At 41.0% G+C, this 134411-nt stretch overlaps 3 protein-coding genes across 6 annotated transcripts; 2 read left to right on the forward strand and 1 right to left on the reverse strand.

The window, feature by feature from the left end:
• Positions 1-53498: 53498 nt before the first annotated feature.
• Positions 53499-81508, forward strand: entpd6 (ectonucleoside triphosphate diphosphohydrolase 6). Of its 3 annotated transcripts, none has more exons than XM_074676579.1 (14): positions 53499-53633; positions 55170-55470; positions 58338-58414; positions 58513-58656; positions 61152-61227; positions 69415-69450; positions 69747-69835; positions 72592-72671; positions 72783-72847; positions 74204-74302; positions 74412-74552; positions 79024-79080; positions 80044-80156; positions 80284-81508. In XM_074676579.1, exons 2-14 carry the CDS (start codon positions 55218-55220, stop codon positions 80365-80367), a joined length of 1314 nt encoding a protein of 437 aa, XP_074532680.1. In that variant the 5' UTR covers positions 53499-53633; positions 55170-55217; the 3' UTR covers positions 80368-81508. The 3 variants fall into 3 exon arrangements, with proteins under 3 accessions (XP_074532680.1, XP_074532678.1, XP_074532679.1); XM_074676577.1 differs by having other exon boundaries at positions 74201-74302; positions 80284-81507; XM_074676578.1 differs by having other exon boundaries at positions 55173-55470; positions 74201-74302; positions 80284-81507.
• Positions 81509-84026: 2518 nt separating this feature from the next.
• LOC141794947 (barrier-to-autointegration factor B-like) lies at positions 84027-90734 on the reverse strand. Of its 2 annotated transcripts, none has more exons than XM_074675617.1 (4): positions 90599-90734; positions 90380-90444; positions 88841-88967; positions 84027-84408 (listed from the first exon to the last, which is right to left on the reverse strand). In XM_074675617.1, exons 3-4 carry the CDS (start codon positions 88964-88966, stop codon positions 84262-84264), a joined length of 273 nt encoding a protein of 90 aa, XP_074531718.1. In that variant the 5' UTR covers position 88967; positions 90380-90444; positions 90599-90734; the 3' UTR covers positions 84027-84261. The 2 variants fall into 2 exon arrangements, with proteins under 2 accessions (XP_074531718.1, XP_074531717.1); XM_074675616.1 differs by having other exon boundaries at positions 88841-88970.
• A 4510-nt stretch (positions 90735-95244) lies between these two features.
• pygb (phosphorylase, glycogen; brain) lies at positions 95245-120644 on the forward strand. Its single transcript, XM_074675614.1, has 20 exons — positions 95245-95612; positions 96917-97018; positions 97345-97423; positions 98498-98601; positions 99386-99517; positions 102857-102968; positions 105536-105618; positions 107197-107340; positions 107711-107803; positions 107898-108044; positions 108143-108306; positions 112552-112666; positions 112772-112873; positions 112957-113104; positions 113282-113340; positions 113439-113580; positions 116049-116256; positions 119172-119306; positions 119549-119615; positions 119840-120644. Exons 1-20 carry the CDS (start codon positions 95370-95372, stop codon positions 120002-120004), a joined length of 2544 nt encoding a protein of 847 aa, XP_074531715.1. The 5' UTR covers positions 95245-95369; the 3' UTR covers positions 120005-120644.
• The last annotated feature ends 13767 nt before the right edge of the window (positions 120645-134411 follow it).

Genomic DNA, 134411 nt, shown 5'->3' on the forward strand with positions numbered 1-134411 from the left:
CACACACACACACACACACACACACACACACACACACACACACACACACACACCGCTGTCCCTGCCAGCCTGCAGTCAATCCCCAGGGATTAAAGGCTAACTTGGCCCTAATTTTACAAACTGACTTTCATCATGAGGAGCTTCATTTTCTCTAACAGCTGATTTTCACCAAGCTGCAGCTCTGCACAACTCAGTGCTCCATTATTATTATTATTATTATTATTATTATTATTATTATTATTATTATTATTATTATTATTTTGTATATAGTTTACATTGACCAGCGGCTACTAAGATTCTTAGTAAAATCACAAGCTATTTTAAATTAGTGAGCAGGGGTGTTAACTAATTTCTTTTCTACTGAGCAGCTTTATGTGTACTTGTACTTTTTTGAGTGTTTTTTTTTTCTTTTAAACCTGCACTTTCACTTATACTTAAGTATTCTTTGAGTGAAGTGTTGTACTTTGCTACAGATATTTCATCAGTTACTGAGTACAAAAAAAAACAGAAAGGATCCAAGCTGACCACCATCAGTGTTCCTGCTGCTGATTGGCTGACATCTCTGGTCCAATGATCAGGTGAACTAACATAGAGGAGGAGAAGAACACACTGCTCAGGCTAAAATCACAACAAATCCTTTCTCAGGTTGGTCCTTCAGGTCAGTAAAGCTGACTCCTCTTTCCAACCACAGTCAGATCAAAATGTGAGAATAAACCTGATTCTGATGAGAACAAGCCGTCCTGCAATCTGGACACACTTCATAGTGAACTCACTGAAATCACAGCAGGCTTTGACTTGATGTGTGTATGATGTGTGAAATAAAAACAAAGAGTAAAGTCAAATAATCAGGAACTCCAATCTAAATCTGTGTTGTTCTCCCATTAATGCTCTCCTGTTGATTAAACTTCAGCTATCAGTACAGGAAGAGACGTTCTGACTGCATTTAGAGCTCACTCCCATCCCCTGGTTTAAAAACAAGTACTCAGGACTTTAATGAGATCTTACAGAAAGGACTTGTTAATTATACTTCAGTAGATTTACAGACTGATACTTTTACTTGTACTAATGTCAAATTTCATCAAAGTAAATGTTGAAGTTAACAGAATGGATCTAAATTCGCAGCTTGTACTTATTTGAAGGAGTGCAAATAAAAACTTAATTACTGGTACCCTGTCAGCCATGTTTAAAGAGTCCAATAACAAAACACCAGACAGATGTTAAACCAAGTCAGCACCAAAGTGTCTTCCAGGCTGGGTTTGTTTTCTATAACAGGAGCATTTCATTCTGAGTGCATTTTATTTTTGTCAAGGAAAAAAAAAGGGTTAAATCTAACACAATGTTTCCTGGTAATTCATAATATTGTGTTTCTTTGAAGAAATCTGGAAATAAAGTCACCTGAACGGATGTTTTCAGGTATGTAAAGAGTGTTACTTTATCAGAGGTTTACAAAGATGTTCAAATAAGAAAACAATAGATGAACAGTAAGAAGAGAGAGATGAGTGTGAGAACATCTGCTGCTGATTATTGAGGAGCAAAACCTTTAGAGAGAGCAGAAACATCTGGACATGATCCTCCGTCTGTCCAGGACACACACACACACACACACACACACACACACACACACACACACACACACACACACACACACACACACACACACACACACACACACACACACACACATTATCCTGTTTAAACAACATTCATTATCTGCAAGCAAAATTGTTTTTGATAAGACCTTTTTTCCTGCAGAAGAAACTTGTAAATGTGAGAACTCGTGCAAAGGATATCCTTGATCAGTCTTCTCCTCCCTAGAATAGATATCATGCTATGTAATTTGTGATCTAGCGAGGTGCCTTATTCACAACAATGAAAAAAATACAAATAAAAATATAGAGCTTTAATCTTGTGCATTCTCAACTGAGATCTGCCGGGGCCGGTGGGTGTCAGTCGATTTGTAAAAGCCACAACACGAATGAAAAAGTGAAAAAATGCAAAAGCAACGACACAGTGGAAGTACAGCCACAAGTTTAAGTCTTTTAAAGAGATTAGTTATCCCAATGGACACAGAAAAGTTGTGACAGTTAGTAAATGATTGTCTTTTAAAACTGAATCCACAATATATAAAGCTTAGGGGTGTCACCTTGTGACATCCTTCATTGTACTTAAATTTCTTTGTTTACCAGTAACACGTCAACTTACATGTAGCTTTATGAATCAGTCATGTCACAACGTTAGCAGTGGTGCTATATATGTTATAGCTGGAGGTAACAAAGAAAACATTCATTTACTAAAGGTGGTTAAGGATAACTGCCCTGTCATCTTCTGTAGTGACTGTACTTCAGTTGTGTGGTGGTGTTTGCAAATCAGCTGACACCAGTGGCGATTGCTCTAAGACTGCAAGGGAAGCTCAGCTTCCCCTAAAATGTCCCAAAAAAAAGTTGTGATATGTTCTGCTGTGTGAACATTTCATTGATAAAATATGAGCTAGAATTCCTTCATCTTTTGTTCAGAATCAGCTCCTATCACAGGTAACTGGCTCCACCTCCTTCTTATTCATCCCCTCAGCGTCTCAGCGATTTAACACAGTCGGACACTGGGCGTCTTCTGACTTCAGCGGGGAAGCATAGAGTGGGTTGTTCCACTGTGGAAACTAGACGGTCATTGGATAAACGCTGGGCTTTGTCCCGCCCATCGGACCCTGAGCGTCTCTGGGGGTCTATGAGGCTGTGGGCCTGGATGCTGGGCTTCTGCATGATGATTGGATGATCTGTCTGAGGCCGATTCCCTTTTTGATTGACATTGAAATGAGCCAGTCAGCGATCTTGAAGTATATTCTCCACCGGAGCATCTTCTGAGTTCTACACTCAGTTGTTCTGGACTTAACCGGAGGCTTTATCGATCCCCAGTGAGTTTATCTTTCTCAAAAACGATGAGCATTGTGTTTAAAGATTCTCTTTCTTTTCTCCAATAAGCAGCTACAGTTACAGCTGAGGAGCTTCTCCGCCTGTCACTCACACTTGCAGCCTGTCATAGTCTCACGTAGCAGCTCCAGTTGCTAACAAGCCGACACAGAGGGTAGAATTTACGTTCAAATAAATAAACAAATTTATGATATAGGCCAGAGATAAATGAGCTTCCCCTCCTTGACTGACCAGCAGCCTCCACTGGCTGACACCTACCGGCCACCATAGAGATCTGTTCCAGTGCACACAATGAAGGTCAGGGTACCTGTGGGACAAGATGTTGATATGTTTTTTTTTCTGTACAAGATTATAATTTAGACACAAGGCTAAAAAAAAAGTATTTCTCAGTCATCAAATGCATGCTCTGTTGATACTTTGTGTGATCTTGTGAGAAAAAGCTTGTTTCATGGATGTCTTGTGTGGTGAAGATAACTAGTGTCAAATGAGATAAAATTCTGTTCATGCAAAAGAGAAAAAGACACAGATTTCATCAGTCACAGCCTAAAAGCCAATTTACTGCCTCTCTTTTCTTTTTTAACCTCTAGTTTTTACAATTTTGTTTAAAGTTTTGATTGGTAATAATAGGAGAAACCCCATGTGTGTCACCTCGCTCTTCTTCTGCAGATTTCTCTGCAGCCATAAAAAAAAAAATCGATGAAGCAGCTTCAGCCGCTACAGAGTTCCTGCAGATTATAAAGGTTTTCACAAAATCAGAACATCAGTTTGACTCCTGTAAGCTGAAAAGAAGGTGCTGAGGTGGGATTAAACTGTGCGTGTGTGAGGGAGAGTGTGTGTGTGTGTGTGTGCTGCCTAAAAACTTATGTTCATTTTGAAAACAATGTGGATTACCATTATATGAAGAAGGAGATTGATTGATTATGTGGGTTTGAATAATCTTGGGATTAAGGTCTTTTATTCTTGTGCTTCCACTGAGCCTTTTATCCTTGTCCAGAGTTTTATCTCCATCCTTCATGTCTTTATCGTTTTATTTCGGCCTTTTGTAATTAATTTGTCTGCAGGCCGTGTGCATGCTGTGTGCAGGATGCAGGACGGAGCGTTGCATGCTGAGTGGTTGAAAGCTCACTGATCAACACTCGGACATGGTTTGAGTCTTCTAAATGTGCAGCAGGCTCTGGCAGGTGATCTGGATCTCAGAGGGTCAGAGAAAGATGCTGATGTTTTAGGAAGCCCACAAAAGAGCCTAAGGCTACATCTGACTGTGTTGTGCATTATTCAAGTGTTCAAGTCCTCTGCACAGAGCAGAAACGTCATGGCCAGCTTCAGCCAACAGCCTTCTTATCTGCTGGCGAACATGATGTCAAAGATGTGGAAGTTTGTTTTGTCAGTCCTAACAACTTTTACTCTTAGCAAAATAATACAGAAAAATGACCCTTTGACTTTCATACAGCCTCTCTGGCTGCAATGTGGATAATTCTTTAAGGAAATTAATGACATCTCTACATTTATATTGACCTATTGATTGATATGTATTTATTTCATCAATAAACAAGCACATGCTGATCAGAGACAGGAAAAGGACAGCCCAGATAAGTTTCTAAAGCTTTTCCAACTTGAACAAATGATGAGTACAGCGTAGTAGTATCATCAATCCTAGTAGTATCATAAATCCTAGTAGTATCATAGTTCCTAGTATCATAAAACACCCCAGGGTGTAGAGTAGTTTAGTATCCAGAAGAATCAGAATCCAAATCGTCTTTATTCACCAAGTATTTTTAGAAGAAAACAAAGAATTTGACTCTTGTTTTGATCTGTATTCTCTATGTAAAAACATGAATAAATAAACACTAAATACCACAAATAAAACAGATAACATTAAGGTTGATTGGTACAATGAACAAGGACATGAACCCATTTATGCTCAATTTTTTTCAGAGTTGTAAGGCATCTAGTTTTATCATCTGAGTCCCTCTGAATAATGTTGTGCATTTATTTTTCCCATTTTGTACTTTGTTTTGAGGGAAATAGGCTTTTTATGAATGGCAACAACTGTTGCCGGTGGCCACACAGCTTGTCACGAGGTCACCTGATAATTGTATAGAAATAATAATAATAATAATAATAATAATAATAATAATAATAATAATAATAATAATAATAATAATACTACTACTACTACTACTACTACTACTACTACTACTACTAATAATAATAATAATAATAATAATAATAAAGTTATCAAAAAATAACAATATAGTCATGTTTTTTTTGGTTTGTTTTTTAAAGGTGGTGTGTGAGTGGAGATTGGTAGGTTTGGGCATTTCTCATGGTAAGTACTTGTGTAAAGAAAATTGCACCTAATAAGAAATTTTGAGCAATGCTGCAGGCAGTGTTTTCCTTTAGTTTTTGACTAGCTATATGCCCAACAGCAAGTTTTGTTGCCACTCACAAAAATAAGCTGATAAAAAAAAAAAACTATACAAAAAAAATATATATATATATCCTTGGTAAAAAAATTTGGTGGAGGATTACTCTAGAGACTTGAATGATTAAACAATTATAAATATGTTTTGGGGGAAAATCACAAGAAATTTATGAAAATTGCCTCTTTCCAGGATGATTTGCATTCGCCTTGTCTTCCACCAGAAAGAGCAGGAAATAGATGATGTCATGTGACAGGAACTTCTTGGAAACTATTTTTTATAAACCAAAGTCTCTGTGTAAGTTGTCGACTAGTATATAAGTGGAAAAAGTTGCATTAGTAGCTCTGAGATTTTTTATTGTGAGTAGAAAATGACACTGAAACATTTCAGAAACGATTGTTGCTGGTGGGGCAAAACAGGCTGTAGTTGAGCATAAGGTATACGAAAGATAGTTTTATTGTAGGTTTAATTGTTCATCAGTGCGATGGCCTGTGGAAAGAAACTGAAACTGAAACTGTGTCTCTTCAGAAGTCGAGGAGACTGTTTAGTGTTCCCCACAGCCCGGTGCTCTAAGACAGTGGTTGTCAAATGGGGGTACATGTACCCCTGGGGGTACGCGAGGGCACTCCATGGGGTACAAAGATGTATATTCAAGAAATAGCAACCTAGCAAAATTCTTTTAACAAAAATTATTCTGTCAGTGTTTGAATCAAATATAAGTTTAAGTTTATAAACTACAAAGTAGTGTATCCAATAGACAAATAGTACAGCACTGTGTTCTACAACTTTTTTCCAACCAGAATTGCTTTGCACTTGTTAGGGGGTGCTTGGCAGAAAAAAACACATCATAGGAGGTACATCACTGAAAAAAGTTTGGGAACCACTGCTCTAAGACATGGATGTAGAGTGTAACGTTAGTAAATCCTGGTTATGTCCAGTCAGTCATCTACCAAGCAGCTAACGTAACCTCACTCTTCATCAAGTTTGAACAGACAAATACATAAGTGAGACTATTTCAAGACCACTTAATAAGTCCTCACAGGACCTTTAAGTTCTTCTTGAATGTTAAGACCTTTTTGTGTTGTCATCAAGTTGTTTTGTGGCCCTCTGTCTGTATATACTGCAATAGTCTTTATTTTTCCTGTAATGTAATAATTATTTAGTGTCATGAATAGGCAGAGTCTGGCAGACTGGAAAAAGAAGGTCCACTAGCAAGGTCTACTTTATAAAGTGGCTGATGAGTCTTTATTTTAGTATGAATTGAAAGAAAAAGTATGGGTTACAACTAATGGTTGATATCTGGCTGAGAGGGATTTCTCCGTAAGTGCTGTTGATTTTAGTTAATTCACTCTAGTATTAAAGTGAAACTATTTTCATGACTTTATAGATTCAGATCAAGAATATAAAATACAATGAACTACCCAGCACTCCAAAAAATATATTTAGCATAAATGAGCTCAGTCAGAATCATATATGGAGATAGAAACATTACTGAACTAATGATCCTCATTCATGATACCGTCTTCTTTTTCTCAAAGGAGCCATCAGGTGATAAATTAAACCCTGATCTGAAAAGTCTGTTACAATCTGCTTTAAAGAACAAAAGTGTCTTTTTAAATGTTAACAAAGCAGCTTCTCCTCTCTGTGAGGGACACATTTAATTAAACTTTCATGACTCCTCCTCTCCTGACTGAACCTGTGGAGTGTTTAAAAACTGCTGATGGATTCATTGATTGTTTTGGGCGTGGAGGGTCGGCCTGAGAGGATCCAGAGAAAAGAGGAGGCGTGTTTTGTCCCCCGAGAGCCCCTGAGTGAGAGGACTCACCGGGGAATCAGAGACGGTTCACATGAAGAGCAACAGCCGGTGTGTTCACCCACACCGTCCAACAGGCTGTTTGACTGTTGGTGTTAAACAGGGAGGCTTTCACTCTGCTACACACACACACACACACACACACACACACACACACACACACACACACACACACACACACACACACACACACACACACACACACACACACACACACACACACACACACACACACACACACAAAGAGAGACAGAGAGGGTCCTCTCACTGGTTAGTGATGTATGGAGACATATTTAATTAATCAATTAGGATTAATTAAGAATTTTCTCATCCATGAAATCAAGTTTCCAAAAGCTGTTGTGGCTGTTTCTAGGATCAAGGATTATGGCCATGTTAGTGTAAAAAAAAAGAAAAAACTTTATTCATTCAATGAATGAAATCAGCTGGTTTAAAAAATGTAGAATGAAAAACCTGTGATCACATATGTGTAAAATAAATATGATTACACCTTTCCGGGGTCAGGTTATTATATATTTCTGTATCATATCTTATTGGTGCTGCAGTTTGCAGGTGTTTCATTCAAACAAGAGTTCCCAGGGGACAAGGACAGCTCGTTTGGAGGAAAACATTTTTGTAGCTCGCAGACTACCTTGCTGTAATTGCTGAGAGGTGTTAATCTGTAAAAACAACGCTCCACTGAAGAGTTATTGATAAGGGGAAACCTTTCTAACTCTTCTGGAGTTCCTAAAGAGGTCCCATTTTCTAAATTATCTTTTCAGACTTTAAAGTTAAATGTATAACTTTTTTTCTTGTAAATATATAACTTATTTTTTTTTAATTCTTGACTTTACTCTTGTAAATTTATGACTTTTTCTCATGAATCTATCACTTCATTCTTGTAAAATTATGAGATAAATCTTGTAAATTAACTTTTCTAGTAGTTCCATTTCAGAGCTGTGATTTGGTTTTATTTCAGAAATAAAATATTAAAAGCTCTGATTTATAGAAAGAAGCACAGAATAAGTTCCCTCACCACCAATGAACCTGTGTTAAGTGACCCTGAAACAGCCTCAGATGTTAACATTTTATTTGAAATTAGATTTTTAAACTCTTACTGGTTGTAGAGGAGCTTCACTGATACTAAAGATAAGAAATGAATTAAAAATAAACTGTTAACGTGATACTAATTAATTTGCTCCCATCAGTGAAATTAAATCTCTGTTCTAGGTTGTGTCTAATTTTATTTCACTGTTTTGTTTCCCACACATTCTGGTTTTGACAGGCCCAGTATGTCCCTTTAAAGGCGGTTTGAGTTTCCAGCTGCTGACTGGGTCAAATTGAGTGTTAATGGGACCAATTAAAGCGGCAGCAGCTGTAATTAAATTAACGACATGTTGCTGGTGCGTGCAGCAGGTCGTCCCGCCTGTAAGCGATAGCAGTAATTCAGCCGGCAGACGGCTGCAGCTCCCCGGGGTTTTTGTTGTTCATTGTTGTCGCTGCTCCATTGTTTACCGCTGTCAACGGCAACAATAGTCTGGCCACGCGTCCACACCACCCGCCCCCCCACCAGTCCCCACCTACAGCCCTCTGTGGCCCACTAATTATTCATAAATGCACATTTATGCAAATAATGGGGATAGATTAACCTAATTCGGTGCTGTAAACAACTCCTGGGTCGGGATTACAGTTTTAAATTAGACTGTGTCTGGAAGTCTGGACCATATACTCTTATATGAGGTCGGCCCCCCCTTCAGACCCCCCACCCTCATTTACATTTTGTAATCTCAGTCCTTAAAGTGCATGAGGCCAAGCCAGACAAACAACAGCATCCAGAGAAAGCTACAGTCTGTCTGCTGCCATTAGCACTAATGGCTAATGATTAAAAAATGTAATACTGTACAGCGGCTCAGAGTGTCTGGCTCCTTTCTTCAGGCGTCACACCAACGCCACCGCCGCCACATGATGCCAACGCGTGCCGCTGCGCTAAATAAGCTAGATGCATTATGCTAATTTTAAACCTCGACCCAAATAGACAATCACATGTCAAAGAGAAGCTGCTGTTGTTTTCTTTAACAGCTCAATTAGCCACTTCCTGTTTCCTTTAGGTCTGAGCCTGCCGATCAGAGGCAGATCACAGGACCCAGAGAGAAAAACTACAGACACGTCTGTTCCTCACAGACCTCATGAGTCTGTGTTAACACACACTCTGAGCTCTACTTTCCCATCAGCACTCACTGACACGTCTCGTGGCAGATGAAGACACTTTCCCAATCTGACACCTTCGACCTTTGACCCCAACCCTGAACCCCTCCTGACCCCTCGGCCCCCCTTCCTCTCTTTCTGACCCTAATCCTCCAGCAGCCGCTCACATAGTTGACGCCTTCTCGAGGAAAACACAGAAACTTGTTGGTACCAGGAGACTGTGAGTTTAATGAAGAGCACGCTTTAAAGACCACGGAGAAACAAACACAGAGAAGAATCAACATCATTTTATCATGTGTGATGTCATTTATTATGTGGTGAAGCATGAAAAACGGTGTCAGTGAATGATAATAAGAATAATGGATTTTATTTATAACGCACTTTACATTTGTGATCAAATCTCAAAGTGCACAATAAAAACAGTAAAAACAGTAAAAGACAGTCAACAATAAAATCAACCAGGAAAGGTAATGCGAAATAAAAAGTCCACCGACTGTGGAGCCTTGAGGTGGTCGGGGAGGGCGTTCCACAGACGGGGAGCAGCAGCCCCGAAGGCCCTGTCGCCCATGGTCCTGAGCCTAGTCCTGGGCGGGCGCAGACGGAGCAGTTGGCCTGACCGGGTTCTGGCTGAAGTGTGTGGGTGGAGGAGTTCAGTGAGGTAGGTGGGGGCAGCACCATGCAGACAGTGATGGGTGTGAAGGAGAATTTTGAATTCTATACGTAGGTGAACAGGTAGCCAGTGCAGAGTCCGAAGGATGGGGGTGATGTGATCATGATTACGCACCCTCATCTGGACCCGGGCAGCGCTGTTCTGAACATACTGAAGCCTTTGGAGGCTCTTGACAGGGATCCTGGAGTGGATTACAGCTCATCCATGACAAATGCATGCATGAGCCTCTCTGCAGCGGGACGGGACAGAGATGGCCGAAGTTTGGCAATGTTACAGAGGTGAAAGAAGGAGGTTTTACAGATGGACTTGGACTAAAATGGACTTGAGCTTATATAGCGCTTTTCTAGTCATGGACCACTCAAAGCTGCTTTACACTGCAGAGATTTGAGTTATATGATGTTCAAAGCTAAGATGGGGGACAAACCTGACCCCCAAAAGTTACCGAAGGAGAAAGGGGAAAGTTGTGCCCAAGAAAGGAGACAGAGGAAATGACAGAGGAATGGAACTGGTGAGGAGTGCCAATGTGGATAGCTTCCATTGTGGCGCTATTCAGCTGTAAGAAATTTTCACTCATCCAAGCCTTTATCTCCTCCAGGCAGGAGTCCAGTTGAGTGACAGAGGATGGGAAGGTGGAGGAGGGGGTAACCTTGAGGTAGAGTTGTGTGTCGTCAGCATAGCAACGTAACTGTATTCCATGCCTGCCGATGGCACAACCGAGGGGGAGCATGTGTATGGTGAAGAGGGTTGGACCAAAGACAGAGCCCTGGGGGACCCCACAGGTGACAGTGTGGGGGCGGGATTTAGTGTCCCCCAGGGCTACATACTTGGTCCTTCCTGTGAGGTGAGAGTGAAACCATTGGAGGGCAGTGCCAGAGATACCAATGTCGTGCTGGAGGCAGTAAAGGAGGATGTGGTGATCAACAGTATCAAATGCAGCAAATGATGGTTATAGGACTGTGTCAAAGCAGCTCTTGTGAGTTGTTCCAGGTCTGCAGGGGTCAATAACTGCCAAAAGAGGTCCAAGGAACTTCTGAACCTGGGACAGGGTCATGGATGACTCAGCAGAAGAGTTGATAGAGCTCAATCTGCCGAAGAAGCTCTTGTTAGCAAGGTGACAGTGATCACAGTTGGTTGTGTTTGAAGCTGTGTAGCTGCAGACTGGTCAGAGTGTTCAAGCTGACCTCTGCTCACACCTGAAAGCTCCTGCAATAGAAATGTGAACACCAGGGACCACAAAGGAAAAGAAGTAAGAGCTCCAGGGGACAAGACAACAGCTCAGGGTGTTGACAGAGATTCCCCAGATGAGTGGGACATGTCCTTACCCTGAATTCTTCAGGTTGAACTTGGAGGATGTGGAGGGAAAAGTTTGAGTGAAGAGTCAAGACATGGTTCGAACACCCTGCTAACCAGAAAATTGCTGAGGCATTTTCAGGAGTGCAGAGTGTGTGTGAAACGTTCCATCCAACGTTTTCCCAAATGTATTTTCCTCCTACCTGGAACTGTCCGGAGTGAAAACCTGTGTCAGCTCCATGTGGGATGTCTTTGCCTTGCTGGTTTATGTTGAAAGCCGTCAGGACCATCCAGGTTAACTGTCTTCCACTATTCAACGTCTCATGTTTAGTGCCCCCCTTGTCCCAAAAAGTCCCAACAAGCGAGTTTGTTTAGCCCTTCTCTCTCAGATGCCTATGTAACAGCTTCACAAGGGTCGAGGATCAGCCTGTGTCTTTGTCAGGCGAGTTTTTTGGGTTTACTGCTTGATTTTTGTTCCATAACCCTCAGGAACTTTGAAGAAATTCAAAATGTCTATCTTACTGCGTCCAATCTCAGCAGTGAAGTCGCATTGAGAGAGTCGACCACATTCAAAGCAAGAAAGACTTTCTGCTTTTGTCATCAGGAGGTCATGACAGGGTGAATCACTGAATAAAGATGATTTCAAAGACAGGTTTCTGCACAGATTTGACTTTTCAAAGGCGTGGCCACACTGGCCACCCACACCGTGTCCATGTACTCCTCAACCATAAAGTCCAGTTTGTTTGTCTCAACTCTGGACTGTACTCAGACACTTCCTTGGCTTTGGCATGCTTTGGTGTGGTGTGCTGTCAGTGTGGTACACTTCAAGCACGAGCAAACGCATGTGTACGTAATGAGGACATGACGTATGGTTGATGACATATGATCACTGTGACTGCTTTGGTTGTCTTATGTGTGCAGAACAGTTATTTGAAAATTGGCTCCATGCTTAATCAATCAATTCGAGGATGGTAGAGGGCTGTCGGACCAAAGCCAAACCAAAGTGTCATAATGCAACGCAATGACATTTGTACAGCAGGCAATAGTGCTTAAGTGACCGCGGACCAGCCAGCAGGGGAATGGCTCTGCGGGGGGCCAGTAGTGCTTGAGTGCGGCACGGTACAGATGGCCAGAGTGACAGTGCTAAGGCCAGACTTGGGAGTCTAGTCTGTTTGGGTTTTCAGTGAATGACTCTCTTCATTTTTGTCCCATTCTCCTGTTTCTGCTTTTTGCACGATAAGCTCCACATACAACCTGCACATGATTAATCAGTGCCAAACAATCAATCAATCAATCTTTATTTGTATAGCGCCAAATCATAACAAATTTTATTTCAAGACACTTTACAAAAACATTTACAAGTCTAGACCTGAAAATGTTAATACAATTTTTATTAGCAGAAACCCAACATCAAGACAAGATAAGGAGTCTTATCTTATCTTAATCTACCATGAGTACAGGACTTTGCAGCATTTAGCAAGTTACAATGGCAAGGAAAAACTTTCCTTTAACGGGCAGAAACCTCGGACAGAACCGGACTCATGTTAGACAGACATCTGTCTTGTTATTCTCCCTCTTGCCTGAAGATTTTCTTCAGGAGTGTATGAACTTTTAACCAATCAGATTTTGAACTTTAACTCAAGGTCCCTGAGTGTGACTCTCCGTTTGACTCTCAGCTTGCTCTAACATCCTCAGTAAGGATATGTTGAGTTTCAGATTTGTGAATTTCAGACTTGTGGCCACCTGTCCATCCGTCTTTCATACTGCCTGTCTGCCTGCCAGTGTGTGTGTGTGTGTGTGTGTGTCTGAGCCTGTGGTCAGTTAGCTTATTACTTTGCTCTGTCATGCTGCTGTCACTTCCACTTCACTAACCTCACCCCCTCCCTAACTCCTCACCCCTCCCTCCCTCCTCCTGGTCCTTTCTATCTCGTCTTCCCTCTCTCCTCCATCTGTCTGTCCTTTTCCTCTCAGTGCCCCCCGCCCCCCTCCTGTCACAGGGTGATAACTGGTCAGTGATCGTGCTGTCAGAGACAGGAGGAAGTTCATAGACTGAACAGGACAAACTCACAGACTCTCATCTGTCTGTAGTTTTCACACCAAGTATTTTCTGACCTCTGGATGATGGTGTTGTTGTCATTGTTGCCCAGTTTTTCTGTCTCTTTCTCTCAGGCCATTGAGTCTTAGAAGACTTCTGGTCTAACTCTCGACTTCACCAGATCTGGTCCTGTCCTCCAGAGAGTCTGGGACTGGTCTCCAGTGAGTCCTGTAGGTTAGTCGCAATAAGACAGACATTTTGAATTTAATCAATGATCCTGAGGGTTATGGGACAAAAAAGTCCAGAGGTAGACCAGAAAACATTTCACCAGTGCTGGGCCAGAGGATCTGATTGGCTGTCCGTCAAGACACAGGACAATCCTGGACCCATATTAAGGTCGTTACTGGATCCGAATGCAGCCCAACAACCATCAGACGCCATCTGAGAGAAAAAAGCTTTAAGAACAAAACACGTCTTCAAAGACCTCGTCTCCTTCAACGCCACAAACTCGCAATTTGGACTTTTTCAGAGAGCAGCAAACATGTGACAATGAAAGTTGAAGAAAGTTTGATTCTCTGAGGAGAAAAACCTGAACCTTGACGTCCTGATGGCTTCAACGGTACTGACATGACCAGGAGATCCCACTGGAGATGTTTTCACAGCGGCACAGTGGAGGGGGCGCCATCATGATCTGGGGCTTTTTCCTTCAGTGGACCAATGGAGCTTCAGGTTGGTCAGGGGCGTCAAACAGCGGCTGGCTCTGTGGAGATGTTGCAGGGGGCCTCCTTCATGACTGAGGGCCACAGACCACAAAGATCTAGCAAAGAGGGGAACCAAGGACAACCAGCCCCCTCATCTGTCGGGGAGTATGAGTCAACTCAGGCCAACTGTTCAAAACTGGCTAACGGGTTAATCTTGGTCGTCTCTAACGTGCAGCCACATCTCATGTCTTTACAGAGAGTAAAGTGACACAAATGATGCGGGTTTTGTTTGAGTGAGTAAAGAATAAAGTGGAAGAAAAGCTCTGAACTCAGCAGAGAACAACACCTCTGTGCTCATCGCTCTGTAAAAACAACAGCTGTTAAAGAGACACAGGCTGTGAGCTGCACACGTGCTGATTGAGACTAATGAGAGCTCATCAGAGACATATCACACACGTCTACCAGCAGGAGGTACGTGTTTCAGCGTGTGTGTGTGTGCGTGTGCGTGTGTTTGTGTGTGTGTAATAAGAGGAAAGTGTGTGTCTGGATTAGCACAAATGAGGCTAAGAACAGATTGGAGGAGAGTGGAGGAGAGAACAAGAAGACAATCGGTTTAAAAAATCCCAAATATTAAATTACAGTTAGAGACAAAGACTGAACATGATTGAGTCTCCATAAACAGACGGGTCAGAGATTAAAGTTCAGGGTGTGTGAGATCATCTTTAACTAGTTTAACCAGACGGCGCAGAGGTCACTCACTTACCTCTGATGTTATTAGTTTTTTAAGAGGAGCCGAACATTGGTAGAAGTCTCCACCAATGGTCGGCTGTGGTTTCACTTCAGCAATTTAAGCTTCAGATTATTGTTTTATCCATTTATGTGATGCCTTATTTCACGGATTCATTTTTGTCTTCATTAGACAGGGCAGCAGAGACTTGCTACATACATACAATGACTGGCCACTTTATTAGTTTCACCTGTTCAGCTGCTCATTGACAAAAACATTAGGGATAGACCTATTATCGGCCAAGCCAATTATCGGGGCCAATATTTGGCATTTTGAGGCATATCAGCATCAGCCTTTTTTTTTAATTAACGGCCGATAAGAAACAAATTTAAAACTGAGTTGTGTCCGCTCTGATTCAGCGGCTCCACTGTCTGCAGTCACTGTTCAGTCTCCAGCACTGTCCCACCCACAGTACCATCTGATTGGTTACAAGCAGAGCCATGGCTCGGGTAACAGCCAATCAGCAGTGCAGTTATTACAGTTATTGCAGTGACATTGAAATTTTGGAAAACTTTGTTTACTGTAGAAAACTTTAACTATTAATTTTTTTGAGTTTTAATTTAACTTCATAAAACATGCTTCTAAGCCTGGGAGCTGTTTAATAAACTCATGCTTGATGGTATTTGAATGAAGTTAAGTGTTGGAGTTTTTATTGTTCAAAATTTTGACACCATTATTTTCAGGATTCAGGAGGAGTCACAAAAGTAAGAAAGTGTATAGAAAGTGCAAAAAGGTCCATAAGAGAACAGATGCTGACAGCTTGTCCATCATTGACCAGTTCAGCCAGTCTCCACCTCCACAGGGTCAAGGACTGAGTTCCTTCAGTCATGCTCCATCTCTGTCTCCTGGATCCTGTCTACTCACAGCAGGTGAAGCTCTTCAATGTGGCATTGGTGTCTGGTGTTAGCTCTGTTAGCCATGTCTGTGAAAAGCATGATGCTACTCTGCCCTCTGGTATTCCTTCTTTTGCTGGGTTAGCACAGCTAGCTTGTCCATCTTATTGGAGATAGATCTTATGTTCCCAATAACGATGGATGGAAGGACAGGTCCATGTCATCACTTCTTAGCTCACACCTGAAAACCAGCACGTTGTCCTCACCTCCTTCTCCTCATCTTGTGGGAAGACATCAGGCCTTGCACCAGTTAGCATTGACATGCTACAGGCTGCTAACAGCTGATTTCACATGTAAACAATGCAGCCATGGTTACATGTGGGATCTCCAGACAAATACAGGAGAAAAAGTAGTAAAAATATCACTGAAGACAAAAAAAAAACAAAAACAGTTTGGTGTCCATGACCAACAAATGAACCATACAAAGTAATGATCCACTCCAAATACAAAGATGACGAAAAAGAAACGAAAAAATTACAAGAAACAGACAAAGAAGAGAGAGCTGCTGCAACAGGCAGCCATAGCCAACAGGGCCTAGCAAACAGCAGGAGGGAGGGGGTCACATTTTTTGATTACTGGTAAGAAAAACCATATGGCTTAGTGTTTGCATGCAGCAGAACAAACGACAGTCAGTCCAATATTTAATAATCCAACAACGAAGAAGATTTATGCACACAATTGCACTTTTTGATTCTCCTTGCAGCATGCACATCTGTGAGCTCTGACAGATTTACTCTCAGCCTTTAACAATAATGACAATAATAATAATCCTCTCTTTTAATGTCTGACTTATTGCTTCAATCAAGGGTCCAGATTTGGGTTTTGTGACCCCGCTCTTCACCCTCATCACTATCACTCACTGTGCAGGTCGTCATTCTCCGTATGTGAGCAGCAGAAAAATGAGACAGCTCCTATCGACAAAAAGTGAGAGTGAGAGCTCTGATACAGCCGTCAGGGACCCAGACATGGACGACACAGAGCGTAAGAGCTCACACGCCAACAGACAGGATCAGGATCAGAGTCAGAAGCTATCAGGGTCTTGTTGTGGCGGAAATGCCATAAAAAACTGTAACTCAGTCTAAAATAAAAATCAAACTCAATCAATCAGGTTCTCACCAAATAAAAAGTTGACTCACCCTGGGGCGGTCTCAAGCTTTTGGATGCATGGATCTCAAATGCTGCAGGCTTTGGTTTTTTTTTTGCTGCCTGCATGAAAACTGGGGATGCACTGATCCGAAATTGGTATCAGGTATTGGCGTCGATCCAGCCCCTCAAATCTGGATCGCGTACCGGCGCACTTTGCAAGTTTCCTGCAGTGCCAAGAGAGGCGCAGTCAAGGCACAGAGGAGTGCAGCGGTGCACATCCACGCCTCCCTCCGCGCAAATGGCAGAGAGGGAGGAGAAAAGCCTTGTGTGTGTTTAACACAGCCGAGCGCTGTTTTCACCAATCAAATGAGCGCCTTTCTTGCCTTTAAATGCCCTGCGGCCGAGGCGCAGCCTCTGATTGGTCTAAGTGATCCCCAGCACCGCGGAAACAGTGCTGGTAGCGAAGACGGTCAGAGCCGCTGTCCCTGCAGCAGGAGAATAGACAGCGGGGCGCATCAGAGGACACGAAGCGCATCACTGTGTGGGCCAGCTCCCGGGACAGATGTAATCTGTTCCTTTGTCATTAATAGGAGTACAAAATGAAGAGACAGTTACACAGCTGGCTTATCTATTCAGAATACTTTTGATCCACCTGCACTCCTGGTTTGTCATCGCCAAGCAGAACCTTTGGTGATATACTGTATACTCTCCCAGTGTCACCGCCTCATCCTCCTTATAATAATGTACTCCATCTTTTTAGATCACGTTAAAAATAAAGACTAAAACAGAGAAATATGGGAAATCACGGGTAAATCCTGAGTAACACACATTTATTTTGTCTCTTTTTCTTCGTCTTTTCTCTCCCTCTTTTCTTTGAATTAAATGAAATGAGAGAACCAGATATATACTCAGTATCAGATGTTAAGGCTGTTTATTGATTAATTGTAAGATGTGCATCAAACTTCCAGCTGCCGTCAGGTTAACTTTCCATTATGACAAACGGCTTTAATCTGACATCAGATGTGATGGGACAGTTAATATAGATACAAATGTCTATGCTGGTTCAGACGGTTACATTAAATAGTGATTGCTGTGATTGTTTATTGCATTATAATATATCTGACACTCTGGAAACCTGCCTCTGAGGCTTTGTTGACATGTGCGCACATGTGTGCCTGTCACCAAATTACAGCTGCGTGGGGTGCGCTCCGCTTTGCGCCGAGAATAGACCAGGTTGGAGCTAGCGAGCTTTCAGCGCACTTTTTTTGGCACAAAATTGTCACTGCGCCAACATGAATATGCTGACACCTCCCCCTGGTGCGCTGTCAACTCCCCCTGGCGCGCAGTCACACCCATCTCTGCGCAGACGGTCTACCAAATTGTCAAATTGGCAGCGCACTGCGGTGCTCAGCATGAAATTAGCACTGCGCAGGGTGCGCCAGGCTTGCGCTCCCTGCGCTGCGCCACAAAATTAGAGCCCTTATAGTTTAAATACATATTACCTTCAGTAATTCCATATCTACTCATATTTGTCTTTTACTCAAAACATTACCAGTCTTATCCCACAGTAGAGCATGAAGATTATTATTTAACACTGGTATCAGATCAGGATCCGTATTGGTGGATACCCAAAGCCCAGGTGTCGGTATCGGGACCGGAAAAGCTGGATCGGTGCATCCCTACTGAAAACCCTGAAGATTGGACACTACGCAGCAACCCTCGTTCCTAAAATTTGAAGCCTATGAAGAGCCACTGGAGTCTGGCTGCAGAAACCACAAACACACCAGAGCCAAAAAAAAAACCAAACAAACAAAAAAAAAACAATTTTAACCTCTTAAGAACCAGGTTTGAAATAGTTTTTGTCTAAATAACTCATTTTGGGATCAGCACATAATGCACTCATCATGCTTTAAGTTATTAAACTCACAAGTTTTGCTTTAACTATGGCCCCACTTTCTTGACAACGTTTCATCCGAAAACACTTAAAAGCATTAAAAAAAATCTGCGTTTGCATGGAAACGTAGAGGGACTGAAAAAACGCTGTAGTATGCATGCCAGGCCTGCAGGTGTTGCTATAACTGTCTTGTCCAGAAGCGGCTTTTAGTAGATCTCCACTGAAGTAGAGTTGGGCCGATCATCTGGTGTGTTGGTGAATACTAAGAGCAGAAGTGGAGCAACAGATGCACATTTTGTTAAATACAGTCAGCAGATTCAGCAGATTCAGCAGCACAAGCCCAACACGGTAGACCACACGATTGTTACAACGGTACGGTTGGACTGTTGTATGCGCTAGCGCGAAGCAGAGTGTGACATCAGCGTTTCCACTGAAAACACCGGCTTACTGTTTGCACGGCAATGGTGTCAGCAGCGTTTTAAAAAAATCCACTCTAGAGGCCATTTTCAAAAGTTTGCGTATGAGGTTTATGTCGTTTGCGTTTCACCCTAAAACCATTGTTGTGTAAACAGCCCCTGACTGTAGCTGTCTGCAGAGAGACGAAAGACTTGTCTCTTTACCTTATTCAAACTGAAACAAAGCTAGGTTGAGTTCAGCATTTCCAACATGGCCAGTGTCAGCGACTGGCTTCAAAACTTTATACCAGGTGACAGCATGGAAACAACCTTCATGTATTACACAGATTATGAAGGAAACCCTTGAAGCCTAGAGTGAGAGAGACACCAGGAACTTGTGTCAATGTCTTGCTCTGTTTCGCTTGCAGACAAAACCCAGGGATACTACATCCCTGTTTCCACCAAGCAATTCAGTTCGGTGTGTTGTGGCACAGCACCCATTTGATTGTGTTTCCACTGACTAATCCTGGGACAGATCCCCAAATAACCGAGACGAGCCATCCCACTTTTTGGGATCCTTTCTTTGCGGTGCCAGACAAAACCAATACAGAAGAAGATGGAGCTACTACACTGCAGACCATTGATTGGTTGAAAGAATTGTCACTTCAGTTACTTCTCTGTAACGAAGAGCCACATGTTAATCACAAAGAAGATGAATTGCTGGATGTCTTCCATTATTGCTCTTTGTTTACTGTGTCAGGTTTTTCTTCATTGGATTCATTAGCGGGGTACACTGTGACATGCTGCTATAGCGTCATGCTAATATGTTACTGATGCAGCCATTGGCATCCAGCTTACACATCACCTTCCAACAGGGGGCATGGTTGGCTGTGGAAACGCAAACAGGACCAAGCTTAACTGAGCCAACCTGTACCAAACCGTACTGATCTAAACCAGACTGCTTGGTGAAAACGTGGCTTTAATCTCCTCTGCTTGGCGCAAAGACTCTCTCCTGACCTGAAGTGGGCAGTCCACCCTTTTCCATCTGAGAACCATGGCCTCCTGAGCTCAGTTTATGCTTCACACTTCAGTTAGGTCGGATGCTGGAGCTGTGACATGTAGATTCACTGTAGCATGGATGGACAGGGGACAGGAAGTTGTGCATGGAAACTCCCCTAAAACACCCAGAGACTTTCAAAGTAAAACAAACCATGTCGAAAACAGATCGGACAGATGTAATCCTTAATTTTTCATGTATGATCTTCATCACAAAGGTGGTTGGCTCTGTGTCATTTTCATGGGTTCATTCAGATCACTAAAACAACCTGTGTAGTGCTCAATCATGGGGAGTGACAACTCTGTCTGCCTAAGTATGTCTGTATGTCGGTCTGTCTGTCTGTCTGTCTGTCTGTCTGTCTGTCTGTCTGTCTGTCTGTCTGTCTGTCTGCCTGTTTGTGGTGTCTGCCAGTTTGTGTCTGTCTGCCTGGCTGTCTGCCTGTGTCTACCTGTCTGTCTGTCTGTCTGTTTGTCTGTCTGTCTGTCTGCCAGGCTGTCTGTCTGTGTCTGTCTGTCTGTCTGTCTGTGTCTGTCTGCCTGGCTGTCTGCCTGTGTCTACCTGTCTGTGTGTCTGTCTGCCTGGCTGTCTGTCTGTGTCTGTCTGTGTCTGGGTGTGCCCGTCTGCCTGTCTGTCTGTCTGCCTCACTGTGTCTGTCTGCTTTTCTGTCTGCCTGGCTGTCTGTCTGTTTGTGGTGTCTGTCTGTCTGTCTGTGTCTGTCTGCCTGGCTGTCTGCCTGTGTCTACCTGTCTGTGTGTCTGTCTGCCTGGCTGTCTGTCTGTGTCTGTCTGTGTCTGGGTGTGCCCGTCTGCCTGTCTGTCTGTCTGCCTCACTGTGTCTGTCTGCTTTTCTGTCTGCCTGGCTGTCTGTCTGTTTGTGGTGTCTGCCAGTTTGTGTCTGTCTGCCTGGCTGTCTGCCTGTGTCTACCTGTCTGTGTGTCTGTCTGCCTGGCTGTCTGTCTGTGTCTGTCTGTGTCTGGGTGTGCCCGTCTGCCTGTCTGTCTGTCTGCCTCACTGTGTCTGTCTGCTTTTCTGTCTGCCTGGCTGTCTGTCTGTTTGTGGTGTCTGCCAGTTTGTGTCTGTCTGCCTGGCTGTCTGCCCGTGTCTACCTGTCTGTGTGTCTGTCTGCCTGGCTGTCTGTCTGTGTCTGTCTGTGTCTGGGTGTGCCCGTCTGCCTGTCTGTCTGTCTGCCTTACTGTGTCTGTCTGCTTTTCTGTCTGCCTGGCTGTCTGTCTGTTTGTGGTGTCTGCCAGTTTGTGTCTGTCTGTCTGCCTGGCTGTCTGCCTGTGTCTACCTGTCTGTCTGTCTGTTTGTCTGTCTGTCTGTCTGCCAGGCTGTCTGTCTGTGTCTGTCTGTCTGTCTGTCTGTGTCTGTCTGCCTGTGTCTACCTGTCTGTGTGTCCGTCTGCCTGGCTGTCTGTCTGTGTCTGTCTGTGTCTGGGTGTGCCTGTCTGCCTGTCTGTCTGTCTGCCTCGCTGTGTCTGTCTGCCTTTCTGTCTGCCTGGCTGTCTGTCTGCCTGACTGTCTTCCTATTTGTCCGCCTGCCTGCTTGTCTGTCTTTCTGTATGCGTCTGGCTGTCTGGTTGTCTGCCTGTCTGCTTGCCTGTCTGTCTACCTGCCTGTCTGCCTGTCTGTCTGTCTGTCTGCCTGTCTGCCTGTCTGCCTGTCTGCCTGTCTGTCTGTCTGTCTGCCTGTCTGTCTGTCTGCCTGTCTGCCTGTCTGCCTGTCTGTCTGTCTGTCTGTCTGTCTGCCTGGCTGTCTGTCTCAGGCTCTGTAACACGCTGCCTCAGTCAGTCAGTTAAACCTAAATTTGGTAAATTGCAGCAGAGGCGCAGCGAGAGGGAGAGGAGCAGTGATTGTTGGAGCGCTGGGATCAGATCAGACAGGTTCTCCTTCATCTCTTCATATTCGCTGCTGATCTCATTGTAGCCTCCAATCCAAGTTAGCAGGGATTATCTCCCATGGAAAGGGCATTAAGAGGGGGATAACCTCAGCTTGGAAGCAGTTAATCTAGCAGCATGTTAATGAGTCTTGTAGTGGATTGCTTAAATTAAAAGCAAATATCAACAGTCATTTGGCTAAAGGAGGCCCGCCGTGCGCCTGCCCTCAATCATGATGCATTAAGTGATTTGAGTCGCCAGGTCGTTGCAGTAATCATATAATGTGAGTGAAAAACAATAAAATTAACAGGTTATCAGGAAATTAAGGTGAAGAAGAGGGGGAGAGGAGTTTTTGTGAAAACACAAACTGGATTTCTGTCTCTGGATGAAAAGACTTTATGGACTGGAGATTATCTGAAGGTCAAAACCTGGTTTCATCATTTTTAGAAAGTCTTTAGAGCAAACGGACGACACCCCCAAGACCAGCTCCTACAATCCATCTATAGAGAAATACACGTCTCACAAATCAGAGACAAACCAGCATTTCATTCAACTTCATTCCTTTAATGAACAACCATTCCCTGTAAACTCATCCACTGTGACTTGATTTAGATACATTTATGACTTTATCCTTCATCATTTATCAAATGACCGTATTCCTGTATACTTATGACTTAATTTTCTGATGTATAACTTAATTGTAGTTTAGCAACTGTTTCTTTTTCCTGGAAATATGTGACGTTAAATTTATCTTTAACTTTATTCCTGAAAATTGTCTCTTCTTCTTTTCTTCTGTTCTTCTTGTCGTTGAAGTATTTCATATATTTTCAGAGTGAATTTTCTAAAATTATAACTTTATTTTAGTAAATTATGGCTGACTCTAAAATAATTTAGACTTTGCCTGTAACTTTTATTTTTTTATTTTAACAAATTAAAGTTGCAAATCAACAACTTTGTTCTCATAAAAGTTGGACTTTCTTAACATCGATTCATGACTTATTTTTATTTTTGTTATTTTTTATTTTATTTTATTTTTTGTTAAGGTATGATTTCATTACCAAAAGTAAAATATTTTGTTTTGATATAATATCAAGCCAACTATAATAACTTAGGGTCTTAATTCTAATTATACAGAGTAATCATAATAAACTTCAACTAAATTATTTTGAAATTTTAACTTATATTGAAGAAATTTGGGACTTTTTTTCTTATATCTATTTTAACACAATTTACATCTTTATTTCAATGATAAAAAAAATAATAATTTTGACATTTATCACCTTACCCCCTATAAATCATCCCTATTCTGTAAAATATACAACTTCATTTATGTATGACTTTTTTCTTGACCCAGTTATTTTAAATTCACATTTTAATTTACCTAAAATTACAAACTCTTTCACAATAACTTACAGATTTATCAAACACTTTATTCTTTTGAATTAATAAATATTTTTTTGGAATTCTCTCATCTAATTTTCCCAAAATATGACATCTTTCTTTAAAGTGGTAACTGTAAATACTTCTTATTGTTGTATTGTCATAAATGTGACTTTTTCCCTCTTAATTTAAAGCAATTTCTTTTAGGCTTTCTTTAAAACTTTGGTCTGGTAATATTATGACTTCATTTTGTTCCTGAGTGTTGTTTTCTGTTATTTGTTGCCACTTTTCTTTCCAGGAGGAACCTTTTGTGCTTCCTGGAAAACAGGAAATGTTTATTTGTAAAGAAACATAAAATGACAGATGTAGAGAGGGACAAGCAGAAATACTCCTACAAACTTTCTGAACCTGATATTGAATCTCTGTCTGGTCTTTTTACCCAGAATCCTTGGTGTAGCTCGACCTCCTGCTGGTAAAGTGAGGTGAAGTGATGTGAAAGTTCAGCTTTGATTTGATTAAGTTTGTATTGAATCAGCTTTGCAGTCACTCCAATCGTCGTGAAGCAGATTGAGCGCAGGCTTTAACTGCGCTGATATTAAAAATCAGCAGGCTGTAAAACAATATGTAATCTAACAACATAATCTAATCTTTAACATAATCTTACTTCACAATCACATCCAAAATACATTTCCTGCCTCAGCTGCCACGACAGCTAAATGATTAAACTCGGAGGATTTGTCCACACACAGCTGCACTTCTTCAAGTTTCATGCAAACATTTGACTTTTCATTTCCTCTGTTAAAGCTCCAGCATTTCACAGAGCTTTTTATCAGTTCAATCAAACAACCGTAATCTTTCACATTAGAAAAAAAAAGTGCATAATCAGGGTTCATCCTCTGATGATCAATCAAACTACACCAGCATTTCAAAGTATTCATAAAAAGTGAGTTAACGGGGTTCATTGTCTGAGAGTTAATCACAAAACAATATTCTTTAACATTTCAAAGGAATTTAATAGAAATTGAATCATCTGAGTTCATCGGCCTCTGTGGATCTCTCCAACAACAGTTTTTCATTGCAATATAAATAAAACAGTGATCAGAATTTATCTATCCAGGATTCCTAAAGCAGCTGAAATCTCCAGAGGTAGAGCCTTCTGGACTTCCAGTAAAAATGAAATGTCACCAATTACTGGACCAATCCTGCTTAATCCTCACTTCTGGGCCTCTATACATGCGTGTCAGTATCTGTGTCTGCATTGAACCTCCTCCGCAGCCTGTATATTGATGTTTTAGTTGTACTAGGGTGTTTCTGGGCAGAGTGCAAACGTGGTTACATCACAACCTCATTTTAGTCTATATGTTTTGTTCAAAAGGGACATAAATAGATTGTTGGTTGCTGTGAAAACTGTACTTCTCAGTTAAAGGGGCTGTGAGGAGTTTCTAAGTGATCTTGAAAAAGAAAAGTCTAGCCTCTAGAAATATGCCTGAATGTAACAAACAGCTTAAAATGAGATTATCAGCACCAAATTAGGTTATTCTGGAATGCTATTTCTCAGCTTCCCAATCGGGCCAGACACTGCGGGCTCTAATTTCGTAGGCCAGGTGCAAGCGCATCACCGTGTGGGCCAGCTCCCGGGACAGATATAATCTGTTCCTTTGTCATTAATAGGAGTAAAAAATGAAGAGACAGTAACACAGCTGGCTTATCCATTCAGAATACTTTTGATCCACCTGCACTCCTGGTTTGACATCCCCAAATAGCAGAACCTTTGGTGATATACTGTATACTCTCCCAGTGTCTCCACCTCATCCTCCTTACAATAATGTACTCCATCTTTTTAGATCACGTTAAAAATAAAGACTAAAACAGAGAAATATGGGAAATCACGGGTAAATCCTGAGTGACGTACATTTATTTTGTCTCTTTTTTTCTTCGTCTTTTCTCTCCCTCTTTTCTTTGAATTAAATGAAATGAGAGAACCAGATATATACTCAGTATCAGATGTTAAGGCTGTATATTGTTTAATTGTAAGTTGTGCATCAAACTTGCTGCTGTCAGGTTAACTTTCCATTATGACAAACGGCTTTAATCTGACATCAGATGTGACGGGACAGTTAATATAGATATAAATGTATATGCTGGTTCAGACGGTTACATTAAATAGTGATTACTGTGATTGTTTACTGCATTAAAATGTGCCTGACACTCTGGAAACCTGCCTCTGAGGCTTTGTTGACATGTGCGCACATGTGCGCCTGTCAACAAATTACAGCTGCGTGGGGTGCGCTCTGCTTTGCGCCGAGAATAGACCAGGTTGGAGCTGGCGAGCTTTCAGCGCACTTTTTTTTTGGCGCGAAATTGTTACTGCGGCAACATGAATCTGCTGACACCTCCCCCTGGCGCACCGTCACACCCATCTCTGTGCAGACGGTCTACCAAATTGTCAAATTGGCAGCGCACGGCGGTGCGCCGCATGAAATTAACACTGCGGGGTGCACCAGGCTTGCGCCCCCTGCACTGCGCCACGAAATTATAGCCCTGCAAGTTGAAGTCTCCATCACAACGCCATGCCGGCCAATGAGGTTTAGTATTAAGAAGATCGTTCTGTGTCGTCCACTGGAGCTGGACTGACAAAAAAGGACTGGCTCACATGACTCATTTCCCTCCCTGCATAAGTCAGTACCCTGGTCAGGGCACCCCAGTTTACAAAGTCTGGACCAGCCCCTGCTTGTTAGCGCGTAACTTTTTGCAGATACATTATGCTGCTCTGCTTCTCAGCTGATAGATTTTTGCAGAACGGAGGGTTGAGTTAGTGGATCAGGCAGAGCTACAGTAAAAGACAGGACTCAACTTTCCCCCAAGTAAAAGTCAAACAACTTTTCAAAGGTTTATGGCCATGCGACGTGCCACTGTCCAATTGAAAGTTAATATGGATCACCCATTGGTGTCCCACCTCCCTCTCTGAGGTCAATATTTACAAATTATAATCCTTCCAACAATAGTGGATTTTCTTTGACAGAGTGGGAGTATTCAAAGAAAAACTTGTGTTTATTTCTTCACTAAGGCGAAAAAATGATCACCCCATGATCTCTGGGTTCACGTCCATAAGTTCGCCCCCCCCAGAGAACGAGCTGGTACCAATCAGCCAGAGGAGGGAGAGGTGGAGACTAATTTATAGCTGTATTAATAGGACATTGCTTTACATTTGAATCAATGTGAGCTTTTCCAATTTATGAGTTAACAGAAACAACTAGTTTTAATTATACTGAATTTTTTACCTGATTTTGTGGCTCCCCCTGGAGACCACGGCGCCCTTAGCATTTGTCTTTATTGACTAATGGGCCAGCAGTCTCTGCTCTGAGGATCAAACAACTGTAATGTTTTACATTTCAATAGTTTGAGGGAGATAAACTCTGATCAAGCAACAGTTAACTTTAACATTATGAAGAATAAATGATCTGGCTTCATTCATCTCTGGGCACTTTCACTGGTTGCTTTTTATTTACAAATGTATCTATTTTAATTATCCTCCTTATCTCAAACAATACCTGACCACATACATATCACAGTATAGTCTTCGTCAAACAGACAACCTTTTCTCCCCTGTTCCAAGAATATGAACAGAACTTGGACGTTATGCCTTTCAATATAAAGCCCCCACTGACCAGAACAATCTGCCACTTTCACTTTGATCAATTTCCTCTTTTCATATCTTTGAGAAATCTCTTTTCTTACGTTAACAAACACACTGCTCCTGTCACTAGCTTTGCAGGGTAATCACCGTTGGTGTTGTGATTTAATTTATTTCAAATGCATTGACTTATATGTCTGTCTGCTATATCTGATTGGGTGGGGAGTGGGCCAGGGAGTGGCCAGACTAGAAGAGCTTTCTGTACCGTTTTTTTTTGTTTGTTTTTATGTTACTTTTTTGTGTCCTCTTTCAATTTTGTATTGTCATTTTCCAACATTCTGATTTTTCTTCTAATTGTTGTTGTGTCTATGCTGTACAAGTTGCCCTGTAATGTGCCTGCCTTGTATGTATCTTTGTTTTTCTTTGTTTTTATGTAAATGATACATCTCCAGGGGCTTTCCCATCAAGAAATAAACTATGAACATCATGAGGGTTCATCCTCTGAGGATCATCCTGAGACCATTGTTCAGACCCTCTTTTTGATGGCCTGGGATGAATAACAAACATTTAGATTTTGATTTTAGTGAGCCCTACTTCTCTTTAAATCGTGAGTTTACTTTGAAAAAACAAGTGGAAATGTTCAGATATCTTCTTTTTCAAAACACATACAGAGACTCAGAATCTATGGACCCCCTCTACGTGAAAACTGATGGAACAAAAGGCTAATGGCTGTTGTTGTGTTCAGCCAATCAGAGCTGACCCTTGAGCAGAAACACAAACAGGTTTTAACTCTCTTGTTGAAGCCTGTTGTGATCAGACGTCTCCCTCTGTGCATCCTGACCCTGTGTGGTGTATTTATGATCTGCCTCTATAAGGTCCATTAATATGTTAGCAGTGAGGGCTTAGCGCTGCTCTATGAATTGTTTTGTCTCTTATATGAGCTTATTGAGGAGAAACTGCAGCTGTCAACATCTGGACTGATGCTAAACTCACGCAACATGTGCATTAACACTGTGTCACTGTGCTGTGGAGCTCACTGCTGTTTGTTCAGTATGAACTCCAACCGATCGGGTCACAGAGCGATTCACAGTGAAAAACTTCAGATCATCACGCTGACATTATGGAGGAGGATTTCTGTCAGAGATCTAAAAGCTTTCTGTTGTTTTTATCTTCACCATCATTCACATGCTGACTGTTCATCCATTTATATCTGGTTAGATCAAGTCCTGCAGTTCAGGTTGGAAAAAATCTCAATATAATGTACACAAAGAGAGAGCAAGGCTGTTTTTGTTGATGTTATGGCCTGATCGTGGAGGTCTTACTAGTGTTGTTAGGAACCAATTTGGCTCTTCCGTTAAATCACACACCCTGCATCCAAAGGCCAGACCCCAAAGTACAGATTTCTTCATCTCACAGTCTTTTTTGAGGCTTTAGTGTACTTTAAATGATTTTAAGATTTGAAACGCACCATCACATGCACACATGACCAACAGTTTAAGACCAGCTGAAAATGGCACAAATTTACATTTTCCACTGTTTGATCATAATAAGGTTCTAAGTAGAACTTTAAAATGCAAAAAGAAATGGGAGTGAGTCAAAAAATAATCAATTTATTGCAAACAACTATTAAAGCTAAACACTCTGTTCATCAGCTGATCAAAAGTTTAAGACCACAGCCTTTAGAAGACAGAATCTGCTCTAAAATGTGGATTCAGTGTCCTGATGGTGTGGGCTATATATCTTTCTCTCTGTGAACATGGTCAGATTGTTGAGCTGAATCAGCAAGGCCTCTGACAACACGTCATCTCTGCTGAGGTTGGACGTAGTAAGACAGACATTTTGAATTTCTTCAAAGATCCTGAGGGTTATGGATCAAAAAAGTCCAGAGGTAGATCCAAAAACATTTCACCCACGCTGGGCCAGAGGATCTGATTGGCTGTTCGTCAAGACACAGGATGATCCTGGACCCACATTTAGGTCGTTACTGGAGCCGACTGCAGCCCAACAACCATCAGATGCCATCTGAGAAAGAAGAACTTTAAGAACTAAACACGTCCTCAAAGGCCTCGTCTCCTTCAACACCACAAACTCGCCGTTTGGACTTTTTCAGAGAGCAGCAAACATGGGACACTGAAAGGTGAAGAAAGTTTGATTCTCTGAGGAGAAAAAACTGAACCTTGACGTCCTGATGGCTTCAACGTTACTGACATGACCAGGAGATCCCACTGGAGATGTTTTTACGGCGGCACAGTGGAGGGGGCGCCATCATGATCTGGGGCTTTTTCCTTCAATGGACCAATAGACTGGTCTGTGTGGTAATGACTGGGTTTTTCAACAGACAATGCTGCAGGTCACAATGGCCACCTGACAAAGGACTTGACCATGAAACTGAGACTCTCCACAAACAGGTGATCTGGTCAGCAGAAGGATGAGTTTCTCTTCCCTTTAAAGGTTCCACATTATGCAAAAATCACTTTATTAAGTCTTTTAGTGAAATTTGTGGGTCTGTGGCTTTCCTCCCAGCCCACAAAATGTGATATTTAATGACAAAACCTGTACTTAGTAGAGCTTGTGAATATAAAATCCTGACCTAAAATGAGCTGTTTGGATTTTGGGGATTTGCCGACGTCAGCGATTCCCTTTTTTGATCAATCAGGAGCAAGTCTGGCCTAATCGGTGCATCGGAGCAGATACCCTCGAACCCCCTAACAGCCCACTCCCCTCCTCGCTGCTGGAGAGAAATCTCTCCAGCAGCGGGGAGGGGAATGCTAAAGTTGAAGAAGAGCCATCACTGCTCTGTTTTTGGCTGTAAACAGCCACATAGTTCCATGCACAAGCTTCCCATCTCGGAAGAAGACAAGACTAAGTGTCTAGAGTTCATTTACGAGGGAAATGTGCCAGCTACACTCAGTAAAACTGTGCATGTGTGTGCTAGGCACTTCAAGGCTGACTGCTTTTCCAACTTTGGACAGTACAACAGAGGGCTAGAGAATAGACTGGTCCTAAATCCAGGCGCATTACCAACCATCCACCAACAAACCTTGAACCCTGGAAATGTGAGTATTTTAAATGCTGTGGAGCAGATGTAAGAGCTTTTCCTCAGTGTCCCCCCTGTCTCTGTGTTAGCTTCAGGATGCTAACTTTAGCTGCGGTTAGCCTGTTGTTTTAGCCTGTAATGTTATGGTAAACGAGCTTCGATGTTTTCTAAACATTGTGCACTTGGAGCTCATTTACATATGAAGGCCACGCCCACTAAATCAGAGCGTTCTGAACAGAGGGGCTATGAGAGCCTGGAAACAATGCTGCTGTGCTTGATTTATTGGCTTTTTGGACCAAAACATGTTACTACCATTTCATGAAGACATCAATGATCCATATTAAACTGCAGGAAAGGAGCAGAATATGGGACCTTTAAGTCCACAAAGCCACTGCCTGTAAACAATAACCACAGGAGATCCAGATCCACACCAATCAGAGACAGTAGCAGCTGGTTCCAGAGTGAAGTGTGATGTTTTTGTCCTGCACATGTCCTCCCTGTCTCCTGTGGACTCTCTGTGGGGTGATTCAGTCCCTGCAGGATAAAAACATGATTTTCCTCGGTCCTTGTCCTCTCCCCTGTTTTTCATTTGGATGGGCTGCATTATTACAGGCCAATCCAATTTTCATTTACTAGCATGGCTCCTTCCTAGATGAGGGCTGAGGGGGATAAGTGAGTAAAACCACTTTGTTTCATTATATAATGTTGGAGCGTGGCCTGCTGCAGCAGAAAATATAATAATATTAATGGGATAATTTAATGCAATTTTCTTTATTTGATGCACTCTGACTCGGACGGCTAATCTGAAGGCATTGTTTAAAATAGATTGAAAAATGAAAGAAGTCCAAACAGCTAATCCTCCTCTGAGGTCAGCTGGGCTGCTGCTAACAGGTACATTTACTCTGTGACTGCTGCAGCAGAGCACTGACACAGAAACATGACTGTTTCATGTGCTCTAAAAATGATGATTACATTAAAAAAATGGTTAAAATAGTGATTAAAATCCAAATACTTACAAAGGATTTGCAGAATTTCTGAGGATGGCAATGATCTGGACTGAATTTTGGAAGTTTTCATATTTTATTTTTTTTTTCCTGACACAAACGACAAAGTGATGTGATTTTATTATTATTATTATTATTATTATTATTATTATTATTATTGTTATTATTATTATTATTATTATTATTATTATTATTATTATTATTATTTTATTTTTATTTTTTTTCAAAAACAACTTTCTTCAGGTAGAAGGATGCTGTTGCTGCCAAGAGTTTGCACGTTGTATGTGTGTCCTCTCTGTCTTCTTCCAACACTCTAAAAACATGCTCATCAGATTGGTTGGTCACTCTGAATTGCCCGAAGGTGTGAGTGTGTGAAAGAATGGTTGTGTTTCCCGTGATTTTTAAGTCCTGTGATAGGCTAACATGTACAGATGGTACCATACGACTCACCCAATGACGGCTAAGCTCCAGCCTCAAGCGACCCTGAAAGGGAAGAGTGGTAAAGATCCAGGATGAGCTGACACTCAGAAATAAATAACATTTTTAACCATGGTGGAGCTTTGAAATGTTTACAGTGGCAGAAGCTCAACAAAGGGTTGATGCTTGTTATTCCTTAAAGCCTTATTTACCAAGGAGTGAGGAACCTTTGGTCTGAGCCTGCAGGTGGATGCTGGGATGTGTGGCTGAGAATAGTACAGTTGCAGGGGGCAAAAATCAAGCAGAGGTAAAAAAACAAACAAACAAAAAACCACCCTAAATATGTTTGTTAAAACCATAGATTGTATTGTTAATGGACGTCTCCCTGATGTCACCCGTTTATTTCTGGAACAGATTTTTAAAGCAAATCAGCTGGCATGGCCCATAGACTGTATATAGAGTGAACAGCTCCTTCATATACCACTGAACAGTTTTGAAGCTAAAATACCCCGGTCACAGGCGCCACCGTTGGCTAAGGGTGAATCCAAGTGGAGCCAGGTGACAAAAACAATTATAATATTTTTTTTCTTTCGGGAGTCTAATCTCTTGGCTCTTCCTCCTGGCAATCCCTGATAAAAATACACAAGAACAGCAGCTGTCAATCATCGTTAAACATGACATAAGACCTCATTTTTAACCTCCAATAACCAATGAAAACTAAACTTTTCAGAAAAAAAGAGGACCTGCATACAAAGCAGCCAAAACATCTTCAAATCACCACAACAATCGTATGAGATAAATTAGTTTTTTAAAGTTTGACCACAGCTCATCTGGAATGACTGGGGAGCTGGATTTTAACTGTACTGCAGCTAGCCACCAGGGGGAGCAGTTTTTGCAGCAACCTCACTTTGAGCCCAGCAAGATGACATCCATTTCTTTTTACAGTCTATGCCGTGGCCATGTTGGAAGTGGGGCAGACTGTGGCCGTTTTCGAATTTGCATACTATACTGGCAGTGCCTACTGATTCGACCAAAATGTAGTATGCAGTATGCAGTATGCGAACAAATGTCAGAGTTGTAGTATGAGAAAAACACCCGGATGACGTACTGAATAAGGAAAAATCCACAGTATGCATCGGACCAGTCTGCTTCGCATACTGTTACCCACAATGCAACGCGCCTGGTCCCATATCAGAAGTGAAAATGGTAGAGGGTGGAGCAACAACAACCGGAGTAGCAGAGGAATATAAATATAAGAGCCATTTCTTTTTTATCTTTAAATCCTCATCATCTCCACCACTGAAAGTTAATATAAAATGCTCACTCTGGCAATATATTTGCAGATAAGTTACTCGTAGTTTGTTTATTTTCTACATTTTCAATAAAGTTTTTTGGGGAAAAAAAGTCAGCAGTAGCCAACTTCCGTTTTCTTCGAACTGAAAACCAGCGTAGCATACTACAAAAATTAACCCAACTGAACAGTCATACTACATACTGCTTATGAAAGTAGTATGTAGTAGGCACTGCCTACTACATACTGGCAAATATATTGCCAGAGAGAGCATTTTATATTAACTTTCAGTGGTGGAAATGATGAGGATTTAAAGATAAAAAAGAAATGGCTCTTACATTTTTATTCCTCTGCTACTCCGGTTGTTGCTCTGCTCTCTGCCATTTTCACTTCTGATATGGGACCAGGCGCGTTGCATTGTGGGTAACAGTATGCGAAGCAGACTGGTCCGATGCATATTGTGGATTTTTCCCGATTCAGTACGTCATCCAGGTGTTTTTCTCATACTACAACTCTGACATTTGTTCGCATACTGCATACTGCATACTGCATTTTGGTCGAATCAGTAGGCACTGCTAGTATAGTATGCAAATTCGAAAACAGCCATTCAGTCTCCACACTAACAGCGATAGTGCACCATCAGTCACATGACCCATGCTGTGCCTCTGATTGGGTGAACTCTCTTGTAATCTGCTGAGTTAGAATAAAAGTCATATCCAGTATAGTGTGTGCTGATAGTGAAATTAGCCACATGGATGGGGAGCCTATCCTTAGTAGTATTAGTATCCAGCCCACCTGGAGTTCTCCAAAAGGTCCCTGAAGGAGACTCAGACCATGAGAAAGAAAACTCTCTACTCTGATGAGACGAAGATTGAACTCTTTGGTGTAAATGCCAGGCGTCATGTTTGGAGGACACCAGGCACCACTCGTCACCTGGACCATACCATCCCTATGGTGAAGCATGGTGGTGTCAGCATCAAGCTGTGGAGATGTTTTTCAGCAGCAGGAACTTGGAGACCAGTCAGGATGGAGGAAAAGATTGCAGCAATGTACAGAGACATCCTGGATGAAAACCTGCTCCAGAGGACTTATGACCTCAGACTGGGGCGACGGTTCATCTTTCAGCAGGACAACGACCCTAAGACCACAGCCTAGATAACAAAGGAGCGGATTCAAGACGACTCTGTGAAGGTCCTTGAGTGGCCCAGCCAGAGCCCAGCCTTGAATCTGATCAAACATCTCTGGAGAGATCTGAAAATGACTGTCCATGACGCTCCTCATCCAACCTGTTGGAGCTTGAGAGGTGCTGCACGGAGGAAACTGCCCGAACAGGGGTGAGACGATATATTCAAAAAGATTTGAGGCTGTAACTGCTTTCAAAGGTGCATCAACAAAGTACTGAGCAAAGGCGTCTTAGTTTAAATGGAATTTTCTTTTTTTTTCACATTGTCATTATGGGGTGTTGTGTGTTTAATTTTTGAGGGGAAAAAATAATTTGTTCTACTTTGTAATGAGGTTGCAACATAACAAAATGTGGAAAAAAGTGAAGCACTGTGATTAATTTTTAAATGCATGGTATGCCATTAATCTTTGGATTGATTTCTAAATGCCTAAGTTGAAAGATGTAAGGTTTCTATGGAATTCATTCTGCATCAGATGTAAAAAAAAATGTGTGTTTTCATGAGCCCTGCTAATGCATTCACTTTTCAGCCTGTTTAAATCCAAATCTCAAATTTGAAATCCCAGCTGTTAAATTTTGGGATGTGAATGTATCTCTGCAATGACAGCATTTGTTTCAACACCATACAGAGCTGAGATAAAAGGTTCAAAGAAACAGGTGAAACAGTGGGATAATACATTTCTGTTATTAGTCTCTGTCCCGAGGTTCCTCAGGGAATCGTCTCAGAGCCGTTCACCTTCAGTAATCATTACTGTGCATCAGGATTCGAAACTGCTCTGTGGTTAGTAGCAAAGGTCAGCTTTACAAACAGACTCCGTGCTGAAGGAGTGAAACCCTCAGTGAAACTGTGCAGGGCAAAAAAATGCGCCTCACATTCAATTCTGTGTTTCTTAGACAATTTGTGTAAACCTTTTAGAGTGTAATCCTCCTTCAGTGCAGCATGTTTCTCCTCTCAGATGTGATCATTTCTGTGTCTAATGGCTTGTTTTCAGCAGGGTTAAGCCCACAGAACAAGAACACGCTGAATAATGATGAAAATAATAAAGAAAAAACCCTCTAATCTGCCTCTTAATGTACCCACAGTTGTCTAATCCAGATCTTATTTGTTCTGTGGCCTGTGCTCTATTTTCCTGCGGGATGAGATGGTGTTTAATCGACTTTGGGAGAATTAGTCATTCCTTATTACCGTTGTGGTTTCTACAGGACTTTCCTGGAAAATCCCATTCAACACACATTTTAATTTCATTTCTGCAGCTCAATCATGTTGAGGGCAATGTAAATAATCCAATAACATTAATCATCATTTCTTTTCCTTTTTTTCCTCCAAAAATAGACCAGCAGCAGGCGGATTGGATGGGCCGAGATGCTTTCCCTCACTCTGCTTTATTGGTTTTTATATGGTTTCAAAAAATATCATCATGATCCCAATTACTCAGCACAGGGGGATGTTTTCTTTAAAGCCTCTCGGTTTATCCTGTTTCTGCTCTACAAACGTTAAAAATCTGATTTATCAGCAGGTTTCAGAGGATGAGGTCAAATATCTCTAAAATTCAAAATCAGGAGGTGCTTTTGATTCAGAGATAAGATCAGTTCAGTCCCACAACATTAAGAAACACCAAGAAACTTTAAATCAATCAGTCTTTAAATTGATATGTGAACAAAAACACTCAACAGTTGTTAACTTGAAAATAGAGCAGAAAGCTTTCTCAGAAATACAATCCTTATCTGTATTTTTAGGTGAGTGTAGCGTTTAAGAAGCACAACAAATCATCTTTGTTTTGTAGTTAAATGAAGAAAGTGCCACTATCTGAATAAACTGAAGTAGAGAGCAGGGACAGAGCAAGGATTTCAGTTTTGGGTGGGCCTTATTTGAGAAAATTTATAAGACCACTATTTGAATTAATAAAAAATGACTGATATTCTACTGTTACTGTGTTACTGCACCAGGACAGGGGCTGCAACCACTACTTCAAATAAACATTTTCCCTAATCTTACCTGGATTGAAGCCATTCTGGAGACTCAAAATCTACTTTAACTTCACATTAAAAACAATCAGTACAGTGATGAACCATCTTATGTATTATGTATTCTTGTATATATATATATATATATAAATATATATATATATATATACAAATATATATATATATATATATATATATATATATATATATATATATATATATATATATATATATATATATATATATATAAATCTCACTCCTATGTAAATATGTAAATAGTATTTTTTTTCTCTACTTTTCTATACTGCTTACATTCATTATATTTCTACAAATTTCTAATTTTATATTGTATTATCATTATTTTGTTTTTATTTTTATTGCATTACTGCACTTTTTTGTGAGCTGCTGTGACAAAAAAAATCTCCCAAGGATGATCAATTGAGAATATTTTATTCTCTTCTATTCTATTCTATTCTATTCTATTCTATTCTATTCTATTCTATTCTATGCAATAAAGAAAGAATATTCTATGTACGCTGACAATAGTGTGATTTTTAGTCCGGGTTCTGCTGGCCTGCAGCAGCTCCTCAATGTATGCTCCATGTACACGGATAAACACGATACTGTGAAATACAATGACCTAAAAAGTGTGATTATGATTTGCAGAACCATAGAAGATAGACATATGACTTTTCCTGAATTTAAACTCTCAGGTAACGTCCTTAATATCAGCAGTTAAGTGAAATATCTTGGTCATGTGATCACCGACCAACTGATAGATGATTAGGACATGTATCATCAGTGTCACTGATGATACTGGTGATGTGAAGCTGACTTTGTTTAAAGCTTATTGTTCACCTTTGTACTCTGCACATCTGTGGCTTATCTATCTATCTATCTATCTATCTATCTATCTATCTATCTATCTATCTATCTATCTATCTATCTATCTATCTATCTATCTATCTATCTATCTATCTATCTATCTATCTATCTATCTATCTATCTAAAACCATTTTAAAACATTGACTATTTATCTAAACTAGATGTATTTTGAGTGTTTGTATTTTGTGTATAAAATTGTAGAACTACATACACTTAAATTTGATAACGTATATTGATAACAATGTTCAACTCATCCAGCACATTGGCAGTTAAATGAATCCACCCACACAGACTTAAAATCTGTATTTTCTTCCAGATTTGTATATTTGTGGATTTAGTTTTCTTGCCAAGGCTGTAAAACTTGAGGTTAGCCACAGCTGCATGGAAAGTTGTTGGGCTGTTGACGCCCACGGGTATGTGGTCCTATGGAGATCCTTCAGACCAAGGGGACCGGAGGAGGCTCTGCACCACGTGTGGAGTCTGCCCTGGTCTGTCCAGGCTGTGGGGGGAGGTCTCTGTGACAGCGCTCTCTGTGGCTGCGGACTGCAGTGCCTCTGGGTGTAGCTAGCCACCCATGGGTGTCTTCTCCTCACCTGGATCCTCAGTGCCATGCCATGTTATCACTCTACTTACTGTGTGTGTGTGTGCGTGTGTGTGTGTGTGTGTGTGTGTGTGTGTGTGTGTGTGTGTGTGTGTGTGTGTGTGTGTGTGTGTTTTATTTATTTGTGTGAAGCACTTTGTTGCATTTTAATACGTTGAAAAAGTGCTCTATAAATAAAGTTTCATTTGATTTAATAATTTCAATGATATTTTTTAAAGCTTCAAGGAGTCACAGCAAAGAAGTCAAAGTGCCACATAAGGCTCCAGAGCTGCAGGTTGAAGACCCCTGCTATAGGCTGTAAGAGCGGCCACATTAACCATGATTGATTTAATAAAATACAAAAATCAACAGTCTTTTCCTAATCATTCTCTAGTTCTGCCCGTATAACATGAGGCTGAATGTTTCATAACTCATTTGGGCATTTTTCTGTTTTTCCAGTAGGCCAAAAAGTGGGCTAGTTTTATAAAGCAAGGTTTACTTTTAACAATATCATGGTGAAGTGAAGAAATTTCACAACGTTTTCTCCTTAACTTATTTATTAACAAAAGATAAAAAAAATTTCAGGGTGGGTCTGACCATTAGGCCCTCACATAACACCGTCCCGAGTGCACAGACCTCCTTTGTTGCTCCTCCTACTCCTCTTCTTCTTCTTCTTCTTCTTCTTCTTCTTCTTCTTCTTCTTCTTCTTCTTCTTCTTCTTCTTCTTCTTCTTCTTCACTTCATTCTTTTTCATTGCCATTTATTGTGTTGGTTCTTGACTTGGGAAACTCTGGTCTTGGTCTTGTATGCTTTTGTCTTGAATGAATCATACGAGTAGTACATTAGTATGCCATTTCAGACACAGACACTATTCTTTTCCTGCTTTAAAAAATAAAAATAAAAAAAATGAAATCTTAAATCAGTAATGGTTGGAGATGCTCTCTTCTGCTGATCTGTAAACATCACCAAGAAGCATACTGTGTTTTATCCTCATGGGTTGTTCTCCACAGTATCATGGATGAAAAGAGCCTGTTCACTCCATGAGCAGTGAAACATAACAACGACATGGACATGACATGATGGAGATAGTTACAGCAGGGCACGGTAAGAAGTTAACATCCTTTCTTATGTGACTTTGAAAGAGGACCCACAAATGATCACATGGAAATCAGGACACAAAAAATGTGGGGTGCAAAAACATTTCATGAATCAAAATCTTGCTATATGTGTTTTTTTTTCACATATGTTTTCATATTTTCAATATATATATTTTTAAGTTTTTGCAATACATGCTTTTCTCTCTGAGGACCTCACCTGAAACAAGAACACTTCCTGCCTGGTAAGGAAGGACCATCAGTGCCTCTGGTTCCTAAGGAAGCCGAGACGTGCTGGACTTGGAAGCTCAGTCCTGAGGCCAGCTTATGGTCGACATCAGACACCTACACCAGGGAAAGAGCCTTCGCATCACACATTATTTACCCCTTCGCACATCATTCGATCCAACAGACTGAGGAGCATTTTCTTTACTAAAGTTATAAAACTGACGATCTCTGGTGGTGCTCTGTGCTCTCTACTCCTCTCAACTTTTAGAAATCAAACAAGAACAATAAAACTTGCACAAAACAACGCTTGCGTTGCTAGGCGCTGCCCAAGTAGCTGCCTGTTGCAGCAGCTCTCTCATCTTTGTCAGTTTCTTGTAATTTTTTTCGTCTCTTTTTCGTCATCTTTGTATTTGGAGTGGATCATTTCTTTGTATGGTTCATTGTTGGTCAGGGAAACCAAACTTTTTGTGGCTTCAGCGATATTTTTTTACTACTTTTCTCCTGTGTTTGTCTGGAGATCCTACATGTATCCATGGCTGCATTGTTTACATGTGAAATTAGCTGTTAGCAGCCTGTAGCATGTCAATGCTAACTAGTGTAGGGCTTGATGATTTCCCTCGAGCTGAGGAGGAGGAGGTGAGGACGACGTGCTGGTTCTCGGATGTGAGCTGGGAGGTGATGACGTGGACCTGTCCTTCCATCCATCCATTGTTGGGAACGTGGGATCTAGCCCCAGGGGATGGAAGAGCTAGCTGTGCTAACCCAGCGGCATCGTGCTGTCCACAGACGTGGCTGACGGAGCTGACATCGGACGCCGGCCCCACATTGGAGGAGCTTCGCCTGCTGTGAGCAGACAGGATCCAGGAGACAGAGACTGAACAGACTGCTGGGGAGGCTTGGTCCTGGACCCTGTGGAGGTGGAGGCTAGCTGGGCTGGAGAGTGGTGGACGAGTGATGGACGGGATGTCATCGTCTATTTTCTTATGGACCTTTTTGCACTTTCTATACTCTTTCTTACTTTTGTTTTCTTAATGCTGCGGTGACTCCTGAATTTCCCCTCAGGGATAAATAAAGTATTTTCTATTTCTATTTCTATTTCAATAAAACACAATTTTCTCCCTCACATTTATGTACATTTAGCGGCACTAAACACTCATATCAGCCACTCTACAACCTGGCTGTAATTTTTTGTAATATTTGTGCGTTTTGTGAGTTGTTGTTGCATCATGAGGACTTGTGCATTTAACCTTATAGGCCACCATACCCCACAAATTTGAACTATATACACTGTGAAAAAGGGAACCTTCAATCATTTGAATCAGTCATACTCAATATTTTTAAGTTAAGGTTTCTAATGTATTTTTGTGGAACATATCAACTTGAAATTCTGCGTTGCTACAACTAAAAAATAGAAGGAGTTGGACCAACTTAAATTAATTGCTTCAATTTGTTGCACCTAAATAAATTAAGTTTTTTGAAATGAAATAAAAAAGTTAATTTAACACAACTTAATCGGTCAAATAAACTAAATATTTTAATTCTTCTCAAATCAACATTTTCCATCAATCCTACTTAAAGTTTTAAGTTGTTTTAACTCAATAATCTGCAAAACCTAAAAGGAAAAACCATGGATGAGGAGGGAACACTGTGGATATGAGACCCTGATGCACATTAAGATACCATGCGGGGACAGTGTGCCTGTGCTCCATGGCATGGACCAGCTGGCTTTCTATGGTCCACTGTGCTGGCTGGCTGACTGTCTGTGCTCCACGGCATAGGCTACCTGGCTATGCCTCACGGCCTTGGCTGCCTGGCTGTGCTCCAGAGCATAGGCTGCTTGTACTGGCTGCCTGTGCTCCACGGCAGTGAGGGCTCCAATTAAAATACTTTCTCAGTAATGATAATTTATAACTGGAGACAAAACCCAGTTTGTCATTTCTAATCATAATTTTAGCCCATCAACACATCTAATTTATTCACATATAAAAAAATTAAACACACTTAAAGGTACACAGTCCATGCCACAGGGCACAGACAGCAGGTCCATGCCATGTGGAGCACAGAAAGCCTGTACCCTTGGCAGATTAACATCTTAATGTACAGCTGGGTCTAATATCTACTGCATTCCCTCCTCACTCACAGTTTGAAATGAGTCAATTCAATAGGCTGTAGAGTAAACTTTACATATAGACATAAAGTAAACTCAACTTAAGACTAAAAGTTATACTTTGTAACCTTTTTTAGAAATCAAATCTTTAAGTTTATTTGACTTAATCAATTGTGTTGATTGAACTTATTAATTTCATTTCAATTAACTGAATTTATTTAGGTGTGACCAATTGAAGCAATAATTTAAGTTGGTCCAACTGTTTTCTTTTTTCATTGTACTTAAGATCAGATTCAGGTTAATATGGAGTGTGTATTATTTGTTACATGTCAGAAGGCAGTGCATTCTGTTTGAAGCATGCTTCTTTCTGAGGGGAATCATGACACACATAACCTCTGATGCAGAAAACCTCCGTGACAGTGAGCACAGTGCGTCCTGTGTGCAGCTGCTGCAGATTGCAGATGATAATCGGAGCTGATAAGATGCTGAGATGATAAGACATAAATAAGATGCAGCCTAATAAGGCTCAGAAAATAAGGCAGCTCAGTCCAGATGTCCCCTCTACGTCTTCTAATCCACATCGGAGCTGCGTCTTACCAGATGAAAGTGGAATCTTCTATTAATTATTATCCTAACATACTGAATTATATCCCCAGAAATCCCTCAAATTGCTCCCTAATAATCCTCCTGATGGGGTCACATGACCCAGATAGAGTGGACACATCATCGGTCACATGACCCTCCTGCTCAGCTCTTCTTCAGTGGTCACATGATGATGGAGAGATGCTTCAAGTGGAGAATAAAGAACTCATTCCCCTGATCTGTCACCAGCAGAGAAACTTTCACTTCTTCTGCAGCTCATTAGTGAGAAAACACTTTGATTACTTTATTCAGCTTTGTTGGTTTTCTTGTAAGCAGTTTTTGTCTGTTTATCAGCTTTCAAACTATCCTCATCATGGAAGAGGTTTTTATCTGAAGAGTAATCACTGCAGGGCATCAGTTTGACTCATTACTCAGCTCAGAGCTCAACCCTTGGCCTCGACCTTTCCATGCCCATCATCCCCAACCTGTACCCCACACACATCCAGTCTCTCTCCTGGTCAAAGTCATGGACTCCTCTGTAGCAACAGATGAGACATGGGTCAATCTAGGGGTCTGCAACCTCTACATCAGTGTTTCTTAATTTTATTTTGACCAAAAACCACTTATCCCCCCAGAAAAATCGTGCGGACTACCAGGCTAAACAGCCCCAGAACAACACCCCATAGAAAAAAAACTGATACACTATAAACTCAAATCATACATGTTACAACTTGCTAAGGCTGCAACTAACAAGTATTTTGATAACTACTCAATCTGCCAATTATTTTTTCGATTAAAAACATACATCTTATTTCTTCAATTGTCTTTAATTCAGAAGTAATATTTTTCACAATTATAGTGACTTCAGAGTAAAAAAGTGCACTCATGGTTTGTTGTTTTCTTTTAGAATGAGGGAGAAAATGGACCTGAAAACCTGAGTATAACTACATCACTGATATATTATTCTACAATACTTAAACTGCCAGTATTTAAATAATTAAGTACTTTGAGTTGATTAAATTACTCATCATCCTCCATGTCTAAATGATTAATTCTGGCTCACTACTTACATACATGTCACCACTCAGAACTTCTTTTAAAGAAATAAAAAACGTTTTTCTCACGGATTGGGTGACATGTGTTTGTTACTGTTATGTTAAGTTAAATTAAGTTAAATTTAAATAAAAAGACATTGTTATGGGAGTTCCTGAGCTTTCCCTAGTGTCAATAAATGTGTTGGACTAAAAATCCTCTTGATTTAAGATAGGAAATTAATTCCATATTGATATGACAGGTATCTGCATGAGAGAGCATGCACGTGATTGGCTGATGGGCAAAGGAGGCGGGTGTGTTTGTGTGTGTGTGTGTGTGTGTGTGTGTGTGTGTGTGTGTGTGTGTGTGTGTGTGTGTGTGTGTGTGTGTGTGTGTGTGTGTGTAGCAAGCCTGAGAGAGAGACAGGATGAAGAGAGAGTTTCTGAAGCTCTCTACCACAACTACCGCTAAAGTTAGTTTCATGAACTCCTCACACAGGATGATCAGTAAGCATCAGGAGAAGACGAGTTCTCAGAGACATACCAAACATTTTCAACATGAATCATATGTGAAGTTTGTGTGAATGAAGGTATTTTGGGTGCAAAATGTTTGAGCACCTGTAACATTGAATTTGCAGTTGTGTACATTGACTTTGTATGTGTATCAGTAAATCTGATTTCCTACACTCTATGAGTTGTGTACTGGTAAAATAATTTCTTGTATGTGTTGATTTTTATTCTTCTTACAAATACAACACAAAAATACACATTCATAAAATCGTAATTCCAGGTGCACAAATCACATTTACAGGTGCAAAAATCACATTTATATTTGTCCTTTTTGCTCTGTGTGCTTCGTTTTTGTGATGACACCATGCAGCTTTTGGATTCATGTGGCAACATAAAATAAAGGCAAGAAACAAAACCTTTGGATGGAGCGCGTTGGGGAATCATGTCTCGTCCTCCTAGCCTCTTGGCAACCATTTGGGTTTGAAGTGTCATCTCATAGGCCAGACAAAAGTTTGTCAAATATTGTTCCAGTCATTACAGTTACCCACATTTTGCTTATTTATATCACAGTGTTCATTTTCTGTACTGTCTCGGCATTTCACTTTACAATCATTACGACCAAGAAAAATCACGAGAACTACATTATCACAATATTAATCAAAGCCAATTTATGTTTATGTTTCATTTCTAGTGCGAATGGGCTCAAACTGAACAGATGATAAACTTAGTAGATGTTCTGTAAACTCTAGGGATGTCCCGATACCGATACCAGGTATCAGTATCGGGTCGATACCAGCCTTTTTTTCAAGGTAACAGTACTCGTGAAGGCTGCAGATACTAGCAGCAGATACTCCCGGCAAAAAAAAATTACATCGAGCAAGTCCTCCTCACCACTAGTTGCTGCTTATTGCTGCTGTGTAACATCACTGCAAATGTACACCAGGGGTGCGTCTCAACGCTCCAAAGTTCCATCCTTCCTTCCTCCACTTGCATCGTTCACTTGCATCTTAGTCCCTCCCACCAGAGATGCATGGGAGAGACACGAGGAAATGAGGAGAGGAGAGAGGATGGAGGAGATTCGTTTTTAGAGCAGTGGGACATCCTTTCCTCTGGAGCGTCACACGAAGCAACATGTTTCAGTGATGACGACATCAGCTGATCACCTCTGGATCATCTGTCAGTCAGCTCTAACAGCTGTTTGTGTGTCTGCACATGTGCGCTGTAATAACTCTGATCAAACAGAAACAGTAACAGAGATTTGTCTGTTCCTGTAACCTGTTTAACAAACACGTTACCATGAAGAAAACCTGCTCTCTGTTTATTCTGTGTGCTGTTTAGAGGCTCGAGGATCACTTTTCCGGTAAAATCGTGTCTGTCAGTGAAAAGACTTCCACAAAGCCAGCTCTTGTGTTTCCTCGATCATAGCTCCTCCGATCAGTCTCCTCCATCCTCTCTCCTCTCTCCTTCAAGCACAATTATCGCTTTGGGACAGTCTTCAAAATGGCGACTGGGAAAGTACTTCCTGAGCCGCGGAGGAGATAGGATGGAGGAGGCACGAAGTTAGCGCATTGAAATGCACCCCAGGTCCTTTCCAGACAATATGAATGAACCAGGAGGAGTTAACAGTTAAACTTTTTTATTTTGCTCTTTAGTTAACTTTAAAAAATACTTTAACTCTGACAGTTGTTAGTTTTATTGTGCAGTTTTAATATATATATATATTTTCAATATTGATCAAAAAAGTTCTAAACTCGAAGAGTTTTTTGTGTTTTATTTGGACTTGATGTCAGAGTGACTGTGCTGTCTTTGATCAAAATGATCTGTCACTGTTAATTGAAATTTTATGTATTAAAAGTGTTAGTAGTATCGGTACTCGGTATTGGTGAGTACTCAAGAAGGAGTACTCGTACTGGTATCGTTCTGCATAAAAAGTGGTCTTGAACATCCCAAGTAAACTTGTATCCTCTTATCAGTCCAGACACAGCTGAGTGTGAGAGCTCTTCATGTGCAGGAAAAAGAAAGCTGAATTTGGAGTCAAACTTCTTTTTAGTTTGGTGGACCTGATCTGTCCAGATGAACGTTCCTGTGCTTCTCTGTCTCTGTGTCCATGTTGTCGATTAACAACTTAGTTGGATTAGTGTCTCAAACTGACGTAATTGTGTCTAAATGTCATTTGTATGTAAATCTGGGGGACGATTAGGATCCACTCAGCTCTGCTTTTGTTCTGCTGACCATCAGTGTGATGAAAATAAAAAGGCAGCAGAAAGATTACAGAACCATTAACGTCCCTGCGACCCATTAACTGATAAAAAGCTATTAGAGGCTTATAGATTAAATCACATATATGGAGCAGAGTGATGATGAAGGCTCAGCAAGAAGAGGAGGAGGAGGAGGAGTGAATCATAGAAAGAGTGTTGAGAGGAAGGATGATGATGATGATGTCTTATTTAAGATCACAGTTTTGAATCTCCTTGATCAGACTGCGGAAACTAAACACTGATAAAGCAATATTCACTAATTCAACCGAAGTGAGTACAGCTGTAGAAGAAGAAAGTCAGAGCATATACCCAGTTAAAGTACAAGTTCAGACCTGACCCTGAGCAGGAGGAGAAGTTCAGAGCAGTGGAGCTGGTTTCAGCAGAGGACCGGCCTGGGTGGTCAAAGACATTAGGTTTGGTTTCACTGCAGACCATGATGAATGTTTTATCAAAGAGCGTGACAAATCTTCTGGGTTTAAAGAAGGATGGTAGTACCCAAGTGTGGCAGCCATGTGTTCTGTTTAGCAGTCAGTCCAACAGGAGGCGACTCCACTGGTTACGATAATGTGTGTGTGTGTGCTTACACTGGCTCAGCTGGAGCTGACAGAGGAGATGGATCAAACACAGATCTATTGGAGGTCTGATGTAACCAAGGGGTATCATCCATCCATTTAGAGAAATAAAGCCAATGTGGGAGTGCTAAAAGTTCCTGTTCATAGAGAATCTGCTTGAAGCTGGCAGCAGATAGACCAGAACTCATGTACACATATTGCCGACGTCAGCGATTCCCTCCTTTGACCAATCAGGAGCAAGTCTGACCTGATTGGTGTACCGAAGCAGATACCCCGAACCCCTCCCTGCCCACTCCCCTCCCCGGGATGAGAATGCCGAAGTTGAAAAGCCATCACTGCTTTGTTTTTGGCTGTAAACAGCCACATAACACACAACAGCCATGCACAAGCTTCCCATTTTGGAAGAAGACAAGTCTAAGTGGCTAGAGTTCATTTATGAGGGAAATGTGCCAGCTACACTCAGGAAAACTGTGCATGTGTGTGGTTGTCACTTCACGACAAACTGCTTTTCCAACTTTGGACAGTACAACAGAGGGCTAGAGAATAGACTGGTCCTGAATCCAGGACCAACCATCCACCAACTGGAAATGTGAGTATTTTAAATGCTGTGTGCTGTTGAGCAGATGTAAGAGCTTTTCCTCAGTGTCCCCCCTGTCTCAGTGTTAGCTTCAGGATGCTAACTTTAGCTGCTGTAGCCTGTTTTTTTAGCCTGTAATGTTACGGTAGATGAGCTTCACTGTTTTCTAAACATTGTGCACTTGGAGCTTGTGGCGCTACTCTCAGTGACGCTGAAGAGCGGGGCGGTATCAGCAGTGGCTCATTTACATATGAAGGTCACGCCCACTAAATCAGGGCGTTCTGAACAGAGGGGCTATGAGAGCCTGGAAACAATGCTGCTGTGCTTGATTTATTGGCTTTTTGGACCAAAACATGTTACTACCATTTCATGAAGACATCAATGATCCAGATTAAACTGCAGAAAAGGAGCAGAATATGCTCCTTTAACAGCGGAGCGTCACCAGTTAACAGGGTCACACTTTACACTAAAACACCAGCGACGTCTGCGGTTAAATGATTAACTGGACGTAGTTTTCAGGTTCTTTTAATATGAACCATGTCTCAGACTCAGCGGTCTGTGTGCTCTTTTTTGGTTTGGGGGGGTTCCTGATTTATTGACACATGTTTACGTCCTGGTCTGTCACAGTCTGGTAAGTGTCCACAGATAATGCAGTCATGAGCATCGAGTGACAGTTGATGTTTAAATTCCTCTCTGGGTACACGCCGGATTTCTCCTCTAAAAACATCTGTCCACCTAATGTTTCACAAACCTGGGAGCTATTTACCATCTGTATACGTGCTGAAATTAAGTTTAAAAATGCATTTTTTTGTGTGGTTAGCTCCTCCATGTCAGTTGACAAAACATTTTACTCCGCAGTGCTTCTGCACCCTAGTTGCACGCGCATCCGGCGTTTTGGATAAACAAATAATCCCTCTATACAGTCGATGGGTGTAACATGTTACTTCCTATGACCACGCAATACACTTTAACCATAGACTGTATAAAACATGGACGTAGTCTCGCCGATGTCTGTTTCTGAAATGGAAAATGAAGCATATCGGCTATAGCGGCCATATTGGTAGTGGCAAGGGCTTCGCCTCCAGCCATAGGGCGCCGGCCGTCATGTGACCCTCAGCTGTGCCTTTTATTGGGGGAGCTCGCGATCTTAATATCGTCTGAACGGCCATGTTAGAAAAATATTCACCCCCCCCCCCATACAGTTGCTGCCGGTAGTGAAATTAGCCACTCAGACAGGAGACGTTTTTTGAACCAGGCTGTAAATAGGTTAATTTCTGCTTTGAAAACAGCTTTTATTGGCTTGGTGTGTTTGTGACTTCCACTACTTCCAGAGCCAGCCTCAAGCGAACACTCCAGAAACAGCAGATTTTAGCACTTCCGCATTGTCTCATATTCTTAGACCAGAGGTTGCCGCTTCACTTTTACACAGCTTATCCCACCTATACCTTCACACACAGGTTCACACAGTGATGGCAGAAGATACTACGCGTAGTGAACCATCATACGAAGATATACTCATCACTCACCACTGGACATGTCCCAGGAGCAGTTTGGGGTTCAGTGTCATGTGTAGGGTTGACTTCTGTTTCAATTTATTCCACTCTGGTTTGGATCAATTCTTTATTCTGATTCCAGGATCTTTGTAGAGTGAAAAAAAAAAAAGATGAGTGTAACAAGAAGAAAAGTTAGCCTGTCTGAGTTGTTGGGCTGTTCACACTCTTAGAGTAAACTGACAACTTGGGATAAATCAGGTGACAATTCAAACCTAAATTACTGCATAAGAAGAAAAAAAAGAAGAAAGAAAAAGAAAGAACATTTTCAACATATCACATTTTGCATACCTCAGCACAGTGGTAAAATAGTTCACCATAAATAAATCCACTGCACAGACTTTCCTCCACTTTTATCTTCATCTCTAAAGGGAACAGAGTTTTTGGACCACATGGACTCCTCATAGGAGTCTCTGAGCTCTTATCCAACCAAACTATATTAGAGATAGTCGTAAACTGGATTTGCCTGAATTTAAATGCAAACAATGTTGTATATTATATTCCTGAGATAAGACAGTGCTATAGCCGTGGTGGAGCATATTTTTGTTTTTTGTTTGTTTTTTCCACAAAAATTAACCAATCTTTGTGGGAGTGTTGCAGTCTGACATAATTGTTTTTTTGCTACCTTACTGACATGCTGCATTATATGCTCCATGTCCTGGCAGATAAGTAAAACTTTATGTAGACTGCAGGATTCTCACCCAGGTTTCTTCCTGAAAAATGTCTCCTGCTGACTCAGACCTTATTCCAAAACAGACCCAGTCATGTCCAAGGACATTTCAGCATGTGACCGCAAGAGCTGGGGTTAAACTGCCAACCTTTCGACAGACAGAAAACCTGCTCTACCACAAGCCAGGTACATGTTATAATAATGTAAATAAGTTGCTGATAACAAGTAAGCGATTAAGCGTGTGACGTTGGTTGCCTTGTATATGTGAATTTCTGGTCTCAGAGCAAAGCAAATCCTGGATGTAGTTTCACTTAGAATAGAATAGAATAGAATAGAATACAATAGAATAGAATACAATAGAATATACTTTATTTATGGGGAAATTCAGGAAATTTTAATCATTAATTTAACCTCTTTCCTATCAAATTTTATTGATGGGAAAATCAAATTCACTTGGTACAGCTACTCCATTTCTCTTATTTACCGTTGGCTCGTTTCTGCAGTCTGCAAATTTTTTGGAGTAGCCATCAAGTAGTGTGATTCAGCAATGGTTTGATTATCTGATCCAAGAGGACACCTAGGAGAGAGCAGACAGAGAAGCTTGCAGACTCTTCCCCTGGTTGGTTCATTTGTTTGTGTGTAGAGTGAGCTGAGTGCAGAAACAGGCCAGGTTGTGTTCCTCCACAGATTCAGAGATGGAGCCTGACATGGAAACCTGTGTTAAAATTTCTTGTCTTCTTTGAGAACATTCTGTGATTTTGTGTGATCCCTAACTCTGCTCATGGATTGCTACATGAGTCTTCTACAGTGAATGAATATGAGAGCTGAGATTTTTAAAGTGGACATATCATGCTTGTTTCTCCTCTTCACTATGCCAGACTAGGATGCCTGTAAAGCATTTCTGCCCTCAGTACAAGTCATTTAGTTCCTTCATTGCCCCACAATTGCGTTCTCAATATCCTCATTTTAGGCCATTCTGAAGATCTTGTTAAAACGCTCCGTTTTGAGAATGACCTCCAGTAACCTCGCAACGTCACAGCCCTTTGTGCTCTGATTGGTCAGTTCTATCAGAGGGGCGGAGGGGGTAGAGCCAGGGGGCGGTTTTTGCAGCATGGCAGTATTTACAAAATCGCCACATTGAATGAGCAGACCGAGCGAGTTTGCTGTTTGCCAAAACTTCACCGTAAGGCATTGATAGCACTAATAAAATGGCAGAGTGTAGGATACGTCCTTTTGTATTGGACCCCGAGTCAGACCCGGACTGTTCTGCAGCTCAGGAGGAAGAAAATCCACCTAGACACAGATCATCTCAGGATGCTTCAGTGTGGTGAGTCAAACCGGTACTGTAACATGTATCGTTTATACGTTTATACTCAGCTCTTGGTGGGTGTATCCCTTGGTGGCGGTTGTGTGACTAACTGACATCACAGAGGAGGAGCTGCTTTATCAGATTACTCCAATAAAAAGAAAGGATCCTTGTGTCGTCACGAAGGTTGAAATCTCGCAGCCAGATGGCAATTACCTAATTTCAGAGGCATCAAATCTCGTTCTAGGATATCAGAAAAAATACAATATACAATTACAAAATACAATTTGAAAATTCAGGGGGTGGAAGGTCTTGTTTTCAAATTTATTATATTATATGTAAGTATTAAATCAGGAATCAGCATATGTCCCCTTCAATGGGTGCAAAAGTTTGCTCATGTGCCCTCTAAAGGCCTCCACACACACACACACACACACACACACACACACACACCCTCCTCACCATATGGTCCGTTCACTGCCTGCGCGCTGCAGTGAATGGAGCAGCTTCCTCCTTCCAGATTCCCCATAGACCCTCCTCACACACACACACACACACTCACCGCTGCATCTGATTGGCTGCTGCAGGTTAATGGGTTAATGAGCGACCTCACACCAGCTGCTGCTGACAGACGCAGGGAGAGGGAGCAGGAATTTATTGTTCTTACTTTTATTTGTGAAATCTGCACTCCTGTTAGTGCCCCCTACAGGCTGCAGGATTTATTACAGACGATCAGGTTCTGTACTGAAGGGGGCGCTATGAGGAGTTAATAAAAGGTTCTTTAAAACTACATTCTCCAAGAAGGTGTTTGCATTTTTTGTCTCACTCTTTTTGTCTAACTTGAGCTGCTTATGATGGAGCAAAGATAGACTTACTGGTCCCTGTTAATGAAGATAAATAAAGAATTAGGATAAACCTATTCAGGGTCATTAGAAGAAGGCTGAAACCCTCCTCTGTGGATTTTTTTTTTTTTTTTTTTTTTTTTTAGGATTCCTAAGATTTCATCATTCTGAAAGAAAGACTTCAGTAATAACCATTAAAATTTGTGTTTAGCTCTGCTAATGCACGACCCTCATGCTAATTTAAGTCTGGATGATATCCTGACTTTAAAGATTTACTGTCTGCGACTGGAGTAAAACATCAAAACATAATGCAAGTAATCAGGGTTTGTTTTTTTTTTTTCACAGCAAGAGACTTTTAACATCAAAATCAAACAGGTGCAAAGTTTCCTCTTGCTTAAAATAAGTAATGAATTACCACACATCTGGATAAAATGTTTATTTCCTCAAACTTCCTCAGAAATAAAGAGGGAATCCTTAAAGAATAAAAAGGTAAGGAGAAGTCTGTTTCTGTGAAATAAACCTGATTGTTGATCAATGTGGACTAGTTTTTTATAGTCACACAAACAAGCTGATAAAGTGACTCATCAAACATTATTCAAACAGTAAACTGCTCAGTAATCACTGTTATTAAGACAAACAATAAATACAAATGATTATCAGAGCAGGCAAAATTACTTTAAGGATGATTTGGTTTATAATATTCTTAAGAGACATTTAAATCAGTTGAAATAGAGTTAGATTAACTCTAACCTTTAAATGTAATAATATAATAGTCTGCAGGGCGGAAAAAAGGCTGTAGCCTGAATAAATGCTGGATTAAAACAATCCAATCTGGGCTGTTTTAAAAGGTCAAATTAGGACCAACTCCATGCTGGGTTAATTTAACCCAGCATGGAGTGTGAAATACTTAACCTAATTTCTGGTTTATTCAAAGCACAGAGTCATGTTAGCTGCTGTCTTAAGCTTTTTTTTTTCTTTTTTTTTTCTATTTTTATAACTCTAATTTTTTAAAAACTGCATCAGATGTGTGAGATTTTTCTGATGTGATCTTGAAAAAGTCTCAATTTTATTTATCTACACGTTTATACTCCTTGATTTAACATGAGATTATCAGCTCTGAAATTGGTAATTAGTAAATGTTTTTTGTCACTATCTGTGGTCAATGGTGCTTATGGGAAGTGGTGTCTCACAGAGCTTTCAACCTCTAAAATGTTGTTTGCCCATCATTAAATAATTTCAATATGTACGTCCAGTATCACTTTAGTTTATACTTTAGTTTTGTTTTCAAAAAAATGAACACTGTAACAGTAGTCAGCATTTTAACTTTGATGACAGGAACAATGATTGGGGACAACATGTGGGAGCCATTTGACCTGTGATGCTTTTGTCTCTCGGTACACGGACAGGTGTAGGCTCTAGCAGGGACACAGGTGAAGCAGTGGTCCTAGGAACAGGAGGGTCACACGGTTAATACCATAGGTTAATACCACATATCACTGACACAACTACCCTTACCCCGCACACAACCCCCAAAGTGAGTCGTCTTTATGTTACTTTTCTTTGTTTCTTTGTTTCTTTGTTTCTTTCTTTGTTTCTTTGTTTGTTTCTGTCTTTCTTTCTTTCTTTCTTTCTTTCTTTCTTTCTTTCTTTCTTTCTTTCTTTCTTTCTTTCTTTCTTTCTTCCCTGAAATAAATAAATGAAGAAAAAACAATTCAACATCAACTTTCTATTAAAAACTCGACTCTTTTAGAGGCACATCAAAAACACCTTACTCTCAAACCCAAATTGTGACTTTAATCAGGTCCCTCCAACTTGTTCAAAATCTTTTTTGTTTTTACAGTTTGAACCATGTTCCATTTGTTTACAGCATAGGGAGGGTGGTGTTAATAGATAAGACTTTATTTGTCACTGCATAGGGAGGGTGGTGTTAATAGATAAGACTTTATTTGTCACTGCATAGGGAGGGTGGTGTTAATAGATAAGACTTTATTTGTCACTGCATAGGGAGGGTGGTGTTAATAGATAAGACTTTATTTGTCACTGCATAGGGAGGGTGGTGTTAATAGATAAGACTTTATTTGTCATTGCAACAAGTACAACAAAATTTCCCTATGTTGCATATATTATAGTTTTGCATACATTACTACACTAACTACTGTCTATGGATGTAAATCAGGCTTTCTCTAGCAAGGCCATCAGCCAAGCATAGTGAAGAATTTTAGATGGCGGCTGGATTAGCCAGAGGATCTAGTTGAAACCCCTCTGAATATTCCCTGTGGAAAAAATTAACAACCAAAAAAAAAAAATAACACAAGCTTTGGATGATTTCAGCCTTGCTTTGATTAACCAATTTTTTTTCAATCATAATTCTGTATCTTTATAAATCTGGTACTGCTTCTTCTATTTTAGCACAAATTAGAAAGAGTAAGGAAAAGACTGAAAACACTTTCTTAAAATTTGTACATAAAAAGAAATAGGTTGTATTATTTCCCCATAGCGCCTCTCAGGACAAAACATGTACAGATGAAACTGAAAAAAGGAAAGAGGTTTTGTGTATTTTATAGCCTATAAAACAAGTTACATTCTAACTTATTACTTTGGGGTTTTACTTATACCTGGGGAAGCTAATGTTTTCTAAAGAATAGGTGGGGTTTTAAAAGGTAAATTTCTGTCCGTACCACTTGCTTGAGAATAAATATAATTTCTGAACTGTGGACAGAGGTTTCATTGTGCGCTCGTGTTTTCGGCCACGCCATCACTTCCGTCAGTATTACGTCATCAAACAGCGCCTAGCTGGAGTTGTAGTTCATCTGAGGGGAGAGGAGTGAGGACATGGGCTCATTCAAAGCTCTTCCTTTTACAGGACAGCTGTCAACAGTTTGAGCCCGGTGAGTAAACTCACGTTTTCTCATGTTTCTCATGAGATCCGCTGTCTGTCTGAGAGACAGGACGTCAACCTGCCGACACTTTATCGTCTTTAAGCTAACAGGCTAACAGTGGTAGCATCTGAATACCTGCTGCTTTAAAACTCTGCAAACTTTTTTACGACACCTGTCAGTGTGATACGAGTGTACATCGCTACTCGTTTTTATGAATATTTTAAACAAAGTGAGGGTTTAATGTGTTGATATGTTTCTGAACCAAACTTCATTTAAATATGTGACAGTTAAATTGATAACATCAGGACTACACCGGGTTCAGCCTGTTTGAGTTTGTTTGATTTCTTAAAGCAAACATTGAACGTCAAGGGATGGGGAGGGATATCCTTCTTGGTGCGACACATGTATCCATACTTATCATAACTTTGCTGTACAGCTTACAAGACACATCCAACACCTCACATTAAAAAAAATGATCAAGATTTATGAAGCTTACTAAGGCCTACTAAAAAAAAGTAAGTTTTCAAAATGTACACTTAAAATTAAATAGCACGAGAACCAATAGTTTGAGAGTATGAAATATTCAGGAAGTAGTTTGTTGTGTCTGAGAATCCATTGATTCTGATGGCTGTTACTCATACCATCACTGATGTGTTGTCTTGCAGTTTTGAAATAAGTTTTAGGTGTGAAGAGAAAACAAAGTATAGTTTGTTAAATCTACAGTTTTATGTAAATTTGGACTTGATATGTCAGCAGCTTCCTGTCCTCTTTTGCTTTTGTACTCAGCGTTGAAAAAAATGTACTTTATTTAAATATATTGTTGAGATGCACGATATTATCGGCACAATATCGGTATCGGCTGATAAAAGCTTAAAAACATGTTTATCGTATCGGCAGATATGAAAATTTCTGCCGATAGGCACAGCCAAGAAGGTGCTATTCAGTTAGGATTATTCTTATTTTCCATCTGAAAAATAAGCTCCTTAAATAAAATGTAACACTTCATTTATTTGCTCTGCAGAGCTCTGTGTCTGTCACCAGGTTGTTACAGTAGCTCTAAAATAATCAAATGCAACTTGGTTATGTTTAAAAATGCATTGTACATTTAACGTTCATGTGATCTAAAGAAATTATTTTTCTGTATTTCAATACTCAATGTCTTGAGTTAAAAAAAAAAAAAAGTCTTATTTACGTTAAAATCAAATGTTTTTTTGTCTTGTTTTATGTGTGTTTCTTAAACAAATAAGACCGTCACAATAAGTGTAACATATAAATTCCAGTACAGGATAGACTTAGCTTTCTTTACAGTGAAAAAAAACAAACAAACTTGTGATTATCAGTATCGGTATCAGCCAAAAGGGGTTTCGATATATCGGCATATCGGATATCGGCAAAAATCCAATATCATGCATCCCTAATATATGGTTTTTTTGTCTGTGTATTAAGACTATCAACATTTAGCCAACATGATTCACCGTAAGAAAAGGGAGATAGGATGATATTCTGTTGTGTTGATATTTTGTCCCTAATCCTTTGATTCTTCAGCAGGTTCTCAGGATGCAGCCAGTGTAGCTGCACACAGAATGATCCGTCATGAAGAGACCAAAGCTGGCTGGAGTTGTCCTCTGTCTGGCCTGCCTGTTCGCCTACCTGATGTTTGTGAAGCGGCACTACACCGCGTCTAAGCCTGAGGCCTTCAGACTACCTCCACATTACAGACCTGGCTCAAAGCAGTTTGGAGATGATAAGACCAGCTTCCCCAGACAGTTTCAGTATGGCATCATGTTTGATGCTGGCAGCACTGGGACAAGAATTCACGTCTTCAAGTTCCAGACTGAGAGTGGAGGTACTGTAGAGGACAGATTAGATTTGAACATCCTGTTATGAAAATGCACCAGGAGAGGATTTCTACAAAACTTCATATAGATATCATAGTATACAGTAACAGGGTGCTCACCTGTCAGTCAAGTCAGCCATGTCCTTATATGGGCAAAACTTAGTTTAAAACGTAAAAATTAGAATTTAAATAGAAATTCACCCCTTTACAGTTTGTTCTGGTCGAGAAGTGAGTTTTGTCAACCTAAAGCTTTTTTAACCACGTTTTAAATGTGTTTATTTTTGCTTATTTTAATGGGTGTGTATGTGGTTCCTGGTGTTTCTTCAGCCAGCCTCAAGAGGACACTCAATGAACTGCAGTTTTTAACACTTCAGGACAAGCTCGTTACTTGTATGGTGCGGCCACACCAAAACTGAATTTGCGGCGAGATTACATGCAAAGTCAATGCAAAGACGCGTTTAGACCCTGATTCCACCCGGACAGCGCGTTTGGAGTGTTCGCGCATTTGGGCGGCAGACGGGAATCTGCTCGAGTTGAAAATATTTAACTTTCGATGCGAATTCATGTGAGGGCTGTGCCACGGCAGCCAATCAGCGATGACATTCCCCCACAACGTCATTGATTTGATGATGCTGGGGGGGGAACAGCCACCTGCTTCAACTCCAACCCCGCCGGGAGATGGAGGAGAAAATAATCTGTGCGGTGTGTCATCATCCAGAGTTAAATGATACAACGTGTGTACTCTACAGAGACCGGAAAAAAAGCAGCAGGCTTGGGTGAAAGTCTCTGAGGAGACAGGTTTTGAAGGTAAGTTCTGTAAATATTCGTTTCCAGGTGCATTTGCCTGCACGGGTCATCACCGACTGTGTTTTCCTCAGCGGAGTTTTGAGCCTGATAGAGAGGAGGGAGGAGCGGGGCAGGGGCAGAGCCAGGGAAAAGATGTTAGTTGTCTGCGGTCCTCTCTTTCCCCGACCCCTTCATTATCCCCAGGGAACACGGGTCAGGGGTTGGGGTGGTCGGAGGTTGGGGGGGTCGAGGATGAGATCGCAGGGAACAGCCAGGCAGGGCAGGTGGATTACCAGGGAGAGGCAGCAGGCCTTGATTGTGATCTCCAAAGCTTTCACACACTCTCCTGTCATGCTTTTGAAACTACAGCTCATTGTTTTTCAGATGCTCTTTTGGGCTTTCTGTCTTTAGATGAACAGGCTCTCTACTCCACACGCGCAGTGCTGCGCTAACGTGCGTTTGCCCCCCAGCTTGTCATAGTCCAGTGTCTAGACCCGGCGTTCACGCGGCGGTTTACAGGCGATTCGCGCGATCAAATTCGCAAGTTCGCGTTTGGTGTGGCCGCAGCATTAGACTGAAGGTTGCCGCTTGCTCTAGAGATTGAAATTGTACCTTGAAAATCCAAGTTTGATATTTATACTTCTTTACAATAAGTGACTCTGATGAGCATGGCGGTGTTTCCAAAAGTCGGCAATCTTCATCTCAGAGAGAGTTGCAACAAGAATAATCTGACACACTGGTAATTTTTGCACTAAGGTAGCTGATATCTGGAAAAGCTGAATCACATTAGTTCAAATAGAAAATAGGCACTGCCAGTCAAATAAAGGACTTCAGTAGACATTGTCACTAAATGTTGTCCAGCAAAAGCCGTGTTTGGTGCATTTCACTTTAATTTTGAACTTTAATGCTGTCACTATTAAGTTTTTATGTCAGTGTTGTTTTAATTTTATTATACAAAAATCATCAATTTATTTTTGAATTGCTTTAAATGTTTGACTTCAATAAGAATGCGAACATTTCATTTTATGCTGACAATACTTGCCTTTACTTACTTTTGAACCAGCACTAGAACTTTAATCTGAGTTTTTATGCTTATTCAGTGTTTCTAATCTGGGCTGCTGGTTGATGTTTAGTGACAGGCAGAGTTCATGTTGCTCACATTCAGACACACCTTTGTGCTGACTTTGTTACAATAATCAGCTTTATAAAAACAGCCTCAGACTCGAGATAAAGTCTGCACTGTGTTAGCTGTGAGCCACAGCTGAGTGAAGTATGCTGCTGGAGGAAGGTTTAGGAAAGAAAAGCTGTTTGTACTTTTCTGCTTTCCGGAGCAAACCGGGCTGCAGGAGCATTTCTGAACCTCCGTTAAGAGAAACGAGTGTTGTTGAGAAAAATTTGTCCTGTCTGTGTGGCAAACTGTGAGGCATAAATGAAGCGCTCAGATCCTGCAGGCTGGATCAGATTTTGAATCCTAAACTGATATTTATTCCAGATATTAATCAGGTTATCTGGCAGTTAAATCTCTCTAATCGATGCTAAATGGATTTGTTCGGATCCTTTTAGATTAAACTGAGATGTTTGTGGAGCAGACCTCACTGAGTTGCTTTTAGTGTATTTAAAATCCACACATGTTGGCCCCAAACATTAATTACCAGATGTAAATCCAGCAGACAAGAGGAGCTTTCAGCCTGTAAGTCGTGTTCTGCTGTGGAGCTGCTGCCAGAGTGGAAATGGACAAAAACTCATTAGAGCGTTTGAGAGGGTTTTGGTTTATTAGGCTTAGAGAAAGTTTCCTGCAGAGCTCGCTCCAAATGCCTTCATTATCGCATTTAACCGCTTAGAGCTAAACCACACAGGCTGAGTGCTGTTTTGGCTTCTTTGTTAGCATCAGAGCTAACTGGACTAATGGCAGCACCTGTTAGTTATACAGACTGGGATTGTCATTAAGAGCTTAACGACAGCTCACATGTAGGCACAGATCCTGGGTCAGTCTGCTGGAAAAATAAAATCAAGTTTTGGATTATGTCATCATGTGGAGAGTTACGGAGGTCTGTCTCATCTTTGTCCTGTGTGTTTGTTGTTTCCTGCAGAAGCTCCTAAACTGTCCCACGAGACCTTCAGAGCTATCAAACCAGGACTATCTGCCTACGCTGATGATCCAAAGCAGGTACAGATCAGACATCTGCATTTTATATCTTTATTTCTCCAGGATCTGAGTAATCCTGTGATGCTCTCCTCTCTGCTTTGTGCTTTGTTTGTGTCCAGTGTAAAGCAGGAATCACTGAGCTCCTGGAGGTGGCCAAGTCCAGTGTCCCCTCCTCAGTCTGGGGCGTTACTCCTGTGGTCCTAAAGGCCACCGCTGGCCTCCGCCTGCTGCCTGGGGAGAAGGCCAAACACCTGCTGGACCAGGTGAGACACTGATGACGTAGTTAAACTACAAAAGTGGAATTCTTTGAATACAAACCTGCTGAACCAGAGATGAAACACACCCAACCCTGGAGTGTAGACCAGACCCAACCAGAATGCAGCACAGCAGGCTGAAGAATGTGTGTGAGGATCAGTATAGCACTTCGGTCATCAAAGTGAGGCTCCTCAGCTAATATCCTCACAAACACCTCCGCCTGCTCCTTTCCCTCATCACCACACCATCATCATCCTCATCTTTATCGTCATCAGAGTCGCCAAAAACCTAGCTTTAAGTAATCAGTAATAACAGGACTACAGCAGTCAGCCAACATGTGATTTAATCTGCAGCTTTGCTCTTATTATCAAACTGTTTGTGATGCAGCCAAACACAGAGCTGATTATACCGAGAGGAGGGGCGACGGCTTTTTTCAATTACGTGGAAATATAATTTTATTAGTAACAAAATATCAAACAAGCACGAGACATTTCACAGTATGCTTAAAGATGTGAGGGCTCACGAACCATAAGAAAAACAGCTGAGGAAACAAACAGTACATCCAGCAGAAACCAGGATTTCACAAGTCAGGGAGCTTAATCCATCCTGTTTCTCAGTGATATGTCATTGGACACTTTGAGAAGCTGATTTTCTGAGTTTTTATTTTCCTTTCATAAATCACCTGTCATGTGTCGTCTTTAAAGGTGTCACAACCACTTTTGTCCGAAGAAAGCATGTGGCTGGAACATGTCGTCTCCTTCTCACCAAACCTGCTGCTGTTGCTTTGTTTTCCTCTTTGAATCCTGTATTGTGAGCTCTGATCTCTCTATGGTGTCGTCTTCTCTCATTTTCTTACTAGACACATCAAAAACACATCAAACCCAAACTAAGTTTTATACTCTGCTCCATAACTTAAATTCACTTGACCATATTTTAAGACAAAAAATATATATATATTTTTTTATTACTATAAAGAGTGAGGTAAATGTCAACTGACTGCACCAGAATTAGTTTATTTGTTTTTATTTAATATCAAAAAAGCCAACAGTTTATATAACTTCAGCTTAACATTAGCCTGTATCAAACTCACTATTATTAAAGAAAGGCCCTGCAGCTTTTATTTTGAATCATTAACAGTTTGAGTCATTACAGCCTAGTTTGGACTGTTGCCCGACAGAACAACACTGTAAACTCCAAAGTTCAAATTACTCAATTGAATTAAGCTTTGAAAACTTAACATTTGTTAGTAAGTTCAATTTACTCAAATGTCTGAGTTTTCAGTGTTGAAACTGATGATTTCTGAGTAGATTTAACTTTTGCTACTGTTTAAATAAGAACAACTTAAACTCATTGGTTACTGTGACTGAGTTTTGTAACCATAAGTGAGGAGGGGACGCAGTCCATATGAGACCCTGCTGAACTTCTAGACATGCAGCAGTGGCACAGGTTGTCTATGCTCCACATGACACGGACTGTTTTGTCTGTGCGCCACAGCATGGACCAGCTGTCTGTGCCCCTTGTGGCATCCATTAGCTGTGTATGCTGTACACTTTCTGGACTGATTGTATGCGCCAAAAATAAGTATATCTTTGTACATTTTCAAAATTGGCCTAAATGGCATGATGGTCCAGTCAAACATTTCATTTATAAATATGTTAACTTAATTAAGGTCAATAGATAGAAGACTCTGTGCCATGGAGCACAGACCACCAGTCAGTACTGTGGAGCTCAGACAACCTGTGGCCCTTGAAGAACAATATTTCAATGTACAGCAGGGTCTCATATCTACTGCCTTCCCTCCTCTCTCACGGTTACTAAAGTTGTGATATTAGAGCTAATTTTTGTAGTGACAGCGTTTGTAACCAAGAGTGAGGAGGGAACGCTGTGAATATGAGACCCAGCTGTTCTTTAAAATGTTATTTAATTTAGTTGTTCTGATCTGCTTCAATTTTATATTATTACATTCATTTAGTTTATAAAACAAATTTATTGATATGACATCTTTCAGTTTTGAGTAAGGTTACCTTATTATGTTTTACAGTGACATGCAACATTTTTAACGTTACTTAATTTTAACATGTAACAAATAAGCATCAGGTTTATTTGATTAAAGACATGATAATAGTAACTGCTTAAAATGTTGAGTTGAATTAACTTGTTTCATTACTTGTTTTTTTTAGGTAACCAGTTTACAAGCATTTTTCAAGTAAACTCAACTTCTCTGGGTTTACAGTGAAGTTTATTTTCCTGCCTTCATTTCATTATGGGCTTGTGTCTTTTTCAGCTACAGAGAAACTAATCATCTTCTGGATAACATAATCTGCACATTATGACAGAAGCTACGTAATCATTGGTTCAGCCCAGTTCAAAATGGTTGAATGTGAGCTCAAATCCATGGTAGATTGATCTCTCACCTTTGTACTGAAACTCCATTTTCCTGACTAAACTAACATACTCTATAGATTATATATAATTACAGTTGGCTGTTCTTCTTTGTGTCCAGGTGAGAGCGATGTTTCTGGAGTCACCATTTCTATCCAGAGACGACTGTGTTTCCATCATGGACGGAACCGATGAAGGTACGAAGTCTGGAAAATGACTAAAACTTCTTTGTGTCTCCCAGCAGCTCTGTGGAGCTCTGTGACTTATACCTCAGTCAGCAGTCTGGTTCACTCTCAGCTCTTAAAGCGTTATTTTAACCAGGGGCGTAGCTACAACTAGGCAAACACAGGCAGTTGCCTGAGGCCCCAAGATTCCCAGGGGCCCCCAAAGCATCTCTTAAAAACTGATTTATGAAGTTCTCTTCAATTGAAAGCATTTCTTTTTTCTAAATCTTACTTCACATGCTTCAGAATACATCAAAAGGCTTAATCTTTACTGATCTTTTTGGGTACTTCCCCTCCCTTCTTATTCAATGGACTATTCTATGTTACAACACATCTGAAAATTTGATTCAGGAAGAAAGTGGTAAAAAACACTTTTTTTCCCATTTTTTTCTTATTTTCATCCAAGTCGGAAATAAAAACAATGTTGCTCTGAGATCTGAGATAAACATATAAGACTTTTAGGATTTTAAGGACTTTATCTAGCCCAGGAAACAGGATCATTTTCTCAAAATCAAACTTTTTGAGTTGATGAAAAACATTGTACAAAATCTCTTTTTTTGGATACATAACTCACTGGACAGGAGGTCAAATAAAAATACATTAACTTTAGAATAATAGTGCCAAAATGTATGGTAACTGTAAATATCACCTCTTTCAGTAGATTTTTTTCCAGTTTTATGTTGTGCTTGATATTAACATATTTTTTCTTTACTAAATTATATTTATTCAATATTTACCTATTGTAATGATTTTCACTTCATACTTTCTTGTTTGTTACTGTTACTCTGTAAATTCCCCACTGTGGGACAAATAAGCTGTCAATTGACCATAAAAGATTTCAAATCCAGGACAAAGTGGACTAAATTATGTATTCACTTTTTTCAAAATCAAGCCAAAGTACAGAACTTGAGGAAATGCATTTAGTTGCGTTAAGTTACCATGTACAAGATTAGCACCGTCTCATGCCTTGATTCTGGGAAAGAGACAGTGGACCCAGGGAAGGCCAGTCTAGCTCTGAGGAAGATGAGTTGCAAGGACATGGAGGGCCCCATTGACTGGGTTTGCCTTGGGCCCCCAAATGACTAAATATGCCCCTGATCTTAACCAAACATTACTCGATAGACAACAGACAAACAGCTGACGGCTCACATTAGAACTATTCCGGCGTAATTAATTTGAATATTAATATCATAACATAATTACCAAAATCGATTGAATGTAAATTGAGAACAATAATGATACTACATAAATAAACAAACATAAATGTTGTAGTTTTATTCTTTAAGTTATTTTTTGGGGCTTTTAATGCCTTTAGTTGGAGAGGACAGGACAGTGAGTAGAGCAGGTAGAGGGTGAAATGCTGGAAAGGTGCCATAGGTTGGATTCAAGCCTGGGCCCCCCATTTGAAGTCTTGCCTCATGGGTTGTACCTCCCAGACCACTTGGCTTTACCTGCATCCTGTGTTTTCGCTTCTTTTCTGAAAACCTTGAAATGTGACTAAGGCAGTTAAGCTATACAGCTAGCAATGTGGAAACTCTTTTAGAACAGCAGAGGGCGCTATCTGTTGGAGACTTCTTTTACTGGGCATCATTATGTCCCTTCTATGTAGAGCCAGTAGAGGCGTACAGACATGGTGAAGTTGGGTTTCACCAGTGTGGCTTACTTAGCGACTTTTCAGACCCTTCTAGGGACCCTTTTCAAAAAAGCGACAAATCTAGCGTTTTTCTCTCTGGATTTTTGAGAATCTAACGTAAAAACACTTATTGATTGATTTATTATTGATCTCACTTTTCTCGATGAGCAGTAGGAATTTTCGGTGGGCACTTCCCCCAGTCCAGAGCACTCACAGGCAGACAAGTCTTCCTCGATTACGGCTGCAGCCAGAGCATGCGACTGCATACAAATGAATTGCACATGCTCCGCCTGCTTTTGGATTACAGCTGAAATATACCAGATATGTTTGCGTCAAATAGGTTTCATTCAAATCAATGTGTCAACTCACACTGGATCCGTTCAGTTGCAGTACGTCTGCGTGGCTCCTCCGTCATGTCACAGGTAATACGCAGCCATCCTATTTTTGATGGACACGGAACTGTGACGCATAAATTTAGTGAAGGGAAACTCAAGCAGGACAGGAAGTCGTGGCCAAAAACTACCTAAAAACCTGGGCTTTGGGAAACAGCCCAGGTACCTTGCCTTGCCTTGGTCTGATGTGGGTGTGGGGTGGGCGTGGGCAGGCACCCACATCATCAGTCGCTGCCCAAGTGCTGTTCCGATGTGCATATATGTCCTCTGTTTGGTTAGCATGTGGCTAATTGACCAAGGATACACAGGTGTATCCTTCGCTGCCTTGCCATGGCTATAAATACCCAACATGCAATGCGTGAATCTACAAAAAAGGAAAAAAAATGGAAGGAAAAGACGCACCAGAGAGAGATGCTCCAGCGGAGGCGTGTGGTAAATTCCAATTTAAATGTAAGCAACAAAATACACCTCTGAAAATTAACTAACTAATTAACGTAACTATAATTACGGAGAAGCTGCACCTGCAGAGTGTCAATGATGTGACAATAAAAAAGCAAAAAGCATAGAAAAGTGGCAAGCCATGACAATATTTGTAGCCGCCTGAGCTCTTCCCATGTTTGTATAAACTTTCCAAGCACTGTCCACAGTGCAACACTTTATGTGAGACAATGTAACTCCAATTACATATACATATGTGACAGGAATCTAATGGTTAAAAAAATACGCCTTTGTAGGCTGTTCCATTAGCATCTCCTTTTGAGCAGAGGCAGGACACTTGCCTTGGATTGGAAGGAAGTGGCTTCAGAGGCACTGCCTTCCAAGGCAAAGCAAGGCAAGGTACCTGGGCTTTGGAAAACAGCCTATGTTTGTAGGCAGAAGATGGCGCTGTCTTTAAGTTTTCTATCAGCTTTTAAAGTAGCCTCTTCCACAGTGTTTCAGATGGTGTTATATGATACTGATACTGAAAATTTAAACTGATGCATCTGGACTTTAATACCACACATACATATAGGATAATTAAAGCTGAATGGTTCATGTTTCTCAGGACCGTGGAGAGTCTTCTGATGGCTGCTGAACTCTGCCAAAGTCTCCGTTCTGAACATGAGCCTCATCTCCTCATGACTTTATTAGATTATAGAGAATTTGTGCCTCTCTACATCTCCTCATCATTTCATTTGTTTAATCTGTGAAGCAGCTCAGATGTTTCACTGCACAGAAAAACCTCTGAGGTCTGACTCTGATTTCCCAAACGAAAACTGCCAATATGGAGGATTAAACAATAAGGAGGATTACAAATTAGATAAATCAGGAGAGGGCTGTCCTCATGTGAAGCCTGCTGGTTGTTTTGCATTTGAAAAAAAAGGAAATAGTGCCATCACATTTAGTCGAGCGTCCTCCGTCAGTTAAAGAAGCAGCGTGTATGCACTGCTCTAACCATTTTAACTTTAAACATTAAAAAGATTCAAACACACAAGGTCTGTTCTCTGTTTATCAGGTGAAATAAAACCCTCCCTACATCTGTTGTGCTGCCCAATCAGGAAGCACTGTGACACAACAAGCTAACATCCTTTTTTGATAGAGCAACTTTAAAGCTTGAAGATATATGTGTATACGACAATCAGGGATTTATTGTCTCAGATTTTCTTACCAGTAAAGTTTCCATCCTCATGTGATTTTCTTTGGTTATGGTGCAGTTTGTAGTGAGCTACATTACAATGCAGGGACTAAAGATTCAAAATAAAGCAGCCTGTTGATCTTTGGCAGCTGAACTCCAGTCACAGAAAATATCTACATCTTCTGCGTCCATCGTCCAGATGTTTGGGGCCTGACTGTTGGATCACAGTTCTGGCCCAGCTGTGACCTGTCTTACTCTCTGCCATCACAATGAGCTTGCTGCACTAATTCCCCTGTTGGTGGATATATATGTATATGTATATATTTATATATAGGAGTCACATGTGGGTTCTGTTTTAAAGGCTTGCTCTGTGTGGAACCCAGCTCGCCCTCATATAATCCAATCCTTTTAAAGTAGTTCATACAAGCAATTATGGCCATGTGGGATAATGTCCCACTTAATCTTAAAGGGGAGGGAGGATGATTATTCCCCCCCTCAGTTTATTTCTGAGGCTGAAATGTTTTCTCCTTCCCTCTGAGTGGGATCAGCTCGTTACTCTGCTCATCTTTTGATGATTAGTGAATTAACTTCTTATCCCGCTCCACTTTGCGTTCGGTCAGCAAGTCACTAATGGACAGATTCCTCCGCCATCGCTGCCTCGGTGCTCCTTTCAAAGTCCAACCAGCTTCCATCAGCCTTATTATCGCACAGATATTTTGCTGTTCTTGGCCTGGATGCTTATCTCTGACTGAGATTACCCAACGAGTGCCCTGAATGGAGGCGACTTATTGTTAATGCAGATCTCTGAGTGGTTTGTGGGGGGGCGGCAGGGTGCTAAGTGCCGGTGTTTAGCCTTTCGACCTAAAGCCGAGTCTCTCTCTCCCTGTACTTGTTTGTTTTGTTTGGAAATTGCTTCTTAGTGTCTTTGCCTAAGAGTTTTACTGTAAAGCTCCTATGATACAGTTTCTATCAAGCCCGTTAATCACCCACTCCTGCATGCAGACCAGGTCAGAGGTCGTTGCTAAAAGGCACTAATGCATGCAGCTGAGTGCAAATATTCTGCCACAGACGCTAATGTCGTCTTTGAGTTGACCCCAATGAGCCGACCCGCAGAGAGCTCGACATGCCGGACTTCATATCAATAGTTTGGATTTAGTTTCACTCAGAAACAGTTTCTTAACTTCATGCTGCCTTTTCAGACATGTCCACTCAGGGAACAGGAGGAGGAAATGAAAAGCTAGTTATTCATTTTTTTTGGGATGTCCCGATCCCAGTCCCTAGTATCAGATCGGGACGATTTTTGCATTTTTAAAGTATCGGTGATTGGGAATTCTAGCCAATCTTCTTAACTGATCATTCACGTTAGCAGCCATAAAGCCAAAATTGCTGCGGAACGCCAACGCGTCAGTAAAACCAAGCACTATAAGTTTGCCCAACCTCATAAAGTTAATGAGAGAATGATCAAATAAGGTACAGTGACGTAGAACAGCAGCCACATTTAAAGGTCCCATATTATACTCAATTTCTGCAGTTTAACTCATTCACTGCCAGCCGTTTTCAGAGCAGAGAGCTTCATACTGCCAGCCATCGAACATAATTGTCGTCTAAAGATGTCAATGGCAGGCAACGTTTGACGTCAAAATGACGTCTACATATGTCAATGGCAGCGAAAGAGTTAATATGGATCATTGATGTCTTCATGAAATGGTTGTAACATCACCAAAAAGAGCCTTATTTAGCGGTGTTTTTGTGCTAAAGTACACCCTGAAAATTCTCTAAATAAAGCATGAATGCAGACCGATATCAGATTTTTTCAGTGGGAGTCCGTTTATTTGTGTTTTTGATCAAGTAAAATATGGCCCCGTCTGAGTGCAGAGGAAACCGGCAGAGGAGCAGTGAGGGGGTGTTTGGTGCGAGGGCTCTGGGCTTCTGCTGCACAAAATCACTGCTGGAGGGGAAATTTCTGCCCTAAACCTTGTGATAGGACCCAACTTGTTCCATCCAGGAGTATCACTTTAAATCTTCTTCCATGGTCCTGAAACTTTAACAGACCATCTCTCACATAGCAGGTGTGGTTGTCAGAGAAAAATAAATGTTTAATGTCTTTTCAGTTTGAATTAAAAATGAATGTTCAATAGAGATGGGCACCTTTCTCATTTGAAACGTTGCGGTACCGATGCCCGATACCTGGCAATCTGTGTCGATACTCAACGGTACCAATTTTGGGTACTTTTTTGTGTTTATGTGGCAAAAATAATATTAATTTGTTTGATAATAAACTTTTTTTTTCTTCAATTTAACATATTTATTCTTCAATATATAACCTTGTAATGCTGTGTTCATGTTCAGCATGGAAAATTGCCTACTCGTCCACTCCCTCCCAGTCACAAGGATGCATTTAGGTACTTAAACATGGTACCTTTTGACAGAATTTGGTCGGTACCTATAAAAGTACCTAATTCAGTACCCATTCCTAATGTTCAACCATTCAGAATGTAAAAGGGCCTACTGTTAATTTAAAAAAGAATTAGGCCTGTTGATAGCTTGATTTTTCTTGATTTGAAAAATGGGCATTGAGACTTAAAAAGTTGGATTAGTGCCCTAGAGGACACACTAAAATAACAGTGGAGGTTTTTTCTGCTCCCTCAGACAAAGTTCACTGTCAGAAGACTCAACTCAACCCTTATTTATAGAGCACGTTTAAAACAACCAAAGCTGACCAAAGTGCTGTGCAGATCAAAAGCACCACAAATAACAAGATAAAGGCAGGTACACACTACAGGATAGTGGGGCTGATTTATGTCCTGTTATCCCCCTTACGATCAAAGCTGAAGGCCCGATTGTCTGATGACATCATGTGTGATTTTTCCGTGCTGTAGGGTGTGTTAAGGGTGAATTTGTCCAGTTGGAGTCACTCAGAAAGCCTCAGATTGAGAGATCGTAGATAATGAACAGGTTTAATATTTGCGACCAGAAATCCTGTAGAGGTGTGTTGGGCACTCCAGGAGCCGAGCAGGTTCTGCGTGTAATGTCAGGTAGGGATGGGTACCTTGCATATTTGAAACGATACGGTACCGATGCCCGGTACCTAGCAATCTGTGTCGATACTCAACGGTACCAATTTTGGGTACTTTTTTGTGTTTATGTGGCAAAAATAATATTAATTTGTTTGATAATAAACTTTTTTTTTCTTCAATTTAACATATTTATTCTTCAATATATAACCTTGTAATGCTGTGTTCATGTCCAGCATGGAAAAACGCCTACTCTTCCACTCCCTCACAGTCACAAGGATGTATTTAGGTACCTAAACATGGTACCTTTTGACTGTACATGAATCTATACCTGGTACTTTTGATATAACTCGGCTGGTACCTAAAAAAGAACCTAATTCGGTACCCATCCCTAATGTCAGGTGTACCAGAGCAAAGCTAATCAAGATGCGAGCTGACTCAGCTGACTGACCGAAGAGGAAATAAGAAATCTATCTGTGATATGTTTGACAAGTTTACTCACCTTCAACTCGCATTGTTATTCACACAGCCCATAATCCCACCGTCTCCACCACTTTTTCCATTATCAATTCTTTTTTTCTGTTTTTTTTTTTTTTTTTATTTTACAGGCCGAAAACAACCATTATTTCTTTTTCCTGTTTGTCCGTCATGTTTGTTTGCACCAAAGTCACGTTTTATGACACGAGATTTGGAATATTGAGCGTGAAGAAGCTAAAGCTCTGCTGCAGAACCTGTTACACCACACACTATAAGATCAGATTAGCGATCTGTCTTTTGTTATCATCAAGTGTGTGCTCTCTAAATGTGTGAAGGTTTGAGGAATCCTGTGATTTGTGGCAGACTTCAGATACCTAAAAACATAGAACAAGAGGAAATATCAAATAAAATAAAATAGAATAGAATAAATAAACAAGAGAAGATTCGAAAACCTCAGTTGACCCTGCAGGTTGTTCCACAGCCGAGGGGCAGTCGACACAAAGACTGGGTCACCTTTGGTTCTGTAGCTGGTTTTTGGGGTGACCTGTAACATCTGACCAGATGATCTCAGCATCCTGGCTGGGACATGGTGATGGAGGACTCAGTCAGCTACTTAGGGGCTAGGCCATTAAGAGCTTTAAAAACAAACAATAGACTTTTAAAATCTATCCTAAAAGCAACCAGGAGCCAGTGCAGCGAAGCTAAGACAGGAGAAATGTGGTCCCACTTGTGTTTTCCAGTGAGGAGAAAAGGCAGCTGGATTTTTGACAACCAATGGCCTTGTGGGTTGCTTTAGTGAAAATGAATAAATAAAAACTGGGTCCATTTTCTCATTTCCCTCACTACAAGAACATTCTTTTTAAAGCTAGAAGTGTCGCCTCCTGTTGATCATTAGATGACGGTTTCATGCACAGACACTGGTTCAAGGCAAATTCACTGAACATTTGAGGCAGAATTCAATTCTTCTCTAAACTGTGGAGCTGTTTTTAATTGACCTGTTTGTTGAGTCCTGTTTTCTTTTCAACTCAGGTATTTCTGCCTGGATCACTGTCAACTTCCTAACAGGCGAGTATTACACATGCACACACACACCACTTTTCATCACCAAGGTTTCCTTTTTTACATGAATGACAGCTGGGTTTTGCATTTTATTTCTTAAATCAGTGTGTCATGAGATTGTGTGTTTGTGTGTGTGTTTGAGAAAAACAGATTAATAGAGATGGAAATTGTGATTACCTGTTATTGGATTATACCGCCACTGCTAGCTCTCTGTTTTTTCCTAATCTGTCTTTTTTCTTGTCTTGTCTCCTTTGCCCTTCCTCCCTCCCTCCCTTTTCTCCGACTCACCCCTCTGTACACAGGTGATCTCCACAGTGATAACTCACCCACAGTGGGGATGTTGGATTTGGGGGGCGGCTCAACTCAGATCACCTTCAGCCCTCAGGACGAGGTGAGGCCAAACCACCCAGAGGAGAAAATGTGAAAGGGATTGGTGGAGGGAGGAAGACTGTTTCTCTCTTTCTCCTCTCTGTCATAACTAAGGCGACGCTGTCAAACTACCAGGATGGCTCCATCTTAGTGGCTTTAATCTGTAAATGCCCCACTAATCCCAAATAAACACCCTCACATCAGGAGGGGAGGCAGAAAGGGAGAAAAGAAGGGGGCGGGGGGGTATGTAGGTCAGGCTGTGAACATGAAGGATTGATGAACAGTTCACTGTGTTATCAGACGTCCACTGGGAGCCACAAAGATATTCTTCCTCCTCCTCATCGTCACCTTTTTCCTCCTTTTCTTCACTTCTCCTGCTTCCTTTTTCTTCTTCTGAGACCTTTCCTCGATTCCTCACCCCTGATGCAGTGATGCAGATCCCCTGCACCACCCTCTGAGTGAGGGGCTTAAACAGGGTGGTGCAGAGGAGCTTGAGGACTGGACAGATTAAAGGCAGATGTCTTTGGAGCTGCTAACTCTGATTCCTCAAAGCCAGCCCTCAAAAACCACATCGTGGCACACGGGTCACTGTGACTCCCGTAAAGCTGTGGAAACATCAGCACTAGCTGTGGGTGACTTGAGTCAGCAGTGAGTCTGTTGAAGGAGACTTCCTGTTGAAGGAGACTTCCTGTTGAAGACGCTGTACTGTTAGCATGTTAGCATCAGTTTATGTCAAGGCTACAGTAAAATGTTTCACTGTTTAAAAGAATATTGAAATGGATGATGCTTTAGCCTCTACCTGTTGTACGAAAGTGAAGCCAAATTATACCCCTCGGGTGTTAACATCGTGCTTTGATCTGATATTTTTATTGCCACAATTTGTGCAGTCAGGGTTAGCTGGTGGAGTCATGGCAGGGAAGTCCCATCCCTTCCTCTCTCTCAAACCCAAACCCACATTTACTGTCATGAGGGTCCAATCCACAAAGAAACAGATGATTGTGTGGGTTTGAAGCAGACACTCATGGTTATGGGTGCTGGGAATACCTGGGTTGAAAATAACGGTGTTGAAAATGGACATGCACCGATTGATTGGCTGGCTGATTTTTTAAACTTGGGTGATCTGTGATCGGTGATCGGGGATCGGCCCATCCTTACATATGGAACTGATCTTATACTCCTCCGAGAAGGTCTGACAGCCAGCCATTGTTGCTTTTTGCTCTGAGACCTAAAACTCAGGACACTTTATTGGTTGTTAAAGTCAAAACATAAAGATTTTACTGTTTCACAGTATTGTTCGATGATTTTCAATAAAATAAGACTGGAACATTGAAGGTATATGATTTCAGATATAAAAAATGAAAATAGGTATTGGCCAAAAACTGTATTGGCAGGTCAGCCTTTTTAAAGATCAGTGATCGGTGCACCCCTAATCAAAAATAAGTCTTCCTTAGGGCATCAAATAACTAGTTCAAACTAAACTTGCCAGAAAAAAACAACACTGTCACATCAATTATAATCATGATAAGAACTAATTGTAAAGACAGTAACCATCTTCCACATTCATTTCTTTGACCTGGATTTTAATTCAGCAGTTTGTCCCATTTGTTTATAGAGGGAAGGCAGGCTTTATGAGCTGCAGTTAGTCGCTCACTGGGCCTCTTTTTTCTTTTCCAATACTTTTTGTTATTTTTTTACTTTTTCAAGAAAAGGATACGTACAAAACATAGTCAAAAACAAAATACAAACCAGAAAACAGAACAATACAAACACCAGCTCAGATCTAAATAAACAATACTTGGGGTTACATTAATAATGTACAGTATGAGAAATCAGGAAAATCTCTGCATCATAATACTGGAGACATCAGGCTCTACATAGTTCAAATAGAGTTCCCAAATGTTATGATTTGGTGCAGTACAGACTCTTTTTTATCTTTAAATATTAAGCATCAGCCTGGGAGGCCCAGTAAAAGAGACACAGGATCCATCTCCAGTTCTAAACCTGGTATCTTTCCATTTCAGACAAGGCTTTAGACCAGTAAGTTTGCAGTTTCTGACATGACCAGAGACTGTGAGTGAAGGTACCAACTTCTGTCGTGCATTTAAGACACAAAGATGAAAGAGTCGGCTTGAAGTGATGTCTGTGGCTAGGAGAAATGTGCATTCTATGTAGGGATTGGGTACCGAATTCGGTACTTTTAAAGAAACTGACCGAATTCTGTCAAAAGTACCCGGTACCGATTCATGTAAAATAGAAAGGTACCATGTTTCGGTACCTAAACACATCCTTGTGACTGTGAGGGAGTGGAAGAAAAGGCGCTGGACATGAACACAGCATTATAAGGTTATATATTAAAAAAATAAATTTGTTGAACTGAAAAAAATAGATTTTATTATTAAACAAATTGATATTTTTTACCACATAAACAAAAAAGTACTGAAAATTGGTCCCGACTGCCAGGTAGAAGACATCGATACCGTATCGTTACAAATATGAAAGGTACCCATCCCTAATTCTTTGTATAATTTTTAACGGCATTGCCTGGGTATGATTAGACTGAAATTGTTTTAGCATGTCTCCATTATCCCGCTTTTCATTATCCATAGTGATATGACTAGGCTAATAACTTAACATAACTTAGACTTTTGGGTTTGGGAAGCTGCTGTTAGCTTCAGTGAGAGATTAATAATAGAGTTAAATGGCAGCAACTAAATAAGTCAGCTAATGTTGCTAACTTTGTGTCATGTCTCTGATTATTCTGTTTTTTTCTTTAAACAGAAAACCATCCAGACCTCACCCATCGATTACATCAGGTCGTTCCAGATGTTTAACAACACACACACTGTCTACACACACAGGTACACACTCACGCACACACTGGTAGCATCTGAAATCATAATTATTTGTTTTGGAGTAACAATTACACACTATTACAGTGTTTTACTTTCCTGTGTGTTCTCTGTCTGCAGTTATTTGGGTCTGGGTCTGATGTCAGCTCGACTCGCTGTCTTAGGAGGAATTGAAGGTTCCCCCTGTACGTACCCTATCTTTATTTTTACTCCTTTTCCCATGTTGTTTAGTTTATTTTCACATTTGCTTTTTACACCCCCTCCCTCGTCCTCTCAGATAAATAAGCCATTATCTAATCTTTTAATAACACACAGCAAGATTAATTCCTTGCCTGCCAGCTGTTGCTGCGATTTAGTTGCTGTAAGAAGCTGCAGCACACATCCACCCTGCTGCCTGTCTTACTGTCTGTCTGTCTGTCTGTCTGTCTGTCTGTTGTCTCACTGTGTAGAAGTCTGTGTGTTTGTCAGCCCTGATGTGCAGCATGTTCACAGAAACATAGAAATCTCATCTCTATCAGTTGAGGGACATGGTTTCCCTCCCTGGCTGTGCAGTCAGCTTGTTGTGTTAGTTTGTAAACATAAAGGGACAGTTCAATGTTTTTAAAGGTTTTTTTGAAGTACTGTAAAACCTGGAATGCAGTGGTACCTTGATCTACGAGTTTAATTAGTTCCATGACAGAGCTTGTAAGTCAAATTACTTGTAATTCAAATCAATTTTCCCCATTTAAATGAATTGAAATACTTTTTAATCTGTTCTGTACAGATTAAGCACTGCAGTTATTTTTTTACATGTTTCCAAATAAGGAAGCTGTACTTATAAACAAAGAATATTGTTTAAAAACACAAAACAATAGAAAGTTCTTCAGTAAACTGGTTTTATTAAGTATAATGTTCATTTACCATGGAGATCATATGACTTTAAGATACTGACAGAGGTGAAGGAGAAAGGCTGAACTGAATAACTGAATCTTATTGCTTGATTTTTAAACTTTTCGTCACGCTTTCCTCATTTTCATCTGCATCTGTTTTCCATAAAAACTTGTCCAATCAGCTCTGTTCCATCCTCCCTTTCAGAATGTTTCTAATATATGTTAGACAAGCATCAGTAAATATTCCCATTGCACACCCAATTGCTACTTTTTCTGGGTGTTTCTTTTGAGTTAAGTCTGACAGTTTTGCAAAATTACTTTGAGCACAACAGTGATGCCTCCACTGCGAGCTAACCGCGTAAAGTGAGCGGCTGAGACACGGGATGCTGGGCAGATGTTGCTTTGTTTGTAGCTGGCTTGTAACCAAATTTTAGCTCTATACTCAAAGCAAAAAACATCTGAGAGACAGCCCTTATCTCCAAAAACTTGTTAGTTGAGACACTCGTAAGTCGAGGTAGCACTGTATGTGACTCAGTCTTTTTGGAGGGATCCCTGGAGGAAGTGGCTTTCCTGTTAAGAGCCTCATAGCATCACACCTTAAAAAGCAGACTGTTCCCTTACTGGTGTGTGTGTGTGTGTGTGTGTGTGGGTGTGCTTGTGCTTGAACAGTAGGGGGCAGCACAGAGCTGGTCAGCCCCTGCCTTGCTCCAGAGTACTCGGGCAGTTGGGAGCATGCCGACGTTGTGTACACTGTGAAGGGACAAAAGGCAGGTAAGATCACTGCTGCAGTTTGATTGGATTCTTTTTTTTTTCGTTTGTTTTAAATTCCCATAATGCAGTGGGAGTGTGCAGGAACCTTAAGACTGTGTTGTTGTTACAGGGGAGCCAGTTTACGAGGCATGTCAGACTAAAGTGGAGAAGGTTCTCTACAGGAGGGTGACGAAGGCGTCTGGAGTCGCAGACATGGACTTTTATGCCTTCTCGTATTACTACGACCGTGCCGTTGACCTGGGACTCATTGGTATAAACTTTTACGAATATTTATGCTAAAATGAACTTACTTTGAACACCCCTTCCACCTTGATAGTAGCTCAAATCTACCACAAACCTGCAGCAGAGTAAGCTACAATTTCCAGGCTTTTACACCAACAAACAGTCAGTCACAGGGCTTGTTTGGTGACATTAAAAATGGCCTTTAAATTCAGTCGGTGTGCTCTGTTAAACCCAGGGTAATGCTCTAGATCAGAGGTCTAAAACAGGGGCCCGTGGAGGTACTGCAGGGGGTCTGTGACAATTTTGGTTGAATTTTCAGGGAATCACTTCAAAATATTTCAACCATTACTCATGTTACTGTCTTTGAACACACATTAATGGATACACTGAGGCCAAAGATCTTATCTTTCATTTAGAAATGAACATATTCAGCACTTCTCGCTCCTCAAGACAGAGGAAGACCCGCCTTTATCACTGCTCTGCCAATCACGCGTCTGCACGATTCATACTGGCTCTGTCAGGTTCCCCAGAATAGCTTCCCAGTGTTTCCCCTACTGTTATATTTTGGAGGGACAGCCCGCCCCCCTGGAAGTCGAATTAATTTTACTTTCCATACAGCGCCAGATCACAGCAGAAGTGATTTAGAGTTCCCTCTCTCATAAATCAGGTCAATACCTTGATTTTTTGTTATTTAACAGACTAAATTGCCTTATGTTACTCAATTTACGTGACGGGATCTCATTAGTACATCATCCACTTCACATTTCACCATGGCAAAGTTCCGCCCCAACACGTTCACAGACATTGAAACACGTGTGTGTATTTACACATACAGACAGGCTCACTCTGTAAAGGGGACAAAGAGCTGAAAAAACACCACCAGAAACATCACCCAGTGCCTTCTTTCTCTCTCTTTAAAGATGCAACTCTCGCTCTTCTGCTCCGTCTCTCAATCAGTTAGGGGGTCCTTGGTCTGAAGATCGTTAAAGACCTTTGTTCGAGATCAACCAGTCAGAGACCAAGAGCCACAGAAATTACCGAGGTCCTACAAAGAATCACATCATACATGTGGGCTTACAAAGACACTCCCTCTCACACCCAAACATGAAATTAAATCAAATGTAAATCAATACATTTACAATTTTCAAAGCCAGATTTATTTATCTCACACACAACTGAATACCCATGAATAGAGATCATAGACTGTAGACTGACTATAGAGTGGACAGCCTGGCTCCGCCATTTATCATTGTACGGTTTTGAAGCCAAAATACCGCTGTCTCAGGCGCCACCACTGTAGCAGTTTGGAGCTGATGGGGGAGAATCTGAGTGGAGCTGGGTGACAAACATAATAATTATTGTTTTTTCTTTTGGGAGTCTAATCACTCCCTGACTCTACCTCCCGACATATTTTACGATCCCTGAAAAAAATACAGAAGAACGGCAGCTGTCAATCATTGTTAAACGTTATGTAAAGCCTTGTTTTTAACCTGGTATAACTAATGAAAACGAAACTTGTCAGAAAAAAGAGGACTTGAATACAAGGCAGCCAAATGCTATCTTCAGATCACCACAACAATCGGACGTGAGAAACATTTCTACGAGGTGTAATAATTTTTTAAAGTTTGACCACAGCCCATCTGGAATGGCTGGAAAGCCGTATTTTTAAACCTATACTGCAGCCAGTCACCAGGGGGAGCAGTTTTTGTGGAGACCTCACTTCGAGCCGAGCAAGCGGACGTCCATTTTTTTTTACAGTCTATGATACAGATACACACACACAGTTTACCCCTCTTGTTTTTCTTCACCCCCCTCGGACACAGCCTCCAATTATGCATCATTCAGAGCCACTTGATGTGACACAAGTGTCACTGTCTCTGAGTGCTTGTTAAATCTTCAAAAGGACTGGGTCTGTTTCTGAGTTTGAATTTTCAAGCTGTTTAATTTGTGAAGTTCAGTACCTTTTGGAAACTCCTGGTTGATATCACCATGCATTGCTATGAAATGGTGCTTGGGATTTAAACCTTATAAATGTCCCAATGACATCTGGCAAATCAGACAGAACAGCTTCCTACTACATTTAACAAAGAAAAAATGCTCTCCCAATCAGCTAAAACCACACTTTTGCCTGACCACGCACTTTTTCCCTGCAGTTTTTTTTGTTGAGCAATATCCTGTCTGCTCTGTTGTCCTTTTCCTCCGAACTCCACGCCCTCACACCTGTCCATGCTTACTCCACCTCTGATACATTATATGATACAGTAACACAAGTATAACATGCTGTTGCCTGAATATTGCTATAAAATGAAGTATTAATAACAAACCTTTGGAAGCAAATTAAAGGGAAAAAAAGCCATTGTATCCAAAAATTGTATGACAGGGATAGTAATCAAAAAAGAACCTTATCATTTACATTTATATGCATGTCTATGTCCCTTCCTACATAAAAATATATATCTTTTCACATGCACTGTAAAGAGGGAATCTTCGATCGGTTGAAGTGATGTAATTTTCAATCCAACTCAATATTTTACGTTAAGGTTTCTAATGTATTTTTGTGGATCACATCAACTTGAAATTCTGTGTTCTACAACTAAAAAAAAGAAAACAGTTGGACCAACTTAGATTAATTGCTTCAATTGGTCACACCTAAATGAATTAAGTTTTTTTTTAATGAAATTAACAAGTTCAATTAACACAACATAGTAGTTCAAATGAACTAAATATTTCAATTCTTCTCAAATCAATATTTTGCATCAATCCAACTTAAAGTTTGAAGTTGTTTCAACTCAGTAATCTGCAAAACCCAAAAAGAAAAACCATGGGTCATGAGGGAACACTGTGGATATGAGATCCTGCTGCACATTAAGATACCACGTGGGGACAGTGTGTATGTGCTCCATGGCATGGACCAGCTGGCTGTCTGTGGTCTACGGCATAGGCTGTTTGGCTGTGCCCCATGGCATTGGTTGCCTAGCTGCCTGGCTGTGCTCCACGGCATAGGCTGCTTGTCCTGGCTGCCTGGCTGTCTGTGGTCCACGGCAGCGAGGGCTCCAATTAAAATACTCTCTCAGTAATGGCAATTTGAATATAACTGAACACAAAACCCAGTTTGTCATTTCAAATCAAAATTTTAGCCCATCAACACATCTCATGTATTAACATATAAAACATTAAACACTCTTAAAGGTACACTGTCCATGCCACAGGGCACAGACAGCAGGTCCATGCCATGTGGAGTACAGAAAGCCTGTGCTCTTGGCAGGTCAACATCTTAATGTGCAGCAGGGTCTAATATCCACTGCATTCCCTCCTCACTCACGGTTTGAAATGAGTCAATTCAATAGGCTGTAAAGTAAATTTACAAGTAGACATAAAGTAAACTCCACTTAAGACTATTAGTCATATTTACTAACTTTTTAGTGCAGTTGTTTTCCTAGATTCTTTTAAGTAAGCTCAACATGTCACATTTTTACAGTGCAACAAAGTATAAAAACCCCTCGTCAGATTTTACTTTGAGGTTTTGCAAATTATTGAGCTGAAACAACTGAAAACCTTAAGTTGGACTGATGCATAATGTTGATCTGAGAACAATCAAATTCTTTAAGATCATTTGACTTAATCAGTTGTGTTAATTTAATTTATAACTTCATTTCAAATAACTTAATTCATTAAGGTGTTACCATCTGAAGTAATAATTTAAGTTGGTCCAACTGTTTTCTTTTTTCAGTGTACAAATCCTCAATCTTAATCAGGAAAATTGGAAAACAGTAAAAGAGTGCAAATAAGTTTAAATTAAATGTATCTTTGTGCTGACATATATCCAGGTTTGCAGTTTTAAATCATGTCATCAAGTGTCCAGAGAACCAATGAATTGAAATAAGGGGGGGGGGGGGGGGGGGGGGGGGGGGATAAATAAATAGAATAAATAATAATAATAATAATAATCAAAAAACCACAACAAAATAACTCATTGAACCATAAGACCATAAACAAATTAGAGGGTTTAATAAAAGAAAGGAAAACCTGGAGGGTTGGATGTTTAAGCCTAGCTGCTTGCATCTGTGTCTAGACCAGAATAACTTCCACTGACGAAACAAAAACTAGTAAACTCTCAAGGGGAAGAGGAGTATTATGCCCATATTCTGAGGTTGGATGTAGTACAGTTTAATGAAGATGCATAAGTAGTCCAAGGTTGCTACGGTGGCCTTTTAAGGACAAGAAACTCTTTTGATCTTCAACAGATGTGATCCTCCATGTGTCAAGATTTAACCACCAAATTATTCTGGGTTATGTTAATAACAAAGGGTGTCATGTTACTCCTTTCTTTCTCTTCCAGTCTGCTCTTTCCTGTCCTCTGTGGAATCAGATCCACACGTTATTTTTAACAGTGTTTATCAGGTTCTGTGAAACATTGTTCTGTAGTCTCTGCAGTGTGACTCTGCTGTTAATGTCCGTGCTCTGACCTGTGATCTGTTCTCTGTGCTGTCTCTGTCCAGAGGAGAGTAAAGGAGGAACCATTCGGGTGTCAGATTATATCAGCGCAGCTAAAAGAGGTAAGAGGGTGCCACCTGCTGTACATTCACTATACTGCACTACATACATGCCCACCTCTTGTTTAAAATATTCATTCATATTTACTGCACTCCAACCTGGTGCTACTAGTTTCTGTGTTTAAATAGGTATTAGAAGAAAGAAGAGTGTGGACATACCTTCATGTTTGCAGATATTTGACCTTTTGGCGTCTGTCCAGCATTATATCTACAAAACCCCACTCATGATTTTAAGCTTCCCTGATCTTTTTCAGGAAACGTGTTGAATACAAAACATTTAAACAAGATAATAATGAGACAGTAGGAAGATTTTACTATGAATTAGACAGAAGCTGAGAAAATAAAACAATGCTACCTGATCATTTTGTCTCTTATACATAAAGGACATTAAAATGTAAAATATACAATATGGGAATGGTGAGCAGGGGTCAGTTTGATGCTTCTGTGTAAAGTTTATGGTGAAGCCTGCATCAGATAAATATAGACAGTCAGAATGTGATAAACATGTCAGCATCACTACTGGGGATGGGTACCTTTTACATTTGAAAGGATACGGTACCGATACCCGGTACCTGGCAATCAATACCGGTACTCAACGGTACCAATTTTCGGGACTTTTTTGTGTCATGTGGTAGAAAAATATAAATTTCTTTAATAATAAAATTTACATATATTTTGCAGTTTAACATATCTTTTCTTCAATACATAACCTTGCAATGCTGTGTTCATGTCCAGCATGGAAAATTGCTGTCTGCTCGTCACTGTCTGCTCGTCACTGTCTGCTCGTCACTGTCTGCTCCTCACCGTCTGCTCCTCACCGTCTGCTCCTCACTGTCTGCTCCTCACTGTCTGCTCCTCACTCTCTGCTCCTCACTGTCTGCTCCTCATTGTCTTCAAGTTGGTTTTAAGCTCTGCAGTAACCTTATTTGTGTTGTGTTGTGTTGTGTTGTGTTGTGATGTGTTCAGTGTGCAGCAGTTTGTCCATCAGTCCTCCAAAAAGTCCGTTCCTCTGTCTGGACCTGGTCTACATCTCAGTCCTGCTGCAGGAGCTGGGCTTCCCCCCACAAAAACAGTTCAAGGTGAGAACCAGCTCAGTGTGTACCTCAGTCTGAACCAGACTCCTGTGTACTCATCCAGCCTGTCCTCTGTGTGTGTGTGTGTGTGTGTGTGTATATATGTGTGTGTGTGTGTCTGTGTGTTTTGCAGCTGGCAAGAACCATTAACCAGGTGGAAACCAGTTGGGCTCTGGGAGCAACTTTCCATTACATCGAGTCATTGAAGGGACACTGAGGCTTTTATTGTGAAAGGCTCACTGAAGCTCAGACATCCTGAATGCCCTGAGGAGATCCTGGACCCCCCTTACACACACATACACACACACACAACACGACATGACATGAACCATGTTTTCTCCCATGTTCCCAAGTCGTAGACGTCAGTGGCGTCTTCTTAAATACTTCTCAGTCAGGTTCTTGTTTTATGACACCACATGTCATACACTACTACCTTCACCTGTCAGGATACACACACACACACACACACTGGACTTCATGACATCACATCTTACCAGCCAATCAGATCGACTACAGCTCTGTAAACTCCTCAGGTGAACCTGACAGCAGTTTGGTTCATATTTTCTTTTGTATTTAGAACAAAGTGACCTCATGGAGACACTCCTCAGCACAGACAGACCTCTGGGTGCTCACCTCCTCTCATCAGTAAACCCTCTCTGTAGTCTTTGACTTCTTATATATATTGTTAATCTATATTTTGTCATATCTAAAGATGAAAAGCAGCATGTTATATGTTGAAACTTTTGATAGTTTTTTCTCATGATGAATGTTTGATGATTGTGCCAAACATGTGACCATGTGGAGTTTAGTGTTTTCAGTAACGTCTGAAGGAGAAACATGGCGAATCAATGAATGAGACACAAACAGAAGGGACTGCTGTTTTGATCTGCTGCTGGTTTTTGACGGGCACAGAAGGATCTGATGATGACCTCTGGGGTTACTCAAACCGTTCAGTCATGATCTCTGTGGACAGTGTTTGTTGTCTCCTTATATTGTAGCAGAGCGCACAGTCTTTCCCAGACTGTGGGCACAAGTATTTGAAGAGGATTTATTGGCATCAACTTTCGTGTCTGTGTGCGTCACATTTCCTCACATGAAGTTAAAGCTGATGTCTCCTGCAGATGTGAAAACAAACTGACGCTCACAGAGTTAAATCTGAAACTACAGTCATTACAATAATGATCCTCGTCACGTGACCGTCTCTGACCTCATGCTGTGAGACACGATCTGTCTGTATCGACAGCGGCACCGATTGTTTTCTACTCTGAAGGATCTCCTGTTTTTATATTTGTGTGCGCGATCGGTACGAAACCTGCAATAATCCAGAACCTGAATGTTTTTCAACTTTTGAATAAAGACTTGGTGGTTGTCTGTACATCTGTGTTTAATGATTGAGTCTCCTCAGCCCAGCTGTACGGTGGCCCTGAGAGCTCATGGTGCTGCAACTTAAGAAAACACATGCAAAAAGACGAAACACAAGCAAATTAAGAAAACATCTTCATCAACTGACAACACATGCACAGCATTTAGAAAACATGCTGCAAAGACCACAACACAATGGGAGTGTTTCTAGAGGACACTTAAAAGTGATGCACATGTCCCGACACACTTGTTGTTGATGCAGATTTTCAGTCATAGCTCTATTACATACACCCCTGGCCACTTTATTAGGTACGCCTTGCTTGAACCGGGTTGGACCCCCTTTTGCCTTCAGAACTGCCTTAATTCTTTGTGGCATAGATTCAACAAGGTACTGGAAACATTCCTCAGAGAGTTTGGTCCATATTGACATGATAGCATCACACAGTTGCTGCAGATTTGTCGGCTGAACATCCATGATGAGAATCTCCCGTTCCACCATATCCCAAAGCTGCTCTATTGGATTGAGATCTGGGGACTTTGGAGGACATTTGAGTACAGGGAACTCATTGTCATGTTGAAGAAACCAGTCTGAGATGATTCCAGCTTTATGACATGGAGCGTTATCCTGCTGGAAGTAGCCATCAGAAGATGGGTACACTGTGCTCATAAAGGGATGGACATGGTCAGCAACAATACTCAGGTAGGCTGTGGACTTTAAACCATGCTCAGTTGGTACTAAGGGGCCCAAAGTGAGCCAAGAAAATATCCCCCACACGATTACAGCAGCAGCAGCAGCCTGAACCGTTGATACAAGGCAGGATGGATCCATGCTTTCATGTTGTTGAGGCCAAATTCTGACCCTACCATCTGAATGTGGAGCAGAAATCCAGACTCATCAGACCAGGCAACGTTTTTCCAATCTTCTATTGTCCAGTTTTGGTGTTGCTGTGTGTTGCCTTTCTATCAGCTCCAACCAGTCTGTCCATTCTCCTCTGTCCTCTGGCATCAACAAGGCATTTTGGCCCACAGAACTGCTGCTCACTGGATATTTTCTGTTTTGTTTTCTTTTTCTCATCAAATTTATTTTAACTTTAACTTCCCACCAACCAGACCAACAACACCATGTGATCCATCTCTTCTTCATTGTTTGTCGTCAGCCTGGCTTTACTAGGCCGCTTGCTACGATCGGAGGGGGTTAACATTCTTTCTTTACATGAGTCATCATAAGTAACATGCTGAAGTCATAGACTGTATAATAAATGGATGTAGTCTTTGTGACGTCCCCCATCTGTTTCTGAACCAGAGTTCTTGGGTGCATCATCAACAGAGGCCATGATGGGAATGGGGCAGGCTCAAGGCCTCCACATCAACAGCTGTAGGGCGCCCTCCTGTCAATCGACTGAGCTGTGCCTCTGATTGGGAGAACGTCTTCTTCTTCTTCTTTTTATTTTGAATATGAGCAAATATTTAAACAAAACAAATTCAATACATTAACAAAAGTAAACCGACAAAATAAAACCAACAACCAAGAAGCCAAATAAAACTGTCGTTTGCGTGTTCAAAAAGGAGTGAGAGGAAGTCGAAACTTAACTAGTCACTAGTCACCATACAGGAGTAATGAATAATTTAAGTTATACACTTCCAAATAATAAAAAAATAATAAAACTAATCACTACGTAAGCAAAAATACACTAAATACGAATAAGATTAAAAAAATGGTAATAAAAAGAAGACGAGAAGAAAAGAAACAAAAAAAATACTGTGTCACCCTTTGGTAACATTTATACAATCAATTCCTTTTATCTTTTAAGAATCATGTTTTCATGTTTATGTTTGTGATATCCAAACTGCTTAGTTGTAAAAAAGAAAAAAATTCACCCCATAGTGTGGGTCATTACAGAAATTCACTATTTGAGCAAAGCAGGGTTTTTTTTTTTTTTTTCAAGGATGGGGAGAGGGAGCAGGTCGCTGTCCCACTCCAGTTTTGCTTTGCCTCAGTCCCAACCCTACTGACTTACTTGAAATGACATATTCAACTTCAGTTTCAACCATGCTTCATTCAACCATACAATCTTTGTTCTACTCAATCTCAATTTCAGTACAGCATGATGTGGTTACATTCATTATGTTCTCATTCAGAGACACAGACCAGGAAGCAGAGAGAGAATCAGACAGAGATGGAGCTGACCGCTTGCCACCACATTCTGAACCTGTTCAGTTACACCAACATAAACGACACTGTGAGGTGGTGTCTGTTCATTCATTCAGTAACTTTATTTTATATCAAACCAGTTAATCCCAGTTCCCTGTAAAAATTACTGTAACACTAACAAGTTAAGTTGATGATGAATTGATATCCTGGCTTAGTTATCTTCCTTTCCACACCCAAACTCTCACTCTGGCACATGAACACCATGAAGGCAAAGTGGAGGCCTCATTAAGTGATGCTGAAACAACCGCTGGGCTCAAAGAGGCTGTGTAAGAATGAAGCTGTAACACAAAGCTGTTTGGACGTAAAGCTTTTATTAGTGTTAACTTTTACCAATGAAAACAGCTGACGATGAACAGGTAAACAGACACCTTACAGAGAGCTGTGACATCACAGCAACCCAACAGGTAGGAGGTGGATGGTTCACCTCAAAGCTTTTTAACAGCAGCAGCCACGAGACAGGTCTCAGCTTCAGGAGCAGAACGGTGGAAGAACGAGAAGAACGAGAGGCGGCGGGGGCTGAGGCGAGGAGGCGGCGTGTCAGAGGAAGGCGTCACACCACTCCCTTAAGCACTGAGCACAGGATTCAGCCTGACGGGAGTTGGCACCTGTCGCGTCTTTTAGCCAATCAGTGAACATCTCAGTGTCTTTCCTTAAGAGCAGGAACTGACCCAGGACTACGTAGGCCTGAAACACACAGAATAGAGACATTTAGCACAAAAACAAAACATGACATGACAATAAATACACAGAATACTCTAGGAGTGAGTATTGGCAAATACCTAACGATAGGCTACGCAACACGATACTTGGGTCACGATACAATAATAACACAATATCACAATATTGTGATATATTGTGATATTCTACAAAGCTAACTATTTTATTGAAAGCATTTTTTCTATTTTGTTGTGCTTGAAATAAAGAAAGTCAGATGCAGTGTTTCATAAACACAATTAACTTGAAAACATAAAGTGTGACAAGTTTGTCACTTAAACTACAGTGACATTAACCTAATGCTGAAGAGAAATTATTGGGTGAAAGTCGTGGTCAGATGGTGAAACTGATAAGTGCCACTTGGTGTAACCAAAGTTACTCATAAAAAAATCTAATACTGTACAAAACATGACTGTGATTATCATTTTATCAGTCTACTACACTGTAAAAAAAAAAAAAAAAAACTAAAAATGATTTTAAACTAACTGACCCTAGAATAGAGAGAAAACAATGATGGGGCATCAAAACCCCAAATATTTTGAGATTATTTTTTATTATACTTATATTATAATTTACCTAAAATATGAATTTTAATTTGAAAAAAATTGAAAGTAAAAGTTGAAATATTTATATTTTTCACACCTCTAGAACGACACCAAAACAAACAGGAAGAAATAAAATATAGGGAACTATAAATTCTAGTATAAAATAAATTGTATATATTGCATAATTTTATCACAGAGTATATACCCATTAAATAATCAATAAGGGTTGTATTTAAGTGTTTTTAATCAAAGTGCTTAACAAAGATGCAAAGCCTAAAAAATGAATCCACCATATCGAAATTCCCAAAAACAAAACATGCCACAAGACAGGACATCTTCCTCAGGAGTCATACACATTAGTAAACAGAGGGTTTCAACACCTCAAGCGTTCATGTCTTTCTGATATCAAAAGGGAGACTCTTCCATAGACTGTGCACAAACGAAAAAACTCCAGTTTCATATTTCTGACCCCAAGAATACTCAGAAGATCAGAACAAAGTGCCCAAGCAGACGCATGGCTTCACAGGTCAGTCAGGTATGAGAGTAAGTACTGGCAGCCAATAAAGAGATGAGAGCAAAAAGGGGAAATGACTGGTGTGTGTGTGTGTGTGTGTGTGTGTGTGTGTGTGTGTGTGTGTGTGTGTGTGTGTGTGTGTGTGTGTGTGTGTGTGTGTGTGAGAGAGAGAGCTGGTCAGAGAAGCAGCTGCTGCACTCCAAGCAGACTCCCAAACACTGAAGCTGTGTCCCAATTCAGGGGCTGCAGCCTACGGAGGCTGGATTTGAAGACCGATTACGTCACAGCGGTGCGTCGGAGGCTGTCCCAATACGGAGGCTCCTCCAAATGCGGCCGACGAATCCGGACGAATCCGTCCTCCGTTTCGGGGGCCGCGAAGGACGGGTTCGGTGAATCCTTCATAGCCTCACATATCCCAAGATTCATTGCGTATGAATGCCGAACATGATGGACACGGCCGAACTCCAAAAGGAGTCCTGTTTTATCCAGATATGAAGGATTTCTGGCAACAACTATGTGATTGTGTTTCTAAAACGTGAAAGAATATTTTGTTTCTCTGTGTAAGAAAATGTGTTGTTTGGGCTCTTTTCAAGTGATATACTGAGGAAAAAGAGTTCTTTATGAATCTTCTCATTATTATATAAAAATATGTCCATAAATGTAAATTCTCTTGGGAAAAAAACTTACTTGGAGGTTTTTTTTTTTTAATTTATGTATTTTTTTTACAGGGAATTCACAAAAGACATTAAATCATTTCAGCAGCTTTTATTTTATATTTATTTATTTATCATCACCCCAGCACTTGATCAAATGTTGAAAATGTCCTTTGTTGCCTTACTCTCATGTAAATGGTAGATCTATACTCTATCAATAGGGATAATGATTATACAAATGATGATAATAATAAAAATGATGATAATGATAATGATAATAATAAAAACAACGCAAAGTAATAAAAAGATAGTAAAAATAATCCTGTTTAAATGTGAGGTTTTGGTTTTCGTGTGTTTAAAAGTAATGTAAGCCTGACAGGTGAGGGCGGTGCTGTGTGACGTCGAGGGTGACAAACAGGAAATGCTTCGTAGACCAGACCGTCTCAATTCAGTTCGGCCTTTGTGGTCTACGCAGGCTATAAAGGCTGGGTCCTCCGAAGGCTACAGCCTCTGAAGGCTGCAGCCCCTGAATTGGGACACAGCTAGAATCTCTTCTCAGGCAGCCATGACAGAGGGACATCACAACAGTCCCGTCTAGGTGAAACAGGGTGAGACACTCGGCATCATCTGGGTAGAGCTAATCTTGGGGGTGTTGTGAGGTGTGAAATTGATGCTCTTGTCACCTCTGTTATAGCCAAGTATTGAAAATCACAGCTCAACCCTTCGATCTCTGCAATGAATGACAAGATCATTCAGTGATGGAGCGAAGTTGTGCAGCAGGAAGTTTGAGGACAACCAGCCTCCAACACCAGCCAAACAGGCAGTGCACTGATGAAAGACAGACACTTTCCCATCTGCAGCCTCACCATCATTATCATCATCATCATCACATCACCACCATTATCATCATGCCTTGAGGAGATAAAGGCATGGATGACAAACAACCTCCTGCAGTTAAATAGCTCAAAAGGTCTAGTCTTCCTCCATAACCCACATTATCTTCTCTGGTCACATCATCTACTAGGGAAAGACGGATTATCGGCCAGGCCGATTATCGGGGCCAATATTTGGCATTTTGAGGCATATCAGCATCAGCCTTTTTTTTTTATTCAAGGGCTGATAAAAAACAAATTTAAAACTGGGTTGTTGCGGCTCTGATGCAGCCGCTTCGCTGTCTGCAGTCACTACTCAGTCCCCAGCACTGTCCCACCCACAGTACCATCTGATTGGTTACAAGCAGAGCCATGGCTTGAGTAACAGCCAATCAGCAGTGCAGTTATTTCAGTTATTTCAGTTACATTGAATTTTTGAAAAACTTTATTTACTGTAGAAAACTTAAGCTATTTAGTTTTTTATGTTTTGATTTAACTTTATACAATTTGCTGCTAAGCCTGGGAGCTGTTTGATAAACTCATGCTTAAAGGCATTTGAATGAAGTTAAGCGTTAAAGTTTCCATCATTCAAAATTTTGGCACCAATATTTTCACTTTGACTGCAAATTAATATCGGCTTCAAATATCGGTTATCAGCCTTCTTGACTACAAATAACCAATATCGGTATCGGCCCCAAAAAATCCATATCAGTCTATCTCTATCATCTACCCCTGTCATCCACAGTCACCATCCTGGGCCTTCAACACCCACATTAAAGATATCCACAAGGCCTAAGGTCACTGCAAAACTCCGTCCCATGTTCAGTCTGTCAGATGCCAAAAAACTTGTCAACGCCTTTGTCTCCTCAAGGCTGGATTACTGCAACGCACTCCTCATCGGGATTCCTAGAAAGAGTCTTCAAAAACTTCAATACATCCAAAACAGTGCTGCTAGGATTCTGATGAGGGTGCAGAAGTATGACCTCATCACACCCATCCTTCACTCCCTCCACTGGCTTCTGGTCTCATTCAGAATTGAAAACAAAATGTACCTGTTAACACATCACTGCATCCACAGAAACTTACACCAAGGAACTCCTCCCATCACAAACCACAAAGTAAATATGCACCATGCCTTCACTCTGGTAACAACTACCCCCTTCAGAGGACTAAGCTCGGTACCACTGAAGAGCGGGCCTTCAGCTCAGCTGCTCCTCACCTATGGAATACCCCCCCTGACCACCTGAGGGCTCCACAAACACCAGACTCCTTTGAGAAGGGCCGTAAAACCTTTCCTTTTTAAAAAAAGCTATCCTTGAAAGATTTTATTTTCTTTTTAATCCTATTTTAACCCGTAGCACTTTGAGATCCTTTGATGAAAAGTGCTTTACAAATAGAATGTATTATTATTATCTTAAATATAACTGTAATTCATCAGCAGAGCAGTGGAAACTGATCCACTCCATCACATCACTGTGATGTGCTGAAAAAGCTCACAAGCTTCTGTAGCTCACACCGACGTCAGCATCATCTTCTGCAAGTTTCATCTTTAGTCCAAAAGTGCTCACATACAGCAGTTTCAGCATCCTGCTTGCAAAGATTGCTCTCTTTCTGTGAAGTGCAGGACCAGAGTAGTCGACCACAGTTTGCATCTTTTGTACATCTGACAGTTTCCGCCTACCATGAGAGGGCACAGTTTGCCGTGTAAACGCAAACGGGAACAGGCTTAACCGTGCCAAACCAAACTGAACCAAACCGGAATGCTTGGTGGAAACTGTTTTAAAACTCAGGAGTGGTCCCCTTGAATGTGTTTTGCACCTTGTTGAAGCCCTGAACCTCCAGCCTCCTCCCCAGCGTCTCTCCGATCCCTGACAGACACGTCACAGATTTGTCTCCCATCGGCTCGCCGACAAAATCCCGATGTTTCTGAGATGTAGTTGACATCCTGCTGGAAGAGAGACAGAGCCAAACCTAAATTCAGGACCTAATGTTGATTCTACTGAACATTTCATTACTTGTTAAATGCTGCAAATACTCTTCTTGTCTCTACTTGATGTTGGACCTCTGGTATTAATACACAATACTGTCTAGATATACAGATAGATATAATGTTTGTTGTGAAATGGCCCAAAAAAAAAAAAAGAAGATTGATGATTAAAGAATAATGTGTGCTACACTTGGGTCAGTGTTATTAATACAAACCTATACTGCCCTTCAAAGTGCAGCAACTACACATTTGGTCAAAATTGAGTTAAGACTAGAAATCTACTTTGTGACATCCTTTTCACCATCTGACAAAGAAAAAATGAGAAGTAAATAAGTCAAATGAAAGGTTTTTGCACAGTTTCTTCAGAAGTACACCACATTGTTACTATTCAATGCCAAAACACTAACTGCATTGCTGCTCACTGACTTTGAGAGAAACACGATGGTGGTTATGGAGATGTTAAAGATCCTTATGATCATGACAAATGGACTAGAACACAACTAAATTCAAACTTAGTCTATGTCTTTGTCTCATTTCCAATAAAGGGCTTCTTGTTAAACTAAAAGCTAGCTCCTGACATGTCCATATAAATACCTTTTTTTTTTTTTTTTTGTAAAACCTAAGACCTGACTTGCTTGTAATGAGTAAAATAATCTGCCATTTGGGTCAGAGAAATTTACTCATTGTGTTTCTTGAAATATGGGTTGAGGTTTAATTAATTTTGTTCTTATTTCAAAAACTATCAAATCACGTTATGTTTGTTATTGGATCAAATGTCATGAAGTAAGACTTGCCAGGTGGATGTGGCTTATCGTAAACCCAGTGAGACATTTTGGTCCAGGAATAAGGCAGACTCTTGCTTACATGTATACCATTGTGTATCAAAGAAATTTCTTAACAAGACATCACAGTGCAATAAAAGAGGCAATGTGGCTAAGAATGTTGCTAAAGGTGTTTTAAACCATTTAAACAGATACTGCACTTACAGTTAAGTGCAGTTAGTACATTTTCAGGGTCATAGGTCACATTATAGTTATGTTCTTGTCCATAAAGAAGTCTCTAGGGAAAGAAAAGAAACGAGGACCTCTTTCTCAGTTTTGCTGTAGTTTGCTGTTAGTCTGCATTTTGACTTGTAGGGCAATAATCAGAACACCTGGTATTAATCCATCTTTTTACCACTATAGAACAAGCTAACATCTCGAGATTACTGAATACATTAATTTAGACCAGGGTTATACTGGTATCCATATATTATTTGTACAATCATGCAGAGTCTCACAGTACAACCAGTCTAACCAGTGTCACCAGCTGCTCTGGAGGAACCAGACTGCAGGCTTAAACTGGACTCTGGGACCTCAGTCGGTTCTTACCTTCTGTTCTTGACCTGCCAAAAGTGGATTGGTTTTAAAGGACCTAGGTGAACTCAGACAGGTAACTGTTAAGAGACAAACAGTTCAAACTTTACCACGGCACACCAAAACAAGAGTTTAACTGTATAACGTGACCGCACAAAGATTTGGTAACTGATTCAGTGACAGCGTGAGACGTGTGCTCAGCAGAGTGAAGCGGGTCCGGACGGTTTGACTCACCTGAGCTCAGAACAAACACCAAACCTCACGAGGAACCCACAGACGAACTTTCTTTATTCTGGTTTAAAGGCGTTTTATTCTGAAACCCAGAAATACTAGCAGCTTTGACTGACGCTTTATCAGTGACGCAAAGACGCAGACGGTTCAAAGATGGTATAAAGTGAGATGGTTTACTCGGAAATAAAACGAATATCGCTTTTACAGTTGAATTGTGGGTTGTACTACTTCTCAAAGCAGAGATGACACTTGGGCTGTCTGTTGTTTTTTAATCCTCTTCTAAACTTCAGTCTATATCGGTTTCGACTGATTCTCTGCCTCCACACCACAATATCTGGATAACACAAAGAATCCAAACTTGAGGGCAGGTCCAGTTAAATGAGGCATTTATTCCAGTTTTTCATTTTTGAGTAATGAGACATGGATATAGTTAAAAACTAATGCAGATAGAGTTGAAACACTGAAACCAGAAATTGTTTATTCATTTGTGTTCACAGCACTTCACAGCTCCATCGCTGAATTGCACCTTGTTGAAGCCCTTATCCTTCAGCTTCTTCCCCAACGTCTCTACGATCCCTGCCAGAGACGTTACAGATTTGTCTCCCATTGGCTCGACGACAAAATCACGATGTTTCTGAGATGTGGATGACATCCTGCAGCAAATGAGGAAAAGAAAACACAATAGTCAGACATAATCAATTCAATCAATCAACAAGATGATTGATTTACTTCACATTCAGTTATTGGTTAGTTAGCCTGCCACCTGCCCCTCTTTTTCTTTTCACCCCTGCCCTGCAAAAACTCTGTGCTCACCACTGACCCCTAACATCAATATTTTATCATTACAGATGTCAATTTGAGACCCAAGTGTTACAATCAGCCAATTAGCATTCAAGTTCCTGTTTGTGGTACATAGCCCTTACTCCACCTTATTTATCAGTGCTGTATTCTCATGTCTGGACACAGCTGACTGTTTTCATCGCTGTTTGCCTGATCCTGCTCCAGGGTTCCTCCAGTAAAAGAAAGTTTGTCCTTGTCACTGAAACTTGCTAAATGCGGCAAATACTCCACTCGTCCCTTATCTTGACTTGATGTTGGGCCTCTCTACCTCTTTGGATCAGTGCCAGCGGCAGCACACACCCACTTCCTTTGGCCGTGACAACGCGAACACAATCACTAGCCCAGCAACCAGCTGTAGCGTCGCGTTTGACGTCGGAGAGCCTTGCCCTGACGTAGCATGTTAGCACAAGCTATGCATCACCTTGTTTAGGAAAAAGCTTTATCTGTTTGGAGTTCTGTTTCACTTTGGTTGTTTTCTTACTCTGTGTTAGGCCCACTATCATAGCCACTCAGGATAGCTTATTTCAGCTAGTATCAACATTCAAAGTCACTTGTGTACCTTGACATGCTGTGATTGACTGAGGTAACCACGCTTACTCTCTGCCAAAAAACATCCCAAAACAACCAAAACATCAACATACAGGCAGAGGAGGGGGTTGAGGCGGACACAGACACTGACACACATGTAAAGAGACCCCACAGAGTATAGAGGAGATGACTGAGCAGCGTTACTCCTGTAAAAATAGACTTTTCTTAATGAAGATCCTGCAGACCCCACCTTTAATGTAAGAAAAATAAATATTGTGTTATACTTGGGTCTGTGTCAGAAATTCAGATCAATACTGCACAAAAGCTACGAGTGTTGTAACGACACATTTGGTCAAAATTGAGTCAAGGCTAGAAATGTACTTTATGACACCCATTTTATTATCTAAAACATAGTTCCCTGTTTGGAATTTGTCCCACTTTTAAAAAAAAATGATGAAATTGTGTCAAATTTGCGGAAACTACAAAGTACAAAATTCAGACAAAACCAGGCCAAACCGTGGTAGGTGCTGTAACACTCTGGCTTTGTATGATTCTGCAGTTTGGATTGTTGCTTGCTTACTTGCATATTGTATTCCTCATAAGTAAACACATATTGCAATAAAAGAGGTAATGTGGGGTCAAAGGTCACATCATAGTGAAGGTTCTCGTCCATAAAAAAATCTCCAGGTAAAGAGAACAAATTAAACATTCACGCTGATCTATCAACAAGAGCTTAAAAGACATTTTGCTAAGATTAACTTTCTCTTAGCTTGACACATCTTGAGAAAATCAAAATTTCTATCTTAAATGAGGAGATGTGTGGACTTCTGATCACTAGAGAACAAGCTTAGGATAATTGTTGTATTTACATTTCGTTTGCATCATCAGGCTGCAGAGCCTTAACAGGAAACCAGTCTAACCAGCCTCAGCAGCAGTTTCAAACTGGACGCTGCTGGGTCCTTGTTCAGTTCTTACCTTCTGGACTGGTCCTGCCAAAGATGGGCTGGTTGTGAAGGATCAGGTGGACTTGGCGGTAACTGTTAAGAGACAAATGAGTTCAAACTTTACCACAGCACACCAGAACAGGAGTTAAACTGCATAATGTGACTGTACAAAGACTTGGTAACTCATTCAGTGACAGCCTGAGATGTGTCCTCAGCAGAATGAAGCAGACTGAAGAAGCACTGGACGTTCTGACTCACCTGAGTTTAGAAAACAAAACACACCAGCCTCCACAAGGAATCCACAGAGGAACGTCTGTGTTGTCTGTAATATCTGTGTGGGGAGGTTTTCATTCTGAAACTGGAGCTTTATCATCAGGGAACAATGACGTGGTTCAAAGATGGCTTTAAGTTTAGATGGTTCACTCAGAAATGAAACAACCATCACAAGTTCATTTCAAATGTGTTTCCTTTCTTTCTTTCTTTCTTTCTTTCTTTCTTTCTTTCTTTGTGTATATTTTATTGTATTGTATTGTTTTTTTTAATCTTTCACAGTAGTGAGGTTTATGAAGTGCAGCTAATGGAAATTTAATTTATCTTTAATTGAATTGATTAATTAATGAATTTATTCTTTTTCGGGGATGTATCTTGACATTTTAGTGTTTTAACTCCGACTTGAGAAGGGTCGTGCTGTTACACAGTTATTCATTTGCAAAAACATCATCAGAAGGAGCGTCATATATATATATATATATATATATATATATATATATATATATATATATATATATATATATATATATATATATATATATATATATATATATAAGCACCAAACAAATTAAGGGAGAGATTTCAGGGTGCTGTTTTTATGAATATAAACTTTGGAAAGTCATAGAGTTATTTTATAGAAGAAGTCATTACATTTGTTTTGTATCATGGTGCCAAAAGAAATAAGTTAATAGATAGTTTTGAGGGACTCCAATGAATTTTATAAAGTAAACACCTTATTTATGGCAAGAAGTGACGAGATATACTGTTTTCTTTTCACATCACTTAATTTCTATCTCGAAGACTGCCTAACGTCAGTGTCATTGTATTATAGTCAGGGATGGGCATTAATGAAATTTTATTGATACCAATGCCATCATTGATTCCTCTTATTAATTCCATTCTTTATCTATTTCCTTATCAATTCCTCCTGTGTGTTCCTTCTTTGTAAAAAAAAAAAACGTAGGCTCTGCAGGTTTTCTTTGTCACAAACAAATTTTTATCGAGTTCAATAAATGTTTTAACCCTGGACTGTAGAACAGATTAACGTAGTCTCAGTGACATCACCCATTTTTTTCTGAACAGAGTAATGAAGCCAATCGTGGTAAGGGCCATGTTGGAAATGCTAACTCCAGAGGCGGGCTTTGAGCCTCCTCCCTTACAGCTACAAGGCACCAGATCTGTTCGACTCGTAGCTTAGCTGCACCTTTGATTGGACAAACTCATAATCTTATCATCCTCTTAATTGTTGAGTCAGAAAAAAATCACCCCAATACAGAGAATTTAGCTAGGGATATGAAATATTCAGACGGGAGACGTTTTTTATACTCAGATTTAAAACATGTTTATTTCTGCTGTAAAAATGATATTTTCTGATTTGCTCTTTTTGTTGTTCCTGGTACTTCTGGAGCCAGCCACAAGTGGACACTTAATGAAGTACAGTTTTTACCACTTCCACTGCACTGTCCCATATCTTGAGACCAGAGGTTGCCCTTGGTCCCAATTAATTGTGCTCAGTTCCTTTCACTGGCAGACACGCCCCCTAATGGGAAATCAAATCATGTCCTTTTTACATTTCTCTTTTATTTCCCTTTAATTGTTCATTATCTTATTGTGATGCATTCTGTAACCCTGTTTTGTAAACCATGTTTCAAATTACTCTCATCATTAGTCGAATTCACATAACCAGCCAGGCAATAACTGTTAATACTTGCATAACTCTTCTAAATAGTCCCCAGTGTGTTTTTTTTTTTTTTTTTTTTTTTAAATGAAAACAACGGTACATTCATGCATCCTCTTCCCAAACCAAGCAAAAAAATGTCAGAGTCTTGTGGTTAAAAACAGTATGCGGATTAATAAGCAGGAGTTAAATTACTTTTTGTTAATGATCTGGTCTGTAATAACTGTAAAAACTTGAATGTTGTGTTTTATAAATCTGGTTTCATTTCGTTAAATTGGTGCACAGACGGAGCATCACAGTGAGACATCTTTCCATCGTTTATTAAAAAAATAAGAAGGCCCCGCCCCCTGATCCAGAGTCCTCCTCATCCACTTCTATGCTGTCAAAGTTTTAGTGGGCGTGTCCGCGTGTTGTCTTCCTTGTACCTGCCAGGTGTTTACCGCCTGTTTTGCAGGAGAAACTTCACTCTCTGATCCCCTCTCTCAGCTCCTTATCCCGGTGGTTTTTGTGAACCATGGCCAAGCCGCTCACCGACCAGGAGAAGCGGAGGCAGATCAGCGTCCGGGGCATCGCCGGACTCGGAGACGTCGTGGAGATCAAACGAAGTTTTAATCGACACCTCCACTTCACTCTGGTGAAGGACCGGAACGTAGCAACGCCCAGGGACTACTACTTCGCCCTGGCTCACACCGTCCGGGACCACCTGGTGGGCCGCTGGATCCGCACTCAGCAGTACTACTACGAGACCGACCCCAAGGTGAGTGCAGCTGGAGCCGGCAGAGAGCATTCACTGAACCCCGCCGAAAAATTACACGATTTTTATGTTTCTGTGATTATCCAACTTTGTGCTGCAGCTTTCAAGCCATGCATTATCCGTAGGGGTGTTTGAGTATCAGACATAAATTCGGCACACACGGAAGCTCTGTACATTTCGGAATATAGAAGGGCTGAGACATGCAGTGGGCCTGAGGAAGTACCACAAACCACTTGTTACTCTCAATTTTGTCTGATATAGTCTCTCATGAGGTGTTTAATTCAAGCCGAATTTAGTAGCCGATGTTATTAACCATAAAAAATTACCCAACTACCCTGTTTAACGTTATAGTTCATAGATCACATGGGAAAGGAAAAAACTATGAATATTACAACAGGAGTTTGGTATGTCTTTGTCTATGACCTTCTCATGACCCAGTTCTGTTGTTTGGAGACAGTCGAGACTTAACTACATGTAACAATACTGCAGCTCACAACAGCCCTTAATTTAATTTTGTTGACGCTGGTCTTTGAAAAGGAGAGTGTCTGCTAAAACTTTTCAAGTAGATCAGTTATTATGAGCCTATGGTTGTAGAACCTGTAAATGCCAGGCTAGAGAACAACAGAAGAGTTTCAAACTTAATGCATGTGCACCCAAAGTCAGACAGAGAACTTTGTCCTGTCTGTTTGATCATTTCTTTGTCCTGTCTGAGAGTGAGCACATCCTGCTGCACAGACAGCGCTGTTACCTTAAACTCACCTCAAACAGAGTGATGTATGCAGATGTTCCAGCTGATGCAGGCAGTGCTGAGGGGTAAGACAGTGCTGTTTGTCCTGTCGGATGAGGCTGTGTTTTAGATGTGAACGGTAAAGGACTGTAGTTATGAATTTAAGATCGTCATCTTACAGGAAAAGCAACATTTGACCACAGAATAAAACAAGAGATTTCGAAACAAATTATGATTTAAAACCACAGAGAATAAGGATATCAAAAAGAGTGAGAGATTTAAAATATGGCTCAGGTCCTGAATGTCCACATTCTGTTACCTGATCTGATCATTACTGTACCCAAAAACTTCCTGTTCTGCACTCTCTGTAAGTCTGTGGAGACAAACAAAAGGAGGGTGGGGTTGTATTTGATATGTGTTGGTGCTGTTAGATCCAGACATTTTAATCTGATTACTGCAAATCAACAGACACACATCACATTGCCAGTATTTACGGTTGGTGTAGTGTTATTGTTCAGTCAGATGTGTGGTGTTAAAAATAAACAGACTGTGAGTGTGAGTACCTGTCGTCTGTCCTCAGAGGGTTTACTACCTGTCTCTGGAGTTCTACATGGGGAGAACTCTGCAGAACACCATGATCAACCTGGGCCTGCAGAACGCCTGTGACGAGGCCATTTACCAGGTAACTGTTCTTACCTGTGATGCACACACACAACAGATGTCGAGCTTTGTTCCACTGATTAAAGAAACCCTGCATGAATCCACCATGAGCAAACACCTGACAACACCAGGTTAACATATCTGCACAGGTGTATCTGCTAATATCAGAGACTGTGTTTCCCTGAAGCATGAAGATTCTAACTTTGATAGTTTCTACTTCCTCATAGCTCCACAACAACCAGGAAGTAGGCACAAAACACATGGAAACACATTGAAATCTGTGTGTGTGTGTGTGTGTGTGTGTGTGTGTGTGTGTGTGTGTGTGTGTGTGTGTGTGTGTGTGTGTAGCTGGGTTTGGACATGGAGGAGTTGGAGGACATCGAGGAGGATGCTGGTCTTGGAAATGGAGGGCTGGGAAGGCTGGCAGGTAAACTTTTGTGTTACTATTTCTATACTTGTAAAGAATTGAGAAATAATATATTTTTTTGTAAAATATGTTTTTTATTTTTTCAGTATAAATACAAAATAACAACAAAAGAGTTCAGGCTTCATTCACACAGGTTCGGACAGGTAGACAGTAGCAATCTTAGATCCTGCTGTATGCACATAAAAATGGTAGCTAGACAAAAGTATTCAGACGTTGCCTTTTTGAGTGGGGTAACAGGCCTCATCACTTTAAGGGAAGCCCAGTAAGATGTGGCGCCTCTGTTCAGAACGCTCTGATTTAGTGGGCGTGACCTTCATATGTAAATCATATCTTCTGCGTCACTGAGAGCGGCGCCATGAGCTCCAAGTGCACAGTGTTAAGAAAACAGAGAAGCTCATGTACGGTAACATTACAGGCTAAAAAAACAGGCTAACCGCTGCTAAAGCTAGCATCCTGAAGCTAGCATCCTGAAGCTAGCATCCTGAAGCTAACACAGAGACAGGGGGGACACATCTGCTCTGGTGGACCAGTCAGGTCAGACTTGCTCCTGAATATTCAAAAAAGGGAATCGCTGACGTTGGCAAACCCCGGAAATTCCAAACAGCTCGTTTTAGGTCAGGATTTAACATTCACAAGGACTACTAAGTACAGGTTTTTTCATTAAATATCACATTTTGTGGGCTGGGAGGAAAGCCAAAGACCCACAAATTTCACGAAAAGACTTAATAAAGTGATTTTTGCATAATATGGGACCTTTAAAATGGCCCCTCTTTTCAAAAATGTCCTTACATCTCAGCATGTCCAAACTTTTTAACACTGTCCACTTTTTTAAGCGTCACACATTTAGCTGTTCCTTAAAACCCAGTTAAAATGTTTCCTCTTTTAGAAAAACCTTTTCTGGATAAAAGTCACAAATTCTTATTTTAATGAAACTAACTCACCCAAGTTCCCCATGTTTGAAAAGCCCTCTTCCTTTTCACCCTCAGCTTTCTGAAAGCATGTTTATTCAGCAGGAATGTCTTCACCGTCCACAATGTGCTGATCGCTCTGTGTCGTCTTTGTTCTCGGCTGCAGCCTGTTTCCTGGACTCCATGGCAACCCTGGGCCTGGGGGCGTACGGCTACGGCATCAGATATGAGTTTGGCATCTTTAACCAGAAGCTCAGCAATGGATGGCAGGTACACACACACACACAAACTGACACATTAACACACAGAGAAAGGGTCTTGTTGATAAATGTTGCATATGCACATGAAAAAAATCCAACCCTGACCCATGCAGGTATAAACTATGGATGCAGGGGAAAAAACTGACACACGTGTTGAGCTGATGGTGAGTTAAGCCAGATTAAACGTGGCATTTTCAGTATTTCATGAAAAGATCAAAACAAGTTTCCAAGTTGAAATAATCACCTTTGTCTCTTTCTTTCTACAAATCTGGAGACAGAATCATCTGAATCCTAACTTTATCACTGATTGTCAGAAAGCAAAGTTACATCTGAAACCATCAAACAGTTTCAGCAGCCAGTGTCAGGAGTTTTATTCAGCTCTGGTGATACTTTCAATCACCAAAAGTGAGTTTGAATATTAAAAAAATAATGTGTGGTAGAAAAATTGATTCAAGATTTAGACGAGATGAGTTGCAGAAGTCTTAAAGAAGAAGGTTCAACACTGTAAATATTGAGTCTTTGCTTAAACTGGTTGGATTCCTCAATGAAAAGTTGGCACACATATGGTTTGCTTAAAGTTGTACTTCATTGTACCGTACCAACATCTGACAAAAGGTTTTTTGAAAAAATTGTGAATTCCAAAATTTGTGCCATTCTCGAAATTTTCAGCCACGACTATAGATCTTGGTTATTTTTGGCGCGAGACGTTTCCTGAGCATGGGCACTCTTTTATCATGAATTCTGTTTTATTGATAATTGTACGATTGGCTCACAAGTTGCTCCGCCTCTCCCAGGTGGAGGAAGCAGATGACTGGTTGAGGTACGGTAACCCCTGGGAGAAGGCGAGGCCTGAGTACATGCTGCCAGTTCACTTCTACGGCCGTGTGGAGCACACAGAGAGTGGAGTGAAGTGGGTCGACACTCAGGTGAGACACAGAGGGGATTAATCCATTGATTTATTTCACAACAACCAACTGATGTGATCAGCTGTTTCTATTATAATAAGAATCTTACTAATGAACACACAGTCAGTGCAGGAAGGTGTTTTAGATACATATGTTAGAATACAATCCAGATATAACCACAGGGAAAGTTTTAGTTTCAAAGTTATCTCAATTTAAACAAGTCTCGCTTCAGATCCAGGCTGAACAGCTTCAGAGGTAAAGAGATAAAAATCACTATGTATGAAGAAATCCCATCTATGTTTACATTTTCTGTTCTGAATTTGACATTGTCTTTGTTTTATTGTTTATTTACAGATGTGTCCAGGTTAGGGATGCAAATGATCAATTCATTCAGTGATAGTTGTTTCATCTTATTCATCAATGATGGATTCATTGATAAGTGATAATTTTTCTGAGAAGCTGAATTTCCCTCTGAATCAACAGGTTCCTTTCTACAACAACTTTCTTTCAGATGAAAGAGAAAATGAAAACCATAGCCCTTCAGATTTTTTTTCCTACAGCAGGGAACAACACATTCACAGATGGAACAATGCAATGACAAGGCTTCTTTAAAGGGGACATATCATGCTGATCCCTGATTTAATACTTACGTATAATATAATAAATTTGAAAACAAGACCTTACACCCCCTGAATTTTCAAAAAATGAGATATTGTATTTTTTCTGATATCCTAGAACGAGAAAGACACGAGGATCCTTTCTTTTTATTGGAGTAATCTGATAAAGCAGCTCCTCCTCTGTGATGTCAGTTAGTCACACAACCGCCACCGAGGGATACACCCACCAAGAGTATCCCCCCTCAGATGCTGGATGCAGGAACTCTGCTCTGCTGAGCAGCTCGGCTTTGCATGGTGAATTAGCAGTTAAAACACTGTAGTTTTAGCAAACGTCGTAAAACTTGTGAGACTGTGATATTTGCATGCTTGTTCTGACATGCACTGTGAACCTGGCCCACAATAAAGCTGCGGTAATAACATACTGAGGAACTGACGGTAGAGGCGATCTTTAGACTACACTTTCAGCATGATGGATAAAACAGACAGAGAAAAGTGAAGGAGCAGGATGGAGCCCTGTTATAGTCATAGTGTATTGGTGAAGTCTGCCTATATTTCCACGTATAAACTATACATGTTACAGTTCCGGTTTGACTCCACACACTGAAGCGTCCTGAGATGATCTGTGTCGAGGGGGATTTTCTTCCTCCTGAGCTGCAGAACCGTCCGGGTCCGTCAGGGTCCAATACAAAAGGACGTATCCTACACTCTGCCATTTTATTACTGCTATCAATGCCTTACAGTGAAGTTTTGGCAAACAGCAAACTCGCTCGGTCTGCTTCATTCAATGTGGCTATTTTGTAAATACTGCCATGCTGCAAAAACCGCCCCTGGCTCTACCCCCTCCACCCCTCTGATAGAACTGAACAATCAGAGGACAAAGGGCTGTGACGTTGCGAGGTTACTGGAGGTCATTCTCCAAACAGAGCGTTTCAACGAGATCTTCAGAATGGCCTAAAATGAGGATATTGAGAACGCTATTGTGGAAAAGAAAAGTGAAGGTGACTTTAACTTGAAATTAATTAGTGCACTGCCTCTTATATAGCAGTATAATAAAATATATATAAAATAAATTCTGAAAAGAAATTACGGTGTCACAATTGGACAGTCAGCCCCATTTATAATCCTCCTTTACCTTAAAATACAGACTGCCTGTAAACAACTAAAAACATCCCTGAGAATAATGGACTTGCCCATAAATAAAACAAAAACATCCATGCCATGGCATTGTCCGCAGCTGGGGGTTGGAGAGCAGGGTTGCATCTTCACAGAGAAGGCGCTGGCAGATGTTTCTTGAGGTGGTTTACGATACAAAATGAGCTTGTCTGTGTGTGTAAATGTGCACACGTGTTTGTGTGTCTGTCAATGCATTGGGGGCAGAACTTCGCCATGCACGAAACAGCCCGAGGAGAAATTTGAACATGTCGACGTACAAATGACATCACGTCATGTAAATTAGATGGATATGGATATTTAGCCTGTCAAATAAAAAAAAAAAAAAAAAGGTATAGACCTGATTTATGAGAAAGGTAACTCTGAATCACTTCTGCTGTGATCTGGTGCTGTATAGAAAGTAAAATTGACTCCACCTTTGGGGGTGACGGCCCACCACCCCCATACAATGGTCGGGGAAACACTGGTCAGGAGTGAGCCTTGTGCGCAGCCTGTTAACAGTTAGGCCAGCTGCTGAAAACACTCGCTCAGCAGAGACAGACGTGCCCGGTATGGCCAGGTATTTCTGTGCAAGGTTTGCTACTCTTGGAAACCTGCCTTCATTTATCTTCCGCCATGCTGCAGGACTTGAGTCAATGAGTGGTGGTGGATCTTTAAGAAAGTTGTCCTCTTCTTTTCATTTGTTTTCTTCTTGTTGTTGTTGTCAGAGGTCTACTTTTCTTGTATGCCTGCATGTGCGTCAAGGACATCTGGCGCAAAGCACGCCCTCATGCGGGCTGGCAGGGAATTACGGCTTAAAATTTGATTTATTGCTGTTGATTTATTTTGATCCAGTAATTTCTTTAAAAAAATTAATCGATAATCAATTAATTGTTTGCATCCCTGGTCCAGGTTAGAAAGTACAAAAACATATACCAAACCTACCAGTATCTGACACATACCTGGTTAGCAGAAACCCAACTCGTGTCGTTTTTCCCCGCATGTTGCTCTCCAAGGGACAGAAAGCGAGTGAAACTTGCGCCAAACTTCACCCTCATTTAGGAAAAAGCTTTACCTGTTTGGAGTTTCATTTCACTTTGCTTGTGTTTTTTTTCCCTCCGTGCTGCCTCCAATATCATAGCTGCTCTGAATAGCTTGCACTCAGGATCATCAACTGGCAAAGTCACTGGCGTTCTGGGTGCACTGTGATTGGCTGGTGTATCCACGCTTACTTTCTGCCCAGAAATGTTATAAAACAACCAAAACAGCAACATACAGGCAGAGGAAGGGGGTTGAGGCAGACACTGAGACACAAATATAAGGGCCTGTTGGAGACGATTGAGCAAGATTATTCCTGTAAAAGTTGACATTTTATTTTTTTGGGAAATCCTTCGGACTCTACCTTTGAAGTATGTGTGTGAGGAGTTGATACTTTACACCTTTTTTTTAAATCTAGCTGTAGCCTCAAAGCTTTCCCTGTGTGTGTGTGTGTGTGTGTGTGTGTATGTGTGTGTGTGTGTGTGTGTGTGTGTGTGTGTGTGTGTGTGTGTGTGTGTGTGTGTGTGTGTGTGTGTGTGTGTGTGCGTGTGTGTAGGTGGTGTTGGCAATGCCCTATGACACGCCTGTGCCCGGTTACAAGAACAACACAGTGAACACGATGAGGCTGTGGTCGGCCAAAGCTCCGAACGACTTCAAACTGCAGAACTGTACGACACATTCTTCCTCTTCCTCCTCTTTATCAGATCAAAGTGTTATCACTTTTACTTTTATCTAAATCAGACTGAAATTGTGAATATTTAAAGTGAACAGCAGATCTAAACAATGGCAAATGATAAACAGGACATTGAGCAAAAAGTAACGGTGACTCCTATTGGTCACTGACAGACACTACAACTTCACATGACCCAAACGCTGTTCTACAGAGGAACTCAAAATCCTACAGGATCCTGAATGGGACAAAAACCCTGATTTAACAACAACCTTATAGATCATTAACAGCAACAGAGTAACATAGAGTTATTCACCTTTTTAAATCTAGTTTGGAAAAAACAACAGTGTTTATTTCTCTTCTTTGTTTTGGCTGTACCCTTACGAAAGAAAAATATATGTACCAATATATTTTTTGAAATGTATTGTAATATATTACTGATATATCATGATATACATGGAATAATATATTGAGGGCACATATACTATATATATTCATTAAATATATTGCAATATATTGCAAAATATACAAATGATTGCCGCTTTCCATATATTGCAATTAGTGCTGTCAGGCGATGAAATAAATTAATCTAATTAATTACAGGATTTGTAATTAATTAATCTTATTAATCGCATTTTAATCTCATATCTGCTTAAGGTCCCAAAAATAAAGAATTTGAATTCCAGGACAATAAAATTTAATTAAAATTACATTAAAAGACATTTAAAAATGAGGTGGGAATATATACAACACATTTTTAGGTACCCTGAGCATAAGGAACACATGAAAAAAGTTTTATGGTTCTATCTTTACAAATCTACACAGTCCTGCACCTAAGATAAGCTGATTTGATTTTTAGGACGTTTTTTGCTTCTGTTCACATTTTTACTCGACGTGGACTCAATTTTCACTGCTATATGAACTTCTATACTTCTATGAGGTCTGGAGAACCAGGGCTAAAGGCTAAAAACTGTGAGGAACTATGTACAAAACACTTTTTTCAAGTCTTGGATCAAAGAAAAGTGAAGTATTTTCAGTTTTACATGCTCTGAACATTGATGCAGAGCAGCCCCAAGCTGAAACATGACACCAGGAAGATGGAAGGAAATTTTCAAAGAATTCTTTAGATTTAAATACAAGATATTTTTCGATCATTCAGGGCTTGTTTGATGCAGTAAGAGTGTAAAATTACCTGTTTTTTTACAGAATTGAGCTAGAGCAAACGGTTGATTTTCTGTAGATTTTCAAAAAGGACGTGTGAATAAACGACATGTGGACGGCAGTCCCCTTAACAGCGCTCTCTCTTCCCCCGGTTCAAAGCATGTTGCTAGGTGTGATACATTCAGGGACCGTCGGAAATGTGAATATCTGACGAGAACACCACTTTTTTCATGTAGGACAAACGGTTTGTAAATGCTAGACATTTGAAAATAAGTGCGTCTTTGAACGCCTCGCGGGTTTGGGATCCAGATTAATCTGCGTTAATTTTTAGGACGCGTTACTTTGCGGTGTAATTAATTAATCTAATTAACACGTTAAAATGACAGCCCTAATTGCAATATATTGGAAAATATAAATACTAAATCTTTTATATGGGAATATATTACCTAATATATGACATGATATTTTCCAATATGCTGCAATATATTTTTCTTTCGTAAGGGTGGTTTGGATTCTTTTGACTTGCAGAAAAAACAAATCCAAAAACTTTCATCGTTTGAACAATTTATGATCAAACAATTTCTATCCTTTACGCTGTTCTCAAACAGACTAAAATCAGTAAAAATCAGTCTGATAGTATGACATTTTGGGGGAAAATGGTCATAATTCCCGCTAAATCCCTCAGGGAACATTTTCCACTGAGAGTAAGGTCTCAATCTCTGTTTTAAAGCCTCCTCCCATACGGCATGATGATCATATCTTAAATTCTGGTCACATGTAGAGACAAACAGACATGGAAGCAGTGTAGGAGTAAGACAGGATTTATTTGTTGATCTACTAAATGTCATGTTTAGGGCTGCACCGATCACAATTTTCTGGCTGATTAAGGATCTTTAAAAAGCCTGATTGCCGATACCGATTTTTATTTCTTTTAACAGACAGCATATTCCTTCAATGTTCTAATCTTATTCAATGAAAATCATTGAACAAAACCTGTAAGACAATGAAATCTTTATGTTTTAACTTAAACAACCAATAAAGTGTCCTGAGTTTTAGGTCTCAGAGCAAAAAGCAACAATGGCTGGCTGTCAGACCTTCCTGGAGGTTTACAAGCTCAGTTTCATATGTAAGGATGGGCCGATCACTGATCCCTTAAAATTTAGGAAACCTGCACCGATCGATCGGTGCATGTCTAATCATGTTCAAAGTTTAGATCTACTTATTTTTTAATTCAATTTGTTCATTTGTTTGCAAGCCAGAGTCAGCCTCCTAAATAAATAGATTCACAAATAAAAAACACTTTTATGACCCCACAGAGCCAGTACTTCCCACAGAGAACCAGAACCAGAACCAGGTGGTCCTGGGTCATTAGATCTGATCTTTACCTCTGTATCTGCTCCACAGTTAATGTTGGAGATTATATTGAAGCAGTTCTGGACAGAAACCTGGCAGAAAACATCTCCAGAGTCCTCTATCCCAATGACAACGTGAGTAGACCTCAGAGGTCCAGAGTGCTTTACAAATTCACAAGATGAAGACTTGTTAATTATCTTTGAACATTATTATTATTCGGGGGACCAGGTCATTTTCCCTCTGGTACAGGTGCTTGAAGATATTTTAGTTGTTGCTTTTTTGGAATGCAAAACTTGAATATTGCTCTACTTTTTCACATCATTAGTTTTTGTACACTAACTTAAAGGGTTGGTGTTTTACCTTTTCATATATGAAATAATAACGTTATGAGTTTATCATAAAGCTGAAGTTAAAATGTTAGACCTTAGTACTAAACTTGGACAAAGTCTCAGATTGTGAGGAAAAAGTGTGTAAGGCCATATTTCAGATTATTTTATTGTAAACAGAAAAGCATGACTTTGCAGCAACAGTGGAGGAGGTTTCTGAAGTCCTGGGGAGGAGGGGGATGTTCTAAGCAAAGGTAACTTGAATGAAGTGTTTCAGAATAGCATAGCATAGAATAGCAAATACTTTATTTATCCCTGAGGGGAAATTCAGAAGTCACAGCAGCAATCAATAAAACAAAAGTAAGAAAGAGTATAGAAAGTGCAAAAAGGTCCAGAAGAAAATAGATGACGACAGCCCGTCCACCACTCTCCAGCCCAGCTAGTCTCCACCTCCACAGGGTCCAGGACTGAGCCTCCCCAGCAGTCTGTTCAGTCTCTGTCTCCTGGATCCTGTCTGCTCACAGCAGGCGAAGCTCCTCCAATGTGGCGCCGGTGTCCGATGTCAGCTCAGTCAGCCACGTCCGTGAACAGCACGATGCCACTCTGCCCTCCGGCAGCCTGTCTGCCGCTGGGTTAGCACGGCCAGCTCCTCCATCCCACCGGAGATAGATCCCACGTTCCCAACAACGATGGATGGAAGGACAGGTCCACATCGTCACCTCCCAGCTCACACCTGGGAACCAGCACGTCGTCCTTACCTCCCTCTCCTCACCTTGAGGGAAATCATCAAGCCCTACACTAGTTAGCATTGACATGCTACAGGCTGCTAACAGCTAATTTCACATGTAAACAATGCAGCCATGGTTACATGTAGGATCTCCAGACAAACACAGGAGAAAAGTAGTAAAAATATCACTGAAGCCACAAAAAGTTTGGTGTCCATGACCAACAATGAACCATACAAAGTAATGATCCACTCCAAATACAAAGATTACGAAAAAGAGACGAAAAAAATGACAAGACATGGACAAAGAAGAGAGAGCTGCTGCAACAGGCAACTACTTGGGCAGCACCTAGCAACGGAAATTGACTGAGGGCTGGAATGAGAGATTTTAAAGACTGCAGCCTGAGACGAGAGTAAACATGAAAAGAAACACTCTCTTTTTAAGTAAACAATGTTTTTCTCTACATGAGAACTTCAGCATTTTATTAAACCACCCTTCATAGCTGTGATTTATAGATCCTGTTCTTTGGCTGTGAACGAGTAATTGTTGAATACTCACTGAAAGAGTGTGTGTGTGTGTGTGTGTGTGTGTGTGTGTGTGTGTGTGTGTGTGTGTGTGTGTGTGTGTGTGTGTGTGTGTGTGTGTGTGTGTGTGTGTGTAGTTTTTTGAGGGAAAGGAGCTGCGTCTGAAGCAGGAGTACTTTGTGGTGGCAGCCACGCTGCAGGACATCATTCGCAGGTTCAAATCCTCCAAATTTGGCTGCAGAGACCCAGTGAGGACGTCCTTCGACACCTTTCCTGAAAAGGTGAGACTTAAGCCCCGTTTCCACCAGGCTGTTCTGTTCGGCTCCTTTTTGGCACAGCATGCTTTTTGTGGCATTTCTACTCACTGGTCCCAGGACAGATCCCCAAATAACTGAGATGAACCAACCCACTTTTTAAGGCCCTTCCATTGAGGTGCTAGACCGAACTGATACAATCCCAGAAGGTGGAGCTACAACACTGCAGTCAGTTGATTGGTTGAGAGAGTTGTCTCTTACCATGTGACAGCGGCTGCTGTGTTTCTCCTGGCGGTACACAGTCTTCTCTGAAACAAAGCTTGATTGAGCTTTGTTTCAGAGAAGAACATGGAAATCTCGAAGATTTCTCCTTCTCTTGTACTTCCTGTCTTGTCAGGTGGCGATCCAGCTCAACGACACACACCCGGCTCTAGCCATCCCTGAACTGATGCGGATCATGGTGGACATCGAGAAACTGGACTGGGACAAGGTCTGACTGCAAACTTCATAATAGATTAAAATGACTTATAAAGACATGATCACATGGTCTACATTGATAGATGGGTGTGTGTGTGTGTGTGCAGGCCTGGGACATCACCTGCCGTACCTGTGCGTACACCAACCACACGGTGTTGCCTGAAGCGTTGGAGCGCTGGCCAGTGTTCATGTTTGAACAGCTGCTGCCCCGACACCTGCTCATCATCTATGAGATCAACCAGAGACACCTGGATGTGAGTCACACTCTGCTACGACACACATATACACACACACACTGTGATTAATAAAAATAATAAAAATACATCTTGACGTATCAACACACTCTCTGTAGAGGATAGCAGCATTGTTTCCAGGAGACAACGACCGTCTGCGCCGGATGTCTCTGATCGAGGAGTCCGAGCCAAAGAGGATCAACATGGCCCACCTGTGTGTGGTCGGATCTCACGCCGTTAACGGAGTCGCACAGATCCACTCTGACATCGTCAAAAACACTGTGTGAGTCCACAAAGACCAAGCTTTTAAGATGTGCTTGTGTTTTAAATCCATGTGTCGGACATGACCATCAGACAGGCCAGAGGGGTATGGCATCCAGTAGTTCTTAGACCTTTTATATTACATGCTGCATGTACTGCAAAGCGCGCTACCTCTTCTTAGTCTCTATACTGTTCCAGTGTTTCAAAGGCTACACAGACCACAGTCGCTGAGTGTCATCTGGAGCACTCCTGTGTGTTGGTTAACTCTCTATTCATGTTCAAGCCTTCATCCTAACAACACCTGTGTCCCTGACATTTTTGTGTTTCGTTAAACTGAATGAGTGTGGAAACCATTCCACACAGGGCAGGTAGGGATACGTCTGAAAAGTATCAGTGCCTCAGGAGAGTGAACTGGAGCTTAAAATGCACGATCAGCCCACTATCCCAGGCAATCATCAAATCCAACACGTTCACTGATTTTGTCAGTCATTGCTTTTTGAACCACCTCTGAAAAACGTGTGTTGCTTGTAGGGATGCAAATTATCGAGTAATTCATTGATTGGTAATTGTTTAATCTTATTGATTGATGATGGATTAATTGATAAGCGGTGATTTTTCTTAGAAGCTGAATTTCCCTCTGCATCAATAGGTTGCTTTCTACAAAAATGCTGTTTTTCTTATGAAAGAGAAAATGCAAATTATATTCCTTGATAAAACTTTTTTCCTAACAGCAGGGAACAACACATTCACAAATAGAACAATGCAATGTCAAGGCTTCTTTAAGGCTACTTGAAATATGAAATTAAATAAATACACCGTCTCTTAGAAGCAAAACAAACTTCTCAAAAAGTACTTTCATAGACAGAACAAAAGTGAAGGTGACTTTAACTTGGAAATAAATTAGTGCACTGCCTCTTATAAAGCAGTATAATAAAATATTTATAAAATAAATAAATTCTGAAAAGGAATTAAGGTTTCACAATTGGACAATCAGCCCCATTTATAATCCTCCTTGACCTGAAAATACAGGCTGCCTGTAAACAACTAAAAACATCTGTAGAGGCTTCCAATAAGACTACATTTTTCCGGTATGAAGGGAAGAACTTCTCAGACGCACGTTTAAGTAGTAACAGAAATCAGAACATGAAAAAACCAACATCATTGTCCTTTGAGCTTTGGATGCCTTGACCCGTTTGTTATTCACCCAAAAAGAAAACCAATAATCCACGTTAAAACAAATAACCAAAACGTTCACCACCCGTTACAACAAGCATGGTTGAAGAACTGTATACCTCCCATTCCACACACACCTGGCTCATTAACTCAGGCGTCTTGAATCCCTCTCAAACACCACCTGATGGCAGAACAAGAAATTGCGTTCTTGAACGTTCTTGAACATACAACAAACAAAAGAAACCAAGAAGAAAACAAAACTAAATTATGGCTCCAACAATATCCCTGAGAACAATCGATTAATTGATTAATTGTTTGCATCCCCTATGTCAACTTAAAAATGTTCAAAATGTTCAATAAAAGTTTAAGTCATAAAAAAAAAATTGTTTGCATCCCTGGTTGCTTGTAAAGAGTAAAAATATCTGCCAGTGTGGTCAGAAACATTTACCCTCTAAGTGTCTTTGAATAAAAATGATTTAATAGAAGAAACAAAAATGAGCAAAGTTTTCTCATCCCAGTTATCAGTTTTCTCCCATCTACAAGCAATTCAGGCTTTATTTTTGTCATTTAATATGTTGAATTAAGTCATTTTTATAGGCTTGAGGGACGGGAATTTTGGCTCATATGTAAGATAACTCTTTATTTGTCCCAAAACAGGAAACCTGAGTCTAATTTAGCCATTTTTTACTAAAAACGAGACACAAATACTCGCTTAGATTTCAGCTGTTGCAGTGTGCCCTCCTACCTACTTACCTATCCTCTGTCCCCTGGGCTTTTATTTTAAAAATTTCTCATGTTTTGTGTCATGTGACCGTCACTCCTTTATTGATTCCTTTTGGTAAAGAAGAAAAGGAATAATAGATGAAAATGATAATGACTGTTTTGTGTTTTGAAGTAAGTAGTTACTTTTTTTTATTTTTCCTGTTTGACAAAAAAATGAGAAACTCAAAGCTGTACCTTTGTTTCCTTATTTTCCTTTTTATTATTGTCTTTTTAGTAAATAATGTGTCATTGTACCACTTTTCAATGCAAATTAAATTCAATTCTTCCCTTTTCTTAACAAAACATTACACAGATGGGATAATATAACATGAGGATGATTAACATAGTACAATGACTGTAAACGAAAGGTCATTACCACTTCCACATTTTTTGAAGTTTCCTTATTTTAATTGTTTACATCCTGTCTGGAAATACCCGCTCATAACCATAGACTGTATACAGAGTGGACAGCGTGGCTCTGCCATTTATCATTGTACGGTATTGAAGCCAAAATACCGCCGTCTCAGGCGCAGCCATTGTAGCAGTTTGGAGCCAGATTTTGCGCAGTAGACACAATGAGGGATTCTGGGAGAATCTGAGTGGAGCTGAGCTACAAAATTTTTTTTTTTTTCTTTCGAGAGTCTAATTACGTATTGACTCTACCTCCCAACATATTTTACAATCCCTAAAAAAGACACGAGAACGGCAGCTGTCAATCAGCGTTAAATGTTACGTAAAGCCTTGTTTTGAACCTTGTATAACTAATGACAACAAAACTTTTCAGAAAAAAGAGGACTTGAATACAAGACAGCCAAATAATATCTTCAAATCACCACAACAATCGGTACTGAGAAACATTTCTACGTGGTGTAATAATTTTTTTAAGTTTGACCGCAGCCCATCTGGAATGACTGGAAAGCCATATTTTTAAACCTATACTGCAGCCAGTCACCAGGGGGAGCAGTTTTGTGGAGACCTCACTTTGAGCCGAGCAACGTTCATTTTTTTTTACAGTTTATGCTCATACCCTGACCTGACTTTAAAAAATCTGACTTATACAGCCAGTGGAGTCTCCCCCTGCTGGACACGAAGGAAAATACATGGACCTTGAGGCACTCCACATTCTAATGCTGATGTAGATATTTACGGATCAGTCTGTCAGTGAAAGTAAAGACATATTGATACCCCTGTCATCAGTCACAGGAGTTTACAGGATCAAGAGTTTTCTTTAGATCAGTGAAGATATCTTCCACTTAAGAATAAAAGAATGAACGTTTATTTTTGAAAATGTAGAAGAATAACATTGAGGAAAAGAGACAGCAAAACAAAAGAAAAAATATACATACATATACACATATACATTTTATATACAAACATGTATATACCCCAACATACCTAATTAAATGTACACACATACACATAAGCAACCCCAGTGAACAGACAGTTTTATCATTCAGGGCCTCGAGCTGTCCTGCCCTCACACAGTGGTTTTTAAATCCCATTCTCCAACCTGTATTTTGTGAAAATTACATCCCAATGTTTCCTTTTAAAGTTATAGACCTTACTGCATTGTTGTATCTCTACAGACAGACTGTTCCAAAGTTTCACCCCACAGATCGCTATTGAAAAGGATCTGGTTATGGTGCATACAGCAGATGTTTTGAAATTCATCTCTCTCCTTAGATTTAACCCTCCCCCTTGTCCCTTGAACAGTTTTTGAAAATTGGCAAGTAATAGGTGGGATTTGGCCATAAACATAACTATTGCAGTTTGGTATTTCACAATATCTGAAAATTTAAGTAGCCTTGACTGTAGAAATAGTGGGTTGGTGTGGTCCAGGTTTCCGACTTGATGAATAATTCTTATGGCTCAGTTTTGAAGTATGGATAATGAATGCAGTGAACATTTGTATGTGTTGCCCAAAACCTCAGCACAGTCACTTAAATATGGTAAAACCAGAGAACAGTACAAAGTCCGAAGTGATGCATGACCCAGAACGTGTTTAGCTTTGTTTAATATTGAAATGCTTTTGATATTTTGCTCTGTATATATTAAATGTGAGGTTTCCAGCTTAATTTGTCATCTATTGTTATTCCAAGAAATTTATTTGCATTAACTCTCTCAATTTCCACCCCATCTATCTCCAAGTGAACATTCATGTTTTTACTCCCATTACCATATGTCATTATTTTGGTTTTGGTTAAGTTTAATGATAACTTGTTTTCATTACACTTAGATTGACTTTAACTTTTTTTTTGATTAGCTGTTTTCAGATAAGTCAGAGTGATCTGATTCCTCCACTCTCTGAATATCAGGATGTTTGTCTCCACAGGTTCAAAGACTTCTTTGAGGTGGATCCTCAGAAGTTTCAAAATAAAACTAACGGCATCACTCCTCGCCGCTGGCTGCTGCTCTGCAACCCTGGCCTCACTGACATCATCGTGGAGGTAATATTTTACCTGACCCACCTGTAGAGGACTCACTCTAAGCAGATTGTTTTTAACAGTGCGGTTTGAGTGTTTTTACCAAAGACTGAATTCTTCTCCATACAGAGGATCGGAGAGGACTTCCTTACTGATCTACATCAGCTCAAGAAGATCATGCAGTTTGTGGACGATGAAACCTTCATTAGAGAAGTAGCCAAAGTCAAGCAGGTTTGTTTGTGTGTGTGTGTGTATGCATGAATGTGTGTGTGCCTGTCTGTCCCCCTGACCTGTCCCTGTGTCTCTGCTCTCAGGAGAACAAGCTGAAGTTTGCCTCCTTCCTGACAGACCAAACCCAGGTCAAAGTGAACCCAGAGTCCATCTTTGACGTGCAGGTGAAGAGGATCCACGAGTACAAGAGGCAGCTGCTCACCTGTCTGCACGCCATCACGCTCTACAACCGTAAGCCGGAGCTGCTGCCATCTTCTTAGAGAGATCAAAAATATTTTTTTCTCATGTAAAATTTAAATTGTGGATTTAATTAGTGTTGGACTTTGGAGTGAGTGTCCTGCCCCCTTCTGGTGGATCCGTGAAAGAACATTTTTCATGTAGCTGTTTTTTGTGTTTCTGTGTTTTCAGGAATCAAGCTGGAGCCTCACAGAGAGTTTGTTCCCAGGACGGTGATGATTGGAGGAAAGGTCGGATCTGTTTACAAAGAAATGAGACTCGTTAAATGATGGGAACAGTTTGTTTAGTGAGGCTTTGATGATGTTTCATGTCTCCCTCCTCACTTCAGGCGGCTCCTGGTTACCACATGGCGAAGCTGATCATCAAACTGGTCACCTCCATTGGTCAGGTGATCAATAATGACCCTGCAGTGGGAGACAAACTGAAGGTGATCTTCCTGGAAAACTACAGAGTGTCTCTGGCTGAGAAAGGTGAGAGGAGATGAGAGGAATGATCACAACTTTAGCAGACTTTGAACGAGAAGTTGTCAATCGATATTTGTTCAAAATAGCTTGATCTTTTTATCGCCATGGTTACATACACTCACCTGTTCAGCTGCTCTTCAGTGCAGTTTTCTAACCAGCCAATCGCATGGCTAACCTTGCAGAGCAGATGGACCTGCCTGATTCAGTTTCTGAACTCCTGCAGGTCCATCTTGCCAGGCTACAATGACCAACGATTTCACTCGGCTAAGTTCTGACCGGCCCAATCAGGGAAGAGAGGCGGGAGCTGTGGGAGCAGACGTGACGTCAGCAGACTTTCGTACTTGTCAGCGTTCCTTTGATTCTTAAGTTAAATTTATAAAAACTGAAGCTGTCGTCTAACGCCTTTTTCACAGCTGTTTCTCATGATTCAGTAGTTGTTCATCTATTGTTTCTTAGAAGCATCGGCTCACATGAGCTACGTCATACCGTGGCTTGATGTGGATTGGTCCGTGATGAGTGTGTTCATCAGAACGGTCGTCCAATCACCAGCTGATTTTTTTTAAAGTCCCGCCTCTGAAAACAAATCGGAAGATCTGCTACTCAGATGGACTTGTGAAATAATTCCGTGGCGGATATATGAAACTGTCCGTCTGGCGTGTCAGGTTATCGCATGGCAGCAACTTAATGCATTTAGACACAATGAAGCAGGCTGCTGAAGTTCAGTGTTTGGCCAACTGCTGATCTACTGGGATTTTAACCCTCAACCATCTCTAGGGTTTTCAAAGAATGGTCCCAAAAAGAGGAAATATCCAGTGAGCAGCAGTTCTGTGGGCCAAAATGTCTTGTTGATGCCAGAGGTCAGAGGAGAATGGACAGACTGGTTGGAGCTGATAGAAAGACAACAGTAACTCAAATAACCACTGGTTACAACTGAGGTCTGCAGAAGAGCATCTCTGAACACACAACACGTCCAACCTTGAGGCAGATGGGCTACAGACTGCTGCTGGTGGTGTAATGGTGTGGGGGATATTTTCTTGGCTCACTTTGGGCCCCTTAGTACCAACTGAGCATGGTTTAAAGTCCACAGCCTACCTGAGTATTGTTGCTGACCATGTCCATCCCTTTATGAGCACAGTGTACCCATCTTCTGATGGCTACTTCCAGCAGGATAACGCTCCATGTCATAAAGCTGGAATCATCTCAGACTGGTTTCTTCAACATGACAATGAGTTCCCTGTACTCAAATGTCCTCCACAGTCCCCAGATCTCAATCCAATAGAGCACCTTTGGGATGTGGTGGAACAGGAGATTCTCATCATGGATGTTCAGCCGACAAATCTGCAGCAAGTGTGTGATGCAAGCAGGGCTGTGCTGTGAGACGCCATCCTCATTTAAAAAAAATAGAATCACCTTGGTAACCAAATGCTCTCTTTCAGGTCTCACTCTGTATCTCACTGTGGGAGGGTAGCACTCTCTGAAGCCTGTAAACCTTGACCCTATGTGCTTAAGATGAAGCAGCTCTTAGGACAGAATAAGTCATGATACGCTGTCTCATGGTGATAAAACCAGATCAGTGCGTGAGGAGCGGGCAGCAGCACAAATATCACTCACTCCCAAATGTCCACCCCCCTCGTGGAATGCACTGCAAAAAACTGAAATCTTATCAAGTGTTTTTGTCTTTTTTTGAGTAAAAATTGTCTTATTATACTTGATATGAGCCACTTTCAACTTATCAATCCAGAAAAATGTCTTGTTTCAAGTTATCAGAGTACAAAAATGAGGTTTGAATCGCTTGTAATCAGTAAAAAAATCTGCCAATGGAACAAGAAAAAATTGCTTGAAAATTTCCTTGAGACTAGAACAATGTCTTAATACAAGTAACTTTTCTCTTGTTCCATTGGCAGATTTTTTTACTGGTTACAAGAAATTCAGACCTCATTTTTGTCCTTAAATAACTTTAAACAAGACATTTTCTGGATTGGTCATGTGAATTTGGCTCATATTGAGTCTAAAAGGGAATTTTCTACTGAAAATAAGACAAAAACACTTGATAAGATTTTAGTTTTTGCAGTGTGGGCTCTTTGCTCTGCAGGGGGCTGCAGACCCTGCCTCTCATAGTCCTCCTCCATCTTGTGAAACAAACACAGCAAGACAGGGTCTTACCTCATCGAGAGGAGGTCAAAGACAGAAAAAGTTGTGTGTTTCCTTTAAAATTCCTTCTTCTTTACACTGAACAAAAATATAAACACAACACTTTTGTTTTTACTGTCATTTTTTCATGAGCTGGAGACTTCTGTGTTCACAAAAAGCCTATTTCCCTCAAATATTGTTCACTAACTGATCTTAACCTGTGTTAGTGAGCACTTCTTTATCTTCCTCCTCTTTACGTTACTTTATTTTGTTCTGGTCTAATATAAACCACAGACTGCTCTTCTACAACCTTTGAAGGCTGATGTGTGTGTTTGATTTCCCAGTGATCCCGGCTGCTGATCTGTCTGAGCAGATCTCCACAGCAGGAACCGAAGCATCGGGAACGGGGAACATGAAGTTCATGCTGAACGGCGCTCTGACCATCGGCACCATGGACGGAGCCACTGTGGAGATGGCCGAGGAGGCAGGGGAGGAGAACCTTTTCATCTTTGGCATGAGAGTAAAGGACGTGGAGGAGATGGACAAGAAGGGGTGAGGGAGCTTCATATCACTTCCTGTTTCCATACTTCTGACTCTTCACATTAGTTTTTGAAACCAGAACTGTACTCTGTGGTGCATTCAGGGACAGGTCTCTTTCAAACAAAGCTGCTCAAAATGAAAACGCCATCTCAGCTCTTAAGGCTCACCCTGACAGGAGTCAAAAACCATGGTCAGAGTCAGAGACAGCAGGCTGAAGTCATGGGGGAGATGCTGAGCCTGTTAGGAGTTTTTTTTTTTTTTTTTTTTTACATATATTAACATGCTGCTCTTCTTACAGTCTTTAGAAGAGGACTGAAAAGATTCTCCTTTCTGACTTAAACTGATTCATCATATTTTTGTTCCCCTGTGGCGCAGTGGAAGAGTCAGCCATCTATGTATTTCTAAGTTTCATCACTGGTGGATTTGTAGATTCAGCTGTCTCTCATTTGGAAGGTCGAGGGTGAAATCCTAGAACCAGAACACTATAATACTAAACCCTTTATCAACACAGTCCTCTAACAAAATACACTAATATGGTGTCCTTGGGGGTCTAGAGTGTAACCCAGAAAACCAAACTTCAAGAGTCTTTGTCATTTAAATGTAGAGGTAAATATATGCTACGTTATTATGGCGTGTTAGCCAGGAGGGATTAACTGTGTGCAATTATTATTTAATTACACATTGTTTTTTTGAAGCATGGATGTTTATAAGAAGTTGGGTATCAAATTTACTAATGCTGTGCTAAGTAAAGGGTAAGAGACACCGAAGAAGATGATGAAGTTATTCCTTTTTCTAAAACAGTTTGGCTTCATAAATCAGTTAGAAGTGGTTTACGAGTCCTCAGAGTTTCACAAACGTTTAACTATTGAGTTTAATTCAGGTAATGCTGTTTCAACTATAGGACTGATACTGCCTTATGGTTATGGGTCTGAAGATTAGACAATGACCCTTGAAGTTAGCTGCCCAGCTAATATTTTTACTGTCAGGGTAGTCAGCACAAAGTCACAGTCTTGGCTTTCTAAAATGGATTGTCAAATCGGACGGTTCATAAAGGAACTGGACTGGGAACGATTTGGTTCGATTTCGATTCTTTGGGTCACGAATCAATTCAATATCGATTCTATTTGATATTTATTTAAATGCTTTGATTTTTGATTTTCATGCCCATGTGATCCATAGACTGTAAAAAAAAATGGATGTCATCTTGCTCTAAGTGAGGTCACCACAAAAACTGCTCCCCCTGGTGGCTGGCTGCAGTATAGGTAAAAAAAATCCATCTCCCAGTCATTCCAGATGGGCTGTGGTCAAACTTTAAAAAATTAATACTCCTCATAGAAATGTTTTGTTTCTCACATCTGATTGCTGTGGTGATTTGAAGATAACATTTGGCTGCCTTGTATTCAAGTCCTTTTTTTCCTGAAAAGTTTCTTTTCACTAGTAATACAAGGTTAAAAATGATGTTTTACATCACGTTTGGTGATGATTGGCACCTGCTGTTCTTGTGTATTTTTGGGGGGGATTTTAGAGTCAAGACATGATTAGTAGGGCTGGGCGATTATGGTAAAAATAAGAATCCCGATTATTTTAAGTGATATTGAAATCACAATAAATATACACAATTATTCATTTATTCAAAAACTTCAGTACCGATTTAAACACAACTTTAAAGAACCAGCAAATGGCACATACAGTATTATTGATACACATAAGTCACACACACTCGCTGTGGCTGCACATGGAACACAGAAGAGCTATGAAGCACAAGAACGACATCTACACTGTGTGGCATATTAATTGTTTTTCTTCGATTATATTGTTTTTATGATTGTCAGATGGCAAAATTGAAATCACGATTAAAATCTGATTAATTGTCCAGCCCTAGTGATTAGACTCTCAAAAGAAAATAAAGAATTATTATTTTTGTCACCTGGCTCCACTCAGATTCTCCCAAAATCCCTCACAGTCTCTACTGCGCAGACTCTGGCTGTGCCTGTGACGGGGGAATTATGGTCCCAAGAAAGTGATCCTAGACATATAGCCTCTAGTACGAAGCCGTTTTTGAATCAGATCTATTTGTTACTTCTTAAAATTAGTGATAGACCGATTATCGGCTGGGCTGATTATCGGGGCCAATATTTGGCATTTTGAGGCATATCGTTATCGGCCTTTTTTAAAAATCTGATGGCTGATAAGAAACAAATTTAAAACTGCTTTGTTGCGGCTCTGATGCAGCTGCTCCACTGTCTGCGGTCACTACTCAGTCCCCAGCACTGTCCCACCCACAGTACCATCTGATTGGTTACAACCAGAGCCATGGCTCAGGTAACAGCCAAACAGCAGTGCAGTTATTACAGTTATTGCAGTTACATTGAAATTTTGGAAAACTTTATTTACTGTAGAAAACTTTAGCTAATTATTTTTTTAAGTTTTCATTTAACTTTATAAAACATGCTGCTGAGCCTGGGAGCTGTTTAATAAACTCATGCTTAACGGTATTTGAATGAAGTTAAGTGTTGGAGTTTGTATTGTTCTAAATTTTGACACCTGTATTTTCACTTTGACTGCGAATTAATATCGACTTCAAATATCGGTTATCGGCCTCCTCGACTTCAAATAATAATAATCATATCAGTATCAGCCCGGAAAAATCCACATCAGTCTATCTCTACTTAAAATGATCCCAAACGACTGATTTTAGATGCTTTTCTCTAGGATGAGTGTTCTCTCTGAATTCTGAGTGTCCTCAAACGCACCAGAAGGGAAAGTGTTGAGATCTGTCTTCAGTAGAGGAGAGATTCAGAGGTCATCCTGTAGACAGGTCATCTTGTGGAGTGGGTTTGTTAACAGGATGATCTCCCTCTGGTTGGTAGTTTGTCTCTGTAGTGAATGACATCACTTCCTGTTTACCTGTGCTGTGTCTCTTGCAGGTATAATGCCAGAGAGTTCTATGAACGTCTGCCGGAGCTGAAACTCGCTGTGGATCAGATTCAGGGCGGCTTCTTCAGCCCCACGCAGCCTGAACTCTTCACAGACCTCATCAACATGCTGATGAACCATGACAGGTGTGTGTGTGTGTTTTTATCAGTCTTCAGGTCATCTCTCACTCTTTGATTTCTGTAATTAATCATTACGTAAGGGAACTCTGACAGTGGGTCCAGGATGCTTTTAGCCTAGCTTAGCACAAACAATGGGAAGAGAGGGAAACTGTTAGCCTAGCTCAGTTAAGAATCTCAAACATCTGTTTTTGTTATTTTTGGTCATCTGAATGTGAGTGATCGGTCTGTTCTCCATGTTCCCCCCTCAGGTTTAAGGTGTTTGCTGATTTTGAAGCTTACGTCAAGTGTCAGGAGAGAGTCAGTGAGCTGTACAAGGTAACTCCAGCCATCTGATCTAACACTCATATACAAAATACGCTGATATGTCAAAGCTGTGTCTATTCTGTAGACCCCTCTCCTTTTAATCAAGAAGTCCAGCACAGTGATTCGTCTTTGCTCTTGTGTAAAAAACAGGAGAATTTTATAAACACCAAGAAAAACCATCAGGATTAGATAAAAATAAACAAACCAGGAGCTTCTGTTTCCTGTCTCTTGTGTAGAACCCCAAAGAGTGGACAAAAATGGTGATCCGCAACATTGCTGCCTCTGGAAAGTTCTCCAGTGACCGGACCATCTCACAGTACGCCCGGGAGATCTGGGGAGTGGAACCATCAGACGTGAAGATCCCACCTCCAAATGAACCTCCGTTTGAGTCCCGTAACTGACGAGCTCAATCACAGATCCAGATCCAGAATCAAACGTGTTTAAATCTCTTAACTTGCTTTTTCAGGGCTTCCTCATCCACAAGTTACACCAGGATATTCAGTTATTTCTGCCCCTGAAATCAGACAGAATGAACAGTTACATGTTTTCTTTCCTCACCTGAGGTAGTTGGGGGGGACCGTGGTGAATTGAGACTTTTTTTTTTCTTTACTTCTGCTGTCCTCTCGAGGAGAGAAAGTGAAACAGAAGTAAAATAAAGACATCTATCTTTATTTCAGGATGTTTTCTGTCAGTGGAAATGCTGAGACTGCATCTGTGACAAAAGGCAGTGACAATATAACTTCTTAAAAACACTGGCCCTGTGGCGCATCTTGCCCCAGTTTAGGGACAAGTTGATCTAAGTCTGTGGGCAAACTGAGGCACCTGGGGGTAAAGTCGCCAATTTACTTTTTTTCAGTTTAAACCTGTGCATCATTTTAAATTATGTTAAAGGAAACTTTAAAAATGCAGGTGCAAATTTGCATTTTAGCAACATATAGCATTCATATTTTATAATGGGCCCATCCGTTTCTAAAACATCACGTCACTAAGCAGTGAGAGCCTCTGAAGACCGAACTGGATCATAAACATGTCAATTTAATGCTTACTCCAGCAGCCGAAGGATAGTCCGGCAAGTGTATTCCAATATTGAAGATTACAGCCAATGGCAGTTTCGCAAATCCAACATTCTCCAACATTCTTGACCAATCACGTTTACCAATTCTTCCCCGAGTCCAACATTTAACCAGTCACGGCGCAGAAATGTTGGATTTTTTTTTTCCTTTGCCCCTCCCCCACGCTTCTCGGAGATTGTGTACACTTGCCGGTCACTGTCAAAGAAAGCGGATTGACAAGCTCCCAAATCTCCCTGTACTCTACGAAATGGTAAGTATTTTATATAAATATAGTGGTGTGTGACAACTTTTAAGAGTTATCTAAATATTTCACCTATTGATACTGTCATAAAGACGTATTTAGCTAACTTTGACGGGGGATTCCCTTTTTCGACTTGCCGGTCTGTGTCGCGAGTAAGCAATAAAACAAGAAAACTGAGCCACTAATGTTTCGCTTTTTCATTGTGATTATTTCATCTTAACTTTTAACTAAATTGTACCAAGTTCCACTGTTATGGTCCGGTACAGCGCCGTTATTACACATAGGTAAATAAAAGGTAGGCTAACTGAAAACACAGTGCCGATCACAACAATGGCGGCTGTGCTGTAAACGTCAAAAGAAACGTCGGGTCCGTCAAAAAAAGTCACTTAATTGACCAAAGACTATAAGAATATATACATAGCGCAAATTCTTGTCATTCATAAGTATTTCACTTAAGTCGATATGAGCTCGGTTTAAGTGACAATGTTATTAATCCACGGACAGCCATTGAAAATTTACCTAGTTAGTTACTATGCAAGACGTTTCTCTCACAATGTTTGTTAACCAGCAAAATGTCGCGTTTCCTATAATAGTATTGTAATAATTGTATCAAGTCTATTATTTCATGCACTTTAAATTGAAGCAATGGCTAATATGACATGTTTCTTTTTCTTTTTCATTCTTCTGTTACACTATTGCACAGAGCCAACATATCTAAATTTACAGTTAATGTCATATTAATATAGTATTAATATCAAAACTCTCCTTAAATAAAGGCAACCAAAAAGACAAAGTCCCACAAGGCAATGTCTGACTCAGAGTGGATGTCCCGCCTGAGAAGGTTTGCCAACACAGGAACCTGGCCTGCTGATGAAGGCAACAGACCTGCTCCCAGACAGAAGAAGTGGTATGAGCTGTATCAGAGGGTGAGAGTTGATCGATTTTGGATTTTACCATGTAATCTTACTGTACCATTCACTAATATTTTCTTCAAACAAAGGATAAGGTTAAACTTTTATAGAGTTAACTGAAATGGGCATTTTTTTTACCATTTTTAAGTAGCTGGAAAAAAATGATGACTATTACATTTTTAACCAAATGATTCTCTTTATTTTTAGATTGAGAAATGCCCAATGCAGACTCATGGCCAGATGTCTTTGTTTGGGCAGGAGAGGAAGTGCCTGTGTGGATTTCATGTGCAGAAGGTAAAACTATAAGGATACAGTGTTTTTACTCATCAGTACACCACATAAAGCTGTGTCTACTCTGTTTAACAGCCGACCACATCGAGTGTTGCTCCCCGGCCAGGAGGGCAACCAACGGCGACTGTGGGCCGTGGTGAAGTTTCTGCACAGCAGACAGCAGCAGGCGGTCCGGTCCAGGGGGCAGCAGGAGATGCGGCTCAGGGGGCATCAGTAGGTCCTCCTGTAAGAGGCTCTGTTGGCCAGCAGACTTTAGCAGCAGGTCCAATCGAGAGGGCTGTAGGACAACAGAGTTCTCCAGCAGAACCAAGACCGGAGGGCCAAAAGAAGCGGCCTTATTTGACTTTGGCAATGGTAAACAGACAAATAATCTTACTCATAAACTGACCATGGCTGTGACAACTGTTTTGTACCTTAATGTATATTGACAATTGTATCCCTAGTACAGCTCTAACAAAGCCCTTTGCTTCTTTGCCTTTCAGTTTACTAAGTCAAGATTTGGTGGTGCCCAGTCTGCTGCTGCCAAGCCAAATCTAAGCCTGGCCAGAAGAGTAACCAAGGTAAATAGAGATTATGTAGTAACCTATAAGCTTGAGTCATTTTTTTGGTAAATAACTAAAACTGACTGCTCTACAGACCCAAGCCACAGTCACAGACCCCACTGAGGAAAGTACCAGCTCTCCTTCAAGTGTTCCCGTCCCAGTGAGTACTTTTTAAAAACTACTCTTTTTGTAGAAGCATTTTTACAAATACTTTCTGAAGACATTACGCATAAACAATAATACGTTTAAATTCCCTCGTTAACAAAATTAGATTTTAAAGTTGTAACAATACTATGGTAGTGTTTTATCTGAGTATTAGTTTAAGATTATATTCTCAAAGTCTATCACTGATGTGAGTTCTATTCCTGCTGTTTCTTAAGGCTCCAGCTTCTCATGCAGTTGGTCGAGAGTCAGTGCCTGTCCCCAGTCCAGCAGCAGAAGTTGCCACAGTGTCTGTAAGTATTTAACATGTCACTTCATAGTGCGCAGAAGCTCGCAAGTCTTTAAGGTTAGTATTAAGTATTTTTGTCGTTGTTTTTTTATATTACAGACTGCTGCTGACTCTGGGACAGGAGCACTGACTTCAACAGCTCACCTGCCCCGCTTGTGGTCAGAGGGTTTGCCACCTGAAGACCACAAATGGATTGAAAAATTCCTCTTGAAGTTGGGGCCCAAGGGGAAACTTCAGCTTCAAGACCATCTGAAGCTCTGGTACTTTCCTCCTCAGCCGAGCAACCTGTACAACCAGGCTCCAGCACCAGACCGTTTTTTCGCCCACCCACTCTTTGTATGGATGCCATACAAATTGTGGAAGGTGAAGGTGGTCTGCCCTAATGCAGCCTGTGAGCAGCACCAGCTCACAGGGGCAGGGCTGCACAAGAGGGCACGGCGGGTCCTTGACGTGGACAGGACCTACAATATGGTGACGGAAACCCTGACCTGCACCAAATGTAGAGCCAGCCACGTTTCTTGGAGTCAGACTGTCCTCAGGCAGCTGGACTTGGCTCACAGGTCTGAATTCAGGGTCATCCTTACTCAGAAGTAAGTAATTTCTTTTTTTCTCTCTTGCCTTGACAATAGAAATAAAAAAGACAATCTAACTAATTTATCTGTCTTTGACTCAGATACGCCTGTGACATCCGTGTGATCCGGCTTCTACGGGAGAGAGGTCTGGGTAACAGTCCAACACGGGTTTTAAAGCAGCTGAAAGAAAACCACTCAGAGGAGTGGCTTCATCGTGTTGCACGGTACACCACTGAGTGTGTTGACTTTCAGCAGCGCCCCGGACTGCTGCCCATGACTTTTCCTGAGCCCCCTGAGCCTGCTGTGGTGCCTAGCTGTAAGTGGCTCCTCTCCGTTTACAGTCAGGACATCTTGACAAGGCTCGAGGACATCAAAGCCCGGATCACATCCATCTACGGCACAATTCTGAAGATGGACTCAACAAAAAAGGTTTATATTTTTTCTCCTTCATTAATATAGGAAACTTATATTATTAACTAGTCCCATTAAATCAAGAGTCCTGAAAATAATCACAAAGGGCCTTTTAATTTTTTGTACTTTAGATCGTCAAGAAGCTGGCAGGCACAGCTAAGGGGACCGCTCTCTGGCTCACCTCTGTGGGAAACGAGTATGGTCAGATCCTGATCAGCGTTCTGACCGCTCAGGAGGGAGCAGGCCTGGACATGATGGCAGCAGACCTGGTGAAGCGGTACCAGCAGGCTGGTGTTGATCCCCCTGTTGCCTTGTATGTGGACTGCGACTGCTGCTCCAGTACAGGGGAGACCAGGCTGAAGACCAGGTTCAGTGGATGGCAGGACCTCGTCATTCGTCTTGACATCTGGCACTTCATGCGCCGACTTGCCCTGGGGTGCGTGACAGATGCTCATCAGTTGTACCCAATCTTTATGTCACGCCTGTCAGCGTGCATATTTGAGTGGGATGCAGCTGATTTAGCTTTGTTGCGTGAAGCGAAGAAACAACAGCTTCAATCCCAGGGCTTGCCAGTCACTGATGCTGACATCAGCAGAAACCTGTCCAGGGAGGAGCTGGCTCTCCACTGTCGGCGGAGAACCCGGGGTGAAGTGGCCACCACCCAGCTGCTGGAGGAGCTGCTGCTGGGGCTCATGGGGACCAGCGGTAATGACTCCCTTGGAGTTCCCCTGTTTGACATGGAGAGGATGGAGCACATCTGGAATGTCCAAAAGAAGCATGTCAAGTGCATCCAGGACCCACCAGGTGTGGCTCTCTACATCAAAACAGGAGAGCTCACAAAGGGAGGTGTGCAGCTACCCACCTACAGGTGTGCAAGGGGCTCTACATCTTTAGAGTCCTTTCATTTACACCTCAACCGCTTCATCCCAGGTTTGTGTTTGTGTTATAGTTATGTTAATGTGTCACAAAGTCTAAGAATAAAAATATATTTAAAGTTATGTACTAATATACTATGTCCTTGTTCACCAATTTTACCTACTTACCTGTTTATCCCCAGGAACCAGTGCCAACAGCCTGAATTTCCAGGTTTACCTGCTGGAAGGACTCCACAGGTGGAACCAGGACCGTGGCACTGCTGCTCTGTCAACTGAGCCATCTCCTTTCCGCAGCTACTCGGGTGACCTGCTTCACTCTGTGAACATTAACTACGAGAAGCTGTTCGGCAGGAAGTTGGTCCCAGAGTTCTGCCCACCTACACCTTACACTGGTTAGCATTACTGAAACCCACTTGACGTACAAATGAGTTGAAAAAGAAATAATTCAAACAGTTTCCTAATCATCCATTTGCCTCTGATGTTTCAGGAGAGCTCATAGGCCTGCAGTATCTGTTCCGGCAGACTGGTCAGGCACTGCAGGATATGCATCCTGATTCTGAGGAGACTGCTCAGCTTATTGAGGAGCATAATGTGGAGGAAGATGAAGAGGAGGATGAGGGCTTTGCTGAGGCAGCAGAGGACCCAACAGTGGCAAACCTGGAGGAGCCTGCTTCTGTGACAACTGGCCCCTCCCTGTCCACAGCTCCCAGCACAACAGCTCTTTGCAGTTCCTCAACCCCATCATCATCATCAGGCACCTCCTTCACTCAGGCTCCGAGCACATTAACCATTGCTCCTGGTAAGGCTGAAAAGAAATCTGGGTTTTATGTAGGTAGTAGTATGACCAGGTGCAGTGTAATGAAAATGGGAATTGTAATTCAATCACAATAATCCCCCAGCTCTAATTCTGCAAGTCATTTTGTAGTTTTTTATATGTAGTAATATGGTGTTTTTTTCCCTATTGTGCATCACTAGCTCCTTGCTCGTCTGCAGTGGCCTCTGCTCCTCCCACTCTGCCTTCAACTTCATCCTCTGAGGCTGGCGTTGACGTGCAGGCTCATGATGAAGACATGGTAAGTGTTAACAATAAATATGCACTTGCATTACTGCACAAAAGTTTGATCACTTGCACTTTACTTTTTGCAATCACAAACAGTTTTTATCCATTTCACAAACTTAAAATGCTGCAGATGATTTTCAAAGAATGATCCACTTTTTTGCAACTTTCAGTCCTCTGCATCAACTCCTAATATGGCTGCTAATCTAAGTTAATCATTTTATAAGGCTAATTGATTACAAAACACTTTTGAAACTGTGTGGCCTAAAACAGTTTTACTAATAAAGGAACACAAAGGGAGCATGGCAATCTTCAAGATGAAGTTTCTGCACTTGTTTTAGGTTAACAGGCTCAAAATGGCAAGGAAAAAAAAGCTGTCTTTAGGGGCCTGTAAGTTTATTGTTGTGTTAAAAAAGTACAGCTATTTAGTGCTAGAAATCATGAGACAGAACCTTTAAATCTCTTAGGAATTGGTTAACTACTCCCTTCAGAGAGCAGCACAAATTGACTTGAACAGAGACAGATATAGGAGAGGGAATCCTCGATGCACAACTGTTTAAAACAAATATCTAAAGAGTGCGTAGTTTAATACAAATAGGCCTTACAGGCCCTCAAATGGTGGTTTAGCAGTAGTATGTTCTTTTATTTAATAAAGAACATCAGAAATGTGTCAAAAAAAGGTCAAAGTGATTCAAGGATTTACATTAACATACTTTCAAATATGTTTCATATCTTCACAGGCTGTGGATGAGCAAAATGTGCCTGGCTACCAGCATGTGGACAGACTTGCTGAGTTTTTGGTGGAACTGCGGAGTCAGACGTCTTTGTGTCTCACCAACCAGCAGGCCAGCACCATCAAAGCACTGTGGGAAAGCCTGGATGAGCACGACAAGCGGCGGGTCATATACGCAGCTCGACATCAGGAGAGACTCTTGAGTGGGCGGTTTCGAACACCGAAGAAGCCCACAACTACGCCTGGTGTTGAGAGCACCACCCGCTGCATGTTAGGAGCAAGTAGCTCACCTGCACAGTGGCCGGACTGCTGTCGGTTGGTGGAGAACATTTTTATAAGACTCTGCAACCTCCACACAGGCCCAGTGAGAAGAGGGAAGAGGGCAGACTCAAGGTGGTCCCTTATCTTGAGGGATTACCACAAGATAAGGCAGCTGGTCCTAGGGAACTCGCTAGTGATGCAGCAAACTGAGATCCAACTGGTGGAGGTAAACCAGAACACCCTGATACAGTGGCACAATAACAGGCTGAAAAAACAGGAGCTGTCTGTGCTGCTTCAGGGTACCACCTTACCTCCAGCCGTCTCAGCTTCTGCGGAGCCTCTTCAGGATGCCAGAGTGCTACCTGCTCACCCTGTACCAGCACAGCAGGAGCATCAGTACTGGTTGCCTGAGAGCACAGCTGGCCAGGCACATCAGAGGCAGAGAGCTCCCAGTCAGGTCCAGCGCAACATCTTGCCTAAACCAACAGGCAAGAGGCCTTTGATTGTCAGCCCCCCTGCACCAGGACCCTTGCTGACCACACAGCTTGTTGCGCCTGCAGGACAAAATGTGGGACTGGTACCAGTTGTCTTGGCAGTTTTACCGGGTACCAGTCCACAGACAGGAGCACCTACCAGCAGCACCATGGAAGGAGTGACTCCTAAAAGGCCGTACCAGCGGACAGTGGAGGCAAACACTTGCAAAAAGTGTGGTCAGTTCCGCACTGCTGACACTGGACACAGCCAGTACTATGGCAAAGTGTACTGTCCTTCCTTTGAAACGAAAACCAAGAAGCAGTGGTTGGAGGAAATGAGGAAGGCAGTACCCAAAAAATAATTTAAAAAATTATTTGTAGTGTAAATATTGTACATATTTTTGCAGTGTAAATATTGTATATATTTTTGTAGTGTTAATATTGTATATATTTTTGTATTGTAAATATTGTATATATTTTGTAGAGTTTCATATTGTAAGTTATTGTAAAGTATGAGTGTTGTTAGTATTATTTTAGTATTAGTGTTGTGAATAAAATAGCATAGCTGTTGTGTATATATGTGTGTAAAATGTGTTGCATTCAGATTTTTTTATTACCATAGTTTATTATCATAGAGGTGTTGTGTTTGTTCTTTTTTACGTAATCTGTAATAAGTTGTTTCTCATTCTCTTCCCTGTGAATAAACAAAGCTCGAGCTAAAAGTGTATCTTTATTCAACACTGGTAAACACACACACAAAAAAAAAAAAAACATACCCATTGATTTTAACAACAGTCAACAACTGTAATAAAGAGTGTTATTTGTCAATGTTGCAATATCTATAAGATAATGATCTTTGATACAGAAAAAGAATTATGCTAGAAAGAGGGGTTATTTAGTATCATATAAAAAGTGGTTTGCAGTAGACATCAGATAAACTCCTGAAGATCTCAGGTTGAGGAGCTGCTCTTCAGGTCATATGGTGGGCTTAAGGCAGCTTCTTTTCCTATAGAAAAAGGAAGAAGTAAACAACGATTATTTCCGATGATAAAAATATTTAAAAAATTATTTTAACGTTATTAAAATGCATTATTATCATTTCAACATATGCATTTTCAAAAACCTACCATAAAGTGCGAGACATAATAAAGCAATCAGTTAGGAGCACACTTGACCGCCATTAACCCTAATTTTAAAACTGGGGAATCCCTTTGTGTTGACCCGGAAGTGAAGTCCATATATGGGTATGTGCGTCACACGGCAAAAAGTGTAGCGTCAAGTTATCCGTTTATGAAGTTCGTCGGTTCGTGTCCCGTGCGCTACTTGTTCAAATATCTAAAGTTTTAAATCACCTTCTGTAAGCATTGAAAACACTCTTTTAAAAGTTAAATTGCTGAAAAACCTCGGATTTTTTCGTTTTCTTTCTCTTTTTCTTCTTTTCCTCTTTTTTCTTCCCTTTTTCCTTCTTCCCCCTCCTCCCCCCTTCTCCCCCTTCTTTGACGGACGAATGTTCCCCAGCTTTTACTCCAGCAGCCGAAGGATAGTCCGGCAAGTGTATTCCAATATTGAAGATTACAGCCAATGGCAGTTTCGCAAATCCAACATTCTCCAACATTCTTGACCAATCACGTTTACCAATTCTTCCCCGAGTCCAACATTTAACCAGTCACGGCGCAGAAATGTTGGATTTTTTTTTTCCTTTGCCCCTCCCCCACGCTTCTCGGAGATTGTGTACACTTGCCGGTCACTGTCAAAGAAAGCGGATTGACAAGCTCCCAAATCTCCCTGTACTCTACGAAATGGTAAGTATTTTATATAAATATAGTGGTGTGTGACAACTTTTAAGAGTTATCTAAATATTTCACCTATTGATACTGTCATAAAGACGTATTTAGCTAACTTTGACGGGGGATTCCCTTTTTCGACTTGCCGGTCTGTGTCGCGAGTAAGCAATAAAACAAGAAAACTGAGCCACTAATGTTTCGCTTTTTCATTGTGATTATTTCATCTTAACTTTTAACTAAATTGTACCAAGTTCCACTGTTATGGTCCGGTACAGCGCCGTTATTACACATAGGTAAATAAAAGGTAGGCTAACTGAAAACACAGTGCCGATCACAACAATGGCGGCTGTGCTGTAAACGTCAAAAGAAACGTCGGGTCCGTCAAAAAAAGTCACTTAATTGACCAAAGACTATAAGAATATATACATAGCGCAAATTCTTGTCATTCATAAGTATTTCACTTAAGTCGATATGAGCTCGGTTTAAGTGACAATGTTATTAATCCACGGACAGCCATTGAAAATTTACCTAGTTAGTTACTATGCAAGACGTTTCTCTCACAATGTTTGTTAACCAGCAAAATGTCGCGTTTCCTATAATAGTATTGTAATAATTGTATCAAGTCTATTATTTCATGCACTTTAAATTGAAGCAATGGCTAATATGACATGTTTCTTTTTCTTTTTCATTCTTCTGTTACACTATTGCACAGAGCCAACATATCTAAATTTACAGTTAATGTCATATTAATATAGTATTAATATCAAAACTCTCCTTAAATAAAGGCAACCAAAAAGACAAAGTCCCACAAGGCAATGTCTGACTCAGAGTGGATGTCCCGCCTGAGAAGGTTTGCCAACACAGGAACCTGGCCTGCTGATGAAGGCAACAGACCTGCTCCCAGACAGAAGAAGTGGTATGAGCTGTATCAGAGGGTGAGAGTTGATCGATTTTGGATTTTACCATGTAATCTTACTGTACCATTCACTAATATTTTCTTCAAACAAAGGATAAGGTTAAACTTTTATAGAGTTAACTGAAATGGGCATTTTTTTTACCATTTTTAAGTAGCTGGAAAAAAATGATGACTATTACATTTTTAACCAAATGATTCTCTTTATTTTTAGATTGAGAAATGCCCAATGCAGACTCATGGCCAGATGTCTTTGTTTGGGCAGGAGAGGAAGTGCCTGTGTGGATTTCATGTGCAGAAGGTAAAACTATAAGGATACAGTGTTTTTACTCATCAGTACACCACATAAAGCTGTGTCTACTCTGTTTAACAGCCGACCACATCGAGTGTTGCTCCCCGGCCAGGAGGGCAACCAACGGCGACTGTGGGCCGTGGTGAAGTTTCTGCACAGCAGACAGCAGCAGGCGGTCCGGTCCAGGGGGCAGCAGGAGATGCGGCTCAGGGGGCATCAGTAGGTCCTCCTGTAAGAGGCTCTGTTGGCCAGCAGACTTTAGCAGCAGGTCCAATCGAGAGGGCTGTAGGACAACAGAGTTCTCCAGCAGAACCAAGACCGGAGGGCCAAAAGAAGCGGCCTTATTTGACTTTGGCAATGGTAAACAGACAAATAATCTTACTCATAAACTGACCATGGCTGTGACAACTGTTTTGTACCTTAATGTATATTGACAATTGTATCCCTAGTACAGCTCTAACAAAGCCCTTTGCTTCTTTGCCTTTCAGTTTACTAAGTCAAGATTTGGTGGTGCCCAGTCTGCTGCTGCCAAGCCAAATCTAAGCCTGGCCAGAAGAGTAACCAAGGTAAATAGAGATTATGTAGTAACCTATAAGCTTGAGTCATTTTTTTGGTAAATAACTAAAACTGACTGCTCTACAGACCCAAGCCACAGTCACAGACCCCACTGAGGAAAGTACCAGCTCTCCTTCAAGTGTTCCCGTCCCAGTGAGTACTTTTTAAAAACTACTCTTTTTGTAGAAGCATTTTTACAAATACTTTCTGAAGACATTACGCATAAACAATAATACGTTTAAATTCCCTCGTTAACAAAATTAGATTTTAAAGTTGTAACAATACTATGGTAGTGTTTTATCTGAGTATTAGTTTAAGATTATATTCTCAAAGTCTATCACTGATGTGAGTTCTATTCCTGCTGTTTCTTAAGGCTCCAGCTTCTCATGCAGTTGGTCGAGAGTCAGTGCCTGTCCCCAGTCCAGCAGCAGAAGTTGCCACAGTGTCTGTAAGTATTTAACATGTCACTTCATAGTGCGCAGAAGCTCGCAAGTCTTTAAGGTTAGTATTAAGTATTTTTGTCGTTGTTTTTTTATATTACAGACTGCTGCTGACTCTGGGACAGGAGCACTGACTTCAACAGCTCACCTGCCCCGCTTGTGGTCAGAGGGTTTGCCACCTGAAGACCACAAATGGATTGAAAAATTCCTCTTGAAGTTGGGGCCCAAGGGGAAACTTCAGCTTCAAGACCATCTGAAGCTCTGGTACTTTCCTCCTCAGCCGAGCAACCTGTACAACCAGGCTCCAGCACCAGACCGTTTTTTCGCCCACCCACTCTTTGTATGGATGCCATACAAATTGTGGAAGGTGAAGGTGGTCTGCCCTAATGCAGCCTGTGAGCAGCACCAGCTCACAGGGGCAGGGCTGCACAAGAGGGCACGGCGGGTCCTTGACGTGGACAGGACCTACAATATGGTGACGGAAACCCTGACCTGCACCAAATGTAGAGCCAGCCACGTTTCTTGGAGTCAGACTGTCCTCAGGCAGCTGGACTTGGCTCACAGGTCTGAATTCAGGGTCATCCTTACTCAGAAGTAAGTAATTTCTTTTTTTCTCTCTTGCCTTGACAATAGAAATAAAAAAGACAATCTAACTAATTTATCTGTCTTTGACTCAGATACGCCTGTGACATCCGTGTGATCCGGCTTCTACGGGAGAGAGGTCTGGGTAACAGTCCAACACGGGTTTTAAAGCAGCTGAAAGAAAACCACTCAGAGGAGTGGCTTCATCGTGTTGCACGGTACACCACTGAGTGTGTTGACTTTCAGCAGCGCCCCGGACTGCTGCCCATGACTTTTCCTGAGCCCCCTGAGCCTGCTGTGGTGCCTAGCTGTAAGTGGCTCCTCTCCGTTTACAGTCAGGACATCTTGACAAGGCTCGAGGACATCAAAGCCCGGATCACATCCATCTACGGCACAATTCTGAAGATGGACTCAACAAAAAAGGTTTATATTTTTTCTCCTTCATTAATATAGGAAACTTATATTATTAACTAGTCCCATTAAATCAAGAGTCCTGAAAATAATCACAAAGGGCCTTTTAATTTTTTGTACTTTAGATCGTCAAGAAGCTGGCAGGCACAGCTAAGGGGACCGCTCTCTGGCTCACCTCTGTGGGAAACGAGTATGGTCAGATCCTGATCAGCGTTCTGACCGCTCAGGAGGGAGCAGGCCTGGACATGATGGCAGCAGACCTGGTGAAGCGGTACCAGCAGGCTGGTGTTGATCCCCCTGTTGCCTTGTATGTGGACTGCGACTGCTGCTCCAGTACAGGGGAGACCAGGCTGAAGACCAGGTTCAGTGGATGGCAGGACCTCGTCATTCGTCTTGACATCTGGCACTTCATGCGCCGACTTGCCCTGGGGTGCGTGACAGATGCTCATCAGTTGTACCCAATCTTTATGTCACGCCTGTCAGCGTGCATATTTGAGTGGGATGCAGCTGATTTAGCTTTGTTGCGTGAAGCGAAGAAACAACAGCTTCAATCCCAGGGCTTGCCAGTCACTGATGCTGACATCAGCAGAAACCTGTCCAGGGAGGAGCTGGCTCTCCACTGTCGGCGGAGAACCCGGGGTGAAGTGGCCACCACCCAGCTGCTGGAGGAGCTGCTGCTGGGGCTCATGGGGACCAGCGGTAATGACTCCCTTGGAGTTCCCCTGTTTGACATGGAGAGGATGGAGCACATCTGGAATGTCCAAAAGAAGCATGTCAAGTGCATCCAGGACCCACCAGGTGTGGCTCTCTACATCAAAACAGGAGAGCTCACAAAGGGAGGTGTGCAGCTACCCACCTACAGGTGTGCAAGGGGCTCTACATCTTTAGAGTCCTTTCATTTACACCTCAACCGCTTCATCCCAGGTTTGTGTTTGTGTTATAGTTATGTTAATGTGTCACAAAGTCTAAGAATAAAAATATATTTAAAGTTATGTACTAATATACTATGTCCTTGTTCACCAATTTTACCTACTTACCTGTTTATCCCCAGGAACCAGTGCCAACAGCCTGAATTTCCAGGTTTACCTGCTGGAAGGACTCCACAGGTGGAACCAGGACCGTGGCACTGCTGCTCTGTCAACTGAGCCATCTCCTTTCCGCAGCTACTCGGGTGACCTGCTTCACTCTGTGAACATTAACTACGAGAAGCTGTTCGGCAGGAAGTTGGTCCCAGAGTTCTGCCCACCTACACCTTACACTGGTTAGCATTACTGAAACCCACTTGACGTACAAATGAGTTGAAAAAGAAATAATTCAAACAGTTTCCTAATCATCCATTTGCCTCTGATGTTTCAGGAGAGCTCATAGGCCTGCAGTATCTGTTCCGGCAGACTGGTCAGGCACTGCAGGATATGCATCCTGATTCTGAGGAGACTGCTCAGCTTATTGAGGAGCATAATGTGGAGGAAGATGAAGAGGAGGATGAGGGCTTTGCTGAGGCAGCAGAGGACCCAACAGTGGCAAACCTGGAGGAGCCTGCTTCTGTGACAACTGGCCCCTCCCTGTCCACAGCTCCCAGCACAACAGCTCTTTGCAGTTCCTCAACCCCATCATCATCATCAGGCACCTCCTTCACTCAGGCTCCGAGCACATTAACCATTGCTCCTGGTAAGGCTGAAAAGAAATCTGGGTTTTATGTAGGTAGTAGTATGACCAGGTGCAGTGTAATGAAAATGGGAATTGTAATTCAATCACAATAATCCCCCAGCTCTAATTCTGCAAGTCATTTTGTAGTTTTTTATATGTAGTAATATGGTGTTTTTTTCCCTATTGTGCATCACTAGCTCCTTGCTCGTCTGCAGTGGCCTCTGCTCCTCCCACTCTGCCTTCAACTTCATCCTCTGAGGCTGGCGTTGACGTGCAGGCTCATGATGAAGACA

This window comes from Halichoeres trimaculatus, unplaced genomic scaffold (genome assembly GCF_033239565.1).
Source record: "Halichoeres trimaculatus isolate MK-OKI-2021-1 unplaced genomic scaffold, fHalTri1.1 fHalTri1_scaffold_8, whole genome shotgun sequence".
NCBI classification, from domain to species: Eukaryota; Metazoa; Chordata; class Actinopteri; order Labriformes; family Labridae; genus Halichoeres; species Halichoeres trimaculatus.

Excerpts from the sequence above, each read along its gene's own strand:
- entpd6 (XM_074676577.1), top strand. The coding sequence starts at position 55,218 with ATGAAGAGACCAAAGCTGGCTGGAGTTGTCCTCTGTCTGGCCTGCCTG. Across the intron at positions 69,836-72,591 it reads CCTTCAGCCCTCAGGACGAG|AAAACCATCCAGACCTCACC; the intron begins GTGAGGCCAAAC and ends TTCTTTAAACAG. Across the intron at positions 72,672-72,782 it reads CACACTGTCTACACACACAG|TTATTTGGGTCTGGGTCTGA; the intron begins GTACACACTCAC and ends CTCTGTCTGCAG.
- LOC141794947 (XM_074675617.1), bottom strand. The coding sequence starts at position 88,966 with ATGTCAACTACATCTCAGAAACATCGGGATTTTGTCGGCGAGCCGATG. Across the intron at positions 84,409-88,840 it reads AGGTTCAGGGCTTCAACAAG|GCCTACGTAGTCCTGGGTCA; the intron begins GTGCAAAACACA and ends TGTGTGTTTCAG.
- pygb (XM_074675614.1), top strand. The coding sequence starts at position 95,370 with ATGGCCAAGCCGCTCACCGACCAGGAGAAGCGGAGGCAGATCAGCGTC. Across the intron at positions 97,424-98,497 it reads AGGGCTGGGAAGGCTGGCAG|CCTGTTTCCTGGACTCCATG; the intron begins GTAAACTTTTGT and ends TCTCGGCTGCAG. Across the intron at positions 107,341-107,710 it reads TCGACACCTTTCCTGAAAAG|GTGGCGATCCAGCTCAACGA; the intron begins GTGAGACTTAAG and ends CTGTCTTGTCAG.